The sequence below is a fragment of the Vicugna pacos genome, chromosome 6 (genome assembly GCF_048564905.1).
Source record: "Vicugna pacos chromosome 6, VicPac4, whole genome shotgun sequence".
NCBI lineage: Eukaryota > Metazoa > Chordata > Mammalia > Artiodactyla > Camelidae > Vicugna > Vicugna pacos.
In genome coordinates this window covers 68,049,474-68,193,652 of record NC_132992.1, presented here as the reverse complement: position 1 = coordinate 68,193,652, position 144,179 = coordinate 68,049,474, and the positions used below count along the sequence as shown (strand labels likewise).

Sequence of the window (144,179 nt, the reverse complement as noted above, 5' to 3'; positions counted from 1 at the left end):
TGTCTGCGTGGCCTTTGCCACAGAGCACAGAGAGCTTTCCCTCTGACAGAGGCTGTTTACTTAAAGCCCTGGGCCCTCCCAGATGCCTAGGAATCTTCATTTCAGAAATCATCTATCTTTGGCTTGTTTTTATTTTACTGGGTTGCAAGGGGTGGGGCAAAGAAGACAGCTGTAGGGGAGATGGGCAAACCCCAGTTGGCACAAAGCGATGTCTATTTTCTAAAGAGCATGAAGAATTTAGGAGTAAGGCAGACCTGAAATTCTAAACCTGACTGCTGGTTATGTCTCTCTAAGACTCAGTTTCCCTGTCTTTAAAATAAAGATAGCAACTCTACTGACCTCATGGGTCTGTTCAGAGGATGAAGTGAGAAAATGGACCACAGTGTACTGGATGGGGTGCTTAGCCGACAGCAAGTGCTCCGTGGACACAGGCTGATTCAAAGATCAGCAAGAATGCTCCGCCCACAAACCTGAGCAGCAAGGGCAGAGCCCAGCCCCGATTTCTCATCTTTCTTTCATGGTCTCCAATGTACGGAAACTCATACTTGCCCCAAATGTTTCCCACACCGAGCTTTGATTTTGGGTTTAACTTCCAGTTTTCCTTTCAAAAGTGTGTTTTCCTATTGAAGGGTGGGGGTGGGGGTTGGTGTACCGGAGAAAGTAGCTTTGCAGCCAGAAGAGGGACTTAGGGAAAGAATGGGGTGCGGTCCAGGAACTATTTCCCTCTTACTTATAGGTTAGACAGCCTCTGAGTCAACAGTTGGGTCCACCCCGTGCCGTCTGCATCCCCAAACTGCAGGCATGAGTGCTGCCTCCTGCCTGCTCCCACCCCCTCTCACCACAAGTGGATGTTTCACTGACAGCTTTATGGATGGGGTGGTGGACAGACCCAACATTGCTGGGCTCCCCCGGGGTCCTAATATTTTGGGAGCGCTAGGAGCTCTAAAAGCCAGCTGTGGCAGGAAAATGAATAGGCCTGTTTTCTGACTCGATGGGGCATGAGAGAGACTATGAGGGAAAAGGGAAATATTTTTAGCAGAGAAGTTGCTGGCCATTTTCAGTGCCTCTGAGTTAGCTGATCCGAGACAACGTCCCCAGCACCAGTATTCACCTGGGCTCCTTGGGCGAAAGCAGCTCACCTCTCAGAGTCTGGGTTTTGCAGTGGGTGAAAATGGAGGTCATTATGGCTGCAAACCTTGAAGGCTTGCTGACAGGATGAGAAAAGTCAGTGTTTCCCAAGCTCCAGACACTGACATCTGATGAGAACCACCCCCAGGGTTTCTTATTAAATCATCTGTGCAAACTTAGTGAACATGGAGATTCTCAGACCCCATGTCCAGCTCTGCAGCTTCCAAAGGCCTCGTGTGGAGCCCAGTAATCCACGGTTTTAATAAGTCCCCAGTGGGCGCTGGCAGGTGGACGGCCTCACCTGACCTACTCCTTTACCTCCGAGCATTTTGGAAGTATGTTCCTCAAGGAACACCCAGTTGGTTAAACCATGAGAGCCTAGAACAGCCATGGGGAGCTCCAAGATTACCCTCAAGGGCAAACAGGTCCCAGAAGGCCACATCCTAGAGCCAAGAAACCTTCACATGTAGGCAAACAATTGTTTTCATACAGTCAACATGGGACATTCTGGGTCATTTTCTTCCTAGTGATTAGAGACTTCTCACTGAAGAATAAGAGCCCAGGCCAACGAAGTGAAGAAACAGGGTCAAAGGCTGAGATGCTTCACGAAGAGCTCGGACATTCTTGCCCTGCTCTGGTAGGCAGTGTTCATCCATCCTCCCAGAACGGGAGTCAGGGTCTGAGCAGCTGGCTTTGACTAAGCATGCATGGGCCCCGCCGTGTTCTAAGCGTTAACTCATTTAATCTTGACAATAACCTGTAAGGTAGGTTCTAGTATTTTGCCCATTTTTCCGATGGCCCAAGGAAGTTCAGTTACTTGCCAAAGCTAGGAAGTGTCAGGGGAGGATTTGAAATGTGAGCCCTCTGTCACCTGAGACCATGCTCTTAAGCATTACCCACATGCCCTCCTAGGACGTCCAACTGCCTACAGTGAATTTTAGCTCAGCTCCTTCATTAGACAGCTTTGAGCATGCGTTCTGCTTCTTGGGAAGTGTAACTGTGGGACCTGGATGGTGCCAAACTGTGCTCACTATCTGTACACTTTATCTGTGTCCTTCTCATCTGGAAGCTTCCTATCTAACTCTCCGGGACGCTCTACCCCTCTTGTTTCTCTGCCTTCAAAGAGAAAAACAAACAAACAAAACCAAGTGCAGAGTTTCCACCAAGGCTTCTTTTTTTAAAGTTCTAAAACCACCTGCATCTCCAATTCCATTGAGAGTCGACTGCCACCCATTTAATAGGGCTTATACGGCACCTCTCTGGTTTCTTCCTGACACAACATCTACCTTCACTGGTGCTTGCAAGACTAACCCCAAAAATATTGTTTTTTAACTGAAATGTTTATTGAGATAATTTTAGATTCACAAACAGTTGTAAGAAGAAACACAGAGAGATCCCTTGTACCTTTTACCCAGTTTCCCCCAATGTTAACATTTTATAAAACTACAGTGTAATAAATATATTGACTATAATATTGACACCAATACAATGCACAGCTCTTGTTCAGATTTTCCTAGCTTTATTTGTACTCATTTATGTGTGTACATTTGCGTGGGTTATATACCATTTATCACACAGGTAGCTGCTTCTATCTACTGCCAAAGGTAAGTTACAGAAGAGTTCCATCAAAGGATCCCTCCTCTTGGCTTTTTGTAACTACATCCACATCCTCCTATATGCTCACCTCATCTTTCAGCCCTGACAACTACTAATCTGTTCTCCATTTCTCAAATGTTGTCATTTCAAAGTATTATATAAATGGAATCATACAGTATGAAATCTTTGGGAATTAGGTTTTTTTTTTTCACTCAGCATAACCTCGTTGAGATGCATCCACGTTGTTGCATGTATCAACAGTTCATTCCCTTTTATCGCTGGGTAGTATTCCACAGTGTGGATGGACCACAGTTTGTTTAACTGCTCCTCTGTTGAAGGACATCTGGGCTATTTTCAGTGCTTGGTTATTATGAATAATGCCGTCATGAATAGTCACGGACAGCACTCAGTCTCTCTCACTGTTTAGTATGATGCCAGCTGTAAGCTTTTTTGTAGACGTTCTTTATCAAGATCAGGTAATTTCTTTCTATCTCCAACTTGCTGAGAAATTACTATTTTTCTAATACTTGTGAAGTAGAGCACACCCTGCCTAATGGTAATGCTTTCACAGAACACGAATGGTGGCCTTTTTCTAAGGTACTATCATCGAGTGGACCCTTTTGTTTTCGAAAGAATAAAACTACTCAGTTCATGCCCATCACTGCAGCTATGTATGACACACGTCTTCTCTGTCTCCCGGAAAAGCATCTGTAGGGCATCTTTAAACCCCTACCCAGCAGAACCACATCATACTGGTTTGCACATATTGTCTGCTCAATAAGTCGCCATACCAAACACTTGTATCGTGTTTTATGACTCACTTGACCTTCACAGTAACTCTGGGAAAATCGGTCTTATTAGTCCTGCTTCTAGAAGCTGAGCCTTAAAGAAGTTAAGCGATTTGCTAAGGCCATTTAACTTTTAGGGAAAAAGCCAGGATGGTCTATGCCCAAGTTCATGTTGGCTCCACTCCGGCAGAGCCGGTAGCAAAGAGACCTGGACTTATGGATCTCAAAGGGTCTTTTCCAAGTCTAAGGTGCTGAGGAGCTACAACAGCAGGCGTCTGGCTGACTCAGGGAGCCAGCACCCTTCAACCTTTTGTTCACACTAAGAGGGATTTAATGACACTGGAAAAATGTGTTTAGTGGAAAGTATGGGTGGAAAAAGAGAAAGTTCTGAAAAGTTTGCACAGTACAACCTGAATCTTGTGAAAAAGAACTCCGTGTGTGTGTGTGTGTGTGTGTGTGTGTGTGTGTGTCAAGGTGAAGAATTTGTAACAGCAGACATCAGAGTCCCTCTTAGGAAAGAAATCAACTTTTTTAAGAAATACATTGATCACTTGTGATTTTTTTTTTAAAATCACCTCTGCCCATGATGTCTTCAGAGAGCTGGGATGGAACTTGGGAGGAGAGGTGCAGAAAAGCCTTCTGAAGGGTTTCCTGAGCAGAAAGCACCACCTGTTCAGGGAGCACCGACTTGGAGAGACCCAGGGTCATGAGAGGACCCTGGGGTGTTACAGTGGACGAGTGCCTGTAACAGGGGATTAAAAGGAGGATCCAAGGGATGTGACTGCTGGTGCTTTTACTCCCAGGATACCTGATCAATCAAGGGTCTTTCCTCGTCCGACACCAAGAAGGAAGCTCAGTAAGTTGGCAGCAGCATAAGGCACAAGAGAACAGGCAGAGCAGACCCGAGGCTGCCAGCCTGTCAGCCTCTCCCTCGATGTCTCCTCTCCCAGAGGCCTTGCCTTCCTCCATGTCCTCCTTTCCCGTCCCACCTGTAAGCTTGCTTGCTTGCAAAGCTCCCCAGGGAACCCAACTGATCACAGCATGTGTCTTATCTTCCTGGCAAATCCCTGTTCTCTGCTCTCAGGTTCTAAACTGGTCTCACCCGTAAGAGAGTCTAAGGTTCTTTCCCTGCTAGTTCAGTTCAAAGAACAGGTCAGGGAATCCTGGGGCAGAGGCTGGAACGTGGCAGAGAACAGACACTGTCTAACTGAGGCTTTATTCGCTTGCACAATCTCTGGCCAGAGACAGGTTTGCCCAGAACCCAGCAGTTTCTAAATGTTCCCTGGACCAACTTGTATCCTGAGAAGCTGGAAGTAGGCACAGACCCCGGGTCCCAGAGGCCCTTGGTTCTGCTGGAGCTCAGCTGCCCTTCGGAGGAAGCCTGAGGGGTTACTTGTTCGTCCAGCCTGTGGCAGGCCCACATAGGAGACACCCACACCAAAAGTGGTTGGTTCACGCTTTGCTCACCTCCCCTGCACTGTAGCCACTTAGAAAGCTGAAACTTGCCCTGACCCCTCTTTTGCTTACTTGCTTCTTTTATTCCCCCATAGCTTCCTTTGCTGAGTCCTTTTTCCTCCCCTCTTGCACACTTTCCTGCATAGTACCTGCGTAGTAGGAGCTAGATTTACAAATAGGCATCATCTATTAAGCATCTGTTACGTGCCAGGCACTGGACTAGGCTTGTGTGCGTGTATCCTTTAATTTCAATCACCATCACAATCCTGTGTGGTGCATTATCAATACTCCCACGCTATAATGGAAACAGAAGCTTGTCAAGATTGGGACCTTCCCAAGGTTAACAGAGGAGTGGATGGGAAGTCAAGTTTCAAACCCAGACTCTTATACTAAGTAAAGTTCTCTCCCCATTAGGCCACGTTGCCCTACAGGTTTTCTGGGGTCTAGGTCTGCTGCCCGTCTGTTCCTCTGTGTTCTCTCTCTTCCCTCCCATCTTCATTGGCACACACATGGATATAGCCCCCCTCTCTCTCTAGGGATCAGGGGAGCCCTAAAGTTGCAGTGTCCCAGTGGCATCTACAACCTGTGGTTCAGGTCCGTTGGAGAAAGGAGCTCAGCTCTGACTCTGCATGAGCAAGAGGCCCAGAATCACATCCCCAAATGCTCTGATCTGGTCCAGACTCCTCAGGGCTCTCCGGTCTTGGACTAAGGGTGGTGACCCTCTGAGACGCTGTCGCTTAGCCAGCAACTGTTCCCCGAAACCCTTGGCCTTGCCAGTTCATTTCTTAAAAGCCTTTTTGTTTTTTGGTTTTTTTCCCTCCACCAGCATTCCTGGCCTAATGTAGCTAGTTTTTCCAGATTTCTTATGGCAAATGACTGCCTGCTTAGAATCAAAGTCTGAATATTGGAACAATCGGAGAAGGCAGAGCAGCAACAGGTCATATCTGGGGTCATCAGTTTAGACTGCAGTTTAGACTTTATATAGACCTCCACCCCCTACTCTGGTTTGTCTCAGAGACCCTCTGTCTGACTCTATCATCCCGGGAGGCTGCAGGTTCCTTTATTTCAGTTCACCCCCAGTTTTGCAAAGTTACGTTGGAAATCTTAGTTGAGATCTTTTATGATTATTTGTCAGCACATGTCAGTGAACTGGAACAAAAGAGAGCTTGCTTCCTGTTTCCTTCCTAAATTTGGCTGTTTCCAAGAGAGAGGCCGAGGGGGGACGGGAGCTAGCAGGGCTTCAGAATCCCAGATAGTTCAATGCTTCTGAAAGCAGACTTGGAGGGCATCTGGCCCAGGCCCCACTGTTTACAGACAGGGAAACTGAGGCTCAGAGCGATGGGACTTTTCCAAAGTCACAGGGCAAGTTAGATGGACTAGAACCCTGATTCCCCCAGCCCCAGGACGTGGTTTGAGGAGAACACAGTGGATTTCAGATTTGGGCTGTGAAGAGCTGTGGCCAGCATCCAATAAAGATTTGATGAGTGACACCACCAAGCACGTGTGTTGTACACATCATACACTAAAACTGTTTTAACCCATTAGGTGAATATCTTAAGTGCTCCAAAACAGCTTATTTTTTTATGGCATTGTAACATATCTACCAAAGGTATATTCTAAATAAACTTAGTAGTAACCTGGCTACAACTGACACAAAGATGCTTAAGTAAAAATTATGTGTAGGAGGTAGGTTTCCTTTAGAAATTGGCAGGAGAAAGATTATATTATTGCTTTAGATTAAAGCTTTCTTTGTATATCATATATTCAGGGAGCTATTTTGCTAAACAGTTTTGACAATATAGAAATAAAATTCTGAATTACTGAAAAATTCCCTGGGAGGAAGGTACATCGTGTACATAATTATAAGAGTATATCAGTATGAAATCTGGGAATATATTTGTAAACCATTTATGAGATTACAAATAGAATATATTAAATATTGCATGTATTTAAATAAATTTATGCTGAACTGAAAAAAAAATTGATGAATGAGTGAGCTTCCTTCTGGATACTGGGGCTTCTGTGTCTGAGCTACTGATGGACAGGATTTCCTAGACTCTGGGGCCAACAAGAATCTCGGACATAGGGCACCCACACAGTCCCCTCCTCGACACCAGAGGCACATCACTAATGCTCTGGATCAGTCTGTATCGCTAGCTCTGATCCAACTTTCTTCCTTGTGTCACCAGCAGATTTAAACTGTCACTCACATGCTAACAAGTCCACATGGGTGGCCCCCTGCTGGGGGTCCCATGCAGCCAGGATATAACCCTGTGTGTGGACTGGGGTGGTGGGCACTGCTGAAACGACGTCATATTATGGGATATTAACAGAAAGTTTGGGACTTGGGATAATTTTGCTTGACATCTTTGGTGCTACTTTCTGCGAGATGAGCCAAGACACAGGTCATATCTAGGATGGTGTTAAAAATCATGTGTAGGAGGCAGGTTTCCTTTAGGAAAATAAAAGACGAAAGCAAAACTACCTGTAATTTTTCTACACAGATAATCTTGTCATTGTTTTCCCTAAAATATAAAAGTAATAATGCAGGCTATGAGAAAAAAATCCAACACTACAGAAAGATTTAGGATAAGAAGTTAAAGAAAGACATGGAGGAAACTTAAATGCATATGACTAAGTAAAAGAAGCCAGTTTGAAAAGGCTACATGCTGTATGATTCCAACTGTATGACATTCTGGAAAAGTCAAACTATAGAGACAGTAAAAACATCAGTGGTTGCCAGGCGTTGGGGGGTTAGAGATGAAGAAGCAGAGGACAGAGGACTTTTAGGGCCGTGAAAGCACTCTATATGGTACCAGAGTGATGGACACATGTCATTATACATCTGACTAAACCCATCGAATCTACAGCACAAGAGGGAACCCTAAGGTAAATGATGGCCATTCAGTGATCATGATGTGTCAGTATAGGTTCACCAACTGTAACATATGTACCACTCTGGTGGGGGATTTGATAATGCGGGAGGCTGTGCACGTGTGGGAGCAGGAAGTAGATGAGAAATCTCTGTACATTTCCCACGAATTGCTATGAACCTGAAATTGCTCTAAAAACAATGAAGTCTTAATAACTGAAAAAAAAAGTTAAAGCCTCTCCCCACACCAGTCCCTTATTCAAGTGACGTTAACAGCTTCACTTGCATCATTTCAGATAATCTAGAAAGCATGTATGTTTATGCTAGTTTATATCCTCTTTTTTCCTTTACACAAAGCAAATAAACACTGTTCTGCATTTTGCCTTTTCATGTAATAACAGATTTTAGAGGCTGGTTTATATTAGTACACACAGAACTATCCCATTCTGGGTAACAGTCACCAAGTTCAGAAAGAATGGCGTGGAGAATTGTTCTTTTTAGAGCTTAGAAGGACATTAGAGATCCTGGAATCCATCCCTCGGTTTTTATCAATCAGAAAAGCACAGCCCATGAGGTAAAATTTCTGGACCTGAAGCAGCTGGTGACTTAGAGACAGAATTTACATCACTCCTCACCAAGTAGGGTTCCTGCTGTGTTCTTGATGGGCAGGTCCGAAGGCAAGTGGGGCATCTCGCCTTCAAAGAACATCCCTCACATTCTCATCAGAAATACTTTTTTTTTTTAATTAGCAAGTGCGTTTTTTTTGGACTATGAAGCAACCTGCATTCGGGGGACCGTTTTAGTGTGTGTTTGAAACGCAATGGGAGATTCAGGTTGGATAGATATTTAATACAGAAGCTATGCCTCAGGAGAGTTTTTTCTAGGAAGTAGACACTACCCAAGTATCCCTTTTATCTTAAAATTGTTAGAATTAGAGGTGAGAATTTCCTTCGCTGGGCAGTTTCCACTTCTTATTTCCATTCTTTCTTTTTTCCCTCCTAAACATCCGTGTCCACTTCAAAGGATAATTTACACTTCTGATAGTTTGTAGTTTACAAAGTACATTCATACATCATCTTCCTGCTCCTCACCCTTACCCTGTGACTCAGGCTACCCATTTAATAAGTGAGGAAGCTCAAGATCAGAGGTCTCGTGACCAGATTAAATCCATATATGTGGCGAATGTGCCACCAGCTGACATGCGAGTTTCCCTCAGTTCCGGTCCCACTAGACACAGGGCCAGCTGGTCTGTTTAGTGCTGGGCTTGGGGGGGTCAGGGGGAGGTTTGTTTTTATTTCTTGAGAGATGAGGTTTTGGCCCACAAAGTAAAAACTTATCGGCCAGCCATAAAAACACAAACTGAAAAATGAATATTACTTTACAGGATGTTAGGAGCGCCAATGCTCTGCGCCACAGGGAATAATACTGTGTCCAATCTCATTTAGCATTTCAACTGAAACGTATTTTAAAATGATGGTATCATCACTCTCGTGACATTAAAACTGACCAGGTCTGGAGAAATGCATTCCAAGTCCAGACATTATTCTTCCAGTGGGTCATTTCCCCTCATTGTGTCCACAAAGTGGTCACTGAATCAGCAGTGGCTGGAATGAATTCCTACTCTTAACACTTTCATTTAAATTTCTAAAGACCTCTTAACTGGGAGCAAGGGGGATACAAAAGAGGAGGAGGTATGGGCGGGGCTTCTGCAGGCCTCTGGCTTATTAAAAATTATGACTCACCAGCTCCTCACTCCTCTGTCCATACAAATTCAGGTCACCTCCCCAGTGACAGAGAACGTGGTTACAGAACACAGGACACTTTCCCCTTGATCTCCCAGGATGGCCATGGAATGGGAATTCTAATCACACGAGGCACCATCATGGTAAAAGGAATGTTTAATTCACAGAAGACAAGACTGGAGGATGAGCAAGCGAGTTGCTCTGAAAGTGTCAAGGCTTGTCCCTGTTGCAGTGATGAGATGTATTCTCTGTTGCTTCAAAGGGTAGATAGAATATGGGTGGATCAATAGAAGTTTCATGGAGGCAAATTTTCGCACCTAAAGAAGAAACTCCTGGAGTTGGAGGGTGCAGGGCGAATGGTTAGGACTACAGGCTTTGGAATTACAGATCTGGCAGATGAGAAATCCCAGTTTGCCACCTCCAACTATGTGACCATGGACAAGTGACTTAACTGTTACAAGTCTGGGTTTTCTGTTTCACAGAGTTATATAGATACATATGTAATTTCATGAAAAGCAGGGACCTTGTCCTTTATGACCTTTTATTTACTCCTGTGTTTTACTCAGCCATCAAGTCCAGCGTCTAGCACATATTAGTTGCTCAATCAGTATTTGTGGATTGATTGAATTTATTAGATCCTTAGTATGAGACTAATGCCGGAATAAGCATTTTCATTCATTTCAGACACATTCATGGAACATCTACTGGGAACCAGGAACTGAGCTCATCATGGTAGCCTTTACTGCCACTATTGTTACTGTTATTATTATTGTCGTTGTTGTTTTGTGGTGGTGGTTGTTAAATGAGCCACTAAGGTAGAGGTGAATATCCCTGTTGTTGGAAGTGCCTAAGCTCATGTTGAATGACAGGCTGATAATGTTGGCAAGGAAATTCATGCACCTTTGTAAGGTTTGGGGTCATGTTCAAATCTGGAATCATAATTCTGATTTTGCATAACTCTTGAGCTAGCTCGTTAGCACCACTTCTTTAGCACTTTTGCTCTTTATATACAGACACACTGTGGAAGGGAAACCTTTGCCCCTCTGGCTTCCTGTGTGTAAACCTGGTCTGTAATTTGAGTGTGCTTTTGAAGTCCTTTTGGCAGAAAGAGAAGAGAGGGTCCACTTGGATACATTTCAACCAAATTCTTCTACTTCAAGTCAACCCTCCTTGGCACTACACATCCTGCTTCCTTTTAAAAAATATTTGGGAACTGTTGGTATTGAGTCCTACCAGACATGGCATCATTTCACTGCTGATCTGAAAATGTGTATGTATGTATAAAAGGAAGATAATGAGCTTTACATTGCTAATGAAATTTCAAGGCCATATGCATACCACAGAGAAGACTCATCTTTAATCATCTGTACTATTATCTTTGGCTATTTTTCATGTCTGGTAGTGTTGTCGATGCTAGAGCTTGTGGTTGCTGCTATGTAATTGGGAATGAACCACACCAATCACCTTGGTGAAAATGGCAAACTCTGTTCCCAGCATGGGCATCTGCTCTCCCAAAGCCAAATACCTGGGAATTGGGAAATTGCTGGTTGGTTGGTTGAAACATTTTGGTTTTCATCCTAGCTGTCTGGAGGAGACATAACCTGGTGGTGAAAGAGAACAGCTGGAAGGAGAGAAGGTCCCAACCGGAGGTCACTCACAGCCCAGGAAGCTCTGGGAACAGCTTTTGGCTGTTCTGCATCTTGGCCTTCCTGTCCATACTACAGCCAAGTCCCCTTGCCTTGGATGGGGCATTCTCACGTATTTTGGCTGTAGGGACTCTCACTTCAAGATGTCCTTAAGAGTTTCTGGTTACAAGCCACCCAACTCATTACTTTTATAGGTAAACTAAGGAACTTCAGAATCCACTTTAGAAACTCAGCCCAAAGTCTACATTCGGAATGTTCTTTCCTTGAAAGCATTCTACAAATTTCAACTCTCATATCCTTTCTTGGAAGATGATCTTAAAAGCCACATTTACAGGCTTAAGATTTATTGGCCAAGGTGTTGCCTGAGGAACAGCCTCAGATTCACAATGACTGGGCCAGTCAAGCTTTCCCATTCAGATGGCAGGATCTTGGCTGAGCATCTTAGCGTGAAGCCCCTCTTCTTTCCTTTGCTAATTCCTATCCCAACAACTCATCTTCTGGCTACCAGCTTACTGTTTGTCTCTAGCTCCTGATCTCCCTTTACTACTGAGATCTTGCGTTTGTAACTTATCCATCTTCATGCTTCGTTCTTTGGTTCCACACCAACTTCTCTGGGGTATCTTTTGTCTTAGAATCTGCCTCAGAGTCTATATCTAATATATACACCCAGTCATCTTCTGGTGTCCCATTGATGGGGCAGCTTCAAGGGTGGGTGACTTGTGTAGTCACATAGGACCCATGCTTAGAAGGGCCTTGTATTTGGTTTAATGCTCTGCTGTTGACTTCTTGAAATTCTTAATAGTTTTATCTTCGAAATTGTGTTTTATAAGTGAAGACTAATGGGATGACAGAGTGCAAACATGAGCAGAAGAGAGGCACGGCCATGCTTTGCAGCCCCAAATAGCATACAGCACTCATGATGGCCCACGAGCACAGAATTCCAGTGGGTCCACAACGCAGGAGAGTTCAGCAAGACCCAACTCAAGTACAAGGTAGGAATGTCAGGTCTGTAACTAAGTAAGCGCACATGCTGACAGCCCCCAAAAGGCCAGGCTTTCCCTTCAACCCAGAAATTGCTTCAAAAGCAGAAAGCAAGCAGTAGTGTTCTACGAAACACAAAAACCCTAAAATTCCATCATATTCTTTCTTACTTAAGTTACTTCCCCGTACTAGGCAAGCACTTATGCTGAGAACAATGACAGAGAAGGAAGAGCAGGGTAAGAGTAAGGAAAAGCCCATCTTCCTCTCCTTACTCATCAGAAAGCCAAGAATGGGAGAAAGCACATATTAAACTACACATGTAAAAAGTGAAGTGAAAGCCGTTGCATTCGTATCGTCAGCATTTTCCCTGTTCTAGTAAGAATAAACAACGTATGCGCATATAAGCTACAAAACGTGAATTGCATGATTTGTACATGATTTCATATACAAGTTAAGTGCTCTTATATTTCCATTTAAAACTGGCACTGCACACTATAAAGAGGAAGAGTAAAATTCACGGCAATAATTAAAAATTTTAATTTTCTTGTCATGACATTAAGTAGCAAATACAAACACCATGTCAGGTCGAGAGAGAGAGAAGCCATGAAAGAAAAGGAAAAAACTTTCTCTCTTAAGACCTTTAAATGACAATTTCCCTCTGCTTTTTGAACAAGGAGACTCACATTTTCATTTTGCACTGGGCCCCCCAAATTATGCAGCTGGCCCCGGTCCTATGGCTTCGAGACACGTCCATAAGCACTGATAAAGCTGGCTCCCATCCCAGGCCTTTTTCTGGTGTGACTTCTCTAGGCATTGTCACTCTCCTGTCCTGGGACTTCATTTGGGATTAGTGGATATTATCCACCCCTTTGGTAAAATAAACCAAAAGCCTCCCAAATATAGCTCTAAATGGATGGGAAAGTGGGGGTAAAATGATGTAGGGGCTGACACAAAGTCCCAGGTATGCCAGGAGTGGGGTCGTAAGCTGACTCTCATCTGGCTTTCAGATCCAACGCCTTGTCCTGTAGGCATTCATCTTCACTGTGGGCATTTGAGTCTTGAACATCATTTGAAAATACCAACAGAGTCATTATGCGTTGCAACCTTTTGATCACACCCCAGCTGGGGCCCCTGCGGCCCCACAGGAACAGATGTAAAGCAAAAGGCTCTGCCCTTCAAGAGGTTTTGCACAGAACATCCCAAAGCCCCGGGGAGTCCTGTGTCTTGCTCAAGGTCACTAGGAGTTGATCAATAGGCCAGTAAATGCTACTTTTGCAGCCCTGGTAAGAATTACATTTCTACATCTCTCCGTACAGGTCAGGATAGCTTTTCGAATCATTGTATCAAAGTCATCAGAGATTCTGCAGGAAGAGGATGCTTCCCATCTCCTTCCTTGAATGTCTTAGAGAAGACATGTAAAATCAAATCTAGGGGTCTTGCACCACTGGCCAGATCCCTACTAATCAGAAGGAACTCCAAGCCAGAACTCTGCAAATTGCCTGCACACCCTTTAAGTGGTCACCTCAAGTCATCCAAATGTATTTTTAGGCTAACATCTCTTAGCTCATTCTAGCTGCCCCCTTGCTATTCTCTGGGAGCCTTCCATGCAGGGTACAAGGGTCCACCGGACCTAGGTTTCCTCCAGAAGCCTCACAACAGTCTTTTGTTTGGTGCTGAGATGCCTTAGCAACACAGCCTAATCCTCCAGGTATTTCTAGGCTAGTCTATGTTCCTTCTAAATCCCCAAACTCTCCCTCTATGCACAGCTGGGTAGAAGACAGATCCTTGAGAGACCGAAGATCTTCAAACTGCTCCCACCTGGAGCCCCCTGGGTTTCTCAGCCAGCACTGCAGCCCCAATGGAAGGGCCAGTTGCCTTTTTGCAGTTGCTGTCTCTCCTTCCTTTTATAAGGCACAGGGGGAAAGGATATCTTATGGGCCCCGCTGCACTGTTCTGGTTCTAACAGCAATGACGGTGACCATCTTTCCTTCCCTTTCCACCAAACGATAATTGTAAACACATATTTAAAATTTTGAGATTACCATTTAAAATAATCTTCACAAAAATATTTTAGTGAAATGTAAAAATGCTTCTGACATCACGGCAAGTGGGAATAAAAGCAGGATACAGGCGGCTTCGCTTTGTAAACAGTTTACTTTTATGTATGGAAAAAAGTATAGGAAGGAAATATATGACAACGGACTTCTTTAGGTTGGTGGGATTACAGGTAATCTTGTATTTTCTAAAAGATAGTACATTTTATAGGTATGCACTGCTTTTACAACTGTAAATTAGTAACATTAATAAGTGGCAAGCACTGGAGAAGGCAGCAGAGCTACCGCTACTTTCCATTCTCTCATCACGGAAGTTTTCCAAAGTGGGTGTGTGTAGGGTGGGGATGGTGGCCATGGAAGTGGGGGAGATGTCCAGATCTGAGCCCCACCTTGACTGGGCTGGCCTGACCAAGGATACGTTTTTGGTTTCACCACGGAAATGTAACCACTTCTGAGGTGGAAGATAGGCAGTGCTAGCCATAGGCTGGCAGCCAAGGCATGGGGTGAGGGACAAGCCTAGAATGCCCATGGAAAATACTAAATATAAAACTCTATCATCACTCGGACATCACTGCACTAGTGACCGGAGTGCCTCTGCCTCCCGGCCACTCTGCCCTTTATATCCATCAGGCAGTAGTGAATGTGCCAGAGGCTTACAGTAAATAAAGGGAATCCGGGTGTATCTTAGGATGGATTGAAACAATGCACCTATGCTGTATTACTACTACTTTATCTGCTGTGGTTCTTACTAATACTGCTATCAGCACCACCATTTCTGCAGCTCCTCCTCCTATTATTATTAATCCTTTAAGTCTGTAAATTACTTAACAATTTATAAAGTGCCTGGGCTGGACCTGGCACTATGAGAAGGCAGAGGTAGGCTGGCACTAGAAATCTCAAAGGGAACAGAACAGAATTATTAATATGTGTATTTTTTTCATCCCCCAACTGCCTGGGCCCCAGACAAATCCACCATCCCCGGCCACACCCATTCTCCCAACCCCACTCTGCTCCAACTGTCCAGAGCTAGTTCAGGCCACTTTAAGGGTTAGGGACCAGGAGCGATGGCCTTTCATTTGGTCAGAGGAGCTGGACCATGCCCAAATCCCACCAGATGGGGTGAGAGAAGAGGAGAGAGTGCCTTTCAAATATAAGGCCATTGCCTCTGCCAACATACTCTATCTTCTCACAGGAAGGCCCTGGAATGACCCAGACTCCTCCCTTTTTAGAGACTTTAAATTTTCCTGTGCCAAAGTTAAATTTGTTAAAAATTGCCCGACTTTGACCTTAGTCCCCAAAGTGTACTCTGTAATGTCTACCTGACCTTTTATCCCAGTAGAAGGGCTCTCTTTTCCTTAAGCCTGGAGTGAGGACCAATGCAACACAGAGTGAGAATGAGGCAGGGAGGAGAGCGAGAATGTAGCACCGCTCAAGCCCAACCTTGAACTAGCTTCCCTTTGAGATCGCTCTCTTCACCTGGCAACCAGCCCCCCCCGCGGAGCTCAGAGAGAAGAAAGTGGCATTTTGGAATCCATTTTGCTTGAGATGCTGAAGGCATCGTAGCACACTGCCCTTTGCTACCGGGGCCAAAGGAACTTAGGGAAGCACTTTACTCATAGGGATGCGGTCAGCTGAGGGGAAGGTGAGGGCCAGCTCTGGTGCCAACCAACCCTGAGGAGAGCAGCCACGGGGCATGCGGTGGGTGCGGGTGGCCCACCCTGGATGCTGCTTCCCACATTTGGACCCAGCTCCGCTGGTGAGCAGTAGTGGCAGCGGTCGCCGCCAGGCCGGCTGGGTCCCCACCTGTCTGTCCAGTTATTCATAGGTGAGATTTACGAGGATGCGGGAGAGGAATGCGGGATGACAACGAGTTTTGGAAGGTATAATCCTAAAAGTCACACTTTTCCCAAAGCGCCTCCCTCCCAGGTTCTCCTTCCCAGCGCCGCACGGTCCCAGCGGGGGAGCGTGCGTCGCGGACGCGCCGCGGTGGTCGGCTGTGACCCGACGGGCGGGGCCGGGGGGCCGGGGGGCCGGGGAACTGGGACCCGCGCGGGGCGGGAGACGGAGAGGGCGGGGGGAGGAGGGGTCGGGGCGCGGCGCGGCGCAGCTCACCTGCCAGGCTGTTGTAGCAGTCGATCTCTATGGCTTCCACCGTCTTGCTCTGCTCCTCCGACAGGCGACCGGGGTTGGGGGCCCCGGCTGGGGAGGCCCCGCGCGAGTCCCGCTCCCGATCCCCGGCAGCTGGCAGCAGCCCCTTCAGCTCCAACAATGCCCGGTGGTATTTGCCGATGGCTTCGCGGAATTTCTTGTCCTTGTAGCACTGCGCCCCTTGGCTCTTGAACTCGTGCGCGCGCCGGATGAACTCGGCGGGCTCGGCCGCCGCCCCAGCCTGGCCCCGCGCCGGGGTCCCTCCGCCGCCGCCCGGGACGCTCAGCGGCGGCTGCGGCCGCTGCGCCTCGCCGGCCGCGGGCGGGCTCGGGTTCCCCTTGGCCCCGGCCGCCGAGCCCTTCCTCTCCATTCGTCCGCCGCCCGGCGCCCCGCGCGCGCCGCGATCCGCCTGCCCGCCGCCGCCGCGCCCTCCTGGGTTTAAAAGCGGCGGGCGCCGGCCCCGCGCCTGGCAAGCTCGGCCGCGGCCGTGACACCCCGCGGCGGTCTGTCGTCCCGCACTCCCATTCTCCTCGCCAGCTGCGGGAGGCTGCTCTCTCCTCCTCCTCCTTCTCCTCCTCCTCCTCGGATTGCCTTCCCCTCCTTCCCTCCCTCCCTCCCTCCCTCTCCCACTCTCGCGCCGCCCGCCCTCCTCCTCGCCCTCCTCCCCTCCCGCAACCTGCGGGCGGTGGCGACCTGGCCTTCGCGCGCTCCGGGGCTAGCGATACGGGAGCCCGAGGGCCCGATGGGGATGGCGGTGATTGTCGCTGACCCGGAAGAAGCTTGGCTCGCCTGAAGGAGGGGAGGATTAATGACAAAGACGGGCCCGGTCTTTCCCATTCAATCCAGCCCTCGGAGACGTGCCTAGTCTGAAAGAGACGAATGGGGGAAGGTTCTGTGTGTGTGTGTGTGTGCGCGTGTGCGTGTGTGTGTGTGTGTGTGTGTGTGTGTATTAGGGAAGGGGGATGCCAGCGACGAAACGCATGCAGACTCACCCTCAATAGATTTCTTGAAAACTAAAAGAAAGGTGCAGCGGGGAGCAAGGGGCGTAGGCACAAGCCGTATCGCTTCTTGTTCTTTGCAGTAAGGCGTTAGTATTTTTAAGGTGGCAGGGCCTCCTTTTTTGTGGATGCAAGTTGTCGCTGAGGTGTGTCTCAGTGTGTGGCCACCCAGGCGCTCAGAATACACCATGTGCACCTCAGCATTTGGGGCGTTGTATTCTCGGAGCCAATGTGTGCTGACGCCTGGGTGTGCAAACAGTTGTGCAGAATGAATCACAGACATCAGAGATGGAAAACACCTGTTACTGTTGGTCATCAAGGCTTGGCGTGTGTTCTAGTTTCCACTTACAGGACAGTTCTGAAGTAAGGGTTCCAGCCCTTTAGTCAGCCCTGAGTGGCGGCTGTCTGCTGGGGATTTGCTGAGGTCAAGGTGCAGACACGGACAGGCAAGGAAGGGACTGCCCTGCTCTCAGTTAGCTAACTCCCAGTTACTGGGGGAGGTACACCACCCACCGGTAGAGTCTCTATGCCAGGCAGAGATTGGGAAGTGCCACCCACCAGAGAGGAACAGAAAGTTCAATGGAGCCCCAAGGAAAGGAGGTTTTGCGCAGGAAATGGCATTTGGGGGCCTTGAAGTGTGCATAAGATCCAGGCACCAGGTACTAGAAGGAAATGACATGTCTCACGAAACAGCAGAGGTCATGATGTTCTGAATTTTGGGTGTGTTTAGGGCATAGTGGTTTGATTTTTGTGGTCTAAACAGAAGTAACTGGAAATGATGGGTTTAGATTATGGAGACATTTGAATGAAGGGTTTGCGCTTGATTTTGTAAACAATGGAGAAGGCTGGTCTGTTTTTTAGTGCTCTCCTCTCCTTTACGATGCTGAGGGGAAATATATATATATATATATATATTTATATATATATTTAGAATATATATATATTTAGAATATATATTCTAAAGCAGTGATTTTCAAAGCCAGATTTCCAGACCCACAGCATCAACGCCACCTGAAAAACTGTTAGCAGTGCAATTTCTAGAGTCCCACACCAGACCTACTAAAATCAGAAACTCTAGGCATGGGATCCAGCAACCTGTACTTTACCAACACCTCTGATTGGTTCAGATGCACTCTCGAGTTTGAGGACCCCTGCTCCAAAACCTTGCTGCTCAAAGTGGAAGCCTTGGGCCAGCAGCATTGATATTGCCCAGGAGCCTGTCAGAGATGGAGAAGTCTACAAAATCCCAGACCTACTGACACAGAATCTGCATTTTTAACAAGCTCTCCAGGTGATTCACATGCCTGTTAAGAGTGTGAAACGCACTGCTCTAGAGGATTTGCAAAGCACAGAAACGTATGCATAAAAACCCTTCAACCCTACACCGTCACCCAGATACATTCTTTGTTAATATTTTGATGTAATTCCTACTGGTTGTTTTCTACACATCTATATTTATACAAAGTGCTCTTTTAACAAACATGAGTGGTTTGGGATGATGTATGCAGTTTCCTGCTCTTTTTACTTTACACTATGTGTGATTAAATAGTTTTTTAAAGCCTTATATTTATTGGCTTCATAATATTCATAATAGTGTCTGTAACATAGTGTACTTAACTATTTTCCTATGGTCAGATAGATTGATTCCAATTGTTTGCTGTTATAAAGAACACTGAGAAGTAAAAATAGTAGATCCCATTTCTATCATAACAATCAAGTGAAATAGATGCTATTATGTCCCCATTCTCTGGACACCAGGTCACAGAGACCCGCCCAAGGTCACACTGCTAATAAGTAGTAGAGATGGGATTTAAATCCAAGCAATGTGGCTTTAGCATCTATGCTCTTAACCAACTATATTTATACTTAAATTTTTGTCCTAATTTGTTTTTCCTTATAAGAAATTATGTTAATGTTTTAAAATGTCTTGAAACGTATTGTCAACTTGCTTTTTAAAATCGTTGGACTAACTTGTCCTCCCACCAGCAACGTACTAGTTTCCCAACATCCTTGCCAACATGGAGTATTAAACTTTAAAAAGTATTTTCTAAATTGATAAATAAGAACTGTGTACTCAATGTACTGGGATATCTTTCCTTTCAAAGGTGAACACTTTTCACACACGTAGCTGCCATTTGCATAGTACTGAGGGTTTTTATTTGGACACAGTCTTCATGTATTGATTTATACCTTATATGTTACAGCACCTTACTTTTCTAAGTGCTTGAACATCATTAATCTCACTTACTTCTCACTTTAGCCCCAGCGAAGGAAAATGATTCTCTACTCACACAGTGAGTCTGCAGTAGTTTCTACTCAGTGAGACATCATACTAGTTCAGTGGTTAAAAGGATTTGGACTTAGACAGGTATGAGCTGGAATTCTATTTTTGCTGCTTTGGAGGCAAGTTATTCAACTTCTGAAAACCTCAAATTTCCTCACTCTTTAAATGGGGATACCACTTACTTCAGAGGGGTGTTGTGAAGTACATTGTAAGTGCTCAACAGATGGTGGGTGACTTTAATTATGACTTATTAAATCCTGTCATCATTGGATCCCATAATGTTCTGGCAGACTCTACTTAATCTGTGTTTGCCAGCCCCTGGCCCTTTTCACTTTAAGGTATTGTGTCAGGTAGAGCGAAGAGAAGAGATTGGGAGTTGTGCTTGGCGTTTTTACTGTCAACTTTGTACTTAGGTAGAAAGAGCTACTGAAGGCAAATATTAGATGAAGTTCCTGGTCTGGGGTTTGGCAACTGTCAGAAATAAGACGTGAACTGGGTCATGATGGTCGCAATATTTAAATATGAGGAATAGTGATATGCCAGATTGCTTTTTGTTTTCCTGCTGCATCCCGGCTTAATGGTCCAGTGTCTCATTCTTCAATGTCAGGTTTGAGGACAGAGCTTCAAGAGACATGTATTCCACATGGTACTATCCAGTGTGTGAAACAGAGCCCAGCGTGAGAGCTTCATACTAGCTTGAATGAAAGAGAGCATGAGTGAGGAAAAGAGGGAATATTATGGGCGGGGGGATGGAGTGAGAGGAGACTTACTCTGCCCATCTGTCCCCCTCTGCAGAGCCGCATGCGTATGTCTAGAACTGTTTTGTTTGCTTGTTTTTAATATGCTTCTGTCTCCGTCTAAGCCAATCATTGGTATGTGCGCTGGTTTCTCAGAAATGGTCTCCTCCCTTCAAGTGGAATGAACAAGAATTTCTCAAACATCCTTTTCATTAACTATTGACCATACGCAGAGCACTATTTTAGGAAGATCCAAATGGCAGACATTTGAGCATGGATTTAGGATTCACAAAGTCAGTGCTTCTCAAACTTTAACGTGCACAGGAACCCACAGGAGACCTTGTTAAGATGCAATTCCCTGATTCTGTTCATCTAGAGCTGGGCTCAAGATTGTGCACTTCTAACAACGTACCAGTAGATGATGCTACTGCTAGTCTATGACCCACATTTTGAGAAGCGAGTAATCAAAGGAAAGGGATGTTCCATCTCACTCCCTCTCTCCTGGTCTCTGCTTTCTCCCAGGGAAGACCTGTTCATTAGATTGGGTGGATTCCAGGAAATTAATTGGTCCACATTTAGCAAGGGCAGGGTTCTGAACCTCCATGCAGTTTTCTCTTCTATTTCATAGAGCAGGAATAGGTAAGCAGAGCCTGGGCCTCCTCTTGGGATCTGGCCATTTTGTTTTCTCTTCCTCAAATGCGTAGCCAGGCATACTTTTAGTGCTTCTATTTCTGCCCCAATGTGGCAGGACATAGAGTGAGCAGATTTGGGTGTGTAATGGGGAGGGAAAGGCTCATGCAGGCCTTTACTATAGGCTGCTTACTCCAGTCTTGTTTTTACAAGAGAACTCTGCACTAAGAAATTGGGCCCCTATTCAGGTGAAAATAAAGTGACATTTTGATTTCTCATCTGTTGATGGCCCTTGAACGTATTGCTTGCTCATGACCCTCACAGGGATGAATGACGAGCCACGGGAGGTTTCTACTGCAGAGTAGGTTTCGTTGGCCCTCTGGTCCAGTGTCATGAAAACCTCTCCCTCCATTCCTAGTAGGCAGGCACGGAGCACAGGCCAATGAACCCCATGGATAATCATCCCACACTCATGTAATAGCTTATTACTGCTGAGACATGTTGGGCGATTTCTTAGAGAAGATGTACTTGGAATTATTTTGATGGAAGGAATTTGACGCGGTACATAGCAGCAGGCACAGAGCTCCTGCTGGCTTTATGGGTCTCAGGCTCTGTATCTGCCCTTGGTCCTGACCTTGTTTCTATTTCTTTCTCATTGCCTACTGGTCGTAGAAGACTCAAGCCTCCCTTTCTTTCCAAACTCTCTCTGGAGCCTTCAGACCTCCTAAACAGATGGCGTGTGCTGCTTTTTCTCCTTCTTCAGCTCAGTTTCTTAAGCATATGCGAAAGACATATATTTGAATCTCTTTTATACTAATCTAAGCTGTTCAGGATTTGGTCACAGGCCAAGAAAACCAAAGCTATTTTGGGGATGTTTTTCTAATTGCATTCAACTTCACAATTTACCTGAGAAAATTACAACACTTCCATCACCAGTTTTTAATCCATATTTACTCTTCAAAAATCCCTCTATGGAAAAGTAGGCGATTTTTAACTGTTTCACGCCCAGATGTAGCGTTAACTGTATGAGGCTAATGTGAGTTTCATATTTTCATTCATCCACCATCTGTCCCCCAGCCCCAACCCCAACAACAAATTTCTCTGTAATTTCAGATCCTGATTGGGTCTGGCCTTCTTTAGAAAAATAAGCCCTCTCTGCCTGTCCCACACTCTCCTTCTACTCAGTCCATTCTGTACCTGTCAATCTTCCCGTCTCCAGTATCAGCTGTAGTCCTCTGTGGGGCTTCGATGTCGGTTATGTGGATCTGGTAGCATGTCTTCTTTGGGAATTCTTCCTTCCCCTATTCCACGTGGTCCTGGTAGAGCTGTCAGTCAGGGGGTCTGTGATACTGTGATTTATAATAATAAATATACACTTAGTCTTTATCCCTCTTTCTGGCACAGAGCTCCTAAAGTCCTTGGAATTTGGAATTTCGTAAGTGAAAAAGAGAGCAATGAAAGTGTCTTTTCCTACGTTAATGAGATGACTTTTGGAACTCACCTAGGATGGAGAGTAGTTGCCAGTGGAGCCAACCATGTGATTAAAGGGTTGGAGTTTTCAGTCCTCAGACTTGCAACCTCTGGGTACGGAGGGGACGGGAGTAAGGTGCTGGAGCTGGAGTCCAGTCACCAGTGGTCAATTATTTAATCAATCATGCCTATGTAATGAAGCCTCCATAAAAACCCCAAAGGACAGGGTTCAGAGAATTTCCGGGTTGCTGAACACATGGAGATCTGGGGAGAATGGGATGCCTGGAGAGAGTATGGAAGCTTGGTGCCACTTCCCACAAACACTGCCCTATGCATCTCTACCATCTGGCTGTTCCTGAGTTGTATTTTTTTATAATAGATCGGTACTCTAGTGAGTGAATGGATTTCCTGAGTTCTGTGAGCCTCTCACAAATTAATCAAACACGGAGCCAGAGGTGAGGGGGTTGGGGGTGGAATCATGGAAACCTGTAATTTATAGCCAGTTAGTCAGGAGGACAGAAAAGAACCTGGACTTGTGACTCGAGTCTGAAGTACCAGGAGAGGATCACAGGAACCCCCAATCTGTAGCCAGTTGGTCAGAAGTACAGGTAACAGCCTGGATTTGCAACTGGCATCTAAAGTAGGGGAGGAGTGACAGTCTTGTAGGACCTGTGGAATCTGAAGCTATCTCCGAATAGACAGCATCAGAATTGAGTTTAATTATAGGACACCCAGCTGGTGTCCCAAGAATTGCTTATCGGTGTGAGAGAAACTCCCCCTCCCCTGCATTGGGATTGGGTGCTCAGAACACCAAGAGTGTCTGAGCCTCCATCTTCTCCTGCTAGTGCCTATCCCAGGCTTGGCCAATCGTATTATCCCATCTCCCTGCCCCAGAGTGATTGGTCAGGGAGGAGCCCAAGTAGAGAATCAGAATCTTCCCTGAGAGTTATATATAGACATTGGGAGAGAGTGGTTCCTTTGGTTGGGAGAATTTGAGGAGAAGGCTATCAAAGGCCATCATGGCTACCACCTAGAGAAGGCCTATCTGAAAACTGAAGTTGAACAGAGGCAAAAAAGATATGAAGGAGAGACAAAGCTCTAGCGGTATCCATTAAGTGCTTTGATCAGCAGTTTTTAAAGCCCGGGGACCTCCTTGGACATCCTAGTATGTAAACCAGTGAATTCCGTTTTACACTTGGGTTTGTTTGAGTTGTCATCTACACTTGAAAAACTATGGACTTATAAGTTCCTTCTCAGGTATTTACCCTTTTCACCTACCACCTATTGCCACCCTAGTTTGGCTGCTGTTACATGGGGCTGGTAACCATAGCCACGTTCCCCTGCCTAGAGAGCTTTTTTTTTTAATTCTATTACACTCTTCAGAAGTGGTTTACTTATTCATTTATTCTTAACTGCGTATTATGGGACAGTTTCAACATACATCAAAGAAAGAGTCACATAACAAATCTTCAAGAACCCATAACCCCACCAACATAAACAATTAACAGCAACCCATATCTATTGCCACATGTTCAGTGTTCCGTACATGCCATTCTCTCATATTTCTATGGCTTTGGTCTCCCAGTTCCCTGTATGCTTCAGTCTTTCTGTATTTCTCATTGGCTTGTTCTTAGAAGATTAGGCCTTTCAGCCAAAGTCACCCAGATTTGCTTCAAGACTTAGCAGAAATGTCACTTCTACAGTGAAGCCTTATCAATCTCCCTATACACGTTTGGTGTTCCATCTACTATGTTCTTTTTCATACTTTTATATTACATAATACCTATTCATTCAACACTAACTCAACAAACATCTATAACAAAATTTCACCATTTCAACAAACAAGATAGACAAAAATTTTCACCTTCGTGGAATGGAGAGAGACTGACAAGAAATATAAATAAATGAATTATATAGGATGTTAGAATGTGATAAGTGCAACAAAAAAAAGGGAGTTTCTGGGGAAATTGCTGTGTGTGTGTCTTCAAATTTTAAATAAGAAAGATCAGATGGGCCACTCGTATTACACTGCATGATGATCATCTGCTTGATTTTTTTGTCAACTAGATTATAGCTACTTGAAAGTGGGGATTGTGTCTTATATTTTTTGTAGCCCCAGCACCTAGTATAGTTGTATGCATTTTGTATTGGTTGTGAAATAAATGAAAGAACATAAGACATCAACTCAAAAGAATTTTAGTATCAAGATTATGTAATAAAAATTGAAATTTCCTTCTACTCCTGGACCTAGTCTTCTCAAATTCTTCCCAAAGGCATCCACTGTTACTTGGTCCTTGTGCATCACTCTAGAAATTCTCTCTCCCTCTCTTAAAGTAAACGTTTTTATCTCTGAAGTTGTTTTATTTCAATATACACAGAACTACCACATTTTGAAATACAGCTCTACAGTATTTGTCCGTAGGGATGTATCAGAATGTTTTTCAGCAGACATCATTTGGTAGGTATTTCAGCAGTAACGAAGAGGTTTTGATGAACCACGCAACTAGTTGGGAATTCAGGTGAATCCACTGATCGAATCCCGCCAGCGTAACTAGGTCAACAGCTCCCCGTCGGGGAGAAGGCCAGTCTCCTCACCTCTGAGGATATTATTTTAATTTCACCACGACCCCGTGAGGTTGTTATTACGATGCTCGCTTTACAAAGAAGAAACCTGAGGTTTTCAGAGGTCAGGTAATTTGCCCAAGGCCACACAGCTTGGAAGTGGGGAGCAGGCCTGTCTGACTCCAAAGGGAAGGCTTTTTGCCACGACTTAAGGTTTTGGTACATCTGCTAGGCGTGACATAAAGAGGATTTACACAGCCTGCCTGGTGGACTGTCTTAGATGACCTTCAAGATTCTTTAAGAATCTAGAAATTCTGTAATGCTGTGCCACTCCCCACCATCCTTTCTCTCCTTTTCTGTCTGGCTCTGCCCTAGGAGATTGCCCCCTGCACTAACTGGGCTCCTTTGCCCTCTTGCTGCCTGTCAGCTTTGCCCAAAGGAAAGCCCCAGCATGAGACTGGAGGATGGGCGGAGAAGGAGATGAAGGTATTTCTCTTCCACTTCCTTCCTCCCTGAGTCACCGTGGTTTGGGGGGTGACTCTGTCCTGACATTATGATAGTTATGATTGCATGTCCCCTCCTCCTTGGACCCACCAGTCAACGGATTCTGAAAACACAGTTTCTGCCTTTGCCCAGTATCTGCCATCTCCTGATAGTCCCTGGATGCTTCAACATTCTTTCTTTGTTCCAATAACCATGCCCACACTTTTGTAAGGGAAAGTAGTCTCAGTATTAAAAGTCTTCTCAGATGACTTTTCAGGGCCATCAGAGTTAGATTTTGTTTTCAGTCATGACCCAATAATAAATATTATTTTAAGGTGTTATGCCTACCAGGAGACCCTTAAAAACCTGATACTACAAGGCTCAGTGAAATTTATCTTTAATGGTAAAATTTCAGGTTAGTAGGGCAAGCTATTTGGAGCCAACTGCAACCGTTTTACTCTCAAATTCTATCTGCTTGGCAGCAGCTTATTCAGCCAGCTGCTGGTACTTGCTCTGCTGTCAGTATGTGAGGTTGTGAGTATGTGGATCTTTCTTTGTCATTGTTCTGTTCCTCAAATATTATGTATGCATAGGGAGTCACTTAGCATTTTAACAGCCTTCTCTGAAACATGCACCCACAGCTTTTTTCCCTACAGAATTGCTGGAGAGATGCATCAGTGATCCATAGCTGCATAACAAATTATCCTAAAATTTAGCAGCTTAAAATATCATTTACTGTTTTTAAACAATCCCACAGTCTCTGTGGGAGCATCTTAGTTAGGTAATTCTGGCTCATGGTCTTTCCAGAAGTCCCAGTCAAGCTGATGGCTGGCACTGAAGTTTTCTGAAGGCTCTGGAGGAGAGTCCAGTCCCAAGCTACTCACATCATTGTTGGGAGGCCCACGTCCATTGCTGGTTGTTGGCTGCACATCTTATTTCTTCTCTAGGCTGGTCTCTCCATAGGTTTCTTGAATGTCCTCATGACATGCTACCTGGCTTCCTCCTAAGTAAGAGATCTAGGGGATCCAAAGTCTTTTATAACCTAATCTTGAAAGTGACATTATCGCTTCTGCCAAATTCTATTGGTCACACAGACTAACCCTGGTACAAAGTGGGAACTACACAGGATGTAAGTACTAGGAGGTAGGGAATATTGGGGGGAGATTTTGGAGGCTGGTCATCTCAAGAGAGAAGTAGACATTTGTTTTTGTTTTTGTTTTTCATAGTACCTAGCTACCTGCTCGAGCTTAAGAGGGTGTGTAATATCAAAAGAAAAATAAAATGAGGTAAGCTGACCATTGCTCATGCTATGTATAAAAGCATGCATTTTTATTACAAAGGTCAGATGAAATTCAGGATATTGGAAGGAATTTAGAACTCAAAGCTCTTTTTTTTCCTGTAAATTTAACTTCCTAATTTTAAAACTGAAAAGTATTATCAAGTATTTTTACAATGTTAAAATATCATTCGTCCCTGGAACATTGCTTTGAAGCTACTCTGCTGATAGGAAGTTTCCATAAGATTATTCTGTCAGTAGCCACCTTATGGTCCATTGGTTCTTAACCTTCTGTGGGGAAGAGTCACGGATTGCTCTGACAAAGTGTTGCCAGTGACGGAAGCTGGTGGTAGTGGTGCGGGCTGCAGCATCCAGTGCCTGGTGCTGGTAGCATGCTGAACACAGTGCAGATTTATTAAGTAGCATGATTTGGAGGTACTGTTCTTGCCTATGTAGCCCTGAGTCTAGCCCTGGTAATTCCGTGAGCTAATCCATAGCATTTTTTTTTTTGGCAGTATTTTGCTTGTTTCTGTTGGCAAATTTTAGGGAATATTTACATAATGAATGTGAAGGTGCTATGCCAGAGAAAGTGGAACACAATTTAGATTGAAGTGAATTCATTGATAGGATCACTTACTGGTTATTTTGGATTCAGCGCTTTAAAAAAAATCGGGGTAAAATGCATATAACATAAAATTTACCATCTTATCCATTTTTAAGTGCACAGTTCAATGGCATTGAGTACATGCATACTGTTATACAATCATCAACACCATCCATCTCACAAATTCTTTTCATCATGCAAAGCTGATACTCTATACCATTAAACACCAGCTTTCCCTTCACGCCCATACTTTTTCTTCTATTTTGTTAAAAAACATAAAATTTACCATCTTAATAATTTTTTAGTGTAGTGTTCAGTTGTGTTGAGTATATTCACATGGTTGTGAAACAGATCTCCAGAACTTGCTCATCTTGCAAATCTGAAGCTCTGTACCCATTAGACAATTTACCTCCCCCTTCTCCCAGCTTCCCATTCCATTTTTGGTTTTTATGAATTTGACTCATGTAATATTTTCTAGGTGCTTACCATTGCAATTACATAAAACATCTTAAAGTGATAGCACTCTATTTTAAATTGATAATGACTTAACTTCAATTGTACACAAAAAATTCCACTCCTTTACAGCTCTACCACTTCACTTTATATTATTGATATCACAAATCATATTTTTATATATTATATACCTTTTAATATAGATTTATGGTTGCTTTTTAAGTACTTCTGTCATTTAAACTCTACGTACCAAAATTACAATAGAACAGGTTACTCTGTTTGTCCATGTATTTACCTTCACTGGAGAATCTTGTATTTTCATACATCTTTGTGCTGCTGTCTACTCTCCTTTTTTCAACTTGAAGAACTCTTCTAATAATTCTTGTGGGACAGATCTAGTGGTCATAAACTCCCTCAGCTCTAGTTTATTTGGGAAAGTCTTAATTCCTCCTTAATTTTTGAAGGACAGTTTTAATGAATATGGTATTCTTGGTTGACGATTTTTTTTCTCTTACAGCATAGTGAGTATATGGTGCCACTCTGTTCTAGCCTGCAAAGTGTCTGCTGAGAAATCCACTGATAATCTTATGGAAGTTCTCTTATATGTTACAAATTGCTTTTCTGTTGCTGCTTTCAAGTCTCTCTTTAAGTTTGAATGTAGAGAGTTTGATTGTAATGTGTCTCAGTGCAGTTCTCTTTGGATTTATCCTAGCTAGATTCTTTAAGCTTTTCGAATCTGTATGTCCATTTCTTTCCTCAGATTTGGAAAGTTTGGGCCATTATTTCTTCAAGGAAGCTTTCATCCCATTTCTCACTTATTTGGGGGAATCACTAATATGTATAGTAGTCCTCCAGATAAGTACCTTATGCTCTCTTTGCTTTTCTTCATTCTTTTTTCTTTTTAATCCTCTGACTTAATGATTTCAAGTGACTTATCTTCAAGTTCACTGATTCTATCTTCTGCCATATCAAGTCTCATGTTGAACCCATCTAGTGAATGTTTCATTACTTTTGTATTTTTGAGATCCAGAATTTCTGTTTGGTTCTTCTTTATAGTTTCTATCTCTTCGTTGATATTCTCACATTGTTTATGCATCATTTTCCTGATTTCATTTAGTTTCTATTTGTGTTCTCTTTTGCCTCATTGAGCATCTTTATGACAGTTATTTTAAATTCCTTGTCAGCTCATAGTTCTGTGTTTCTTTTGAGTCATTTTTTGGTCCCTTGATTGGCCTATGTTTCCAGTGTTCTTTGTAAGCCTTGTGATATTTTGCTAGGATTTGGGCATTTGAAAAACAAAACAAAACAGAACCTTCTTCCAGTCTTTGTGCAAGGAAAGACCTACACCAATCAGCTCAACTGCAGTTTCCAGGACATCTCAAACCTTTTCTGATCTTTTGCTCCCCCTGGTGTGTACCCATGGTTCTGCAGCTCTAACATGCTGCTTGCCTCCATTTTTAGCAGTTTCTAAACTATGGCACTAGTTCCTTCAGTGGTCCAAGGTGTGCAAGATAGAGACCAGTCCCTCAGGTAAACCTCAGACAAGCTAGAATGCTGGACACATGGTACACTCTTTAAGTGGCTCTGAGAGCTGGTCTGAGAGATTCACACTATGCTGCATAGGGGAAGGGCAGTGATGAGTGTACTAAATGCTGCAAATTTACCTACTTCCTTTTGTTGGAAGTTCTTCATGGTTTTACAATGACCTGGGTGCTGCAGCTTCTGGACTGGTCTCTAGGGTTCTCATAGAGGTACTCTGGTCCATGTATTACTAATTTATTGTTTCTGTGGGGAAGGAGGGTCTGGAGCTTCTCGGTCTGCCATCTTGCTGAATCACTCTTTCCCCCATAGCTTTTTAATCAATCCATTTTTTTACTCAAATCACTCAAATTTGAGTACCTGACTGTTAAATATGTTACCCTAGTATTGTGATGTTGGAACTGGGAAACCAACAAGGTTTATTGAATGAATGGAGCATTTCAGGATCAGTAAGAGAGAGCTTTTCCTGAGCAGATAGCTGTCCTCATGCAACTCAAATCACACTTTTGACCACCACAAGTGTTTGCAGTCTTTGGAACTACTCCGTTGCCTTGTGACAACCACATGTGAAGCGCGGACTAATAAGGAGCTGCTGAAGAAGGTCGATTTTTCTTTCTCTTATACTCAAGACCTCTTCAGATCTGCAGAATTGCATCTAAACTCCTGCAGATTCTGCTGCTGTTGCAACAATCTGTCATCAGCCAAGCTTATCATCTATTATTTATTTCCTTTCTTTATACTCTGCCCCAACCCTCCCACTCACAGGCTGTAAAGGCTTTGTCAGTAAATTCAGGGCTGGTCATGTGGGCCTGGGAGGGATGTATTTGGACATAAAGGTGGGTAGGGCAGAGGGAAAGAATTAGTTTGAACATAAAGCTTTATTTACACTATTTCCCTTATGTGTACCAGATAATATTACACTGTGTTTGTAAAATATATGACCTATTAAGACCAGAAAATCAGGGCTCTGTGAACTTTCTCAATAAGTCAAAGTTCAGGCTCACTGATGGGGTTTAATGAAGCTACTTAAGGCTCATATTAAGAGAAAAATGTGAAAGCACATATTACACCACATAGAGAAAACCTATTAACAATTTCCCTTTTTTCTTTACCTCTTTCCTTTCTCTCTCTTTCTGATCTTTCTTTATTTCTATTTTGCAGCAACCAAGTTGTACTATAGTTGATAGATTTGTTCTATATTCATCAATATAGAAGCGCTGAGAAGGTTAAGGTACCATTTGTTTTGAGTTGACTATTATTTAATTTGCAAAATACTAGCATTATCAGGATCATCTTGGCATGTGGGAGAAGGAGGGTGGGCTAGAGAAGAGTTCAGAATCAGAATGGATAGACCCAAATGAAAGGCTGGAAGGGCAGTACAAAGGGATTATGGGAGTTGAAGACTATCAGATAGCTAAGGGACAAGCACAAAAAAGCTAGTCAAGTGTTCATTTCCAACTCTTGTACATTAGCTTGAAGACTTTGGGTACCACCATGCTCAAGATTTTTTTTAATCTTTAGAAACATTATACTTCCTATATTAACAATCGTCTTTCTGGTTATGAAAAAAAAACCCCAAAACTGAGAAAGATAAATTGTTTTATTTCATTGTCCCGATAAATCACCCTGAGCACTGAGAAGGTAATCTAGCCAGCCTCATGTTTCTGGAGCCAAAAGAAGAGCCAAGTAGAATATTACTTTGTGAAGCAGAGGCTCCTGCTGGCAAAGATGGCTTCTTCCATATAGGGAGGAACTAGGCTCTCCCAAACTACGGAGTGGGAAGCCAAGACTCAGCCCTTTCCCTGTACCCTAAGGGTTAAAAAATGAATCTCTTGGCCTGAACTTGGTCTTGGGCTAACCTGTGACTGGCTCTACCTTTCTCTTCTTTCTTAGCTACTTCTAATGCTTAAGCTGGAGAAAAACTGTGCTTTTTATCTTCCTATTGGCCATCTGCATTTCCTCTTTTGGAAAGATGTCTGTTCAGTTCTTCTGTCCTTATTTTATTTTATTTTTATTGAAGTGCTGTCAGTTAAAATGTGTCAATTTCTGGTGTACAGCCCAATGTCCCAGTCATTTCTGCCTATATTTTAAATAGGTTGCTTGTTTGTTTGCTTGCTTTTTAATTGAAGTACAGTTGATTTAAAATGTTGTGTTAGTTTCTGGTGTACAGCATGGGTAGACTTGAAGGGCATTAGGTTAAGTGAAATGTCAGACAGAGAAAGGCAAATATCATAAGATATCACATGTGGAATCTAAAAAACACAACAAACTAGTGAATATAACAGAAAAAAAAACCAGACTCACAGATATAGAGAAGGAACTACTGGTTGCCAGTGGGGAAAGGGAAGGGGGAGGGACAAGATGGAAGTGGAAGATTAAGAGGTACAAACCATCAGGTATAAAATAAGCTACAAGGATTTAGATTTACAAAATGGGGGATATAGCCAATATTATATAATAACTGTAAATGGAGTATAACCTTTAAAATTGTGAATCACTATATTGTACACCTGTAACATTTGATACTGTACATCACGTCTACTTCAATTTAAAAAATATATTGTAAAATAAATACATAAGCAAATAAATTATAAAATTTTTTTGTATTCGGTTCCAGGGAATTGACAGTCTCCCAGAAGGCCTCCTGTAAACTCTCTGGATTCTTTATACCTTCTAAATATAGGGTTCTGTACGGGAGAGCAATGAGGAGCCAGAAAGACATAGTAGCAGCACAGCATGGAAGGCTTAGGGATGGGAGTGGCTTTTGATAAGAGCAGGTTTCCCAGAACTATGTCTGACAGAACATGGGAAATCTTAATACATTCTTTAAAAAAATTTTAAGTATAGTGGCTGTACAATACAATATGTTACAGGTGTATGATATAGTGATTCACAATTTTTAAAGATTATACTCTATTTATAGTTATTATAAAATATTGGCTATATTCCCTGTGTTGTACAATACATTCTTGTAGCTTATTTTATATCTAATAGTTTGTACCTCTTACTCCCTCACTCCTATATGGCCCCTTCCCCCTTCCCTCTCCCCACTGGTAACCACTAGTTTGTTTTCTATGTCTATGAGTCTGCTTCCTTTTTTTTTTTTCACTAGTTGGTTATATTTTTTAGATTCCACATACAAGTGATATCATACACTATTTCTTTCTCTGTCTGACTTATTCCCTTAGCATAATGCCCTCCAAGTCCATCCATGTTGCTGCAACATTCTTAAATATATATGAAAACCTGAACATATTTGTATAGTTTTTTATATCATCATGTGGCAATATATCATAAAGAAATAGTGTATCATACCTGATATGTTGCACTCCAGAGAATAACACGTAGATGCATGGTATTAAAATGTACATTATTGGCAACGTTTACTAAATATTCTTATGTCAGTGGATGTGTCTTTTTTTGATGGTGGCTTGTTCATCTGTCATAGTATCAATAAAACTTGTGATATTAGCTCGTGTTAGTTGCATATTCATTATGATGCTATGCAAATTCATTCTCTATGATTCTGTGACTGAAAGGATGAATTCATCTAGGAGGTTGCTTTCTGCAGCCAACTTTAGTTATAGCAACCAAGATATTTCAATGAGCTTCTGTTGGGGTTCTTTAATACACCAGTTCTGGCCCTTGTGAAATGTTGAGTGGGATGGTTGCTATGATGCACCACCCAGACCCCCCTTCAGGGATGAAGGGTTTATGCTTGGCTGTTTTGACAACTAGTGGGCCATCTCAGTGTTAGAGCATCTCTTGAGGCTGGCTAGATCCATTGTCAGGACTGCATCCCCTCAACTTTTCCCTTGGCTAACTCCTGCTTCCTTCACCTCTTTTCCACAGGAGTTGATTCCAAGACTACTCTCTAATGAAAGCCATGCTTGCTAACCACCTTAGAGTGTATCTCCCTGAGAACTTACCCTGCGATACTGTTAGACAGTTAAGTTCTCAAAGACCCTCTGGAGGTCTCAAGCAATCTGATTTTTAGGAGACAGTTTCTAATATGACTCCTGTGAGGCGGCCGTAATTCCTGATCCCCATAAGGTGTGCCTTCCCCAAACCCTTTTTTCAGCCCCACTGCTCTTAAGAGATCAGGTTCTAGCCAGTAAAGCTAATTCCAGGCTCCACCTACTGGTAGACATGAGGCCCATAGGTCACTGCCTGGCTTGGGTGGGATCAACTCAGGAACTGTTCAGTCTAAGTGGGGATGATCTGTCATCATAGGTCTTTGGACTGCATAAACAGAGATTCAAAATGAAACTTTTTTTTTGGTCCAAAGCAGTGTTTCTCAATTTTTTTCGTTATTGTTCTCTTAAGAAAACCTTTGCAGAGTTTTTTCCTAATCATCATAATCCCCTGTGACTTTATTGATTTTTAATTTTTTATTGAAGTGTTAGTTGATTTACAATGTTAGTTTCAGGTGTACAGCAAAGTGATTCAGTTATACATGTACATATATATATTTTTTCTTTTCAGATTCTTTTCCATTATATGTTATTACAAGAAATTGAATATAGTTTCCTGTGCTATACATTAGGTCCTTGTTTATATATTTTATGTATAGTAATGCGTATCTGTTACTCCTCACCCCTAATTTATCCCTCCCTGCCCTTTCCTCTTCGGTAATCATAGTTTGTTTTCTATGTCTGTGAGTCTGCTTTTAGTTTGTAAATAGAATTTGTATTACTTTTTTTAGATTTCATATATAAATGACATCATATTTGCCCATGACTTTATTTTTAAGGAGGGAAGTTTTTAAAAAATAATTTTATTGAGATATAGTTCACATACCTTAAAATTCACCCATTTAAAATGTTCAAGTCAATGACTTTTGTTATAGTCACAGACTTGAATAATCATCACCACAACCAATTTAAGAATATTTTCATCAACCCCAAAATAAACCCTGTACCCTTTAGTAATCACCCCTAGACCCCTACCTTCATTCCCCTTAGCCTTAGACAATCACTAATCTACTTTCAATTTCTATAGATCTATCTTTCTGAACATTTCATATGAAAGGAATTTTATAATATGTGGTCCCTATGAAATTTCAATGGGACAGCTATACCATATATATGTACTGCATATATATCTGTGCTTTATGCATAAAGAGGATAAGAATTTTTTACACTTCCCAAGATCCAGTTTTCATTGGCCCCATTGAAAATGCATGCATGATCCAACGTGACACATAGTTTTTCCACCGAATTTTTCTAACCAGCTGCAGATATCAAAACTATGAGTCATTTGTTGACAATACATGATTATCAAAATGAGGTCTTTGTGTAATTGGTTTTAATTACTATCACCACCCCCAGAATTTGGCTACAAGTGAACTCCTCATGAGCTTAAATAGTAGTGGGTGCACTTTTTCTGACTAAACCCAAATACGCCTTTATAAATGGAAAAATCTGATCCTTAGAAGTAGCAATCTGGTCTCCATCTTTTACCTGCATCTGCCTTTGAATGGACACCTGGAGATATTACCAGGGTGAGCATATAAGTCAAAATCACTCAACAGGATAGGTACTTAATATATTTTTTCACTCATTGCTGGATGAATCATGCAGAGTTAGAAAGCCTGGGGTTCATTTTCAATCCTGCTACTCACTAGCTGTGCAGGTCACTCCCCCTTCCTGTGCCCTCATTCACTTATCTGCAAAGTGAGGAAAATGGGCCTCGTGACATCTAAGGCTTTTTCTTGTTCCAGCTTTCTATGATTAACACAAATTTTTCCTATTTTAAAGCTACAAAGGGTCCTTGAAACTTGTAGGATTTCTTATATCAGATAAATAAAATGGAATCACAGTGCCATTATTCTTCTTTGGGCAGTTAATGTTCAATGAACAATTCAAGAAAAAAATGATTTATCAACTAAATCACTATGTGCTAGACATTGAACAGAGCTAATATCATTGCTTGCCTCCTGGAACTGAGAGTCTGTTGGCAAGAACACAGTGGGGTAGGGGGGTAGTGAAAAAACAAACAAAAATATTTGCAAGCAGTGATAGATGTCTTAAAATAAAACAAACACACCCATTGCAAGAGCTCCAATGAATTAAAGGAGGAGGGAGACTGCCCTTACATGGGGGTAGCATGGAGGATACAATCAAGCATAGATTTGATAGGAGGTTTTAATTCGCTCAACACATAGCAAATATCTATGGAGCCCTTCCTATGGGCCAGGCCCTACTCTTGGTGTTAGAAATAGAGCAGTGGGAAAAAACCAAAGTCCGGGCCTCAAGAAGCTTGCATTCTGGGAGTGAAAAGGGGGCAGAGATCGTCCAGGGTCTGCGAGTGTGTGGGAGTGACGGGTGCGATGAGGTTAAAACTCAGGCCAAGAAACTAGCTGATGGGAAGATCCTGCAGAAGTGAGCTGGGTATTTCGAGAACCAAAGGCAGGCCAGTGTGGTGGGAGCACAGTGAAGGTAGTGGGAGTTGCTTGGGGAGCTGGACCAGAGCTAGATCATAAGAGGTTTCATGGGCCAGGAAAGTGAGTTTAAAATGTTAAATGATGAAAAGATGTGGAGGGACCTTAAACTCACACAATGTTTTATGTCAATTATATCTCAACAAAGCTGGAAAAAAAAGTGAATGCGTGTGTGTGTGTGTGTGTGTGTGGAAGAGATGTAATGTGCTTGTGTAAGGACAGCATGAAGGATCCTTGCGGTGATAGAAATGTTCTGTATCTTGACTGTGTCAATATCAATATCAATATATCAATTTTGATATAGTACTACAGTTTTACGTAATATTATCATTGGTGAAGCTAGGTAAACAGTACATGGATGACTGTGGATTATTTATTACATCTGCATGTGAATCTATAATAATCCCCAAATAAAAGGTTTAAGTTAAACACACACACACGCAAAAGGTAAATGAGTATGGCTTATGGAAAGCACCTAGCATGAATTTAAATTGAATCTGCTAAATCTAGGTTTAAAAGTATTGTGCTGGGTAGTAACCTAGCTGATAATTGAGCCCCACATCCATACCTCAGCGAGCCATATTCTTGAATCTGGAAATGCAAGAACTTCTACAATGTATGTGCTTTGTTTACTCACAGGGCGGCTATGATACCATTACTTGGCAGGGTCATGGCAGTGGTGAGTATGTGTGCATCCCTGGGATCAGGGGATGAGACTGTAGCCTGTCTGGACCCTTAAAGGTCAAAGATCCATGACCCATAAAAGAAGAGGTCTCAACAAAGGATTTGGGCCAATAGAGATCTACAGTAGCACCAAGAAACATGTTTGGTCATTTATTTATTTATTAACTCCACAAATGGACACTTACTGAAAACTTATGACCACAGGAATTTCCCCAAAGAAGACAGACAGACAGACAGACAGACAATTTGACTATACAATATAATGTGATGCATATTGTGACAGAGATGTGCTGTGGATGCTATTGGAGCACATAAGAGAGCTACCTAACTCATAGCGGTGATGGGGAGAGTCTGGGAAGAATTTCAACTTAACTAATTTGAGCTGCCTCAACCAAGTTTTGAAGGACTTCTAGGAGCTGGCCAGGTAAAGAAAGGGAAGGGTATCCTAGGGAGAGAGAACTCCATGGGTAGAGAGATCAAGATGAGAGAGATTAGCATCCAGAGAACTAAGGACAAATGGTAGAGAGATGAGGCTGGAGTGGAAAATAGCCGTTGGGTCACAAAGGGCATTGTAATCCATGCCAAGGAGTTTGGGCTTCATCCTGAGGGCAATGGAAAACCATTCCATAATTTTAAGCAAGGGTGAAGCTTCAAGATTGAATAATAACAGTTGACACTCATTCATTTCTTATTGTGTGCCAGAGACTCTTTTGAGGACTCTCACGTACAGTAACTCACTTGATCTTTTCTATACTTCTTTGATTTGAGAACTATTATTAGCACCATTTTGTAAATGAGGAAGCTGAGGCACGGGTAATGTAAGAAATTTTCCAGGGTGGTTCAACTCAAAAAGTGGCTGAACTAGAATCCAGAACCAGACTGTTGGCTCAACAAAGAAGTCCTTAACTAGTATGCTACCTCCCTGATTCTTTGTCACCCAGAGTGTGGCTCCTGGACCACCAGCAGCAGCATAACCTGGGAGCACGTCTTACCTTCCCACAGACATACTAAGTCAGAGGCTGAATGGTAACAAGATTCCCCAGGTGATTTGCCTGCACGTTAATGACTGAGAAGCACTGACCTAACCCCCATGAGGGAACTGGGTCAGAGGTGATGAACTGAAAGACAAATATCCCATCTAAAGAGAAATACTGTTTTAGCTCAAGTTGACTGTTGAATGTCAAAATACAAAAAGCACTACCACACCTTCTGTAAGATTATTTTTCATGTTTTGACGGCAGAGATGGGATAAAGATTTAAAAAAAAAAACTGTGTGAGGCCTCACCATGTTGGCTAACAAAAGACGTTTGCAAGTAGAACTGGCCGTAGAAGCTGCCAGTTGTGAAATCTCTGGCTCACATTTTAGAGATTTAGAGGGCAAGGAGAAGTTTCTGTTTTCCCCCACCCCCTCCTAAAAAAGTGCAATTTTTAAGTTGCTTTTTATTGTCACTAAGATAACAAATATTTGAGGGTAGTGATTAGGGAATAGGTCTTAGGAGCAAGGGGCCAAGGGAGCCCCTCCAACTGTGTTTCTCCTGGAGTTTTGAGAATTGCCTATTCTAGGTGGCTCTTATGTGGTCTATTCAAGTTCTCTAGGATAATACACTGGGTTTGGAGCCAAAGCCATAGTTGGTAATAAAAAATAATTACTTTCTTGGTGTGTCTGGGACCTTATGGTGACAGTAGAAGGCAACCAGTCAAGAATATGGGGGCTCAGGATCTTGGCCATTTGTCCTTGTCTTTTCAGAGAGTAACCAACATACATATGTTTGGGAATCACTTTTCTAAGATATCCTGGGAATAATTGTAAAGTGTTAGAGCCTTACAATGTATGCTATAAAAATAAGTGCCTTTAGTGAGGCTTCTCTGTTCTCTAACTGCCAAGAAAGCCAAAACAAGAAGTATAGATTTTTCTTTTGCAGACCGGTAGGGAGCCATGAAAAGTTTTAAGTAGCAGAATATATATAATTGTATTTCAGAAATGTCACTCTAATGGGAATGTGAAGAATGAACTGGAAAGGGTAGAGACTGATGATCAATAAGGAGGCTATTTTAATGGTCGAAAAGAGAGATGATGAGGTCATGAACAAAATCATAGGCAGGGCTACAGAGAGGAAAAGTGAATTCTCTTTGCTTCAAACATTGCCCATGTGCATAAGATTCTAGCCCATAGCTTTCCCCTGACCTCTAGCTTTTATTCCAATTGCCCTCTGCATCTCACTATTTCATATGTTCCATAGTCATCTCAGGCTTAATGTGTTCAGAACTCCCCTTCTCCTCCTTTATTCCCTATCTCAGTGAATGATGTCCACTCCTTCACCCAAGTGAAATAACTGGGAGTCACCCTGGACTTTCTCATTCCCACATCTGTTCAGCCACTAAGTCCTTTAAATTCTACTTTCTTGATGCCCATCACATCCACTCCTTCCTCTTCATTCCATTGCTATTTCCCCTACTTAGGCCCATATTCTTTTTTTCACTTACATTATAGGCAGTAGTCTCTCCAGTCACTTACACACTTCAACTCATCTTTCATACACCTGCCAGACTGGGCTTTCTGAAATAAGAATCTGACCTTACTATTACTCTAGGTAAAAGATTCTCCAGTGTTTCCCCAATCACCTACAGGATAAAGTCCAAATTACTTACCACAGACTACAAGCCCTCCAGTTACTGGGCTTCAATTTGCCTCTTGCTGCATCTTATACTCTCACTCATCTCACTCATTATCCACGTTATCTAGACATAGGGAAATGTTTGCAAAACTATGAATATTACAAGATACTTCATGTCTACATATTTCTGTTTCCCTTCCTTTCTCCTCCCTATGCCTCTCTTTCCTCCCTTTTCACCCCATCTGCAAAAAAAACTTCATCTTTCATATCAGCTCAAACATCATCTCCTATATAAAACCTTTGCTGAAAATTCCACCCCACTGCCCCCCATTATTGCCTGGGTAGAATTTCTTAATCTTTAGAATGTAGTAACAGTATAATAATAAATATTCATAATAATTATTTATTGAATAAGTGAAAATAATAGGTGTGTGCTCTTTCTCTAGTTCATTAGAAGGAAAGTTTGGTTATTGTTGTTTTTTAAATACTACATCACTGTCTAGGAAAGCTTATTCATTCCCAGGGCTTCAATTACCAGCTCTGCACAACTAACCTCGAAAGAAGCTCTGGTTCTGTCTTTTATTGCTTATCAGATAGTCCAGTGGGAAAAATAAACCAGAGGCAGGGACAGTAATCTAAAGTCTATTATAATAACCTAAGCAAGAGGCAGTGAGAATGGAAAATAGGGAACAAATTTAAGAGACATCTGAGAAATCAGTTGCATCCAGGCCATATGACAAGCCTCTTGCCACTGTTCTGAAATTACCCAATATGGCTGATGTCTGTTCCCACCTGGTGAAGGCTAACACAATCAGTGCTCACAGGACTGAGAAGGTCAAATATTTTCAGAGCTCCATTTCTTTTTCCTTCTCTTCTCAAAGTCTAATGTACAGATTGGTGGGAAATAAGCAAAGTTGGGAAACAGGAGGGAAAATTCCAGTTTCTCCTTTCTCTACCAAAGCTCTGGGTCTGACTTTTGGTCTTGGGCTTCCCAGATACAACATATAAAATCAAGACTGCCAACTACCGTTAGTAGTTGCATAATATTAGAACAAAAATTTTCTTTTATGCTCTGAATTCACTATTTATGGCTTTTGGCAAGTTGGTATGCTGGACACGTGAATCCATTTCAACTTATCAGATCTGGATTCACACTGAGTAGCGTGGCTCCAGGACAAAGTCCTATGTGTGATCTGTCAGGTCTGACCACACTCAATTATAAGGCTTTGCCTGGCAGGCCTCATGGGGGAAGCTGCCCTCTCCATGTCATACTTGGTGCACAGCCAATGTATTGTTGTTTTCTGGAGGAGCTGTGGTCAAGGACTCAGGCCTCATTGGGCCAGCCATGTTCACATGTACATCTGCATTCCCAGCCTGGGCACCTCCATCTGGAAATCTCTTTGTCTGGGGCTTTGGCTGAGACCTGCTCCAAGCCCCTCCACCAAGACCTTGCTGTCAGGGACCCTTGGCTGAGGGCATTGTCCTCACTGTGACTCAATACTTTTCACACCTAGCCCTTTCCTCTCTTTCTTTCTGTAGCCACATCGGTCCATAAAACAAGCAAGAGCTTTTAGTTCAGGACTCCTTGGCTGTAAGATGGCATCTCCCATCTGTGCTTCCGTTGATCCTTGCCTCGGGCCATTCCACGGGGGAAAATGGAACACTAGTGAGCCAGTGCCTTTCTCTTTTGCTTCTTGCTTGCACTGTTGCAGTAAGGGAACAAGGAGGTTTGATTGTTATTTTCGTTTTGGCTTGTTATCGTAATTGACCACCTCAATGCCTGGCTGCTTGGCACACATCTGCCTGGTTTCCATGGCTTTTAAATAAATATAAGAATATTCCATCCTAACCCCCCTTCTGTTAAGGGCTCTGGGCTCTTGAAACAAAAGCTTTTTCTTACACATGCATATATTCTATTTTTTCTTTTCATTCTAGCAAGATCCAAATATTTGAAGAAAAGGAGAATGGATAATCCAGATGCACATTAGACTGCATTAGATAGGATATTGAAACCTCTTCAAATATTTTTGCTTGGCCTGCGGAACAATGTGATTAATTTTGGCCAGATGGAGCATGATTATGAATTAGCTACATGTAGACTAGATGTGAGACACTAAACAATGACCCACAGCATAGCTTTAAATTATACAGATGAGGCTCTTTGCCCACAGTGGTTTAATTATTTTCTTGGAGGACATTACACTTCTTCATTCAGGAAGCCTAATGAATTTCATAATTACTTTTTCCTCTTAAGTCTACAAGTGATAATTCCCCAACTGGACTGGTAAAGAGGAACCCACAGAAGGAAATATTACTGATGTGTGAAAAACTCAGGACAGCAGTTTTTGGCTGACCATACCCATTTTTACACATACCCAACAGCCAATTGAAGTGCTTGTATCTCTGGGCCTGGGGGAGGAGGAGAGTAAGTTTCTTTTACCCCTCCTAGGTCTGTAGCTCCATTTCTTTGATCGTTCCTGCCTTAGTTCAGTCCATCATCAGCTCTTATCTGGATTGTTAGGAACTATTGCTTAGTATCCATCCAATTCAGCCTCCACACTGACATCTGAGTTTCCATGATCAAATAACAACCTCCATTGACTAGCCAATGCCTTTAGGATCAAGCCAAAACGCCTAAGCAAATGAGATCCGAAGCAAATGGGGCCAAAGGGTCTTGTCTTTCATCACCATCTTCCAGCAGGAACACACTGTTTGCTTAAAGCACAATATACCTGTTGTCTTTTGAACAAAATCCCTTCCACTTTTGTGACTTTGCAACGGCTCTTCCCCCAATCAGAGCATAGTGCCCATTGCCTTTTCTCTTCTAGGAAAAAAATTAGACTCATCTTTCCATACTAGTTCAAATTTTGGTTGTTGTGTTCAATATGTTAAAGGCAGAACAGCAAAATGGGGAAGAGTAAGGAGACTAGAGACTTGGGCTCCATCATTGATCACTGTAACCTCAGGTGACTTGTTTAACTCCCCTAAGCTTCAGTTTCCTATGTAAGTTGGTGCCTTTTTCCACCGCAGTGTCTGTTCTTCCCTCTGCCTGAAATGCCTGCACCTTAGCTCTTCATGTGTCTGATTCATTCTCACCCTCCAGGTATCTGCTTAGAAAGGTCACCTCCTCGGAGAGGTCTGTCCCGACCATCTCATCCAAAGTGGCTTCCTCCAGTTAATCCCTATCTCATCTCCCCACACTTCTTTTTCATCACAGTCTGCACTGTTCTTCTTTATTTATGTACTTGTTTATTGTCTGTCTTTTCCATCAGACTTGTTGGCTCCGTGAAGCCAGAGGCTTTGCTTGTTTACTGCTTTGTGGTCTGCAACAAGAGCTGAGCAAAACAGAGAGTGAGTATTGAATGACTGGCGGCTGACTGACCAAATGGATGAGTTTGTTGAGGATAAACTGAAGATCGTCACAATTCCCTGTTATTATTCACATTTCCCTGTTATTATTTCCATGCAGCTTCCAGGTAGTGCTCTAGCCTTCCCACTCAGCCAGGCTTCTTGAAAGCACAGTCTCTACCCAATGCCACATTCCTTCAATCCTGAACTGACTCTCCTCTGGCTTATGCCCCTGCCATTCCACAAAAACTGTTCTTCTTAGGGGCATCCTATTTACCAAATCCAATGCCTGCTTCTTAGTCCGTGTCTCACTTGTCTGCTTGACGCTGTGAGTACTCCTTTCTTCCTGAAACTCTTCTGCTTTGACTTCATACTACTCTAGATGCCTGTGTACAGCAGTGGTTAGGAACTGGGGGCAGTTTTGCCCTCCAGGGATATGTGGTAATGCCTGGAGGTATGCCTCATCTTAACTGGGAGGGGGCTGCTAATGGCATCTGGTGGGTAGAAGCCAGGGTTGCTGCTAAACATACTACATACTTCCAGACAAGAATTATCTGGCCCAAAATGTCAACAATGCAAAGACTGAGAAACCCTAGTCTACAGAATGTCCTGCAGACACTTCATGTATAAGATGGACATGTTCAAAAATAAATCATTACTCTTTTTGTCAACTACTTATTTGTTACTTGTTATTCCTAATCTGATTAATGGCACTTAGTCTTATAAATCAGTATCTTGGGAATAATGTTTATTTTCTGTCTCTCCCTCATCAGGCCCATCTACTAGTCACTAATTCCCTTTTGATTTTATCTCCTAAATATCTGTCATCTTTTTTCTTCCCTCAGCTACCACTACCTTCATATGAGTGTAGACATCATTTAGTTTGTGACCGTCTCCTAAATGGACTCCCTGTTTTGAGTCTTATAAATGCCTCCGGCTCATTCTCTTTGAATAACCTTTCTAAAATGAAAGCCCAATCACATTTCTTCCACTGCCTATAAGATAAAGGCTGAGCTTCCAGGTCCAGCTTTCCAGCTTTCCAGCTTACCATGCTTACCATATGCTTTATTACCTACAGATCTGTGTTCTGGTGCTCTTCTTCCTAATCTTCTCTCTTAATAAAAACACAAGAAAACAAAACCAACAAAACAAAACATAAAAGCTTGACATTTCACACTTCAGTTTATTGGACATGATATTCCCACTGTTGCTGGAGAATAGGCTCTTGCTTCCCCCAGGGAAGAATTCAAGAGCGAGGCACAGTAAAGTGAAAGCAAGTTTATTCAGAGAGATAGACACTCCATAGACAGACTGCAGGTCGCTTTCTCTTTCTCTTGCCTTCTGAGGTGGCCCACACTCTCTCTATTGAGTGTGTATCTATGTTTACTTTAAACTAAATACCCCCCGCCCCACCTCTCAGCCTCTTTCCCTCTCACCTTTTGAGATGGCCTGTAGGCAAGAACCTATTCTCTGGGCAACATCCCATTTTGGAATACCCTCTCCCCTGGGTCCCACCCCATCTCAACAGACCCCTCACCAGGCCCTCCTGCAAATTTCCTCCTGGAAAAAAATCTGTCTTTTGAAAACTCTGCTCTGTGCATGTGCATACTTCTATTGGGACACTTTTTGTATACATACCATCTCAAATATAAAAATCTCAGTTCAAAAATTGAAGTGTAATGAAGCAATATATTTTTTTATGCCACTTAAATTTAAATTTTTTGAATACCCAGTCTATAAGGTAGGAAATCCCAGTAAATTCATGGTCTCCCCCACTTATCCCTGTGTTGTGGTTAAATTCTGGGGAAAACTTCACAGAACCTAAGTTTTGGAGAAGATATAGGCACTGACCCCTCATCTCGGTACACAGGGCTCCTTCAGAGTTTGGGGTTCTCTTCTTGGCACCTGTGTCTTGCTTGCAGATACCCTCATCATTTTGCTTTTATGGGGACACACTGGAGATTGAGAATCTTTCTAGGGCTTCCTATTGCTTCCCCATTCCTCAGAATTATTCCCTCTCTGGCATTTTGCTAGCTAGCCCAGACTCCCGGGATGCAGAAACTAGGTCTGTACTCAGGGACCCAGGGGTATTCCCTTTCTTTTAATCTTGTTAATATTTTGCTTCAGAAGCATTTCCTGTCTTGTAAAAATTTTAACTCAGAGTTATCTAATGTTTTCTTCAATAGGTTTAGACTTTTAATGGGTTTAGTCACAAAAAAGCTAATGACTCTCAAATCCTTTCTGCTTAGTCCTGTCCCATCCCCACACTTGAGGGAGAGTGAAAGAGAATGGCCAGTAGCTCCTAAATTCAATGGTTCATTGGATACACCTGAAAAGTGCTTTTAAAATTGTCAACTAAAAATTGGCACTTGCCATCTGCCTCTACAAGCATTGAATCACGTTGGCACTTGCCATCTAACTCTGCTTGGATTAAGTCAGGAGCCGCTGCAGCCGCTGACCTCCAACAGGCCCTGAAAGGAGTTGGGTGGAGATCTGGAATGGGGCACTCTGAGCTCTGGGAAAACTGGCTGAACAGACCTTCAGATAGTTAGATATTTTCAGGAGAAGATGTAATGAGCCCAAATTGTAGTGTTCCTCACATCTAGAAAAGCACTAAAATCATTAACAGTGACCTCTGCTCCTAGTGACTAGCAGCAAGCCTCTGCCTAAGTGTGATCTTGACTGCTGGTACCCCACTCTCCACTTTCACTAAAATCGTATATAGTACGGATGTTCCTCGTCGGAGCATTTACTCAGAACTATCTGAAATGCTGTCTCCCGGGCTGTAGACCTCATTTTGTCCCAAGGAAAACTTAACTCACAACTCTCATATTGTGTTATTTTATTTCAGTCCACGAAATTAAAGATATTACCACCCCCAACTCTGCACAGTCAGCATCTGGTTTTTTAAATGATCACAGGAGATCAAGGTCGAATTTTCTGATCTCTCAGTGGTAGGCGCTGGGCAGGATTCTGCTTAGTCTCCTCAAAGTCCACAAATTCCTATTCCGGTGGTACGCCAGTCTCTACCTCTCCTTCCTTTGCTATTCTCTCCTTTCTGCTAGTCCTCCCAGCCTCTCCCTCCCCTCCTAGTCCTTGCTCTTACCACCAGGCTCTACCTCTCTGCCCTGCACCAAACCCCTCCTCTGCCCTCACACAGCCCCGCCCCTCACAAGCCCCACTCACATACGAGCCCCGCCTACCACTGGCACTACCTCCTAGCCCCGCCCCATCCCCTCCTGGCCACCCCGCCCTCTCCTCCCCTCCCCACCTCCTCTTTGCTCCGCCTCTTCCCTTTTCCTGCCCCTTCTTCCTGGCCTAACAGTCTCCGCCCCTTTTGGTTCCTCCTCTGCGTTCCTTCGCTCTGCAACCCGCCTCTTCCGTCTCAGGGTTGTGACGTTTACTCTGCGCCGGAAGGAGAGCCGCAGAACGCTTTTGGAATTATGGCGGCGGTGGATATTCGAGGTAAGCTGCGCTGTTTCCTGATTGTCTAGGGTCTGGTTTAGGGATTTAGAACTCTCGGGAGCAAGGTTCCGGTTCACTTGTGAGGTCTCCCAAGCTCTTTTGAATGTTTTCTGTGAACGACCCAAAGCTCTAATCTGGCGAAAAGTTCCCTAGATTTTCGCAGTTCTTCAGGGGTCTTTTAGAAGCGTTGAAACGAAGGGGTTGTAAGAAGTCCTGGGCTTTGAGCCCTGAGCCCTGCGGTATTGTTCTACACGCATATTTCTACGCCCGTTTTGGGGCTGTACTATCCGGGCAAAGGAACGGCCTTTGGGCAGGGAAGGGGGTGGAATTATGAGCCGACCAGGATGATCCCTTGGGACTTTGCCTGGGCGCTACCTTTTTCCTAACGTCGCGTCCCGCGTGTCCGGCGTCTTTGTGCATGAACCCCTACGATTACTGAGGGCAGGGGTCATTTCTTTTTCACAGCTGAACTCTAAAGGTACTCAAATATCTGGTGAATCAGTGAATAAATATATGGAGACAAAACCCCTTAATTGGCTACTTTATCTCGCGTAGCATTAGGCCATATACTGTCTTCGCAGCACACCGTACGTACACACATCCGCTTCAGTGAAACTCTGGGATTCCAGAGTGAACGGAAAGGCGATTTTAAAATAGCTAAAGTATGAGAACTTAGTTCCAAACAGAACAGGTTCCAGTAGATTGGGAGGAGGTATCATGGAAGTTCCCAGGAAAAATTCAGGAGATTGAGAATGCGCCTGCGAATATCTGTGTCTTTTATTGTGCTTGTGGCTCTTGCAAAACTTTCTACCCTTGTATGAAATTCTTAACAATAGATGTATTTCCATTTGAAACTTTGTAGTACTTTTCCTTCCAAGAAGTTCGAATTTTTGTACCTAGATGCAAGCCGAGATTCGCGGTTAAATTTACCTTTCTTCTTCCCAGCAAACGTCTTTCTTCAAAAGATGTTTAATATGTTCCTAATCATTTGTACATAGGGTTATTTATATCTGTATATACTTACTTTTTAAAGGAAGGTGTTTGAGATTCTTTTTTTTTATATTAACCACATTGGAATCTAGCACACATATTAAAAATATATTGTCACTTATATACTGTCAAAATGTCCAGTGATCATTAGCACTTCTGGATGATGCTTTTGCCTGTTTGTCTTTAATCATAAGTGAGAATATCAAGTACCTAATTTCATTACTTGCTGATTTTTACAGAGCTGTACTAGGTCTCTCCCTTGCTCCTGAATGACAAAGAGAAACATTTAGTCCATCAGACTTTTTAGCTTTCATAACTTTTTAAATTTAGATTCGTTAGGGTCATTGCAAAGTGGGAATGTGTCTGGGGTGTTAGAATAACAGCACGAATGCCAGTATGGCTGAAGCAGAGTGAGAATGCAGGAAGGAGATGCGGTAGAGAGAGAATTGGTGGCTTCATCATGTAGGATTTGTAGGCGGTGGTAAGGTCTTTGGCTTTTCCTCTGAGTAAAATGGAGAAACATTGGAGGGTTTTGACCAGAGGGGATGAACATATTCTGACTTACTTTTTTTTAGGGTCAGCTTGGCTGCCAAGAACAGTGTAGGAGGGTAAGGGTGGAATTAGGGAGACCAGTTAGGCCATTTTTCTAATGACTGGAGATTTAGAGGAAGCTCAGACTATGGTGGTAACGATGGAGATGGTAAGAAGTGGTTGGAGTCTGCCTGTAGTGTATTCTCTTTATTGGGCTGTGGTTTTTGGTAGTCTCTAGTAAGTGGGACAGTTAATTATATTCTATTTCACAGCCACACACCATCCTCTTAATCCCAGTTAAGTATTTTGTAAATGAACATCCTTAGATACTGGAGTATGTGTAAATCTATGACCAGTAGAATAACTTGTACTTAGCCCTATATCATGAATTAATAAACATTTGCTGACTCTTACAAATCTGGTCCTGTGCTAGTTCCTGATGAGTAACACACAGCCTCAGTCCCTTAAAAACTCAACATTTAATGGGTACGTATTTGTATTTTTGGGTTATGATACAATATTATGATTAATAATAACGGTATATAGAAACTGCTAGAAGACCATAGAGAAAGAAGCCATCATTTGTCTTGTAGAGAAAGATTTTGCAGAGATTAGTGATGTTTGAAATTAGTTTAATCTAGTATGACCATTTGAATTATCTACTAAACTCATACTCTTTTGAGATTGAAAGAGGTTTCTATCTTTTTAAATGTATAAATGTAAAAATAAGAGAAAAATGAAAAGAGGCACAAACTAGGACAGCCTTGATTAAGCCAGGAATAAGTTTGGTCATCTTAATCTTAAAAGAAATTGACTACTAGCACTACCACTATCATCATCATAATTCTTACTGGGTTATTATAATGTGCCAAGCATTTTATGTACATAATCTAGCATGGAGATACTATTATAATCCCCATTTTATAGATGAGGAAACTAAGGCTTGGGGAGATTAACTTGTCTGAAGTCCCATAATTTTCAATATACTTTTCCTTGTGCCATTCTGTTGTGTGGTGGTGAACTGTGGGCAGTGAAGTGGGAATAGTGGAGCTAGACTGTGAAATGCCATGCTAAAGAATTTGAACCTTATTCTTTTAGACAGTAGGTATGCACTGCCATTCTTTAAGTAAGAAGTGACATAGTTAAATTTGTGTTTGCATAGAGTAGGATGACACATGTTCAGCTCTCACTTAAAAATGCACAAGCAGCATTTTTAGGCTGAATAGGATTGAGAGAAGATCTGGAGACAGGAATCCCTGTAAGGGGCTTGTTGACCAGGCGACACTTGGAAAAAGATTAAGTACATATTGGCAATGGGGACAGAGAAGAGGAAATGCCGTTGACTAGACTACATCCTCTCTAGGACAGCACTCGTTTTTCTACAGGTGATTTCCAATCTGTAGTATCAGCCCTGGCGTCTCACAAGCTTTTAATATCTGTCTTTACTAGGTATTTTCAGTTTGAGGCAGCATAGTGTAGAGAAGTGCAGGCCTTGGAGCTGGGCTGCCTGGATTCAGATCTTAGCTCTACCATTTAATGGCTCTGTGGTCTTGTGTTTCAGGTTCTTCTTCTATAAAATAGTCATAATAATAGCACCAGCCTCAAGTTACTGGGTACAAAGTTCATGTTCAAAACTGGTAAATGCTATCCTGTGTTTGTTTCACAGGTCATACTTGCCTTTGGCTAGTTTGTTAAATGAGAAAAATATGACATAGCACTGCTGCTCAAGAAACAGCTTGCTGAAGCAAACTGTAGGGAGAATTTACTCAACAGTTACTTGGAGCAGATGCCATTTATAATTTCTTCTAATTCTAAAGTCTGATTCCATATTTAAACTCTGCATATCCAAGCCAAATTCATTATAATTTCTTCCCTAAATGATCTATTGCTTCTTAAGTTCTCTGACTTTATAAACAATCATTCAGGAAATTATCTCTTTTTTTCCTTTAAAAAGTTTTCTTTTGTCCTTATCTTCCCATACATTGCCATTGCCTTCCACTAGGTCCTCATCACTTCATGCCCATATCTGTTGATTCTCTATAATTGTGGGTAGGTAGGATCTATAATTATACATATATTTGCTTCTGCAGATTGTTCCTCTACCTATGCTGAAATGATCTGTAATATTATAAGTTTATTGCCAATAACTTATTATGACACCATGTAGACATAGTTTCTACTGTGTAAGTGAGAAACTCACCTAAAATTGTTCTTCTACAAATGCTTTTATATAATTGTTCCAAAGGAAATAAAAAAAGAAATGTGTAAGAAAGTTGCTTTCAACAAAATTACTTTAATAACTGGCTGTAGTGTTTAAAGCTGAAAATAATAATTATCATTAGTTGCTTTTCATTAGAAAATCTGTCTTTTTCTGAAAATGTTTTCTCCTGGCCTGTTAGATATTTGATTGTGGCATAATCCATTTATGATGAGCCATCTTCTAGGTCTGTACTGATTATCTGGTCATTAACATGCTTCATCCATTTGTTTCTTCCTTTGTAATAACAGCATGTCCTACCTTCCTACAGTTACTCTTTCAGTTTGATTCATTTCGCTCAGAACTACTTGTCACCTTGGATTAGTTCTTACTTCTTCACAGGTGCTGGAAATAATTACAGTTTAGGAGAGGTTGAAGTTTTCAGTTCTTCCTCCTTCAACCAGTGTTATATAGGCATTTTGATGTTCACCAAAGGAATTTAGTACTGTCAGTGCTATGAAACATCATTTCAGCCAGTACTCAATAAAAGCTCATTAATAAAAGCTATCTCACTGTACTTACCATGTCTTTTTTTTTCCCATTTTGAAAAATTTAAGATTTAATTTCCCTTTAAAATATGAAACTCTATGGCTATAATTAAGGGCATTCTGCTTTTTATTTGCCCCTTTTACATCATTTTTATCTCATCTATAATAACTTTCTAACTTGTTTCTTTCTTCTTAATTGGAAAATCTCAGACTGGTGGCTGTGGATGTGTTTTCTTGGGCATGCATATTGTTTGAAAATTTTTTCAGTTAGTTGCCAACATATAAAAGCTTAGGATTTCCAATTTTTTGTAAGACGTCTCTAGATTTCAAACCCTATAACTTCTTTACCTAATTGAATTATTCTTTAAACATATAATGTATTTTTCTATTTCCCTGCCTTTGTATGTGCATTCTTCTGCTTGGAATTACTTTGCCTCTCTTTTCTCCAAGGTGAGTCTCTATTTATTCTTTAACGTAGTGCTAAAACCCACCTCCTCCTCACCCCATGAAAAATCGTTCCTGTTCCTTCAGCTAAGGTGTTCTTCTCCCTCCACTGTGCTCTCATAACACATTTCTGCATACCTTTATTATAGTTCTTACGCTGTGTTGTCATTGCTTTCTTGCATACTTACTCTTTTGTTAGACCATGAGGGTATGTAGGTTAAGATCTATGTCATCCTTATTTTCACAGTGTCTCCTACATTAGATGCATAATAAATGTTTGTTGGATTGGATTTTTTTCTCTTTTCTCACCCTTTGTCATTTTGTTTCTTTTTTATAGATAATCTGCTGGGAATCTCTTGGGTTGACAGTTCTTGGATCCCTATTTTGAATAGTGGAAGTGTCCTGGATTACTTTTCAGAAAGAAGTAATCCTTTCTATGACAGGACATGTAATAATGAAGTGGTCAAAATGCAGAGGCTAACATTAGAACACTTAAAGTAAGTTATTGTGAGAAGGCAGCATTTGCCAACTAGAGATTTACAATGAATAGTTCTTTCAAGCTGTGGATTGTGAAGTACAGAGAAGTAGTTTTGGAAGAACTGGAATTTTGTTTGCGTTTGTACAAATTTGACATGCAAAAGAATTATTAGTCACTTGTAACCTGGGAAGTCTTTTCTTTGTAACTTTATATATTACTGTCTAATTGAAATATAACTGTGAGGTTTAGATGTAGATCTGATGAATGATTTAGGCAATGCATCTGTTATCCTCAGTCAGGGAAGTATGCTTATTACCTCCTCTACATCTAATTTAATGTCAAGCCACCGTTGAATTTATAGTAGATTTTTCTTTGTATGACAAATAAAACTTCAGCCAAACAGATGCAAGGCAAGATTCTTCAGGCTTAGGATGCTGAGTAATTAGGATTTTATTACTGTTACAAAAGTTCTGGAAACAACTGTGTAGTAGTTTTTCATCCATCAGCTAAATATGATAGGCAGGAGGGTGGTTTCCAGGAAATTAAATTTCTGGTATTTTAAACCACTTTTTTAATGAGGTAAATATTTACATTTACTGAGATACCTTGATTGTGCTTTTAAACATAATATGTCATAAACATAATAAAACTGTTGGTGATGAAGATAAGGTTTTTGTTTTTGTTTTGGGGGGAGAGGTAATTAGGTTTATTTATTTTTTAATAGAGGTACTGGGGATTGAACCCAGGACCTCATGCATGCTAGGCAGGCAGTCTACCACTGAGCTATACCCTCTCACCAAGGATAAGATTTTTGATGTTTTCTAGTTGTGTAGAATATATACTTGACATATATAGTTAAGACAGGTATAGTCTTCCTGTATATTTTTAAATTTTGTGTATATTTATAGATCTCCTTGGTCAGGAAGCATCATGGTATTTTGGTTGCTTTTTTTATACGCTCTTCAGTGTATTTTCAGTCATGAATTTTTGTAGGCATTTTGTTGTTTAAAAACCAAATCTTGCTTTATCTGTGCTCCACCTGTCTGGGAAAATAGCCAGTTTTATTGAACAGTCAATTTTTAAATATCAAACATAGGCAGTTTTATCCTATTTACAGTGTCGTTATACTTTTGTATAATAGTTTGAATATTCTACAGAATTGTGTGGAGGGCATTCATAGCTCTCTGAACGTGTCTGTGTTCTGGTTTCAGTCAGATGGTTGGAGTGGAGTACATCCTTTTACATGCCCAAGAGCCCATTCTTTTTATCATTCGAAAGCAACAGCGGCAGTCCCCTACTCAAGGTAAAATATGTGAACTTCAGGCATTAGTTTCTTCTTAAAATACCATAATTTATTTCCTTCCTGAGCTGTATGTTCTTATTTTTTTGGATTGGGTTCTGTTTTAGGGATCTGTAGTAATCCCTGTGTAAGTTTCTTATGCTTTCCCTTCTGCAAGGACCACACCAAGTGCACCCTCCCTCCAGCAGTGAAATGCAGCCTCACATGCATAATATATCTGTTCAGGGAAGACCATTTTAGGCTCTGAGTCCAGAATTTTTATTGAGAGCTAATGATGTAGACATCTTCTGCCTGCCAAAATTCTGGACTCTCAGAGGGCAATCAGGTTTAATCCATGGTAGATGCAGTTGCACCGGAGTCATAAAAGATCAATTGAAAATCCTCGTTGACACATTCAACCAGAAGACTTACTTGGGTTATATTACTGAACAAAAACTTGTTTTTGAAATTATACTGAAGAGTATAGAATTCAGATCTGATTCTGAATCAAAGAGCTAGTCAGCTGCTCCAGAGATGACCAGCTACATCTCCTAAATTAGGTATTCTTATCAAGACATTTGAGAACAACCTTCACCCTGAGTATTGATTCCAGAGAATGACTTGCTAATGAAGTTGTGGTTCCAGAGTCAAGAATCCAAATTTAGTTTCAAAATCAAAGATCTAGAGTCCCTGCGCAGAGAAAAAGAGAACCTTAGAACAAAGGCAAGGCCAGGGGCAAGGTTTGCATAATGAAAGGGTTCTGGGTACAGAAGCCACACAAGGTGAACTAGGCTCACTAACAGGTCTTTTATTCCTTAGGACCTCACACTGGGCACAGAGGCAAGTTCAGTGCCTCTGATATCTTCATCCAGGCCCTAAATCTGTCTTACTCTAAGGCCTTATTCCCCAAAGTGTGGCTGACTGACAGCAGCACTGGATCACTTAGGAACTTGTTAGGAATACAGTATCCCTACTGAGTAAGAATCTGATTTTAACAAGATACTCAGATGATTCAGATGCACGTTAAAGTTTGAGAAGTACTGCTCATAGGGCAAAAGCTGGCACACTTTTTCTGTGAAGGTTCAGAAACTCAATATTTTAGGCTTTGTGGGCCTCCTGGTCTCGGAGACAACTACTCAGCTAGCGCCATAGCAGCCTTAGATAATAACATGAATGAATGGATGTGGCTGTTTTCCTATATGATTTTGTTTACAAAAGCAGAAATTGCCAAACCCTACATTAAGCTTTTATATGGGTCAAATTTTAATTGTTCTTTTTATGGAGTTATGTTTAGCAGTTTTTGCATGCCGTATTCATAATTTTTTCTCCACTGTTTAGTTATCCCACTGGCTGATTACTATATCATTGCTGGAGTGATCTATCAGGCACCAGACTTGGGATCAGTTATAAATTCTAGAGTGGTAAGTGTCTTTACATTCTTTAAACATGAAGGAAAACTTTTAATTGAACTACTTGGTTTCCAAGAATTAAGCAGGAACTCCTCTCCTTTGTGTAAGTTGATGTAAAGTGTTGACTATTAGAATGTCTTGAGTATTGGTTACTGTGGGCCAGCTCTGTGTTCAAAGTATATACCACAGCCCCAGCTAAACAGTGATTCAGGTTCTGAAAAACAGAAAAATTACTGTCTTTGAATATGTGATATTTTTTGTTTACTTTGGAAATTTTGGTCATATGAGAAATTCAGAATTTGTTTCTTTTTATAAGCTTACTGCAGTACATGGCATTCAGTCAGCTTTTGATGAAGCTATGTCATATTGTCGATATCATCCTTCCAAAGGGTATTGGTGGCACTTCAAAGATCATGAAGAGCAAGGTAGGTAGGACACCCAGACCCTCCTAAAACATTTTTTGTTACTCTGAGAATGAAGGTGTTTTCTTTTGGAAAATGGCTATTGATGATTTCTAGATGTGTTTTACTTCTCGATGGATAAACTTCATAGGATGGTGACATTGTCAGAGCTATGATTCATATAACTAGATACGGTAATAGTAGCTTAGTACTATTAATAGTACTATTAATAGCCATAGAAACATACAAATTTTAATCTCTTTAGTAAGTGATAATCTTTGACAAGTTGATTCAAAGTTTTTAAATATTTCAAATATATAGGGGAAATCAGTGATGAGGAATAAGTAATGGTGATATTTCCTGCTTACCTAACTATTGAGTCATCTTGCAATCCAGAACCCAAATCTCCCGAAGCTTCCAGGTCGGGGAGATGCTCTTAAGGCCCCGTCTCCAGATGACCAGTCTGTTTTCTGATCTTTCCATGTTAATGCCTATCGTGATGCCAGGTCCTCTAGTTTTCATTGTTGCTAATCCACTACTTGTTCTGCACCATATTTTACCAACAGAAGTACTTCTAGAAATGTGTCTATAGCAGTATACCTATATTCTGCATTTCTTTCTAGAGAAATAGCAACTTAGAATGAATTGCTATGGAAAGGTAACCTTTAAATAAAATTGAGACCTGTGGAATGAATGGTCTTTGAGATACAGTTATATTTATTCTTTATGGTAGGTGCTGGTGACAACATTTGACTTAGGAATGTTTGCATCGGTTGAATAAACATCTCCTAAGAGATCTTTGCCCCTACCCTAATAAAGTGTTTGAAGTAAAACTTAACTGGAACCCTTCCTTCAGTGACGATTCACCAGTATACTCCCCTCCCAGGGAAAATTTCACACATGATAAACTTCAGAATTTCTCTTGCAAGTTCTTTTCTTTATTATCTTCAAGATCTTCTGTTGTTTGATTTGTCCTTTTTCAGTGAATTATAGTCTTCATAATTGAGTATGGTAACTTGAGTTTGTGAAAGTTGCATTTTCCATTTGTACCTATTAGGTTTGTGGGAAAAGATTGTTTAATACATTTAAAATATGCACAAGATAATGTCAAACCAGTAACCTAGATTGTAGCTTAGGTAATTATGGGAAAACTTTAGCCTTAAAATTCTTTTGTTTACCCATGTTTACATGGTAAAACTGAAATGTCTTTAAAAGATATATCAGCTTTTTAGAAGTTAGAATTTTAACTCCATTTCAGAGGAGTTAAAACACTTTTGTGTATGTGCTATGTTTAACATGTTCAGGGGATTATTTTTGGAATAGCAAGCATTAAAAATAATGAAGTTAGAATATATTCATGGCAGAAAAAGATTGTAGAATATAAGGCACCAAACTACTTAGGCAGTGTTTTGATTTGGACTTCATATTTTAATAGATAAAGTCAAACCTAAAGTCAAAAGGAAAGAAGAACCAAGCTCTATTTTCCAGAGACAACGTGTGGATGCTTTACTCCTAGACCTTCGACAAAAATTTCCACCCAAATTTGTGCAGGTAATGAGAATACATGTGGCTAATTTTGATTTGACACTTTTCCCTGGCACATTTATTTTTAATTGAGAACTGTTTCAGATGTGACCTAAAAGTATTGATTTTCGTCATTAGTTAAAAAATGATCTCTGAATCAACGGGAAGTTTTTCAGAGACTTAATGGAAGAAGTGGGCAAAGGGAATGGAATTAGTACTGTTTTGTGCTCCTAAGTTTAATTCCTCATTGAATCTTTACGAACTATGAGGAATGCATATAGATAATTCTCATTCAAAAGGTTGCTGAAAAGTGTTGTAAATGGTAACAAAACTAGAATTTGAAATGCATGCTGTTTTTACTCTATGTACTGCCTTCCAGCCTGATATAGTGCATATTTAAGTCCTTAAATGATAAACTAGTTAAAACTTTTGTAACAAAAAGAACACTTGATGTGGAGGGTTTGGCATGATAGATGGAGGAGGCAGGCATAATAAAAAAATATTCTTATATCATACTGGTGTCTAAGTTATATGAATTTTACTGTTATTTTGGGTATTCCAACAGCAATAGTAAATGCATCTACTAAATTCTATTAAATGAGCTTTTGATTGAAGTAGGTGTGAGATGGAGTATGTGGGAATGCTGTTCTTGTGGTTAGTCTCAGTTCTTGTTTACCTTTATAGGGCTGTGTACACACAAGGTCATAGATACTGTTTTTCTTGTGGGGATTTTATTTAAGAGATTTTAAAGGATACTTTTAGATTAAATAAGATTTTTCACACCATGAGGTGATGTACTGTTGGAATGGTGATGTGGCAGTGAAGGGAGCAGAGGCCACAGCTGGAAATTAGGACAGAAGAGCCAGTTTAGAGAAATCTCATGAATTACACTTGGAAGATGAAACAGTGTCTGTTGAATAAATAAATAAATGAATAATAGCTGTGTGTAGGGTGATAAGTAGCCACTACACAGTATAAGGGGTTAGGGTGGTTGACCATTCATTCAGTGAGGACATAGTATATACTAGGGAGGTTGGGAACAGAACAGTTAGACCTGCATAGTACAGTAACCACTAGGCACATGTGACTGTTATGCATTTGAAACATAGCTAGTCCATACTGAGTTGTGATATGTGTGAAATACATACTGGGTTTAAAGACTTAGTACAAAAAAAAGTAAAATATCTCATTAATAACTTTAAACGTTAATTATGTGTCAAAATGATAGTATTTTAGATACATTTGGTTAAAAATAATAAAACTCATCTATTTCTTTCTGAAAATGTAACTACTGGAAAATTTAAAATTATATATATAGCTTGCATTTGTGGCTCACATTATATTTTGGATAGTTCAGATCTAGAAAATGGGAATGGAACATGTAATACCAGAAACATGAAAGATTATTAATGACCATATACTCAGAAACCAAGAAAATCCCTTAGTTTTTCTTCTTTTTCTAGAATCCTGATGTGTAAAGTTAGATTGTTTGAGATCCTTCCTCCTTTTTAATATAGGAATTTATTGCTATAAACGCCCCTCTTAGTACTTATTTTGCTGCATCCCATAAATCTTGGTATCTTGTGTTTTCATTTTCATTTCTCTCCACAAAATTTCTGATTTCCCTTTTGATTTCTTCTTCGGCCCGTTGGTTGTTCAGGAGTGTGCTGTTTAATTTCCACATATAAGTTAGCAGAAGCAGAGAAATTACAAAGATCAGAGTAAAAATAAATGAAATAGAGACAAAAAACAACAGAAAAAAACCAATGAAACTAAGAGTTGATGTTTTGAAAAGATAAACAAAATTGACAAACTTTTAGCTAGACTAACAAAGAAAAAGAGAGAAGACTCAAATAAGTACAATTAGAAATGAAAGAGGAGACATTACAACTGATGCCACAGAGCTAAAATGATCATAAGAAACTACTGTAAACAATTTATATGCCACAAATTGGATAATCTATAAGAAGTTCCTAGGAACATACAACCTACCAAGACTGAATCATGAAGAAACAGAAAATCTGAACAGACCAATAATGAGGAAGGATATTGAATCAGTAATCACAAACCTCCCATCAAAGAAAAGTCCAGGAACAGATGACTTCACAGGTGAATTCTACCAAACATTTAAGGAGAATTAATACCAGTCCTTCTCAAAATCTTCCAAAAAACTGAAGAGGAGGGAACACTTCCAAATTCATTTTATGAGGCCAACATTACTTTGATATCAAAGACAAGGACTCTACAAGACAAGAAAACTATAGTCCAATATCTCTAATGAATATAGATGTAAAAATCCCCAGTGAAATACTGGCAAATTGAATATAATAACCCATTAAGAGGATCATACATCATGATAAAGTGGAATTTATCCCTGGAATGCAGAGATGGTTCAACATACTAAAATCAATTTGTATGATACACTGCATTATCAGGATGAAGGATAAAAATTACATGATCATTTCAGTAGATGCAGAAAAAAAGCATTTGGGAAAAGTCAACATCCTTTTATGATAAAAACACACAACAAACTAGGTATAAAAGGAATGTACCTCAACATAATAAGAGCAATCTATAACCCTACAGCTGTCATCGTATTCAGTGGTGAAGGACAAAGCTTTTTCTTTAAGATCAGGTACAAGACAAGGATACCCACTCTCCATACTTCTATTCACCATAGTACTGGAAGGCAAGAAGAAGAAAGAAAAGGCATCCAAATGGGAAAAGAAGTAAAATTGTCTGTTTGCAGATGATATGATCTTATACATAGCAAAGCTTAAAGACTCCGTTAAAAAACTGTTAGAACTAATGCACAAATACAGTAAAGTTGTAGGATACAAAATCGACACTCAGAAATTGGTTGCCTTTCTATATACTAACAACAAACTGTCAGTAAAGGATATCAAGAAATATCCCACTTATAATAGCATCAAAAAATACTTGGGATAAACGTTTTGTTTTCAGCTTTATTGAGATATAATTGGTGTATAACATTGTGTAAGTTTAAGGTGTATAACCTGTTGGTTTGATACACTTATATATGGCAAAATGATTACCACCATAGCATTAGCTGACACCTCCATTGTGTCTAATAATTGCTATTTATTTTTTATGGTGAGATCATTTAAGATTTACTCTCTTAGCAACTCTAAAATATATAATACAGTATTATTAACTGTAATCACCATGCTGTACATTAGATTTCCAGAATTTGCTTCATCTAATAACTGAAAGTATACCCTTTGACTAGCATCTCCCTGTTCCCCCACCCCCTGCCACTGTTAAGTACCACTCCATTCTCTGTATGAGTTTGAATGTTTTAGATTCTGCATAAGTGATGTGATATATAGTATTTTCCTTTCTCTGTCTAACTTATTTCACTTAGCATAATGCCCTCAAGTTTCATCCACTTTCCCACAAATGACAGGATTTCCTTCTTTCTCATGGCTAAATAGTATTACTGTATGTATGTATATCACATGTCTCACACACACACACACAGACACACACACCCCCACACCCTTTATCCATTCTTCTGTTGACAGATACATAGGTTGTTTCCATATCTTGGCTATTGTGAATAATGTTACAGTGAACATGGGAATGTAGGTATCTGTTTGAGACTCTGTTTTCATTTCCTTTAAATATATACTCAGAAGTGGGATTGCTGGATCATATGATATTTCTGTTTTTAATTTATTGAGGAAACTCCATACTCTTTTCCATAGTGGCTGCACCAAGTTATATTGCTACCAACAGTGCACAAGTGTTCCCTTATTTCATTTTCCTTGCCAACATTTGTTATTTATTGTCTTTTTGATAGTAACCAATAATAACAGGTATGAGGTGATACCTCATTGTGGTTTTGATTTACATTCCCCTGATGATTAATGATGTTGAGCACCTTTTCATGTACCTGTTGGCCATTGACTGTCTTTAGGGAAATATGTATTCAGATCCTCTGTCCATTTTTTAACTGAATTTTTGGTTTTTTGTTGTTGTAGAGTTGTATGAGTTCTTTATATATTATGGATATTAACTTATCAGATATGTGATTTGCAAGTATTTTCATCCATTTGTTTGATGATTTTCTTTGCATGCAGAAGCTTTTTGGTTTGACATAGTCCTACGTGTTTATTTTTGCTTTTGGTGCATTTGATTTTGGTGTCAAACCCCAAAAATCATCACCAAGATTGATGTCAAGGAGCTTACTGCCTGTGTTTTCTTCTAGGAGTTTTATGGTTTCAGGTCTTACATTCAAACCTTTAATCTATTTTGAGTTAATTTTTGTGTATGGTATAGGATAGTCCAGTTTCATTCTTCTACAGGTGGCTTTTCAGTTCTCTCAACACCGTTTATTGAAGAGGCTCTCCTTTCTCCATTGTATATTCTTGGCCCTTTATTATAAACTAATTGATCATATATGTATGGGTTTATTTCTGGGCTCTCTATTCTTTTCCATTGCTCTATGTCTGTTTTTATGCCAATACCACACTGTTTTTGTTACTGTGGCTTTGTAATATAGTTTGAAATCTGAGCTCTCTGTATTCCCACATTTATTGAATCATTATTCACAATAGCCAAGGTATGAAAACAGCCCTAATATCCATCAACAGATGAATGGGTAAAGAACTGGTGTATATATAAATAGTTGAATATTATTCAGCCTTAAACAAGAAGGAAATTGTACCATTTGTGGTATCATGGATGAGCCTGGAAGATACTGTGGTGATTGAGGTAAGTCAGTCACAAAAGGATGAATACTGTGTGATTCCACTTATATGAGGTATCTAAATATCAAATTTATAGATGGAGAAAATATTATAGTGGATGCCTGAGGATGGAGGAAGAGGGGAAATAAGGAGTTGTTCAATGGATATAAAGTTACAGTTACATAAGGTGAATAAATTCTGGAGATCTGCTATATGGCATACTGCCTATAGTTAACAATGTGGTGCTGTGCACTTAAACTTGATAAGAGGGTAGATTTCATGTTGAGTGTTTTTAGCACACACACACACACACACACACACACAAACCCAGACTAAAGGAACAAAAGGAATCTTTTGGAGGTGGTGGATATATTTATTACCTTGATTGTGGTGGTGGTATCATGGGTGTATGTATATGCCCAGGCTCATCAAATTATATATATAAAATACGTGTGGTTTTTTGAATATCAGTTATACTTCAGTATACCTGTAAAAAAGGAAGAAAAAAAACACAGAAAATACTCTGAAGTTTTATTACTTCTATTTGCTGTATAAAGGCAAGAGTAGTGAAACATGAGGCTTAAAAGTTGGATTAAGGTCAGATTGAGGATTTTCTGTGTTCCACAAAGGAGTTTGTGATTAATTCTATAGTCCAGTGTTTATTCACTATTTTAAACCCATAACCTGATACCTCTCCCATAAACATAGTAGGTCTCCAGCTGCATTAAATGTTTTTTGAAGTATTAAAGCAATAGCTGTCATCACTAAAGACAAACCAAAGCAGTGGTAATTTTTGTATATTCTTTATCAAATACACTCTCTTGAAGTAAACTGAGATATACAGATATCCTCTGCCTCATCTTTTAGACCCTCATCACTGACTAGCTGAGGATCAGTCATCGATGATGGTGGTAGAGACCTATTAAATTTTTAAAAATAGTTGCAAGGAAATAATGTAGTTGTGTATTTTAGGAAGATAACCATTGACAGTGTAGAGGTTGCTTAGGGAAATGCGACATTTGGAATCAAGGAAGTTAGACTGTGGAAAGCCTGAATTAATTCTGTGGCCATAGAGAGGAGACGGATTGAAGAGATGTTTCAGATTTAGGATTGCCTAAATTTGGTGGTTGGACTTGGAGAGATGGCCATTAAAGATGATTCTTAAGCTTCAGGCCTAGAATTAGAATCCTTGGTGTTGATTGTTAGCCAAAATTCAGAAAACAGGAAAAGAAACAGATTTTGGTTTATTTGAACTATATTTATAGTTGTTGGGAGCTCTATTTTCATTGGCCCACTTCTAGTACAGTCGGTAGCTTACTGCTGTGTTTGGGTTCTTTGGTACTCCAGCTGAATGACTCTTCTTGTCTGGCTAGGGGTCCTACCTTAAATTCCATATCCTATCCTATCCTGGTGAAATAGGTTGGACAGTTAGAAAGCTCAAAGACTTTCTTGAATCTTAAGAAAACAAAGAAAACTTTCCTTTGTAGAAAGTTATGGAAATTTAAAAACACATATGAAAGTAGAGGGAATAATAAATGAAACACCCATAAACCTATTATTCTACTTCTACAGGTGTCAAGCATGGCCAATCTTAACTCTTCTTCACCCATTTCTTCCCAGTTATTTTAAGCAGGTTGCAGACTTCATATCATTTCAGTGAGTTTTTTGCATTTTTCTTGTGAAGGCTTAGCCATAGTCATACTTAAGTTGTCATTTTCCAGAACCTCACCTTTTTTTTAACTATCCAGGGGCCAAAAGCCAGTGTGCAAAGAGAGAGTATGTCCAACTCTATGTAAGAAGGAGAAGGAAGGCTTTCCTTGGAATTGTTAATAATCTCTTTGTTACTCCTGCCCACAACATTTCTCCTTAGATATAGAGAAGAAAATAGATTCTTGGTCTCCCTGAAGTCTCCTATGAACTCTCGTTTACCCACTGTGTCTTCCCAGAACCGTTTGTCACTCAGGACTTAACTCCTACTTATCCTCTGTATCTAACAGTTGAGCCTCTGGATCCTAGGAACGTTGCCTCTTTAGAAGGGTGCTCACGAGAATATTGGAGAAGTCCTGCATTTTTCCTCGAAGCTCCTTTTTCCATATTTTAATTTTTGTTACTAGTGAAAGTTACACTAAAACTGATGTGATGGGAATTCATGTCCACAGAACCTTTTTGATGAATGTCTTTTCAGTGCTGTTTTCAGAAGCTGCTAGAACGCCATAGGCTATTACTTCAGTTAAGTTTATTCCAAGGTTACCTGATAAATCTTGTGAGAAAGGCACCTCTGTTCTATTTTCCCGTCTCAAACCACTTCCTACTAGTTTGATAGCATTCACTAGAAAGGATTAGACAGTGTGCTGTGCATTAGGTAGCTAATGATATTATTTCAATATCTGGATATAGTCCAGTTTCCAGTATAGTTCAAATAATTCAGTGCTAGCAGTATAAGAATATCCCTCTCAGTTTCTCGCTTCCTTAATTTTACACTATGTATTTCCTCTCCTATTTTAAAGAAAAATTATTTGTTCCCTCAGATTACTTTAGACATGTTTAAGTCCTGATACGTTCATAAGATATTTGATAATGTGGCTGTGTTGGAGGTTCCCATGACCACCCCCGTGTTTGGAGATTTGCTTGAAGGACTCACAGGATTTATCACAGTGACATAATAAGAATATAAGCCAAATACAAGGAAAAAAGACGTTAGTGGAGTGTGGCGGAATCCATCTGTGGGCTTCCTTATGCCCTCTTCTTCCTATGAAGAGTCATACAGGGAGCTGAGTTTTGGTCTTATTAAGTGTAGTGGCTCCCAGAACTTGCAGGAGTTTGCTAGTAGGCAGTTGGCAGCATGAATCTGGAACGTGTGATATCAGAGAATGTTATACTCTTTAGTCATAGGAATAGATAAGAAAGCTTAGGGAGAGCGTGTATATTCAGAAAGAGATTCAGAAAACAAATGGAGGCATTTATAAACTTTATAAAAAATAAAGAAAATACTTTTCTTTTGAGATGACAGGAAAGTATAGAGAGGTAGTTTCTATGTGTATATGTATGTATGTAAAGGTTTAATAAGTTTGAAGGTAGATAATTGGGAGAGAACTTAGGGAGTTGACATCCCTTTTTCTTTTTTTTTTTAAACATAGGTGGTAGAATCACTGACCGAGGGTGAAGGGTAGATTGTGAGCCTTGAGGAAGAAGGAGGGGAGGTGGAGGAGGAAAGTGTTTTAAAGTACTTAACTTGGGCAAAAAAGGGAGATGATAGGGCCCAATCAAGTAAAATAATTGCTGTGCAGAATGAAGGATCTGACCTTTTCCTGACTCCTGCTGCCCCCATCGTTTTTGCCTGCAGTTTGATTTCTAATAGCACACTCATCAGAAGCCTTATATTCATAGAAAAATACCTCTTTTTCTTTACTTTACTTCCCATACCTGCCAACTTTAAAAGTCAGAAAGTTCACGCAGATTGCATTCTACTGACTTATAGCTCATACCCCCTACGCAGATAAGCCTCTGGAGTCTTGAAAGGCTCCATTACTCCCTCGTTGGATTCTGCTTAGCTACTTTTAGTAAAGCATTGTAGCCTTGGTGCAGGCTTTGTAGATGTTCGAGGGTTGGCTTTTTGTCTGTTTTGTTTTGTTTTTTATGTTTCACTCTTCTGTTCTAGTTTTAGATTTGTGTCTTTTCTGTAACTTGGGAATAAGAAGTAGGAAAAGCTAAATTTACTCCTTATGGTACATGGATAGTAGTTCCTCTTCATGAAGTCATTTATAATCTAATTTGTAGGAAGGTGTAATTTAAATGAAAATTATGAAGTCAAGAAGAAGAAAGTTTTGCTAACCTGCCCTGTTTTCTCCCCCCCCCCACCTTTTTTTTAAATTATAGCAAAAGTCTGGAGAAAAGCCTGTCCCAGGTATGGTTCATCTAATAATTCTTACTGAACTTGAAATAAGATCAGAAAGTCTGTTTAACTCAGTAACTATAACATTTGAGATGAATTAGGATCATTTTGCCCTTTTAGACTCTCTAATGGTAGTTTGTTACTCCTGACCTTTGAGGTCTGCTGAATTGCCAAAAGATAGTGCTTTTATGGTAGTGATATTAGTATTTTAAAAATGAATTGAAATGGGATGAACAGGTATTGATGATGTGTGGAGAAGCCAGGGTGATTTGAGGTTGTCAAAAGTGAACAAAGTTCTTTTGTTTCCTCATTGAAAATAGGTATTGCACTATCCATTGAACTGGGATAGAATAATAAAGTATCTTCTGTGAAATGTCTTGTTTAAATGTCATGTGTTTTTGTCTAGTATCACGATTTGCTCATACTAAGTTTTTGGTTGGTAAATCAGGTCTTGTACATCTGCCTGATGAAACAGCTAAATTGAGAACTTGAGATAAGCAGTTCTAAGTGAATTTGAAAGAGTCTGAACCATTCAAATTAACCATTATCTAAATTGGTCTCATCCTTCCACCCCTCCAAAAAATACCTGTTTTTGATGTCTAGTGGATCAGACAAAGAAAGAGGCAGAACCTCTACCAGAAACTGTAAAATCTGAAGAGAAGGAGACCACAAAGAATGTCCAACAGACAGTGGGCACTAAAGGCCCCCCTGAAAAACGAATGAGACTTCAGTGAGTATTGGACAAGAAAGAAACTTGCAAGAATCCTCTTGTCCACATTTTACCTCATTACTGTGACGGGCTCTTGAACTTTAAAATTCTTTGTCACAATCATTTGTATAGAATGTGCTTGTTCTTTAAGAATGGATATGGAGCCTCATGCTTTCAGTCTGGATATTTTTAATGTATCTTTTGTAACCTTTTCCCTATTGGATTTGAGCGGCTTCCTCACTCATATGTTTACTGCTGTATATGTTTAAAAGCAAAATAAAGGTATTTGTATAAATTACTTTGTCTTGACTTTTTACCCCCTTATTTTTCTGTCTGAAATATTTCCGGGTGCATTTTGTAAACAAAGGGTTCATGTTAAGGTAGTAACTAAGCTTATTTTCTTTTATTAGTTGCATATTCCTCAGTATTAACAATAGTAAAGTTACTGACAATTTGAAAGATAAAGAAAAAAAAAGCCTCACTTACCAATACCACCGCCCTACAAATACCATAACAACATTGTGAATTTTCTTTTTCTGTGAGTAGACGTCTTTAAAACATAGTTTGTAATTCTTCTGTTCATATAATTTTACTTTATCATATTGTATCTGTTGTATGCACTGTTCCATGGTTACTTAGTTTTTATAGACTATTTATATTCTATTGACCCAGTAGTTCCTTTGAGTAATTTATACCTGTTCCCTTCAGCCCTCCCTGTATTATACGTGAGTTAATCCCACTCGCATTATTTAAATACGGCCGTGGGGATGACGTTTGTGCACGATGCCTCTTCAGTGCTTAGTGTAGAGTCCCAGCAGCAGAATCGCTAGGCTCTGTGTTGGTTTTTTTTTGCTCTTAGTCCATGTTGCCAAGTTGTTTTTCTCAAAAGTTTTGGGCCTGTTACTATTCTGGGAGCAAAATATGAAAATACCAAGTTCCCTAGAATCTCGCTAACACTGAGTATTGTCATTTACCTTTGTAGTGCTAATTAAGTAGCAGAAAGATGGTGCTTCATTATTATTTTTATTATTATTATATAATTTAATTATTTTTTATTTTGTGGGGGGAGGTAATTAGGTTTATTTATTTTTAGAGGAGGTACTGGGGATTGAACCCAGGACCTCATGCATGCTATGCATGTGCTCTATCACTTGAGCTATGCCCTCCCCCCCGGTGCCTCATTATTTTAAGTGGTTGAATAATTCCTCATCTTTGATTTTTGCTTTTATGAAATGTCTGATTTTCTGTATTATATGAGATTTTTAGTTTTTTATTTTGGCATAATTTCAGGCTTACAGAGAAGTCAGAATAGTACAAAGAATTCCTCCATATAAACCTTTCATGCAAATTCCCCATGTGGTAACATTTTCCATATTTTGTTCTTTAATCTCTGTCTCTCTCCTTCTTGCTGTCAGTTGCTGTCCCTGCCCCCATGTGTGTATATATATAATACACACATCTTTTATTTTGAATTGAGAGTCAGTTGCAGTCATGATGCCCATTTCCCCTAAGAACTTTAGTGTGCATTTCCTTAAATCAAGGACATTCTCTTACATAGCCTGGTACAATTATCAAAATTAAACTGATATGATACCATTAGCTAATCTGTAGGTCTTACTCAGATCTTGCTCATGGTTCCAAGAATGTCATTTACAGCAAAATAATATCCTGAATTATACATTGGACTTTGTTGTCCTCTCTTTAGTCTGCTTTAATCTGGAACAGTTCTTTAATCTTCCTTTTTATCGTGAATTGATATTTAAAGAGTTTAGGCCAGTTATTTTGCTGAATGTCTCTTAGTTTAGGTTTGATATACTTTCATGATTAAATTCACCTCATGCACTTTGATCAGGAATACTGTGGGAAAGATGCTTCTGGAGGCACGTGCCATCAGTTTGTCCCGTTTAAGGTTATGTAACTTTAATCACCTGGTTAAAATAGTGTTTTTCAGGTTATTCCTCTGTAAAGTTAGTATTTTTCTTTTTTGTAATTTATAGGTACCTTGGTCAGGGGGTAGTTTGAGGCTCTGAATATCCTGTTATCTTTTAACATTTTTTATTGATTCATAATCATTTTACAGTGTTGTGTCAAATTCCAGTGTTCAGCACAATTTTTCAGTCATTCATGGACATATACACACTCATTGTCACATTTTTTTCTCTGTGATTTATCATAACATTTTGTGTATATTTCCCTGTGCTATACAGTGTAATCTTGTTTATCTGTTCTACAATTTTGAAATCCCAGTCTATCCCTTCCCACCCTCTACCCCGCCCCCCACCCCGGTAACCACAAGTCTGTATTCTCTGTCCATGAGTCTATTTCTGTCCTGTATTTATGCTTTGTTTTTGTTTTTTAGATTCCACATATGAGCGATCTCATATGGTATTTTTCTTTCTCTTTCTGGCTTACTTCACTTAGAATGACATTCTCTAGGAGCATCCATGTTGCTGCAAATGGCATTATGTTGTCGGTTTTTATGGCTGAGTAGTATTCCATTGTATAAATATACCACATCTTCTTTATCCAGTCACCTGTTGATGGACATTTAGGTTGTTTCCATGTTTTGGCTATTGTAAATAGTGCTGCTATGAACATTGGGGTGCAGGTGTCGTCCTGAAGTAGATTTCCTTCTGGGTACAAGCCCAGGAGTGGGATTCCTGGGTCATATGGTAAGTCTATTCCTAGTCTTTTGAGGAATCTCCACACTGTTTGTTTCTTCTATGTTTATTAGTTGGCTTTCTGCTATAAAGAAGAGCTTTCCTTTTCTCCCTACTTATTTATTTATATCATTATAGACTCCTATTCTTATTTTATTAAACAAGTTATATTTCTTACTGTGATTATTTATATTGATGCTTAAATTGTCCTAGATCGGGCCACGGGAGCCATTTCAGTGTCCTTTTGACATGACCCTGTCATTCATTGAGGATTTTCTTTATGTTTTAGCACAGAAAGATATCCCAGGTTCATCCCAGCCCTGGAGTCCGCCATTCTCTAAGGATCTCTAGCTCCTTTTGGTGGAGAATGTGTTTGGAGATCAAGATCTGTGTGCTAGGTGTGCTCATTTGCTACTGGGGTGTCATGCCTTCTAGACTCTTTCATCTGATAGAGTTAAGAAATAGATATATATGGAATGGGAGAGGGTATAGCTCAGTGGTAGAGCACATGCTTAGCATGGACAAGGTCCTGGGTTCAATCCCCAGTACCTCCATTAAAAAATACATAAGTAAGCAAATAAACCTAATTATGTCTTACCCCTAAAAACAAAGATATATACATACATGTATGTGTGAGTGAATACACATATGTCTACAAACATAGCTATCTGTCTATTCTGTATATATTAAAAGCCTTTAATTCACACTGATAACACCAATTCCAGTTTATCATCACAGGGTTCACTCTGTTCTCTTCCACATTGATGAGAATTCTGATTCTTGTTATCTACAATGTTTGTCCTTATTTGCTTAATCCTAGAATAACAAAAAGTCGTTTCAGAATTCCTAACCAATACCTCTGCAAAAAAGAAACCTAATTAGAATTCAGTGTTTACTTAGAGTTCTTTTTGTCTTTAGCTTGAGGATATATAGTTCAGAAACTGTGCTTACAAATTACTTGGGTTAATTTTTTTTTTTTTTTTTACTTTTCAGTGTGGTTTCATAACTCATTTACTAGATACTGTGGTTTATTTGGTTCTGTTTTGAATTTGGTTTTAGTTTTTCCCTTCATTAAATTATTGATTTCTTTTAGTTTTGTTATTGTTGTATTGTTTTGGGGAGTGAGAGATGTTAACATGGTTCTAAGTGTCAGACTGTCCCAAAGAGATTCTAAGTATCACAGCCCTTCCTCATTTCTTCTGTCTTTTCTACCTTATTCCTACCTACCCCTCCAAAAGTAACCAACCTAATTAGTCTCTAGTTTACCTTGACTGTGTTTCTGTTGCAGAAATGAATAGATATTTTCTTTTTTCCCTTTCTTACACAAAAGGCAACATACCATATAAAGTTTTGCATTTTGCTTATTTTCCACTTATTTAAGCATGAACTTTGACGTAAAGATATTAACTCTAATATTTTTTCAACTATTTTTTGTTCTAGCAAAGCTGCTTTTTCTTTCAACTACATTTTTGTAAAATATCACTTACAGAAAAGTACACAAAATAATAGTACAATTCATTGTACTTGCGTAACTTACCACGCAGGTAAAGAAATTGAACATTGCTGATACCCAAGAAGTTCCTTTATGCCCCCTCCTAGTTACAGTACTTGTCCTGATTAGAGGTCATACTCATCTTCAATTTTATGGTAATCACTTGTTTTCTTCACATTTTCACCATGTAACCATGCATCCCTAAATAAATGTTTAGTTTTGCTTGCCTGTTTTTTATTTTTAATGTGAATAGATTCAGTATGTGTATTTCAGGTATGACTTCTTTTGTTTAGTATTATGTTTGTGACATCAAGGTTGTTTCATGTTATAATTTTTTAATTTTCATTTCCGTATAGTATTTAATTACATACATATATTACAACTTAAAAAATCCATTCTAATGGTGGTGGACATTTGGATTGTTTGTAGTTTTGGGCTGTTGTGAAAAATTGCTTTTATGAATATTCTTTTTGGTATATATTATAAGCTGAATTGTGTCATCACACCCACCCCACCCCACCCCCCAACAAGATATGTTGAAGTCTTGACTCCCAGGACCTCAGAATGTGATGTTATTTGGAAATAAGATTATTGCAGATGTAATTAGTTAAGATGAGTTCATACCAGAGTAGGCTGAGACCTTAATCCAATGTGACTGGTGTCATTATAAAAAGAATGCCATGTGAAGAGACAAAGGGAGGCGCATCTGAAGATAGAGGATTGGAGTGTTGCATCAACAAGCCCAGAAACACCAAAGATTGCCACCAAAGCAGGTTTTAGAGGGAGCATGGCCCTGCACATACCCTGAGTTTGGACTTCTAGCCTTCAGAACTTTGAGACAATAAATTTGTTGTTTTATTTACCAGAGTGGTTGTATCAGTTTATACTCCCACAAGCAGTGTGTGAGCTCCTATGGTCCACACCTTTGTTGACCCTTGATACTGTCAATTAAAGAAAATTTTAGTCATTCTGATGGGTGTACAGTGCTATCTTATTGAGGCTGAAATTTGTATTTCCTGGTGGTTTGATGATGTTAAGCGTCCTTTCCTATGATTGTTGGCTATTTGAATAGCCATTTTTATGAAGTGTGTCTTTTGTACATTTTTCTATTTTTTTCATCTATGTTTATCTTACAGAGCCAGAAGAGTTTGTATGTTTGGATAGGAGTCCTTTGTAGGTTGCATGTATTGTTTACATGTATTTTCTCCACTCTGGCTTGCCTTTTTTACCCTTTTATGGTGACCTGAAAATGATTAGCACTTCTTAATTGTAATGTAGTTCAGTTTGTCAATCTTTTTTATTGTTAATGCTTTTTTGTGTCGTCTCTGAGGTTTTTCTCTATATTGAGGTTACAAAGATGTTCTGTGTCATTACCTACAAGCTTCATTTTACACTTCACATTCAGCAGTATAGTCCATTTGTCTGGGATTGACCTATAATCAATTTGGGAAGGACTGAGAGTTTAGGAATATTGAGTATTCAGAACCACAAACATGTTGTATTTTTCCATTTATTTAGGTTTTCTTTAATTTCTGAGTAAAGTTATGATTTTTCAGAGTACAGGTCTTGTACGTGTTTTGTTAAATTTATCCCTAAGCATAACATGCTTTTTTTGACGCTACTGTAAAAGGTTTTTTTAAAATTTTAATTTCCTTTTTTTTTTGTCTCTAGCATATAGACATATAGTTGCTTTTTGAGTAGTTGGCCTTGTATTCTGTTCTTTACTGAATTCAGTAATTAGTTCTGGTAGCTTTTTTGAACATTGCTTAGGATTTCCTACATACATGATCATGTCATCTGGAAATTAAAAGTTTCATTTTCCATCTGTATACCTTTAAACAAACTGTGGTAAAATATAAATAACATAAAATTTACCATTTTAAGGATTTAAAAATATACATTCAGTGGCATTAACTACATTCACATTGTTGTGCATCTATTACTACTATCCGCCTTCTGAAACTCTGCTCATTAAACACTAACTCCCTTTTTCCCCTTCCCCCTCCCCCTGGCAATCACCTTTCTACTTTATGTCACAGTGAATTTGGCTGCTCTCGGCATCTCATACAAATGGAGTTAGACAATATTTGTGTGTGTGTGTGTGACTTATTTCGCTTATCATAAAGTCTTCAGGATTTATCTGTATTCTAGCATGTATCAGAATTTCTTTTTTAAGGTTAAATATTCTGTTGTATATATATATATACGTATACATACAACAGAATGTTTAGTTTATTCATTGGTCAGTTGACATTTGAATTGCTTCCACATTTTGGCTCCATTGATTCCAAATAATGCTGCTGTGAACATTGATGTACAGATATCTGGCAGGGCATGTGGGCAGGGGTGCAGAGCCTCCCTTCCGTTTTTGGGTGCACCACTTTCTGAATCTCCACATGTTCACCAACCCAGAAGGTCTCAGAGCCCTGTGCTCTTGGGGTTTTTATGGAGGCTTCATTACACAGACACAATTGATTAAACTATTGGCTATTGGTGATTGAATTCAATCTTCAGCCCCTTTCACTCCCAGGAGGTGGTTGGGGTGGGATGGGGTTGAAAGTTCCAACCCTCTAATCACAAGGTTGGTGTGACCAGCTCCCATCTTTAGGTGATCTAGGAGCTTTCCAAAATCACCTCATTAACATCACAAAAGACACATTTATGGTTCTCTCTCAGAAAATTCCAAGCATTTTAGGAGTTCTGTGCCAGGAAGAAGACCAATTATATATTATTATAAATCACATCATACCTAACAATTAGTGATGCTGACCATTGTTTCATGTATTTATTGGCCATTTATATATCTTTTTTTTAACAAAATATTTTAGTAAAAGTCATAAAATTAATGCATAAACTTTGTGTATAGTCTTTGAAGAAATATCTATTCAAGTTGTTGGCAAAGTTTTAATTTTTTTAACTAAGGTATAGTCAATTTACAATATTATATAAGTTTCAGATGTACAACACAGTGATGCACAATTTTTAAAGATTACACTCCATTTATAATTTTTATAAAATATTAGCTATATCCCCTTTGCTGTATAATACATCCTTGTAACTTATTTATTTTGTACATAGCAGTTAGTACCTTTTAATAGCCTTCTCCAGTCTTGTTCCTCCCCTGTTTCTCCCCACTGGTGATCACTAGTTTGTTCTCTATATCTTTTTTGTTACATTCACTTCTGATTTTTTTGTTTTAGATTTCACATATAAGTGCTAACGTACAGTGTTTGTCTTTCTCTGTCTTATTTCACTGAGTACCCTCCAGGTCCATCCATGTTGTTGTAAATGGCAACATTTCATTCTTATGCTTGAGCAGTATTCCACTGTGTATATATAACACATTGTCTTTATCCATTCATCTACTGGTGGACACTTAGATTGCTTCCATATCTTGGCAATTGTAAATAATGCTGTGAACATTGACATATATCTATCTTTTTGAATTGGGGTTTTTGTTTTCTTTGGATGTATACTGGGGAGTGGAATTGCTGAATCATGTGGTAGTTCTATTTTTAGTTTTTAGAGGAACCTCCATAATGTTTTCCACAGTGGTTGCACCAATTTACATTCCCACCAATGGTGTATGAGGGTTCCCTTTTTTCCACATCCTCACTAGCATTTGTTATTTGTGATCTTTTTGATGATAACCATTCTGATAGGTGTGAGGTAATATCTCATTGTGGTCTTGACTTGCATTAGTATGATGATTAGCGATATTGAGCATCTTTTCATGTGCCTGTAGGCCATCTGTATGTCTTCTCTGAAAAAAAATGTCCATTTAGGTCTCTGCCCATTTTTTTAATTGGGTTCTTTGTTTTGTTGATACTGAGTTGTATGAGCTGTTTATATATGTTGGATATTAACACCTTGTCAGTCAAATCATTTGCAAATATTTCTCCCATTCAATAGAATGTCTTTTTGTTTTGTTGATGGTTTCATTTGCTGTGCAGAAGCCTTAAAGTTTAATTAGGTCCCATTTGTTTATTTTTGCTTTTAATTGTTTTGCCTTAGAAGACAGATCCAGCAATCTGATTTATGTCAAAGAGTGTTCTGCATATTTTTTGTAAGAGTTTTATGGTTTCTGGTCTTACATTTAGGGCTTTAATCCATTTTGAGTTTATTTTTGTATATGGTGTGAGAAAATGTTCTAATTTCATTCTTTCACATGCAGCTCTACAGTTTTCCCAGCACCACTTATTGAAGAGACTGTCTTTTCTCTCTTGTATATTCTTCCTTTCTTTGTCATTGATTAATTGACTATAAGAGCATGGGTTTATTTCTCTATTCTGTTCAATTGATTTGTCTCTTTCTGTTCCAGTATCATTACTCTTTTGGGGGTTTTCGACACAGTTGTACTTGATTTGTTTAACATCTAAGTCCTGTATTAGACTTAAACTTCCAGGAGCAGTGTCAGACTTGATCACTGCTATATCCTTAGCATATTTCACAGTGCCCAACATCAGTAAGTATTTGTTGAATGAAAGGATGAATGCATGAATACTCATGTCCATGTGTGCTATGACTAGCACATTTTAGGATGACTTAGAAAACTCCACCCTAAAAATCTTGGCCTGATTCATACTTTGGAACTTGAGCAACACCAAAGCAAAAGTCTGGGTTCTTGCCCTTGGCTTTTGCATATGGGCAACAGGAAAGGGTGCAGAGGGCAACCTCACGATTCTTAAAATGTGTCTTTACATATGCTGCCTTTAATGTCTGCATCAGCCTTATAAATTACATAGTGGTGCTGCAATCAAGGAAGTAAAAATCTGTAGAGGTTAAAAGTGTGGAGGTATTATTGCTACTAAGTGGCAGAACTTGCATTCTCCAATTTTAAAGTCTGTTTACTGTCTTCTATGCCATGCAGATTTTTAACTCTTACTCTTAGTTTAATGATTAAGAACGCAGCCCAAGTGGGCACCTGGCCCACACCACTTCCACGATGCCGTCTTTTGGAGAGCCCTGGTGCAGCTATGTATCAGTGGTGCTAGGAAGGTGGGTGATGGAGACGAGTCTGAAAATCCTTTTCCGAGCTAAATCCTCTTCCGAGGTGGAAGCCCAGCCTCCTGGGTTCAGCGGCCGCCGTCCTGGCCCAGAGAAAGGGGGCGGTTCCTCAGTCTCCGCGGGTTGTAAGGACCTAGGATCGGGGTTTCAGGGTCTGGAAGCTGGCCAGAGAGACTTAAGGGAAAAAGTAGAGTGAGAACAAGAGTGAACTGAACAGGCAACTAAGCAGTTTGTAAGGGAGGAGTAAGAGGGTTTACAGTAGAGTAGAGACAGCAGCATAAAAGTTCTACTGGGGTGATGGGAATTAAATTCAGAAGCAAGAAATTTAGGGAAACTTAGCAATCTGGACGAGGCTATGGAAATTGAGAGCCAAAGGCTGGTTCACTTCTTGGTGTTTATCCCCAAACAAAAAGGTGAAACTAAACTTTCAGTAACTTATTTCCACTGCAGGCTGATAAAAGTTTGCTAAAGCCAGATGCTGGCTATCCTTAAAAGGGGTATAATGCATGTGGGTTTCCATGAGGAAGACTAAAAGGGTGTTGTTGCATTTTTGCTTAATTCCTGCGTAAATAGGAAATAGGGTATGTGTGTGTGTGTGTGTGTGTGTGTGTGTGTGTGTGTGAGAAAGCAAGCTAGTGCTAATACTCTAATACAATATAATTTTTTAAACTTTAAAGTTTTACTTTAATAAAACAGCTTTATTACAATTTATATCATTTTTAATAAATTGCATGTATTTAAAGTGTGTAGTTAGCAAAGTTTTGACATATGTGTACACCCCTGACACCGTCACCACAATCTGCTTATCCATTTTCCTGTTGATGGACATTTGGTTTGTTTATAGTTTGAGGCTATTAAAAATGAAGCCGCTATGAGCCTTCATGTATAAATCTTTGTATGGACCTGAGCTTTCTTTTCTCTTGGGTAAAAACTTAGGAGTAGAATGGCTGGATATATAGTAGTTGAATGTTTAAATTTTTAAGAACTTGCAGGACTATTTTCCAAAGTGGTTGTACCATTTTACATTTCCATTGGTAGTGTATAAGAATTCTAATCCGTTTGTATACAAACCATCTGTTAGTATGGTCAGCCTTTTAAATTTTAGCCGTTCTAATGAGTGTGTAGTGATACCACATTGTGGCTTTAATTTTGCATCTTCCTTCGACTAGTGAGGGTGAGCGTCTTTTCCTGTGCTTATTAGCCTTCAGTGTACCTTCTTTGTTAAAGCATGTGTTCAGATCGTTTTCCTGTTTCTTAAGGGGTTGTTTCTTTTCTTACTGAGTTTTGAATTTTTTATATATTCTGAATAGTCCTTTAGCAAACATAGGTTTTGAAAATATTTTATCCCAATCTATGGCTGGTCTCCTCATTCTCTTAATAAAATATTTTAAAGAGAAGTTTGTAACTTTGATGAAGTCCAGCTTAATCACTTTGTTCTTTTATGGACTTTGAATTCTCTGCTATATCTCAGAAGTCATTGCTTAAATGTTAAAAAGTTTTCTCCTATGTTTGCTTTCAGAAGTTTTATAGTTTTCAGTTTTACATGTTGGTCTGTGGTCTATTTTGGTCTAATTTTTTTTAATGTGGCACAAGATATGAAATTAAGTCCTTCTGTTTTGTTTTCCATTCAGTTGTTCCAGCACTGTATGTAAAAGACTATCCTTTCTCCAGTGATTTAACTTTGCACATTTGTCAAAATCTGCCGTCCATATTCGTGAGGATCTAGTTCTAATCTCTTTCTTCTGTTGATCTTTCTGTGTATCATTATACAAATACCCCACTGTTTTGTGTACAATAACTTTATGTGTCTTGAAATCAGATAGTGGTTGTCTTCCAACTTTTTCTTCTTTTTCAAAGTGGGTTTGGTTATTCTAGATCCTTTGCATTTCTGTGTGAATTTTAGAATCAGTTTGCCAAATTCTACCAGAAAAACCTTGGATTGAACTGATCACTTTTGGAAAAATTGACATCTTAATGATATTAATTATTCAGATCAATGGATAAGATCACTCCACTTATTTAAGTTGATGTCAATTTCTCTCAGTGATGTTTACAGTTTTTAAGTTACAAGTCTTTCACAACTTTTGTCAGAATTATTAGTAAGTATTTAATTTTTTTGTGCTGGGTAATAGTATTCTTTAAAAATTTTAATCTCTAATTGTTCATTGCTAGTATATAAAAATAGGATTGATTACTAGCTTTTTTTTTTGTAGATTCCATCAGGTTTCTACATAGACATCTATAATGCTATCTCTACATAAAGATAATTTAAAATATTCCTTTCTAATCTTGAATCCTTTTATTTCTTTTTCTTGCCTGATTGCACTGGCCAGAACATCTGGTACAATGTTGAATAGAGGTAGTGTCTACCTTGTCTGATTTCTGATCTTAGAGGAAGATATTCGGACTTTCACCACTGGCTGTAGATTTTTACATAAATGCCCTTTATCATGTTGAAAGTTTACCTTCTATTGCCAGTTTTCTGAGAGTTATTGTTAGGAATGGATGTCGGATTTTGTCAAATGATTTTTTTGATCTGTTAATGTGATCATACATTACCAGGCTTTCTCCAGATTCTTGGAATACCATGGACATGAATACCATAGACATGAATATTGCTCCTACAAGATCCTTAGTCACGCAGTACTTTTTAATTCTCTCCCTTGTGCGCAAGGGAGAGGGAAAGAATGTTAACTCCCTAAGGACTTTTAGGGAAAGGCTTTTAAAGGTAGATTGAGGGAGGGGGCCACAGGGTACCTGATCAGCTTGTGCTCAATTCTCAGATTGGTTGGTATCAAAGTAAAGTTTTGAGCATCGTCAGGCTTCTAGTTTCAGTTGGTCTGGGGTCTACCTGCTTGCAGTCTGCAGTTTTCTTCTGATGGGGGTCTGTTTCCTGCAAAAACAATTTAGGAATGTGTGAGGCCTTTATCTATATCTTTCAGGGAGCTAGAAGTTCTGTGATTCTGCTCTGTGGTTGATTTATAGCCCAGATTTTGTCCTCTGGAAACTATGTACATACTTCAGTGGAACAGAGATAGAGTTAAGCTTTTACTCCTGTGAGTCTCTAGTTATTGTGTCAAAGACCCAAGCCTTCAGGCACTTTGTTTTACTGGGCTTGTTAGGCCTGTGTGCTCCAGGCCGTTCCCTCCATCCTTTTCCCAAATGCCTCTACTCCTGTCTTCCTGTCTCAATATGATTATTCATTTTCAGTTTGCTAATATGGTAACATACATTGATAGCTTTTCAGACCAGCCCTGTATCCATAGGATAAACGTCATTTGCTCATGGTGTATTAGCCATTTTATATATTGTTGAATTCATTTGCAAACATTTTGTTTGGGATTTTGCCATCTATGTTCATGAGGGACGTTGGTCTGAATTTTTGTATCAATGTAATGTTTATATCTGATTTTCACATCAGGGCTGCAAAGGACTAATTGGGACGTATTTCCTCCTCTTCAGTTTTTTTGGAATGTTTGTATAAAATTGTTTTAATTACTATAGTTTTTGTAGTATTGTCTGAAGTCTGAGAGGGTTATGCCTCCAGCCTTGTTCTTTTTCTTCAGTGTTGCTTTGGCAGTTCTGGGTCTTTTGTGATTTTATATAAATTTTAGATTATCTGTTCTATTTCTGTGAAAAATGTCCTGGATAATTGGATAGGGATAGCATTAAATCTGTAGATTGCTTTGGGTAGTATGGCCATTTTTATAGTTCTCTACATGTAAGTCTTTTACCTCCTTGGTCAGGTTTATTCCGAAGTATTTTATTTTATTTTTGATAAGATTTTAAAAGCGATTATGTTTTTACTTTCCTTTTCTGATGTCTCATTGTTAGTGTAAGGAAATGCAACAGGTTTCTGTATGTTAATTGTATCCTGCTACCTTGCTGGATTTATCAGTTCTAATCGTTTTTTGTGTGGAGTGTTTAGTTTTCTAGATGTAGTACCATGTCATCTACATACAGTGACAGTTGTACCTCTTCCCTTCCAATTGGATTCCTTTTATTATGTTGAGATATATTCCCTCTATACCCACTTAGGTAAGTTTTTATCATGAATGGATGTTGAAGTTTATCAAATGCTTTTTTTCTTCATCTGTTGAGATGATCATGTGGTTTTTGTCCTTTCTTTTGCTCATGTGGTGTATCACATTGATTGATTTGCATTTTTCTTTTCTTTTCTTTTCTTTCTTTTTCTTTCTTTCTTTCTTTCTTTCTTTCTTTCTTTCTTTCTTTCTTTCTTTCTTTCTTTCTTTCTTTCTTTCTTTCTTTCTTTCTTTCTTTTCTTTCTTTTCTTTCTTTTCTTTCTTTTCTTTCTTTCTTTCCTGGAAGATTTTCATCTATTTTTTTTAACACCTTTATTGTGGTATGGTTCCTGTACAGCAAACTACACATATTTAAGATGTACAATTGGATGAATTTTGATACATGTATACATTCATGAAACAACCACCACAATCAAAATAGCTAACATTTCCATTACTCCCCAAGAGGTGTAATTTTCAAATTTCCAATTTATCCCTTCCTACCTCCTTTCCCTTCTGGTAACCATAAGTTTGTTCCCTATGGCCGTGAGTCTGTTTCTGTTTTGTAGATAAGTTTATTTGTGTTTTGTTTTTGACTTTTTTTTTTTTTTTTAGATTTGACATATAAGTGGTATCATACGGAATTTTTCTTTCTCTTTCTCGTTTACTTCACTTAGAATGACAATCTCCAGGCCTGTGCATGTTACTGCAAATGGCATTATGTTATTTTTTATGGCTGAGTAGTATTCCATTGTATAAATGTACCACAACTTCTTTATCCAGTCATCTGTTGATGGATATTTAGGTTGTTTCCATGTCTTGGCTATTGTAAATAGTGCTATTGTAAACACTGGGGTGCATGTGTCTTTTTGAGTTATATTTTTCCTGGATATATGCCAGGAGTGGGATTGCTGGATCATACACTTATTCTATTTTTAATTTTTTTAAGGGATTTCCGTATTGCCCTCCATTGTGGCTGCACCAAATTACATTCCCACCAACACTGTAGGAGGGTTTCATTTTCTCCACAGCCTCTCCAGCAATTATTGTTTGTAGACTTTTGAATGATGGACATTCTACCTGGTGTGAGGTGATATCTCATTGTAGTTTTGATTTGTATTTCTCTGATAAATAGCGATATTGAACATTTTTTCATGTGCCTGTTGGCCGTTTGTATGTCTTCACTGGAGAATTGCTTGTTTAGGTCTTAGGTCTTCCACCCATTTTTGGATTGGGTTGTTTGTTGTTGTTATTAAGTTGTATGAGCTGTTTATATATTCTGGAAATGAAACCTTTGTCAGGCACATCATTTGCAAGTATATTCTCCCATTCCGTAGGTTGTCTTTTTGTTTTGTTTATGGATTCCTTTGCTGTGCAAAAGCTTTTAAGTTTAATTAGGTCCCATTGTTTATTTTTACTTTTATTTCTATGGCCTGGGTAGACTGCCCTAGGAGAATATTGCTAAGATTTATGTCTGAGAAAGTTTTGCCTGTATTTTCTTCCAAGAGATTTATAGTGTCTTGTCCTATATTTAAGTCTTTAAACCATTTTAAGTTTATTTTTTGTTTGGTTTGTGGGAGTGTTCTAAGTTCATTGATTTACATGCTGCTGTCCAGTTTTCCCAACACCGCTTGCTGAAGAGACTGTCTTTACATTGTATATTCTTGCCTTCAAGTTGAATAAGGTTCTGGTGAAGTCTTTTCCTTTACTGGTTAATTTGTTTTGAGGACACTCTGGGTGTATTTCAAAATGGTTACTATTACTCTTGCCATATATCAAAAAAATCACTTTTCTCTTCTTGGTCAAACACATGGTGAATTTTTTCCTGGTGTTTACTATGAGAATTTGGTAGTTTCCAGGCGGTCAAACTTACAGCAATGTAGGGACTCCCTTTAGAGTGAGCCCCCAAGTTTTTAACTCTGATGCTAATCTACATTTAAGCTCCAAAAATTTGTTAAAGTCATCGTTTAAGTGTCACTGGCTCCAGCCACTTCTGTTTCAGGTGAGCTTATTTGTATTCCTTGTGTTAGCCTGTCTCTCAAGTTTGCCCTGTGGCCTCATTTCTCTGATGACCTAAGGACAGTCAGTGATTTTCAGTCTGTTTAGCTTTTTGCTTTTTGTGAGGGTGGGAAAACAAGCTCTTTACATGTCAGAGTGGAAACTGGAAGGGCAATTTGTGCAATTTGTATTCTTTTTGTTTAGAAACAAACAAAAAGAATCTTTAAAAAAAAATCCCCAAAGCAGCATTTATTTACCCATTGAATTCCAAAACATTTAATTTAGAAGTCTGGCATTTCATAATCACCCATCTTAATTGACTTGGGCCGACGCACATGGCGCTGTCAGTATACATAAGGACAATAGCCAGAGTTACAAAAAATAAATCCGTGATTCTTAAACAAATCACAATCAAAAACATAAGTTACAGGTATCAAAACTTTAGATGCATTGTATTGAAAAGAAAGTTTGTGCACGTCATAATTTAAAGAGGCAAAACAAAGCGCGCCTGAAACCTCACATTAAACAGGTTATTATTAAGCTGGTAGACAAGAGCCAGTGGTCTCTGTCTCAGCTTAGCTTAACAGTTTTCCATTAGCTAAAGAAAGAGGTAGGAGGGGGTGAATTTGTTTTCACATGCACAAGATGTACTGCTTAATAAGACACTATCAGCTTGTTTAAATGGACCTTCTGAGTACTGATGGATATGGCTACAGATATCATCAATTTTGGTAAATGCCCTACATACATTTGAAAATAATGTGTATTCTGTGATTTTTGAGTGTAGTGTTTTATATGTATCAATTAGGTCAGTTTGATTAATGTTTAATTTCTTCTCTGTCTTTACTTATTTTTGGCTGCTTGTTTTGAGTAAACGTCTTCAAATATCCTAGATTTTTCATTTCTTCTTTTTAATCTCAACTTGTGCTTCATATATTTTGAAGCTACGCTATTAGGTGCATACGAAACACTGTGGAATAGCCCTTTTTAACCTATTAAATATGCTTCCCATTACCTTGATTTATACCTCTTTATTTCTGTCAATACCTTGTCATCTTTTAATATGGTTTGTTTTTGTAATGTTCGCATTGTTTACTATTATATCTTAGTGTTCACATGGTTTATCTTTTGCTTTTGACCCTTCATAACTAACTTCATAACAGATTTGGTTATGTTGGGTTGTTTAGTAAAGAAATCAAAACTGAAATAGCCAGTGTAATTACAACCACCCTTACATAGTTTAGGAAAATCATTGGTAACTCTTGAAGATCAACCCACTTGTAGATGTGAAACAGGTGAGTTAAATATAGGTGTAACTGATACCATTATTCCTGTATCATCAAAGGTTTAATCATGGCACAAATGTTTGTAATTCCCCAAAACTCAATCAGCTGCTCTTAGATTACTATTGTTGAAACAATTAAAGCTTTTTTAGTCAAGCTTGATAAGGATGTATTTCTGATTTATCATTATTCAGTCATTTTTTATTACCTCAAAAACACTTTGAAGAATCCACTGTACTAGAGGTTTTGTGAAAAGATATATTATTTTTAATTTATAGCTTTACTATAGACCCAATTTCTAATAGAGAACCATTTAGTTCTATTAACTTTTGTAAATTTTGTTAGTTTGGTTTTTCAGGGGATTTTCCCATATTGCTAAAATTTTCAAATTTACTGACATAAAGTTGTTTTATGCTCTTTTAAAAATGTCTTTATGATAGATACTATGTTTTCTCAATTTAGTTCTTGATCAGTATTGCTAGGTGTTTGTCAGTTCTTTACAAGGAACCAATTTTTGATTTGATTTTCTTTTTAATATTTTTTTTTATGTCATTGTTTTATACTCTCTATTTCTTAATTCTGCTGTTAAATATGTTAATTAGTTTTTATCTTCCTAGCTTTGTGACATTATATCTTATGTAAAATACTTTGTCTTTCTCCTTTTCTAATGTATACCCCAAAGCCAAAAATTTCCATGTAAGCATTACTTTAACTACATTCTGTAAGTTTAATATATTGTATTTTCATTCAGAGCAAAATATTTCAATTACATATTTTAATCATATTTGGACCACGGCTTATTTAGAAGACTGGCTGTTCTTTAACTTTGAAGCAAATGACTATTGTCTAGTTCTTTTTTTTTATACAATTTTATTTTTTAATTCCACAGGTAAGGAACATACATTATGCAATTTTAATTTTTACCGTTTGTTAAGACTTCCCTTATGACCACGGGTATCATCTATTTTGGTAAATACCGTGTGCATTTGAACCTAACGAGTATTCTCCATTTTTGCCTGTAGTGTTTTATATGTGTCAGTGAGGTTAATTTGATTAACTTTGCTTAAATCTTCTACTTCATTTTTTTTTTTTTTGGCTCTGATCTGTCCATTGCTGAAAGGAGTGTGTTAATACCTACAAGTAGATTCTGAATTTTTCTGTTTCTCGTTTTTGTTCTGTCAGCGTTTGCTTTCTGTATCTCAAAGCTATTTGTTAAGTAGGTACAAATTCCTGTTGAGTTTTATCATATTAAACATATCTCTATGTAAGTACTTCATCTTTTCTATAATTAATATAATTTGTTTCCTTTCTTTTGCCAATATAAATTAGTAAACTATTGTTATTGTTTTAGAGTAGAAGTCCTTTCCTCTCCATTCAGATGTTGAACCTGTTCCTCTGGAGCATGTTGAATTAGATTCTGATTTACACTTAGAGCCGATGAAGGGGCAGTAGGAGTATGTCTCGAAGACACTAGTCATACACTAGCAGGATAATTTCCTGAGCTAATTACAATCTCTCCAGCTAGAGGTGGCTAGACTTCTCATACAGGAGAGGTCAAGGCTCCCTCCCTGGTAAGGGAGACTCAGAGATACTTGGGAGGATTTGGATACTCAGAACCAACCCAGTCCACCTGAAATTCCCGTTTTCAAATGTCAAGGTTTTTCCTTTCTCAATCAAATTTCCTACTTCAGTTTTCAACTTATGCTGTGATTCTGTAACTCCACAGTTAAATTTTGATTTCCTTTGAAATTGGCCCTGTGGCTAAAACAAATGAGAGATTGTTTTAGGTCCACCGTTATCAGCGATCTGAGCTGAGAATTTAGAACCTTGAGCCTCATTGTCTCATTGTGCAAAATCTACATTAGAATGCAGTATGGCAATTCCACCTCTCAGTCCTTGAGATACTTACAGGCATCATCACAGCCCTCCCTTGGTCCCCCACACACTTGGTTCAATAGAGCACTTCGCAGTCAACATTAAGTGGTAATTAAATTAATTGTGATGCTACTACATGCTTATTCGCCATTCAGCAGGAGTTCAGCAGTGTGTTAAAGCCATGGACATGTCCAGGTCAATCTGAGAGTCCCATTCTGTCTGTCCCTCTTGACAGCATCTTGGTACCAGGTCCTGTATCTGTCAAGATCTAATCCAGAAAAGAAACCCACCAAGAATAATTAATATAGGGAATTCTTGAAATGGTATTAGAGAACTGAAAAGGTAAAAGGGGAACAACGGAGATACACAGAAGTATGAGTTGCCAGAAGGAGTTCCACCCCTAAGATTGGTTGGGGTTGTCATAACCTAGAAGCTCTCATAATGAGCCTCATAGATCTGGACCTGGACTGTAGAAGATAGGGCATTACCAGTCTAGGTGATGCTGGTAATTTAGGAACTGAAAAAAGGGGTAGTGTGGAGTTGATTGCTGTACCTCTTGTAAGGTGATGCTGAGCTTGTGCTGGTTCCTTAGGGACTTGGAAGAAGGTCCTCCAAAACTCGGACTCAGATCTCTGAGAGGTGCTACCTGCATGGGGCTTGTGTCAGGGAACTTTGTGGTATAACCTGGAACATCTGAGGAAGAGGCAGTTGGGCTGACTGGTGTGGGTTGCCCAGGGTACTGCGGGAGGCTCTGTCCGTCTGGTTCTGAGACTTCTGATGAGGGAGCATTGTCCACTGGGTACCTTTGATAGGGCTTGATGGAGCTGGGTCTGGGAATGTAGTACCCAACTCCTGCCACAAGAGCAAGGTGCAGGAGGGTCACTGCAAGTAGCTGCAGGCAAACAGGTAGAGCCCCTTGTCGTCTCCTTTTGTCATTTATTCTCTCTCTTGTGCCCTTCTTGACAAACTTCAGGAAACCAGCTAGAAATGGGGCAATGTATGGATTCTTATCTCCAGCTGCATAGACAAAGTACATTTTAGTTTTGGGGTTCGGAAAAGAGTTCATAATCAGCATAAGAGGTGTCATCAGAATGCTGCTATAGCTTCTGTGATGACAGGTACTGTCAGGTGACAGTGATCTGTGCAAAGCTCTCTGGTATTTCCTGTTCTTTCATTTTATTGTGGCTCACTAAATTGCTCTCATGACCCTGTATGGTTTGTGGCCTAAGTTTAAGAAACCCTAAATTAACTGTGACAAAGAGTGAATGGAGACACGGTAAAGTAGAGATTTTGAGGAGTTTGAAATAGCTGCTGGAAATTGAAGAAACAGTTCATTACTGACACAGAGGAATTTTCTCAGAGTGCTTGAAGTGCTGGTAATGTTAGAAAGGAAGGGCTTTGGAGTGACACTGGTTTACATAATCAGTGGTGATGTGGTGTTCCTTCAGGACTTGTCTTTGGAGTAATGCAATAGTGACAAAGACTGGTATGCCTCAAACATTCTCTACCTTGAGCTTTTGTATTATTACCATGTCATATTTCTGATGAAGTTTAATATATTTTCCTCTTTATGATACTTTATCTTTAATAATCCTCTTCAAACTCACACATTTCCATCTTAATATCCCCAAATCTGTAGGAGATACTAAGAATATCATGAAGAGAGACCTGGAAAGGAAACCTGGTCATTAGGCTTTTACCTGTGTCAGAGATGCTTTCCCTAAGAGGTTTCGTCTAGTATTCCTGGCTTCTGGTAGTCATCCGTTAGTTCTGGAAAAATATGCAAGTGTATACAGGTGTTTTTGACATCATAATGCTGAGAATATTTCTCATGCTCTATACTGCTGATCCCATTTGTGCCCCTATTTAGAATACTCAGGCCACCAGTATGTTTTCAAGTGTGTCTCCAAATTTATTTTAACTTTTGTTTTCAGATATTAAGCATTTATTGATACTGAAAGTCAGCAAATGAGCAAAATTAGCTTTTACCTGAGCTAAAATGTATGTTTTCAACAGGAATGAAGTAAGTCCATTTGAATTGTGATCTTTGAACATTTTAATGAAATGACTCTAGTTTTAAATTCCTCAGTCTAGCTTTCTCACCAGCCATGTGAAATATAAAATAGAATCTATATTTACACAGCCAAAACAAGTCTTTTATGATTGAGGACATGATGCAGCTGGGCTGACTGGAGAGACGCTTCTGTAATTCGGCTGTTTGCCTTGTCCCCAAAAATAGCAGCCTCATTCTCTGTTACTCCATCAGAATGGCTGCCTTCCTTTGAATGCCCAGGGGTTTTCTGCAGATAAGAATGAATTATAAAATAAAAATCTGTCTTGATTGGAGGGGCTTTCCCAAAACTAATGAGTCCCTTAAGTGAGGTTTACTTTGACTGCTAACTTCAAATAGAATGGGGAGTAGATATCTATGGAAGAAAAGGGGAGATGGAGCAAACTGTCTGAATAAAGGGACAAAAAATGGTGAGTTTTTTTTGTTTGTTTGTTTGTTTGTTTTTGTGGTGTTCACAAGCTTGCTGAAGATAGCAGGGTACCAGGAAATTTTTGGGTGGAGGAGAAATTGAGAGTCAGATGTCAATCTTTTTTAACATGGAAAATGTCATGTCAGCTTTCATGTTTAGAGAAGAGTATGTAACGAATCCTCATCAAGTAGAGTAATTACCCACTTATGATCAATTTCCTTCATCCTTTTCCCTGGAAACCTGCTCTTCCCTCACTCCTTGCCCTTACATATATATGATACAGTCTTAGGCATTTTATTGATTCAAGCTTTGTTCCAGTTGAGATCACTTTCTTTTCTCTCTCTCCCATCCTGCCTACCCCAACCACCCCATTCTAGCTTTTTTTTTTTTTTCTATTTTCACTTTCAGCACTGCAGCTCTGATGGTCCAACTCTTCCAGGACACAGATCCATAAAGGTCAGCCCTGCATCCTGAACAGCTCAGAGGGAGGAGCCGGACCAGTAGTGCCTGATGCCCTGTCCTCTTCTGCCCTGGGCAGATGGCTCCATAATGGCAGTGGGTGAGGCCCTGATGCACATCAGGGTCACCGTTCTGCTGCTCTGGCTTGGGGTGTCTCTGTCCATTTCTGGCCACTCTCGGGCCAAGCCTTCCCAGCACTTCTACCAAGAATTGGTGATCCCCTTGAAGGCACCTGGCAGGGACAGAAATGCAAAGGCTCCAGGCTGGCTTTCCTACAGCATGCGGTTTGGGGGCCAAAGACATATTGTCCACATGAGGGTCAAGAAGTTCTTGGTTTCCAGACACCTCCCAGTGTTCACCTACACAGACCAGCGTGCCCTCCGCCAGGATCAGCCTTATGTTTCTGATGACTGCTACTATCATGGCTACGTGGAAGGGGTTCCTGAGTCCCTGGTTGCTCTCAGTACCTGTTCTGGAGGTTTTCGGGGAATACTACAGATAAATGATCTTGCTTATGAAATTGAGCCAGTTAGGTTTTCTGCTACATTTGAACACCTGGTGTATAAGATAGACAGTGATGATACACAATTCCCGCCTATGAGATGTGGGTTAGCAGAAGAGGAAATAGCACGCCAATTGGAGTCACAAAAGTTGCATAATTTCACTCTGATGCAAAGTTCTTACTTGGGCTGGTGGACCCACTTGCGGTTTCTTGAATTCGTAGTGGTCGTGGACAATCTTCGATTCGTTCACTCACAAAGTAATGTGTCAGTGGTACAGCGTGAAACAGTCGATGCTGTCAATATAATAGATACCTTGTATGACACTCTTGACATTGATGTAACTTTAACTGGGATTGAAATCTGGACTGAAGGAAACCTAATTGCCATCGATGACATAGATACGATGCTGGAGGATTTTGCTCTTTGGAAGTTTTTTGGCCTTGATGACCGACTGCCACATGATGCTGCCCATCTTTTCATAAAAAAATCATTTGGTGTAAAGCTTGGAGTTGCCTACGTTGGCGGAATATGTCAGCGTCCTTTTAATAGTGGAGTTGATGTTTTTGAAGATGAGAGTCTGTATAGTTTTGCACTGGTTGTGACCCATGAGCTTGGCCATAATTTAGGTATGCAGCATGATGATCAGTGGTGTGTGTGTGGACTTCAGTGGTGCATAATGTTTCCTACCAGACAGGTGACAAACAAATTCAGCAACTGCAGTTATGCCCAGTATTTGGACAATGTTATCAGTAATGGATTATGTCTTTACTCTCCTCCATATCCAGGGAATATCTTTAGGCTGCAGTATTGTGGGAATCTTGTGGTCGAAGAAGGAGAGGAGTGTGACTGTGGAACCACAGAGCAGTGCACAAATGATCCCTGTTGTCTATTGAACTGCACTCTGAAGCCTGGGGCCACTTGTGCTTTTGGGCTTTGTTGCAAAGACTGCAAGTTCATGCCATCAGGGGAACTCTGTAGACGTCAGGTCAGTGAATGTGACCTTCCAGAGTGGTGCAATGGGACATCTCATCAGTGCCCAGAAGATGTATATAGGCAGGATGGGATTCCCTGTAGTGATGACAGTGCCTACTGCTATCAGAAGAGATGTAATAACCGTGATGAACAGTGCAGGGAGATTTTTGGCAAAGATGCAAAGAGTGCATCTCAGAGTTGCTACAAAGAAATCAACACCCAAGGAAATCGATTTGGTCACTGTGGTATCAAAAACACAGTATATGTAAAATGTAAGGTCCCTGATATCCTATGTGGGAGAGTTCAGTGTGAAAATGTGGGAGTAATTCCTAATCTGGTAGAACATTCCACAGTGCATCAGTTTCACTTGAATGACACCACTTGCTGGGGCACCGATTATCATTTAGGGATGTCCATACCTGATATCGGTAGAGTGAAAGATGGCACAGTGTGTGGTCCAGAAAAGATATGCATCCACAACAAGTGTGTCAGTATGGTTCGTACGCCACAAGCCTGTCAGCCTGAGACCTGCCACATGAAGGGGATCTGTGATAATAAACAGCAGTGCCACTGCAACCCTGGATGGGCACCTCCCGACTGCAAGCACCAGAGCAATGCAAGTAGTAATGACAGCAACCTGCCTTCTAATCCCCAAGCAGAAGATGCAGATGGGAAGAGGGGGAGCCAGTCATTATTGTGGCTTATTTCTTTGATTTCTTTATTTTTATGTTGCTTCTTTGTGCTCTATAAGAAACTTAAAAAGGAAAAGGAGGAGGAGGAGATGGAAGAAAAAGAAATGGAAGAAGAAGAGATGGAGGAGGAAGAAGATGACTAAGGCTCCTGCTTCATTAAAAAAAAATCTCATTTTTCTTTTAATAAAGAAGCATTAGGGCAAGTCTGGCTGTTTAACAAGAAAAAATTTAAGGATTCCTCATGTCAGGATCATAAGCATTAATATTACACTGAAGGATTCCTAGCATGTTCTTACTTACTCTTCAGTGTTTTAAGCTATATTAAAAGTTCATTTTTTTTGCCTGGAAATCATCTCTTTGTGTTTCCTGAGCAAAGTCACATTTTTAAGCTAACATCTATTCGTTGTAAACCTCCTCCCTCCTTTGTACTCTTAAAATGTAATACCCAGGGTATGCTGCTACATACCTCACTTCTGTTTTGCTAGCTCTTTTCCAGGTTGCTGTGCCAAAAGGCAGAGCAGTAGTAGCCTGGAATGATGAATGAAGGGGGAAGGGAATTTACTTTCTTGTGTGCTAAAAGTTACTCTGTCATTTTGCCAGGGACCCTCACTCTGGTAGCCGTTTCGGTTTTAGATTCCAGTTTTGTTGACTCTGTTAGAACCCTCCTCGTTCTTCACTAGAAGTACCAGCACCAGTTGGCCGCTGACACTTTCAGAGAGCTGAATTGCAGCTCTGGGGTTAGCAGTGTGGTCCTTCTCTGAATCAACAGCAGCAGCTGGTCACTTGACCTCCTCAGAGCTCTTGTCCCTTCTCCTTTAATCATCAGTCCTTGAAAGAACCCAACTTCTTTCCTTTGTTCCCTTGGCCCTATGGCTGCTAGGTGCTTTCAGTAGTTACTTTGTTGTGATAGTTCAAGTTCTCCAGCAGCAGACACTGAATTAGAGTTTAGAGAGAAAGGGTAAGGAAGTCAGTTGTGCAGATGAGAAACAGTACTACATCATAGCCTTGGCCAACCTGGGAGCAAGCTCTGGTATGAACATTGCCTGACAGACTAGTGTTGAATTGGGCCAAAAAGGTCTGGTCTTCATATCCTTCCCCTGCTCATTCACTGGATGTGGAGTGCCCAGGGAAGAGTGAGATCTTGGTCATGCACCTCCCTGCAACTGAGGCTGACCCCAGACAGTAACATCTGGGGGCTCTCTGCTGATCAGAATCCCAGCAGCTGGTCAGCAAGACTTTCCTGGAAGGGAGGATGAAGGTGGCTTATTTGGAAATTCCTCCAGTCTGATTTTTGCATTGCTCTAATCAGCTTTTCCTGGTAAGTTCTAGAAGCTGCTCCTCCAGGATTCTGGCAGGCATCTCTGCCTGTAGGGAACTACAGAAGAGGGGCATTAGTGGGGTGAAGAACAGACCCTACTACTGTATTTGGCACTGGGGCTGAAATTGATACTTATTGTCTCTCTCCTCCACTATCCATACTAGTTTCCCTCTTCTCTAGATGGCATTCTGATGACTTTGGTTGGATGTTAACCTGAATGTTACCCAGACCCTTATCTTTAAATCACCTGTTCCCATGCCTTGCTTAGGCTGGGATTGTGAAATCTATCCATTTATAGTCACAATAGAGCTAGGGAATACAAAGACGTACCTAAGGAGATCACCTGGGTTTCACACATATGTCCTATGCCCCCATCATATAACAGTAGCCCTACCTCCTCTCAATGACTGGGCTCAGTTATGCCTATCAAGACTTTAACACCTCTGCTTGCTACTGCAGGGACCCAAGGAACACAAAACACCCAGGTGGCACCTTATACTTCCACTGGGACTCTACTTTTGTTCTCTGGTGAAAATATGACCCATTTGGCAACTCTGTGGAGCCCAGAGTTTTAGGGGACAGGAAGCATAAAACACCCCAGTGAATCAAAGGGAGTGATGGTAAGTGGTGCCACTCCTACTGCCAGCCCCTGGTTCCCAGACCCACATAAAGATCTCTGGTTTAGTGTGAACAGTCCATCCTGGAATGGTACCTGTATTAGCGTTCCCCAGAGAAACAGAACCAATAGGATATGGGGATTTATATATTCACCCTTTCCCCAGAAGAGGAAGTAAAGCCCTTGAAAGATGTTTATTCCTCTAGATGTCCTGCTTGGATTGGGTTAGTGTAGTTTTCCATTGACCTTAATCACAGGGTATGGTAACACTAAGAGATACCCTAAGGTATTTCCTGTATTCCAGACATACTCTTCCTTGTCTCTACCAGTTTTCTCCTTGGTAATCAGGATCAGTCACCACAGCCATCACTGTAGCTCCATTCATTGCCTATTGATTCAGAGGCATGAGGAACCCAAATTGGCCAGGTGGCTGTCCAGTTAATGGAATCATTGTTGTGTCTCCTGGTGGAAGCATTCCTCCCTCTAGGAGTTAAGTCCTCTAGGCTACCAAAGCATAAAGTCACAGGAACAGGAAGCAAAGATTTTGCTAGTGGGGAATGCAGGTTAATAATGAGTGGTGCCACTTCCATTTCCACCTCTTGATTTCTGGAGTCATGAATCCTGGGCATGGGAGAAACAGCACCATATATTGGACACTGATTCAGAGCATATACAGCCTTCTGGAGAACCTTGCCTCCACTCTGAAAGGTATTGGCACCTAGCTGGCACTGTAACAGAGTCTTCAAAAGGCCATTCCACCATTCTGTCAAGACAGCTGCTTCAGGATGGTGGGAAACATGGTAAGACCAGTGAATTCTATGAGCATGGACCTATTGCTGTATTTCTTTTTCTGTGAAGTGATCAGAAACAATGCTGTGTGGAAAACCACGATGGTTGTTAAGGTATTTTTTAAGTCCATGGATGGTATCTTTGGCAGAATTACTGGGTGCAGGAAAGGCAAATTTTATCCAGACTGTCTGTTCCAGTAAGAATAAAATGCTTCCCCTTCTATACTGGAAGCAATCCAGTGTAATGAACCACCTTTTGACATGCACCTACTGGCTGGCTGATCAGCTGGCTGATCATCCTAGGAAATGTTGCCATATTGAGAGCTCAGTGTTGGTCTATGCCAGTTCAGATCAGGCAGTTAGTAGTGGCTGTTGCCTGGCCATCCTTGGTGAGTGGAAGTCCATGTTGCTGAGCCCATGTATAGCTGCCAACCATTATGGTCACTTTGTTTATGAGCCCATTGGGTAATGATGGGTGGCTGGGAAAAGAGGCTGGCTGGTATCCATAGAATGGGTCATCCTATCCACTTGGTTATTAAAACCCTCTGCTGAGGTAACCCTTTCGTGAACATCCACAAGGGACACAAATATCTTCATTTTTTTTTCGCCCTTACAGAGAGATCTATCCACATACCTCTTTCCCATATTTCTTCATCACCAATTTTCAAATCATGTTCCAGCCATGTCCCTGACCATGCAGCCAAACCATTGGCTACAGCCCATTAACTGGTATATAATCACAGATCTGGCCATTTCTCTGTGCAAGCAATGTGCACAGCTAGGTGCACTACCCGAAATTCTGTCCATTGGAAGAACTTCCCTTCATCGCTGTCCTTCGGGGACGTCCCAAAGAAGGGCCACAGTGTTGTAGCTGTCCACATTCAGTTGGTGCACGCGTATCACAGAGAACCGTCTGTAAATCAGGCCTGGGTCTTCTCTTCCCCTGTCAGCTGATCACAGGGAACTCTCCATGAGGCTCTACTGGCAGGCCCTTCAAGGCCCTTCAAGGACCTGCTCGGGCCTGACCCTGTGTGTATCCCTTCCATTTGATGATGAAGTGTTACTGTGCAGGCCCACTTTATAGCATGGTAGGTCAGGTAATACCCACGGTGATGGGCAGCTCAGGTTGTGTGCTAACTTGGTGGCCCATCATCAAGCATTCAGTATCTGGTATGGCCCAGTAATAGGCCAAGAGCTGCTTCTCAACAGGAGAGTAGTTATTCAAAGCCTCTGATGGCAGAGGCTTGCTCCAAAATCTTAAAGGCCTGCACTGTGACTCCCCTATAGGGGCCTGAGAAAGCAGCATCCCTACCAGCCACTGATACTTCAGGCCCCATTGGATCTGAATGGATTGAATCATATGGCCCAAGGAGCAGAGCAGTGTACATAGCAGCCTAAACCTGTGGCAGAGCTTTCTCTTCTTCTGGGTCCCACTCAAAACTAGCAGTTTTTCAGGTCAGGCAAATGTACTGGAGTAACACACCCAAATGAGGAATATGTTGCCCCCCAAAGCCAAACAGGCCCACTAGGTATTGTGCCTCTTTCTTGGTTGTAGGAGAGCCAGACAGAACTTACTCTTTATCTTGGAAGGGATATCTTGTCATGCTCCACACCATAGGACCCCTAAAAATTCCACTGATGTAGAAGTAAGTTTTAATCAGACTTACTTCCCACCCTCTGACATGCAAATGTCTTACCAAAGAGCCTGGAGTAGTTACTTCTTCTTACTCACTAGGTCTAATCAGCAATAATGCCATCAATACAGTGGGCCAGTATGATACCTTTTGGAAGGAAAAGGTGACTGAGATTCTTGCACACTGAATTATGACATAGAACTGGAGGGTTGATACACCTCTGAGGGAGAACAGTGTGTGTATTGCTGGCCTTGCCAGTTGAGAGCAAACTGCTTCCAGTGGGCCTTACGGACAGGTATGGAGAAAAGGCATTTGCCACGTCAGTAGCTGCATACAAGGTACCAGGGGATGTGTTAATTTGCTCAGGCAATGCAACCCCATCTGCTATGGCAGCTGCAGTTGGAATCACCACCTGGTTAAGCATACAATAAAGTAATCCGCTGTCATTCTCCAAGATCCATCTGTCTTCTGCATGGGTCAGACTGAGTTGAATGAGGATGTGGTATGAATCACTACTGCATCCTTCAAGTCCTGGATGGTGGCACTGATCTCTGGGATCCCTCCAGGGATGTGGTATTAGTTTTGGTTTACTATTTTCCTGGGTAGAGACAGTACTAATGGCTTCCACTTGGCCTTTTCTACCATAGTAGCCCTCACTACACAAATAGGGAACCAATGTAAGGATTTTTGCAGCTGCTAAATATGTCTATTCCAATTATGCATTCTGCAACTGGAGAAATAACCACAGGGTGGATTCAGAGAGCCAGTGGACCTACTGTGAAATGAGCCTGAGCTAAAACTCCACCGATCATCTGACCTCCATAAGTGTCTACTCTGACTGGAGGGCAACAGTGATGTTTTGGGTCTTCTGGAATCAGAGTCAGTTCAGAGGCAGTGTCTGGTAGTCTCTGAAAAGTATGATTATTTCCTTTTCCCCAGTGTACAGTTACCTTGGTAAAAGGCCACAGGCCCCTCTCAGGAAGGCTGGGAGAAAGTTAACTGTATAAATTTTCATTAGTGTAGTCGAGTCCTTCCTCAGGAGGACCTGTCCTCTCATTCATTCATGTAAACTGGCTCAACTCTGGGAATTGATTAAGTGGCTGTGACTGTTTTTGTGATTTGTGTTAGACTTTTGTGCACTTGACTCAGGGGCTTTCTGCATATGTAGATAAAGAAAGAATTTCTATTTCATTTCTAGGAACATCATGAGTAACTAGCAAACACCATAGGTTTGCATGAGCCAGACTATTCTAATGGCTGCTTTGGCTCTACTGTTCATTACAGTAACCATGCCTACCTTGTCATTGGTGGCTGAGTGCTGCCACCTGGGCCCTGCCACCCTAAGATCCATATATTCCCACTGCATCTAGGTTTCCCAGTTGAATAGCTGTGGTTCCCACTCTAAGATCTGTCCTCCAGAGAAGGGCCATCATGGAACCCTTCAAAGTTGTTGGACTCCCCTCACAAATTTATTTCTCAAAATATTAGTGAAAGGTATGTCCTCTGGACCCTCCTAGTGTAGGTAAGTGGGCCCTAAATGACAAGATCACTCTAACATTTCAATCTCCCTAAGCTTCTGGGTCCTTTCCTCTACATTAAACCAAGGGAGGTTGGGCATTTCCAGTTGGCCTTCTTTTGGTCATGTTTCAGTTAAATAACCAACAAATTATTAGAGCCCTTTCTAACTCCCTGAGCTACAACATTAAATGCAGGATCTTAGCTTAGTGAGCCCATATCAATAAATTCGGCCTGACCTAACTTTATGTCCCTTCACCATTATGTCCTACACCCTTAGAATCCATTCCCACACAAGTTCTCTGGATGTCTGCTTGTATAAATTTGAAAACTCAAATAGTTCTTTTGGAATATAGTGCACCTCCTCATGGGTCACACTTTAGGGGTCTGTTGGCCCTTGAATCTTCAGGTCTGGAAGTGGAGAGGGGTGGTGGAGTGGGCCCTGAGGAGAACCAGCATTGTCTTGCATGGCAGCTATCTCAGGAGAGGGCATTACTGTTTCCTTAGGCAATGCAAGGTTAATTCCTCAGATGGAGATAGAAAAGCTGCTGTCACTGTGAGTGGGGAGGCTGTTGCTTCTGGGAGTGGGGAGGCCAATTCCACTGGGAGTGGGGGAGCTCTTCCCCTGGTCAAGAAGACTCATTAGAGAAGGCTGAATGTCTTCAGTTTCATCAGGGTTTTCCTACACATCCCTATCCCAATTTATAGGATTTTGTTCTTTCCTAATCAGTCCCTTCACTCTAACAGTAGACACCCTGTGAGGCTAGGAGTTCAATTTCTGTTGTAATTTAGCTAGTGGCAAAATGAGGTTCTGTATTTGATTTTCATCAATTTCAGCCCTGTGGCTCCAAGAGCTAAGGCTCTCAGGGCATGCATAGGAGCTCTTAGGTCATTTATGGAGCACTTGAGCTGGGAATTGGGATCCCTTGGTTCTTTCACCACTTTGTCCAGCAACATTAGGCAACCAATCAATGTCATTTATCCTTTAGTTTTCAAAAAATGTCCAAAAGTATCATATAGTCACTTTTCTCTCTGCTTCATATAGTGGTTCTTTAGGAGTTTCCAATGCTGATACATTGCATATCTTTAATCGACAGTTCATCATTGACTATCAGTGCTCTCTTTACTACTAGAAAGAGCCATTAGAGTCTTTAATCAGATTAGAGAGCCAATTTTAGAAACTCCAGAATCAAGTCAGAAAACTCATCCTTTAAATTTAGTTCCTCTAAAACCACTCCTGGTATTAAAATCTGTGTTAGTCCAGATTCTTCAGAGAACTACAACTGATAGAGTATGTGCTCGTGTGATTATAGAGGCTGAGAATTTCTGGTCTGCCATCTGCAAGATGGAGAACCAGGAGAGCTGGTGGTGTAATTCTTTCTGAGTCTGAAGACCTAAGAATCAGAGGAGTTGATAGTGTAAGACCCAGTTCAAATTCAAAGCCTCAAGAACCAGGGACACTGATATCCAAGGGCAGAGAAAATGGTGTCTCAGCTCAAGCAGTGAAAGCAAATTTGCCCTTCCTCTGCCTTTTTGTACAATTTAGGCCATCAGTGATTTGATGATGCACACATGCATTGGTGAGGGTAACCTTTTTTAGTCAGTCTACTGATTGAAATGCTAATCTCTTCCAGAAACACCCTCACAGACATACCCAGAAATCATGTTTTAGCAGCTATCTGGGCATCCATTAGCCCATTCAAGCTGATACACAAAATTAATCATTACAAGGGATGGAGTGTTAAAGAAGTTGCAGCCCTCTTTAATCTATCAAATGTATCACACTCTCAGCGAGATTATGGTGAGTATAAATTCGTATACAATGCAGGTGGTAATGAGAACTGGTAGAACCTCAATGAAGTGGAATTTGCTGATGTTCAGTGAAAATACGTATGTACTTAACCTTGAACCCAGCAATCTTTCTGGAACTCTATACTAAAGATATACTTCTTAACTTTGAAATTACTTTGGTATAAGCTTCTTTGGGGCATATATCAGCAAAAGATTGGGAGCCACACCAATGCCTACCCATAGAGGACTACTTGAATAAAATATAGTACTTCCTCACAATGGATACTTGGCAACATTTAAAATGGATAGGCAAGATTTACTTACAGTGATATGACATGATCTCCAGGACTAGTTCTTAAGGGACACAAACTTATCTACATGAGCTTTCCTGGAGGCTGACATCTTGATTGGATCATTAACTCCAAGACCTAGCCCCACCCAACAGCCTGTACGGAAGCCTCAGGCTAAACAACATCAGGAGACTTTCTAAGCCACAAACAACTCTAGACATGGCCCTACTCACCAGAGGTCCAGGACCAAACTTCACCCAGCAGTGGGCAGGCACCAGCTCCTCCTGCCAGGAAACCTGCATAAGCCTCTAGTCTAGCCTCATCCACTAGGGGCAGATACCAGAAATAAGAAAACAACAATCCCAAAGGCTGTGGAAGGAATCCACAAACACAGGCCAGATTGTACATTGGGACCTGCTGCACCCTGGCCCTTGGGTGACAAGAGAGGAGTGTACTGCTGGGACGCATAGGATGTCTCCCACAGAGGGCCACCTCTCCAAGGTCAAGAAACATAACTAACCTACCTAAAAATACAACTAGAAAGATAGACAATATAAGGCAGCAGAGGAATATCTCCCAGGCCAAAGCACAAGATAAAATTCCAGAAGAAGAAATAAGGGATGAGGAGATAGGCAATTTACCTGAGAAAGAGGTTAAAGTAATGATGGCCAAGATGTTCAGAGCACTCAAGAGGAATATAGATGCACAGAGTGAAGTTTTTAGCAGAGTTTGAAAATATAAAGAATACCCAAACAGAGTTGAAGAATAAAATCACAGAAATGAATAACACACTAGAAAGAACCAAGAAAAGACTAAATGAGGCAGAAGGACTGATCAATAAGCTAGAAGACAGATTAGTAGAAATCACTACTGCAGAACAGAAAAAAGGAGAAAGAATGAAAAGAAATGAGGATAGTTTAAAAGAACTCTGGGACAACATGAAGTGCACTAATACTTGCATTATAGGGGTGCCAGAAAGAGAAGAGAGAGAGAGAGAAAGGACCTGAGAAAATTTTTGGCGAGATAATAACCGAAAACTTCCCCAACTTGGGAAGGGAAACAGTCACCCAAGTCCAGGAAGCTCAGAGAGTTCCACACAGAATCAACCCACAGAGGAACACACCAAGGCACATAGTAATCAAATTGACAACAATTAAGGATAAGGAGAAAATATTAAAACTAGCAAGAGAAAAGCAATGAATAACATACAAGGGAAGTCCCATAAGGTTATCAGCTGATTTTTCAGCAGAAACTCTACAGGCGAGAAGGGAGTGGCATGATATATTTAAAGTGATGCAAAGGGGAAACTTACAACCAAGAATACACTATCCAGCAAGGCTGTCATTCAGATTTGGTGGAGAAATCAAAAGCTTCACAGACAAACACAAGATAAAAGATTTCAGGACTACCAAACCAGCTTTACAACAAATGTTAAAGGAAATTCTCTAGTCATCAAACTATAAGAAAAGAGAACAGATAGAAGAAAGAGAGGGAAAAAGAGAGAGAGAGAGACCTACAAAAGATTGTTTTGGCTATTCGGGATCTTTTTATTTTTCCTTATAAATTTTGGGATTGTTTGTTCTTGTTCTGTGAGGAATGTCGCAAGTATTTTGATGGGGGTTGCGTTGGATCTATGGATTGCTTTGGGTAGTGTGGTCATTTTGATAGTGTTGATTCTTCCAATCCAAGAGCAAAAGATATCTTTCCATTTCTTTATGTCATTTTAGTTTTCAGAGTATGGGTAACCTCCTTGGTTAAGTTTATTTCTAGATATTTTGTTGTTTTTGATGTAACAGAAATGTCTCTGCTGGTTATAAAATTCTGGTTTTTGAAGTTAAAAAAAAAAAAGTGAATGAAGGGCCGCAAATGGCAAAATAGCCTTCTTTTCTGTGGGTCAGTTGTTTCATTACATACATACTGCATCTCCATTATCTATTCAACTATTGATGTGCGCTTAGGATGCTTTCATATCTTGGCAATTATAAATAATGTTGCTGTTAATAGCAGGGTATATGTATCTTTTTGAGTTAATTCTTATTTTGTGCTTGGCTCTGTTCCTTTGATAATTATGTAAGTTTAAAAAGCTCAAGCTCTAAACATTCTTAGAAACAATGAAAAGTACATATGTGTAAATTTAAAAATATATGTGCATTAAAAAAAAAGATCTATCAAGTCATGAAAGACATGGAAGAAACTTAAAAGACATATTACTAAATGAAAGAAGCCAGTCTGAAAAGGCCACAAACTATACGATTCCAACCAAATGACATTCTGGAAAAGGCACAGCTGCAGAAACAATAAAAAGATCATGGTTTCCAGGGGCTTAGGGAGAGGGAGGGAGGGAGGGAGGAATTAATAGATGGAGCACAAGGGATTTTTAGGGCAATGAAATTATTCTGTATGATACTATAGTGGTGGCTACATGTCATTATGCATTTGTGAAAACCCACAGAATGTATAACATCAAGAGTGAACCCTAAAAAAAAAAGAGTGAACCCTAATGTAAACTATGGACTTTTGGTTGATAATGTGCCCATGTTGGTTCATCGCTTGTACCACATATGCCACATGGATGCAGGATGTTGAGGGTAGGGGAGTATATATGTGTGAGTGGGGAGAGCTATATGCGAACTCTGTATTTTCTGCTTAATTCTGTTGTAAGCCTGAAACTGCTCTAAAAGAATAAAGTATATTTTTTTAAAAAAAGCTTCACATATAAACAAAAGCTAAAAGAATTCAGCACCACCAAATCAGCTTTACAATAAATGCTAAGGGAATATCTCTAGGTGGAAAAGAAAAGGCCACAACTTGAAACAAGAAAACTATGAAATGCAAAAGCTCACGGTTAAAGGCAAACATATAATAAAGGTAGGAAATCGTTCACACACAAACTAGGAGGAAAGTTAAAAAACAAAAGTAATAAAATCTGTATCCACAATAAGCAGTTAGGGAAGACACAAAACAATGAAATGTGAAATATGGTATCAATAACAGTAATCATGAGGGGATGAGGGTACAAATGCAGGGTATTTAAAATGCATTTGAAAGTAAGAGATCAGCAACTTAAAGCAAACACACACACACACACACACACACACTGCTATACTAAAACCTCATGGTAATTGTAAACCAAAAATCTATAATAGATATACACACTAAAAGAAAAAAGAATCAAAATATAACACTAAAGACAGCACCAAAGCACAAGAAAAGACAACAAAAGGGGGGGGGAGGATCTACAAAAACAAATTCAAAATAATTAACAAAATGGCAAAAAAAACATACATAACAATTACCTTAAATGTAAACTGACCAAATACTCCAACCAAAAGATACAGACTGGATGAGTGGATATAAAATCAAGATCCGTATTTTTCTGTCTACAAGAGGCTCATTCACCTCAGGTCTACAGATACAGATACAGAAAGTGATGGGATGGTAAAAAGGTATTCTAAGCAAATGGAAATCAAAAGAAAGCTGGAGTATCAACACTTATATTAGACAAAATAGAGTTTAAAATAAAGACTGTTACAAGAGACAAAGATGAATTACATAATGATCAAGGGATCAATCAAAGAAGAAGATGTAACAATTGTAAATATATATGCACTCAACATACGAGCACCTCAATATATAAGGAAAATGTTAACACACATAAAGGGAGAAACTGACAGTAACACAATTATAGTGGGGGATTTTAACACCCCACTTGCATTAGTGGACAGATCATCCAGACAGAAAATCAGTAAGGAAACACAGGCCTTAAATGATGCATTAGACCAATGGGCTTATTTGATATTTATAGAGCATTCCATCTGAAAGCAGAATACACATTCTTTACAAGTGCACCTGGAACATTCTCCAGGATAGACCACATTCTGGGTGACAGAATAAGTGCTGGTAAATTTAATAAAATTGAAATCATATCAAGCATATTTTCAGACCACAATGCTATGAGATTAGACATTATGAGAAAAGAACTATAAAAAAATGCAAACATGTGGAAGCTAAATAATATGCTATAAACAACCAATGGATCATGGAAGAAATCAAAGCAGAAATTTTAACATACCTAGAGATAAATCAAATGGCACAAGGTTATGGGTTTGATCCCCAGTACATCAGTTAAATAAAAAATAACAATAAATAAATAAATAAACCTAATTACTCCCCCCCAAAACCAAACAAACAAAAAACCAAAATGAAACATGCAATCCAAAGCCTATGGGACACAGCAAAAGCAGTTCTAAGAGGAAAGTATAGGAATACAAGCTTAACGCCGGAAACAAGAAAAATCTCAAACAACCTAAACTTACACCTAAAATAACTGTAGAAAGAAGAAACAAAACCCAAAGTTAGTGTAAGGAAAGAAATCATACAGATGAGAGCAGAAATAAATGCAACAGACTAAAAAAGAGAGATCAATGACACTAAAAGCTGGTTCTTTGAAAAGATAAACAAAATTAAACCTTTAGCCAGATTCATCAAGGTAAAAGAAAAAGGGAGAGGGTCCAAATCAATAAAATCAGAAATGAAAAGGAGAAGTTACAAATGACAACACAGAAATACAAAAAAAAATCGTAAGAGGCTACTAAGAGCAACTGTACACCAATAAAATGGACAACCTAAAGAAGTGGACAAATTCTTAGAAAGGCACAATCTCCCAAGAAATGAATCAGGAAGAAAGAGAAAATATGAACAGACCAATTACCATTACCGAGATTGAAGCAGTAACTAAAAAATTCTCAACAAACAAAAGTGCAGGATTAGATAGCTTAACAGGTGAATTCTATCAACATTTAAAGAAGAGTTAACATCTATTCTTCTGTAACTATTCCAAAAAATTGCAGAGGAAGGAACCCTTCTGAATTAATTCTATGAGGCCACCATCATCCTGATACCAAACCAGACAAAGATATTGCAAAAAAAAAAAAAAAAAGAAAAGAAAATTACAGGCCAATATCACTGATAAACATAGAAGCAAAATTTCTCAGCAAAATATTAGCAAATCAACTCCAACAATACATTAATAGGATCATACACCATGATCAAGTGGGATTCAGCCCAGGGATACAAGGATTTTTCAAAATCTGCAAATCAATCAGTGTGATATACCACATTAACAAATTGAAGAATAAAAACATATGATCATCTCAATAGATGCAGGAAAAGCTTTTGATAAAATTCAACATCTGTTTATGATGAAAACTCTCCAGAAAGTGGGCATAGATTGAACACACCTCAACATAATAAAGGCCATACATGACAAACTCACAGCAAACATCATACTCAATGGTGAAAAGCTGAAAGCATTTCCTCTAAGATCAGGAACAAGACAAGGAAGCCCACTCTCACCACTTTTATTCAACATAATTTTGGAAGTCCTAGCCACATCAATCAGAGAAGAAAAGAAAGAAAAGGAATCCAAATTGGAAAAGAAGAAGTAAAACTGTCACTGTTTGCAGATGACATGATAATATACACAAAAAATCCTAAAGAAGCTACCAGAAAATTACTAGAGCTCATCAATAAATTTGGTAAAGGTGCAGGAAACAAAGTTAATATACTGAAATCTGTTGCTTTTCTATAGACTAGAAATGAAACATCAGGAAAAGAAATCAAGGAAATGATCCCATTTACCATTGTATCAAAAAGAATAAAATAAGTAGGAATAAACCTATCTATGGAGGCAAAAGACATATACTCTGAAAAGAATATAGTGTCTACTGATGAAAAAAAAATTGAAGATGACACATGTGGAAAGATACACCATGTTCTTTGATTGGAAGAATCAATATTGTTACAATCAATGGCTATACTACCAAAGGCAATATACAGATTCAGTGCAGTCCTTACCAAATTACCAATGGAATTTTTCACAGAACTGACACGAAAAATTTAAAACATTTTATGGAAACACAAAGACTCCAAATAGCCAAAACAATCTTGAGAAAGAAAAACAGCTGGAGGAATCAGGCTCCCTGACTTCAGACTATACTAAAAAGGTACAGTAATCAAAATGGTACTGACACATAAACAGACGTATATCATTGGAACAGGATAGAAAGCCCGGAAATAAACCCACACACTTATGGTCAATTAATCTACAACAAAGGAGGCAAGAGTATACAAAGGAAAAAGACAGTCTCTTCACTAAGTGGTGCTGGGAAAACTGGACAGCTATATGTGAAAGAATGAAATTAGAATATTCTCTAACACCATATACAAAAATAAACCTAAAATAGATTAAAAACCTAAATGTAATACATATACTCTAAAACTCTTAGAGGAAAACATAGGCAGAACATACTTGGACATAAATCACAGCAGTATTTTTTTGGATCTGTATCCTACGGTAACAGAAATAACAACAAAAATTAGCAAATGGGACCTAATCCAACTTAAAAGCCTTTCACAGCAAAGGAAACCATAAATTAAACAAAAAGACAACCAATGGAATGAAAGAAAATATTTGCAAACAATGCAACCAACAAGTTAATTTCCAAAATATACAAACAGCTCATACAGCTCAATATAAAAAAAGCAAACAACCCATTCAAAAAATGTGCAGAGGATCTAAACAGGCTATACTACAAAGAAGACATATAGATGGGCGATGGGCATATGAAAAGATGCTCCACATCACTAATTATTAGAGAAATGCAAATTAAAACTACAGTGAGGTGTCACCTCACACAGGTCAGAATGGCCATCATCAAAAAGTCTACAAATAATAAATGTAGGAGAGGGTGTAGAGAATTGGGAACCCTCATACACTGTTGGTGTGAATGTAAATTGGTACAGCCACTATGGAAAACAGAATTGAAGTTCCTTAACAAAGTGAAAATAGAGTTACCATATGATGCAGCAATCCCATTCCTGGGCATATATCTGGAGAAAACTCTAATTTGAAAAGATACATACACCCCAATGTTCATAGCAGCACTATTTACAATAGCCAAGACACAGAAGCAATCTAAATGCCCATCAACAGATGAATGGATAAAGAAGATGTGCAATACATACACACTGGAATATTACTCTGCCATAAAAAGGAATGAAATAATGTCATTGGCAGCGACATGGATGGACCTAGAGATTATCATGCTGAGTGAAGTAAGTCAGACAGAGAAGGACAGATATCATATGATATCACTTATATGTGGAATCCAAAAAAAATGACACAAATGAACTTATTAACAAAACAGCAACAGTCTCATAAACATAGAAAACAAACTTACGGCTACCAAAGGGGAAAGAGGTGGAGGAGGGATAAATTAGGAGTTTGGGATTAATATATATAAGACAGATAAGCAACAAGGGCACAGGGAACTATATTCAATATATTGTAATAACCTATAATGGAACTATATTCAATATCTGGTAATAACCTATAATGGAAAAGAATCTGAAAAGGAATATATATATATGCACACACATATATACACACACATACATATAGGAATATATATACACACAATATATATTGTGTATATATGTACAAAGGAATATATATATATACACATATATATATATATGAATCAGTTTGCTGTACACCTAAAACATTGTCAATCAACTATACTTCAATTAAAAGAATTAAAAAACACATGAGTCATTCTCTGATTTACATTCTAAAATTAATCACACTGTCTTCTTGGTCCATGCTTCCTTATTTCTAAGGTTCCACTAGACACCCTTTTCTTTCTGTCTCTAGGTGATGCATTGTTACCATCTATTCTTAGAGTGCATCAAAGGGATGACCACAGAACGACAGGAGCACACAAGTAGAACACCTAGCATTTTACAAGGAAATGCTTTCCCAAAGATGTGATGTTTAATCTCTTTTGAGAGAAAAAAAGGAGTTTTCCAAGGCAAGAGGGTTAGGGAGGTGGTAAACAGAATTTTGGGAATGGGAATTGATATGCAGAGGCATGATGCAGCCAAGTATATTTAAAACAGAAAATAGCTAGAGGATGCAAAGTATGCAAAGCGTAATGGAAAACTACAGCAAAAAGATTGTTTGATTCAGTTGACAAAGAGTGGCATTTAGAAGTTATCTGGACCATACACCGAGGGCATATGATTAGACATGTTTTCAAGAGACAAGACTTCCTGAAATACTGAGAATAGACTTAGGAGATGGTAAATTGGGGACAAAAAGCTGGCAATGGACATGTATAAAAGTAGCATTACAAATACATATTCTATTGATTTTTTTTCAATTTTTTTAAACAATGGAGGTACTGAGGACTGAACCCAAGACCTCATGTATGCTAAGCATTCACTCTACCACTGAGCTATACCTCACCCCACTAAATACACATTTTAAATATTCAAAGTTCAATTTTGAACAAGAGCTGCAGTTGTTTTTAAAAGGAGGACTGAAGTATTCTTTTTAAATTTCCTAATTAATTTCATGCAATTAATAATCCATTCAAATATTGTATATTAGGCAGGTATTGGGACACAATAGTGAGCAAAATAGTTAAAACAACCCTGCCCTTGTGAAGATTATATTCTGGTGTTCAAAGAAAATACTCCCAAGAGGATACCCAGACTGCCATATTAAGGCAAAGAGAGCAGATAAGCCTGCCTAGGAAGCAAAGGGAGCAGGGTCAGGAGTCTTTGTTAAATAACAATTTGTTTATACTTCAACAAGAGGTCATTATGTTCTCTCTTATGGTTACCAAATAAACCCAACATGTTGGGTGGGACAAGCATTATTACTATCCTTTTCAGATTTTAGAGCACAGTGTTACAATATGTAAGTAATTTTGCCAACTTTACTATGTCTGTTGTTAGCAGTAAGCACTGTCACTATAGGTAATCCTGTCCTACACATAATCATCTTCTGGACACTGATGAAATGTCCCATTGCACCACTCTGGAAGGTCACATTTATTGACCTAATGTCTACAGAGTTCCCCTGATTGCATGAACTGCATTGCAGTCTTTGCTTGTTCTATGCATTTCATTGGGAAAACATTTCCATGATTCCAAATCCCAGTCTCAGTCAAAATCACATAAATACCCAAATGCTGATAAATGAAATCCACTATGTTGACAACAACAGATATATCCTCTGCACTTTTGAGAAGTTACCTTGGGAATAAACGAAGAGAGGTCAGACTCACCCTTTGGTGCTCAGATATCTGTCCTCTGCTTTTCCCATGAGTCATATCTGTGCTCAAGAAACACAAAGAGGACTAACTCCGAAGGGAAATGGAGCTTTATTTGCTGCTTACATTGAACAGTAGATAGGAAGATGTCAGGAATTACCTTTGCTTGACAGCAATGTTCCTGATACCAACAGAAGGGAAGGTCTCTGTATTTCTCTGTAAACTGCCAGAAATGTGCTCAGTTTCAGGCATGGAATAGTATTTCTAATGCCAATAGATTAAAACTTAATAATGTATATGATATTAAATTACAGGCATGTTCTTAATCTGAAGCCTGAGTCTTAGTCTCCTTGGGTCCAAAACGTTTTCGAAGGTACATAAATGTAGCAGTCAAAGGTAAAAGCAAAACAGACAAAGCAAGAGTCACAACTAATGGCAAGAAAACTCTTCTGGCAGGTGCTGGGCCACTGTCAACACTACCTCCATTGCCTCTGTGTAGGCAGTAGGGCGGAGACCACCCATAGCCACAGTGGCAGTGATGTTGATTATTGCAGATCCCCTTCATGTTGCAGGTCTCAGGCAAGCAGACTCGTGACAGGAGAGACAGACTGACACACTTCTTGTGTAGGCAGATCTTTCCTGGACCACATATGGTGCCATCTTTCACTTCACCAACATCAGGTATATTCATCCCTAGGTGATAGTCAATACTCCAGCAGGTGACACCATTGATGTGAGTGTACTGTAATGTTGAGTGGTCTCTCAGATGGGGAATGCCTCCCACATTCTCACACTGAACTCTCCCACAAAAGATATCTGAAGTACGACATTTGAGGTATGTTGTGCCATTTATACCACAGTGGCCAAAACGGTTTCCCTGGGAGTTGATTTCTTTATAGCAAATCTGAGATGCACTCTTTGCACCTTCACCGAAAATCTCCCTGCACTGTTCATCACGGTTATTACATCTCTTTTGATAGCAGTAGGCACTGTCATCACTACAGGGAATCCCATCCTGCCTATATACATCTTCTGGGCACTGATGAGATGTTCCATTGCACCACTCTGGAAGGTCACATTCACTGACCTGACGTCTACAGAGTTCCCCTGCTGGCATGAACTTGCAGTCTTTGCAACAAAGTCCAAAAGCACAAGCGGCCCCAGGCTTCAGAGTGCAGTTCAACAGACAACAGGGATCTTGTTCACACTGCTTTATAGAGCCACAGTCACACTTCTCTTCTCCTTCAACCACACCGTTCCCACAGCGTTTCAGCATAAAGACTGCCCCTGGAATTGGAGGACTGTACAGACATGATCCCTGGTTTAAAGTGGTCTTTGTAAAGTCTGCATAACTACAATTGGTGAATCTCTCTGATGGCACTCTGACAGCATTCATGATGCAAGCACTTTGCCCACACAAACAGAATTCTTCATCATGCTGCATACCCAAAGTGTGACCTAACTCATGAGCTACAGTGAGGGCAAAAACAGACCAGGGATCTCCTTTGAAATTATTAACTCCACAGTCAATAGGAGGATGACATATTCCTGCAACATAGGCTATCCCAAGTACACTTATAAGTGAATTTTTAATGAAAATATGTGCAGCATCATACTGTAGCTGGGAAAGACTGATTTGTTTCCACTGAGAGAAATCCTCCAGAACCTGTTCTATGCTTATCATTGGGAAAACATTTCCATGATTCCAGATCTCAATTCCAGTCAAAATCACATAAGTACCCAACTGCTGATAAATGGAATCCACTATGTTGACAACAACAAATACATTCTCCTGCACATTTGAGAAATTACTTTGGCAGTAAATGAAGAAATTGTGATCCACCACCACAGTCAGCTCCAGAAACCATGAGTGGGTCCACCAGTTATAAGCAGAATTTTGTCTCAGAGTTAATTTTTCGGCCTCTTCAAATTCCAACTGTTGATGTGCTTTATTTGTTAAGCCACATCTCATAAGTGAGACTTCTGTCTCATTAGTGTTTATCTTATAAATCAGGTGTTCAAATGTGGTAGAGTGCCTGATGGGCTCAATTTCATAAGTAATGTTATTAATCTGTAGCATTCCTTGAAACCCCCCAGAACAAGTACTGAGGGAAACCAGGGACTCCAAGGCCCCCTCCACATAGCCATGATAGTAGCAGTCATCAGGAACAAAAGGCTGATCCTGGCGGAGGGCTTGCTGGTCCGTGTAGGTGAACACTGGGAGATGTCTGGAAACCAAGATCTTCTTAGCCCTCATGTGGACAACATGTTGCCAGCCCCCAAACTGCAGGCTGTAGGAGAGCCAGCCTGGAGCCTTTGCACCTCTGCTTCTGTTGGTAACCTTTGAGGGGATCACCACTTCTGGGGAGCTGAGGCTTTGGGAACGCCCAGCCTGGGAGAGGCCACAAGGGAACAGAGACACCTCAAGCCAGAGCAGTACAACGACTCCCATGGATACCACAGCCTCACCAGCCACCATTATGGAATGGCCATTATGAAACCATCTGTTCAGAGAAAAACAAAGTGAGGCACTGCTGATCTGGCTCGTCTCTGAGTTGACTTTTAAGGATGTGTGTCCTGTCAGAGTTGGACAATCAGAGCTGTAGTGCTGAAAGTGAAAATAAAAAGAAGGGTTTGGATAGCGGGGGGGGCGGATTGGGTAAGGAAAGTAGGAAAAAGAAGTTGAATGGGGAAAAAATTACTAATAAATCAAGAAAAAGCTTTGGATTTGTTTTCAATAAATGGGGGGGGGTGGGTGGGAAGTTAGATGGGGTATAGGTAGTACAATATTGGCCATATGTTGATAGTTGTTGGATTTGACAATAGGTACTTAGGTTTCAATATACAATTACCTCAATACATATAGGTGGAATAAAAATCTCTCCTATAAAAAGTTAAAGCAAAAGTAAAGGAACTTTAGCGTAGGGTGACTGTATATCTCAGTTGGTCCAAGATCACGTTGTTTATACCTGCTGTCCTTGTGTAACTATTGGTACTTTCCACTGTGAAAACCGGAGAGGTCAGAAATAATCACAGTCCTTACATCAATTTGTATCAGATTGATACAAATCGATTTTCTTTAGAGTTTCTTTATCTCAAGTTATTTACTTGTCTCCTTGCTGTATTCTCCTTCATCCACAACTCTATGGGACTGTAAGGTCATTGAGGGCAGGGTTTATGATTTTAACTCATTTAAGAATTCCCTATAATACCTAGTATCATTCTCTATACAGTGGAAAATGGAAATGGGGGAGGGGTGGTGAAGTACTTGGGTTATAGATGAATGTCACTTAAGATGTATTCTTATATGAATATAATTTTATAAGAGAAAAAAATCATAAAAAACTGACATCTTCTAAAGGAATGAGGAGAACAGTGTTGTTCTCTTCAGTTACCTACAGGAGAATACCAAAGACAAGAGGAAATGCCTTAAGAAGGGAAAGTGAGAATTCATGACATTTAAAGGCTTGGGGAAAGGAACTCTGTCTTCTGGGCAAAGGCATGAGAGTGCCTGGTATTTTAGGATTGCAAGGGAAAATTCCCAATGTCTGCTTAAATATATTTACCAACAGGTTTTGAAAGTGGGGGAATTTCTGTACCTGGCCTACAGTCTCTCTGGCAACACTCCTTCATTTCTCTTCTTAATTCATTAAACAATTATTTATATGTTTGGAGCATACAAAGTACAGGACATTGTGCTACATGTTAGGGAAATAAAGTAAATATACAGAGCATTAAATAAATTATCAATTTTGTACAGAAATGTGTGGCAGGGACTTATAATATTGTATTCAACATTTCATGTATTATGTGCCCTTTTCTTTGGCTGAGTGTCTATAGACATCATCACAGTCTCAGCCTAAGTGCCAAAAAAGTAGGTAAAAAGCACTGATCCTATGGAAAAATAGATAAGTAATCAGCTTACTATAATAGGATCTAAATAATTAATTAATTTAAATAGATTAATTAATCTAAATAGATCAATTAATCTAAATAGATTAATCTGAGGCCAATAAAGTTAATGACTCAGGGATCCTCACTGTACAGACCTCCATAAACCCCTGGGAGGTGCTTAGTAATACAGTTTATGAGAGTCATCAATATAACACTGTTCAAAATTAGTCACTACACACAAGCAAATTTAAAGTGCCCTGAAATATCACAGTTTATACATTAAAGACTTGATAAAGGTTTCCTGAAATTCAACAATAATTTATGTAGTATTTATTGTATTACCAATAACAAGTTGTAAAGCTGATTTTTCTAAACTATAAATAATAAAGAATAAATTTTGATTGAATATCCTAGGGATAGTCAATTATCTTCCTGTTCTCTCCAGAGAAAATGTAACAAAATAATTCTCATAAGACAGGCAATTAAAGAGGAAGCAATTATAAAACTGTAGGGAAACATATTATAGAAGTGTATCAGGAAGTTAATATAAGTACTGGGTTTTAAAAATTTTGTGATGGTTATCGTATTTTCAAACTTTTAAAATTTATAATTCATTGTGATTTCTTCCTCATGTTAAATAAATGTTCATTTTTATCCTTATTGTAATTTTCTATTCTTTTTCTTAAAGTGTCCTCTCTTGTAGATGCTTCAGGTCCAAAAATCTGATTTCAGCACTGACTGTGATAAACATACTGACAAAGGTAAGTTCAGTTTCTTATGAGTAAACACAGGAAGAGCAACTAAGCCAAGCTAATTGAGAAGCCTTGCATGGGAGATGTGAAAATAAAGGTGACTGATCCAGTACCAATTATCTCCTGGACTCTGAATCATTCCTAGTCAATACTTCCTTTACTCTGATTCAAATTCTTCTATGTCATCCCTCCATTGAACTTCCCCTATTACTTCTGCAATCTTCATTTAATGAGAAAGGAAGAGAGAGAGAGCCAAACTCAATCCTCAACCTCTTCACAGAGCTCCCTATACCTCTTTACTTTATTAAACCTGAGCTTCTGTAGAATTTACTGCTTGCCCTAAAGCTCACTCTAGAGAAACTCACGTCACAGAAGTCATATGTGCTTTATGGTCCACAGGCTGGGTTCCGGTTGTCCACAGCCCATAAAGTCCATTCAGGACCACTTACCCTGCTACATTTGACTAGACTGATTTTTAACATTTCTTTCTCACTCTTCCATCAACCACTCCCTGCACAAATTTCAAAGACTTTGACATCTGAAAGTGGAAGTCTCTCTCCACCCTAATTGTTAGTGAGTTAGTGTGTGTGCATTTCTCAAGAGAAGAGTCTAGCCTGTCCAACTCTTCTATTTGTCTTAGCAGATTTCCCAGCAGGCACAGGGGCTCCCCAGGTTGAAGAGTCCACCTGTATGGACTTTCTCTTCCTTATAAATCCCTCCCATGGGTGCCAGACGTGATGCCTTTTTTTCCGTCCTACTTGGTTACATGGATTTGTATTTTGCAGCTTTGGTCGTACAGAAGATCTGCCAGTTTCCAATTCATTTTATGTGAGATTTTTTTCCTCATACAGATGTATTTTTGACATGTTTTTTGGGGGAGGTGAGTTCCATGTCCTCTTACTCTGCCATCTTCATCTCCTCCTCACTCTGCCATCTTGATCCCTTCCTCAGGTGGTTTTGATTCAAAATAGCACTTTATAGATACAGAGCATCACAAGTTATGTCCTAGAGTAAGAAATGTGGCTTTTTGGGGGTCAGGGTTGGGTTTTTTAAAACTGAAATATAGATTGATTTACAATAGTAGCTTCAAATGTACAACATAGTGATTTAATATTTTTATAGACTAAACCATTTAAAGTTATATAAAAGATTGGCTATGCTCCCTGTGTTGTACAGTATATCCTGGTAGCTTATGTATTTTATACATAGTGGTTTGTATTCTTAATCCTCTACTCCTATTTTCCCCTTCCCTGATCCCTCTCCACCATGGTAACCACTGATTTGTTCTCTATATCTTTAAGTCTGTTTCTGTTTTGTTGTTGTATTCATTTATTTTATTTTTTAGATTCCTCATATAAGTGTCTTTCTTTGTCTTTCTTTGTCTGACTTAACTCACTAAGCATAATACCTTCCAGGGCCAACCATGTTGTCGAAAGTGGTAAAAGTTCATTCTTAAATTTCATTAAAATTGGCTGAATAATATTCGTGTGTGTGTGTGTATCACATCTTTATCTATCATCTGTGGATGGACACTTGGGTGGCTTCCATGTCTTGGCTATTGTAAATACTGCTGTCATGAACATTGAGGTGCACGAGTCTTTTCCAATTAGTGTTTTCTTTGGGGGAGGTTATATACCCAGTAGTGGAATTGCTGAATCATATGGTAGTTCTATTTTTAAGTTTTTGAGGAACCCCCATACAATATTCCATAGTGGCTGTACTACTTTACATTCCCACAACAGTTTGTGAGGATTCCTTTTTCTCCACATCTTTGCCAACATTTGTTATTTGTGGTCTTCTTGACAAAAGCCATTCTGACAGGTGTGAGGTGATATCTAATTGTGGTTTTCATTTGTATTTCCCTGATGGTTAGCAGTGTTGAGCATCTTTTCATGTGCTTGTTGGGCATGTGTATGTCTTCTTTGGAAAAATGTCAGTTTAGGTCTTTTGCCCATTTTTTGATTGGGTTTTTTTTTTTTTTTAGATACTGAGTTGTATGAGTTATTTATATATTTCTGATATTACACCTTATAGGTCATATCACTTGCAAATATTTTCTCCCATTCAGTTGGTTATCTTTCATTTTGATAATGGTTTCTTTTGCTGTGCAAAACACTTAGTGTAATTGAGTCCTATTTATTTTCACTTTTGCTTCCTTTGCCTGATGAGACCGATGCAAAAAAGATTGGTATGACTTGTGTCAGAGTGTTCTGCCTGTTTTATTCTACAGGTTTTATGGTTTCAGGTCTTATATTTAGGTCTTTTTTTAAAAATTGAAGTAAAAATGATTTACAATATTAAGTTATTTTCAGGTGTACAGCATAGTGATTCAGTATTTTTGCAGATTATACTCTATTATAGGTTATTATGTGGTAATAACTATAATTTCCTCTGCTATACAATATAGCCTTGTTTCTTATCTTTTTCATACATAATAGTCTGAATCTGTTAATCCTATATCCCTAATTTGTCCCTCCCCCTTCTTCTCCCCTTTGTTAACCACTAGTTTTTTTCCCTATATCTGTGAGTCTGTTTCTGTTTGGCATATACATTTATTTGTATAACTTTTTTAGATTCATATATAAGTAATATCATACAGTGTATCTTTCTCTGTCTGACTTACTTCCCTTAGTATAATATTCTCTAAGTCCATCCATATTGCTGCAAATGGCAGAATTTAATTCTTTTATATGGCTGAGTTATATTCCATTCTATGTATATATCACATCTTGTTTATCCATTAGTCTGTGATTGTACATTTGGGTTCCTTCCAAATCTTGGGTGGCTATTGTAAATATTGCTGTTATGAACATCAGATTGCAGGTGTCTTTTTGAATTAGTGTTTTTATTTATTCTGAGTATATACCCAGGAGTGGAATTGCTGGGTGACATGCTAGTTTTATTTTTAGTTTTTTAAGGAAACTCCATACTGTTTTCTATAGTGGCTGCATCAATTTATATTCCTACCAACAGTGCATGAGAGTTCCCTTTTCTCCGTGCCCTCTCCAGCATTCTTTACTTGCGGTCTTTTTGATGATAAACATTCTGACAGGTGTGAGGTGATATCTCACTGGTTTTGATTTGTATTTCCCTGATGGTTAGTGATGTTGAGCATCTTTTCATGTGCCTATTGGCAATCTGTATGTCTTCTTTGGAAACATGTCCATTCAGGTCTTCTGCACATTTTTAGTCAGGTTGTTTGTTTTCTTGATATTGAGTTATATGAGCTGTTTATATATTTTGAATGTTAACCACTTGTCAGTCACATCATTGCAAATATTTTCTCTCGTTCAGTAGGTTGTCTTTTCATTTTATTGATGGTTTCCTTTGCTGTGCAAAAGCTTTTAAGTTTAATTAGGTCCCATTTTTTTTTGCTTTAATCTTTTCCCCTTAGGAATGAATTCAAAAATATATTGCTGTGATTTATGTTGAAGAGTGTCCTGCCAGTGTTCTCTTCTAGTTTTATGGTTTCAGGTCTTACATTTATATCTTTAAACCATTTTGAGTTTGTTTTGTATATGGTGTGTGAGAAAACATTCTAATCTTACTCTTTTACATGTAGCTGTCCAATTTTCCTAGCACCACTTGTTGAAGAAACTGTCTTTTCTCCATTGTATATTCTTGCTTCTTTTACTGTAGATGAATTGACTATAGATTTGTGCATTTATTTCTTGGCTCTCTATTCTGTTCCATTGATCTATATATCTGTTTTTTGTTCCAGTACCACACTGTTTTGATTAATTTAGCATTGTAGTATTCTCTGAAGTCTGGGAGGGTTACACCTTCAGTTTTGTTCTTTTTCCTGAGAACTGCTTTGGCTATTTGGGGTATTTTTTAGTTCCATTTAATTTTAAGATTATTCCTTCCAGTTCTTGAAAAATGTCATGGGTATGTGGGTAGGGATTACATTAAATCTGTAGATTGCTTTGGGTAGTATGACTATTTTAACAATATCAATTATTCAATTCTAAGAGCATAACATATCTTTCCATTTCTTTGAATCTTATTGTTTCCTTTTTCACTGTTTTCTTGTTTTTAGAGTATAAGTCTGCTGCCTCTTTGGTTAAGTTTATTCCTAGGTCTTTCTTTCTGATGAGATATAAAATAGGATAATTTCTCTTTCTGATATTTCATTGTTATCGCCTAGCAACACAGCAGATTTCTATATACTAATGTTGTATCCTGCTACCTTGATGAATTAATTAATTAGTTCCAGTAGTTTCTTGGTGGAAACTTTTAGAGTTTTCTATGTAAGTTATCATATCATCTGGAAATAGTGACAGTTTTAGCTCTTCTCTTTCAACTTAGATATCTTTCATTTCTTTTTAAAATTGTTTGACTGCTGTGGCTAGGACTTCCTTGCCCTATTCCTAAATTTAGTGGGACGGCTTTCCACTTTTCATCATTGAGTGTGGTGTCTGGGTTTGTTGTAAACTGCCTTTATTATGTTGAGATATATTCCTTCAGTACCAACTTTGGCGAAAATTTTTATCATGAATGGATGTTGAATTTTGTCAAATAGTATCTCAGTGTCTATTGAGATGATCATGTGATTTTTATACTAACTTTTGTTAATGTCATGTGTCACATTGATTTATTTGTGAATGTTGAATAATATTTGTGACCCTGGAATAAATCCAATTTGATCATGGTGTATGATCCTCTTTGTATGTTTTTGGATTAGGTTTACTAATATTTTGTTAAGGATTTTTGCATTTATATTCATCAGAGATATTGGCCTATAATTTTCACTTTTTTTATATCAGGGTAATGGTAGCCTTGTGGATTGAATTTGGGATTTCCCTTCTCTTTAATTTTTGGCAATAATTTGAAAAGGATAGGTATTAGTTCTTTATTTGTTTGGTAGAATTCCTCTGTGAGACCACATGGTCCTGGACTTTTGTTTGTTTGGAGAATTTTAATTACAAAATCAACTTTACTTCTACAGACTAGTCTGTTCAAATTGTCTATTTCTTTTTGATTCAGTCTTGGCAGGTTACATGTTTCTAAAAATGTGTCCATTTCTTCTAGGCTGTCCAATTTGTCAGCATATAACTATTCATAGTATTCAGTTATGATTTTTTTGTATCTCTGTGGTATCAGCTGTTATTTCTTCTCTTTTATTTCTTATTTTGTTTATTTAGGTCCTTTCTCTGTTTTTTTCTTAATAGGAGCCCAGCTAAAGGCTTATCAATTTTCTCTCTCTTTTCAAAAACCAGCTCTTGGTTTTATTGATCTTTTCCATCATTTTTGTTTGTTTTTTGTTTGTTTTAATCTCTGTTTCATTTATTTCCTCTCTGATCTTTTTTTTTTTATTGAAGTATAGTTGTTTTACAATGCTGTGTCCATTTCTGATGTGAAGCATAATGTTTCAGTATACATATACATACATACATTCCTTTTCATATTCTTTTTTTAACATTTTTTATTGATTTATAATCATTTTACAATGTTGTGTCAAATTCCAGTGTTCAGCACAATTTTTCAGTCATTCATGGACATATATACACTCATTGTCACATTTTTTTCCCTGTGATTTATCATAACATTTTGTGTATATTTCCCTGTGCTATACAGTGTAATCTTGTTTATCTGTTCTACAATTTTGAAATCCCAGTCTATCCCTTCCCACCCTCTACCCCCCTGGTAACCACAAGTCTGTATTCTCTGTCCATGAGTCTATTTCTGTCCTGTATTTATGCTTTGTTTTTGTTTGTTTGTTTTTGTTTTTGTTTTTTAGATTCCACATATGAGCGATCTCATATGGTATTTTTCTTTCTCTTTCTGGCTTACTTTACTTAGAATGACATTCTCTAGGAGCATCCATGTTGCTGCAAATGGTGTTATGTTGTCGGTTTTTATGGCTGAGTAGTATTCCATTGTATAAATATACCACTTCTTCTTTATCCAGTCACCTGTTGATGGACATTTAGGCTGTTTCCATGTTTTGGCTATTGTAAATAGTGCTGCTATGAACATTGGAGTGCAGGTGTCATCCTGAAGTAGATTTCCTTCTGGATACGAGCCCAGGAGTGGGATTCCTGGGTCATATGGTAAGTCTATTCCTAGTCTTTTGAGGAATCTTCACACTGTTTTCCATAGTGGCTGCACCAAACTGCATTCCCACCAGCAGTGTAGGAGGGTTCCCCTTTCTCCACAGCCTCTCCAGCATTTGTCATTTGTGGATTTTTGAATGATGGCCATTCTGACTGGTGTGAGGTGATACCTCATTGTAGTTTTGATTTGCATTTCTCTGATAATTAGTGATATTGAACATTTTTTCATGTGCTTTTTGATCATTTGTATGTCTTCCTTGGAGAATTGCTTGTTTAGGTCTTCTGCCCATTTTTGGATTGGGTTGTTGATTTTTTTCTTATTGAGTCGTATGAGCTGCTTATATATTCTGGAGATCAAGCCTTTGTCAGTTTCACTTGCAAAAATTTTCTCCCATTCCGTAGGTTTTCTTCTTGTTTTACTTCTGATTTCCTTTGCTCTGCAGAAGCTTGTAAGTTTCATTAGGTCCCATTTGTTTATTCTTGCTTTTATTTCTTCAAGGAGAAAATTTTTGAAATGTATGTCAGATAATGTTTTGCCTATGTTTTCCTCTAGGAGGTTTATTGTATCTTGTCTTATGTTTAAGTCTTTAATCCATTTTGAGTTGATTTTTGTATATGGTGTAAGGGTGTGTTCTAGCTTCATTGTTTTACATGCTGCTGTCCAGTTTTCCCAACACCATTTGCTGAAGAGACTGTCTTTATTCCATTGTATATTCTTGCCTCCTTTGTCGAAGATGAGTTGACCGAAAGTTTGTGGGTTCATTTCTGGGCTCTCTATTCTGTTCCATTGGTCTATATGTCTGTTTTGGTACCAATACCATGCTGTCTTGATGACTGTAGCTCTATAGTATTGTCTGAAGTCTGGGAGAGTTATTCCTCCAGCCTCTTTCTTTCTCTTCAGTAATGCTTTAGCAATTCTAGGTCTTTGATGGTTCCGTATACATTTTATTATGATTTGTTCTAGTTCTGTGAAATATGTCCTGGGTAATTGGATAGGGATTGCATTAAATCTGTAGATTGCCTTGGGCAGTGTGACCATTTTAACAATACTGATTCTTCCAATCCAAGAGCATGGAATATCTTTCCATTTTTTAAAAGTCTTCTTTAATTTCCTTCATCAATGGTTTATAGTTTTCTGTGTATAATTCTTTCGCCTCCTTGGTTAGGTTTATTCCCAGATATTTTATTACTTTGGGTGCTATTTTAAAGGAGATTGTTTCTTTACTTTCTTTTTCTGTTGATTTATCGTTAGTGTAAAGAAAGGCAACTGATTTTTGAACATTAATTTTGTAACCTGCTACCTTGCTGAATTCTTCGATCAGCTCTAGTAGCTTTTTTGTGGACCTTTTAGGGTTTTCTATATATAGTAACATGTCATCAGCATATAATGACACTTTTACCTCTTCTTTTCCAATTTGGATCCCTTTTATTTCTTTCTCTTGCCTGGTTGCTGTGGCTAGGACTTCCAGGACTATATTGAATAGGAGTGGTGATAGTGGGCCTCCTTGTCTTGTCCCAGATTTTAGTGGGAAGCTTTTGAGTTTTTCACCGTTGAGAACTATGCTGGCTATAGGTTTGTCATATATAGCTTTTATTATGTTGAGATATGTTCCCTCTATACCCACTTTGGCGAGAGTTTTTATCATAAATGGGTGTTGAATTTTATCAAATGCTTTTTCTGCATCGATTGAGATGATCATGTGGTTTTTGTCCTTTCTCTTGTTGATGTGATGTATTACATTGATTGATTTGCGTATGTTGAACCAGCCTTGTGTCCCTGGGATGAACCCCACTTGGTCATGATGAATAATCTTTTTATGTGTTGTTGGATTCTATTTGCTAAAATTTTGGTGAGGATTTTGGCGTCTATGTTCATCAGTGATATTGGCCTATAATTCTCTTTTTTTGTAGTGTCTTTGCCTGGCTTTGGTATCAGGGTGATGGTGGCTTCATAGAATGAGTTTGGGAGTATTCTCTCCTTTTCAATCATCTGGAAGAGTTTGAGAAGGACTGGTATGAGTTCTTCTTTGTATGTTTGGTAGAATTCCCTGGTGAAGCCATCCGGTCCTGGACTTTTATTTGTAGGGAGGTTTTTAATTGCTATTTCTATTTCCTTTCTAGTGATCGGATTGTTCAAGTGTTCAGTTTCTTCTTGATTCAGTCTTGGTGGACAGTATGTTTCCAGAAACTTGTCCATCTCCTCTAGGTTATCCAGTTTGGTTCCATATAGTTTTTCATAATATTCTCGTATGATATTCTGTATTTCTATTTTGTTTGTTGTAATTTCTCCATTTTCCTTTCTTATTTTGCTAATTTGTGCTCTCTCTTTTTTCTTCTTTGTGAATTTGGCCAGAGGTTTGTCGATTTTATTTACTTTTTCAAAAAACCAGATTTTGGTTTGATTGATTTTTTCTATGGTCTTTTTAATCTGTATTTTATTTATTTCCTCCCTAATCTTTATAATTTCCTTCCTTCTGCTGCCTTTTGGGGTTTTTTGTTCTTCTTTTTCTAGTTCATTCAGCTGGTGGGTTAAATTGTTTATTTGAGATTGTTCTTCTTTTTTGAGGAAGGCCTGTATCGCTATAAACTTCCCTCTTAGCACTGCCTTTGCTGTGTCCCATAAATTTTGTGTGGTTGTGCTTTCATTTTCATTTGTCTCAAGGTATTTTTTAATTTCAGCTTTGATTTCCTCATTGACCCGTTGGTTTTTTAATAACATATTGTTTAATCTCCATGCTTTCCTTTTGTTCTCCTTTGTTTCTCTGTTGTTGATTTCTAGTTTCATGGCATTGTGGTCAGTAAAGATGCTTGAGATAATTTCTATCTTCTTAAAATTGCTGAGGTTTCTTTTGTGCCCAAGTACATGATCAATCCTTGGAAGTGTTCCATGTGCACTTGAAAACAATGTATATCCTATTTGGGGGGGGGGTGTAATGCTCTGAAAATATCCACCAAATCTATTTTTCTATTGTATTATTTAATTCTGTTGCCTTATTTATTTTCTGTCTGGAAGATCTGTCTAGTGATGTTAATGCAGTGTTAAAATCTCCAACTATGATTGTATTCCCATCAATATCCCCCTTTATCTCTGTTACTAATTGTTTTATGTACTTAGGTGCTCCTATATTGGGTGCATATATATTAACGAGTGTAATATCCTCATCTAGTATCACTCCTTTAATCATTATAAAATGTCCTTCTTTATCTTTCTTTAGGGCCTTTGTTTTGAAGTCTGTTTTGTCTGAAAGCAGTACTGCAACACCTGATTTTTTGGTTTTTCCATTTGCATGGAATATCCTTTTCCATCCTTTCATTCTCAATCTATATGTGTCCTTCTCCCTAAAGTGGGTCTCTTGTATGCAGCATATTGAAGGTTCTTGCTTTATTATCCAGTCTGCCACTCTGTGTCTTTTGACTGGAGCATTTAGTCCATTAACATTTACAGTAATTAATGATAGATGTGTGTTTATTGCCATTTTGAACTTTGCAGTTGATTTGGTATTTCCTCTTTGTTCCTTTCTTCTTCCTTTTGTGGTTTGGTAATTTTGCTTTGTATTATCATGGCTTTTATTTAGTTTTTGTGACTCCCTTGTAAGGTTTTGGCTTGTGGTTACCCTTTTATGTAAGTCTATTAGCCCATTAGTATAACTGTTTTTATTAAACTGATAGTAACATGATCTCAAACCCATCCTACCGAGAACAAAAAATTTAAAAAAGAAAGAAGAAAAAGAAAAAAAATTCTATATTTTCCTGCCTCCCTCTCCCACTCTCAATGATTTGTATGTCTTCTTTTATAATTTCAGGTTTATTTTATTTGTAATTCATGAGTTATCACCTTTCCAGTTGTGAGTTTCTCATTTCTGTAGCATCCTGCTGCTTTTCTATTTAGAGTAGACCTTTCAGTATTTCTTTTAGCATGAGTTTAGTGTTGCTAAACTCTTGTAGCTTTTTCTTGTCTGTGAAATTCTTTATGTCTCATTCTATCCTAAAGGATAGCGTTGCTGGATAAAGTATCCTAGGCTGCATCTTTTTTTCATTCAGGACTTTGAATATATCTTGCCACTCCCTTCTGGCCTGTAGTGCTTGTGTAGAGAAATCAGCTGAGAGCCTTATGGGCGTTCCCTTGTAACTCACTCTTTGCTTTTCTCTTGCTGCCTTTAGGATCATTTCTTTATCCTTGACTCTGGCCATCTTGATTATGATATGTCTTAGTGTGGGTCTCTTTGGGTTCTTCCTGTTTGGGACCCTCTGAGCTTCCTGTACTTGGATATCTGATTCCTTCTTTAAATTTGGGAAGTTTTCAGTCATGATTTCTTCAAAAACCTTTTCAATCCCCTTTGATCTTTCTTCCCCTTCTGGGACCCCTATTATGTGAAGATTGGCATGCTTTATATTATCCCATAGGTCCCTTATGCTATTTTCATTTGTTTTTATTTGTTTATCTTGTAGCTGTTCTGATTGGGTGCTTTCTATTGTCCTGTCTTCTAGGTCACTAATTTGTTCCTCTGCATTATCTAGTCTGCTTTGCACAACCTTTAGATCATTCCTCATCTCAGCCAATGAGTTTACCAGTTCTACTTGGCTCTTCTTTATAGCTTCAATTTCATTTTTGATATACTTTATATCTCTAAGCAGTATCTCTTTTAGTTCCTTCAGTACTTTGATCACTCCTTTTTTGAAATCTTGATCTAGTAGGCTATCGATGTCTATTTCATTGATCTTTCTTTCAGGAGATTTCTCTTGTTCTTTTAATTGGGAATGGTTTCTCTGCTTCTTCATTTTGCTCATACCTCTCTGGCATTGTGGTTTATGGAGTATCAGTTATCTATTGTGGTCCTTAAGGAGTTTATCTATCTAATACCTATGTAGGAATAAAACTTAGAAAAAAAAAAAAGAGAGGGGGAGAGAGAAAGAAAGAATTTTAAAGGAAGGGAGAAAAAAGGTTTGAAAACAGTGTATAATGAATAATAGAAGAGCAAGTTGAAGCAGAATTTTTAAAAATAATAAAAAATTTTTAAAATTTAAAAGGGATTAAAACTGGGGTATATATAATTGTTTAAGAAGTAAAAATTAAAAGGGTAATAGAAAGTAGAACAAGTAAAAACAGATTTAAAAAATAAAAGGGGGGTTGGTGTTCTCCTGGAGACTGTGTGCTTTTAATGTGAAGTCTTTCTGTCTTCATCCTGTTTTGGAAGCTCAGCTTGCTGTTTCCAGAGGCCCTCCGTTGGTGCCCTTGTCTATGCTGCTCCCAGTGCCTGTTGGCAAGCAGATGGCGCCTCCTCCCAACACTGGGTCAGGTGCAGCTCTCCTTTGCTGTGGGTGGGCAGGTCACTGCCCCTCCCGATGCCACAGTGAGATGTTGCAGACTGGCCAGGTAGGAGAGGGGGTCGCGCCCCCTCCCAGCACCATGGTCAGGTGCTGTGTTCCTGTCTGAAAGGTAGGGGGCCGCCTGCCCTCTCCTGGAGCCAGTCACTCCACTGCTCTCTGCCACACTGTGCGCTCCACCTCTGGTTGGTGCTCCGCAGGTGGGCTTGGGGAAGACTGAGGAACAGTCCTGTCCCCGCTCTAGGCCAAAACCCAGCTCCTTGTTTGTCTTGGCAGAGCAAGTTCTCTGAGGGGCCAGGACAGAAGGATCCTATCTGCCTCGGGCTGTAGACAAGTCTCCGTCTGGTCTTTGAGGCTGCTAAGTCCTTAGGTGTGGATGCAGGTTTTGCCCCCGCCCCCGCCTGGATGCTAAGCTCCAGAGGATATGGCGGCGTGCCTGAGCCCCGCCTCTCTTCACCTGAAAACTTTCCGTGAGTTTTCAGAGATGGGGTTATGCACCCTTCTCTCCAGGGCACGTCAGCCGTGTTGTTTTATGGAGGGCCCAGGTTGTTCTGCCCTGTGCACCCACAGCCATGGCATGCAGCCCCCTGCAGTCCCCTGGGGCTGCCTCAGTGCAGCTGTCCTCATTCTCCGCCCGGCTTGGGCAGCCGGGCCCTGCCCCCAGCTGCCAGGCCGCATCTTGGGCTGGGTGTCACGGGGACCCTCTGTGCCTGTTTAACTTAGTTCTGTCGGTCAAGGGCTGCTCTGTGCAGATCCAAGCCTTGGAGGCTCCCCCTCCATCCTGCTGGCCTCTCAGTTGGAGAGGGGAGACCCAGCGAACGAGCGCCAGTCCTTCTTTGCTGCTCCTTCCCTGCGGGACCTGTCCCGCCCTGTTTTGCCTTTTCTTCTTTCTTTTTTCCTTTTCTCCTACCAGATGTTTGGCGTCTCTATCTTTTGAAGAGGATGATGTTCTGTCGGAGTTCCGCAGGTGCTCTGGTTGGCTGAGTGGGTCTGTGGATGTGAGTCTTGGTGCATTTGTGGGAGAGGGTGAGCTACGAGTGTCCTTCTACTCTGCCATCTTCCTTTGCCAAGCATTATTTGTGTTCTTTTTGATGATAACCATTCTGAATGGTATGAGGTGCTATCTCATTGTGGTTTTGATTTGCATTTCCTTGATGATTAGTGATGTTGAGCATATTTTCATGTCCCTGTTGACCATTTGCTTTTCCTCTCTGGAAAAATGTCTATTCAGTTCTTCTGCCCATTTTTAAATTGGGGTTTTTTTGATGTTGAGTTTTATGAATTGTTTATATAATTTGGATATTTATCCCTTATCAGTCATATCATTTGCAAATATTTTCTCCCATTCAGTAGGTTGTACAGGAATCTTTCTTTCACTTTCCAGTTAGTGTTCAGTGAAAATTGTTCCAAATGTAGATATATTTTTTGATATGTTCATAGGGGGAGGTGAACTTCACATCCACTTACTCTACCATATTGATCTCTTCTTTTATGTCCTTAATCCATTTTGAGTTTATTTTTATATATGGTGTGAGATAATGTTCTAATTTCATTCTTTTACTTGTAGCTATCAAGTTTTCCCAGCACCATGTATTAAAGAGACTATTTTTCCTCACTGTACGTTTGTGCTGCCTATGTTATAGATTAATTGTGAGGGTTTACTGCTGGACTTTATTCTGTTCTATTGATCAATATGTCTGTTTTTGTGCTTGCACTATTTTTGATTACTGCTGCTTTGTAGTATAGTCTGAAGCTTGGGCAGGTGATATCTCCAGCTTTGCTCTTTCTTCCCAAGACTGCTTTGGCTATTTGGGGTCCTTTGTGGCTCCATATAAGTTAGAGGATTACTTATTCCAGTTCTGTGAATAGATATTTAGATAGGGTATTTAGATAGGGATTGCATTAAATACATAGATTGCATTAAATATGTGGACTCATTTTTAAAATACTAATTTTTCCAACCCAAGAGCATGGGATATCTTTCCATTTCTTGGTATCATCTTCAGTTTCCTTTATCAAGGTTTTGTAATTTTCCACAGTGTAGATTTTCACCTCCTTGCTGAAGTTTATTCCTAGGTATTTTATCCCTTATTACAGTTTGACTTTATCCTAATTCTCCCATTTTTAATTGAAGTATAGTTGATTTATAATGTTTATATTAGTTTCTGGTATACAGCATAGTGATTCAGTTTTTATATATTTAAATAAATAAATAAACATTATTTTTCATTACAAGTTACTACAAGTCATTGAATATAGTTCCCTGTGCTATATAGTAGAAACTTGTTGTTTATCTATTCCATACATAGTAGTTTGTATCTGCCAATCCCAAATTCCCAGTTTACCCCTCCCTCCCCTTCTCCCCACCCCTAGTGACTATAAGTTTTTTTTTGTATGTCTGTGAGTCTGTTTTATAAATAAGTTCATTTTTAAAGATTCCACATATAAGTGATATCATATATTTGTCTTTCTCTGAGTTACTTAGAATGATCATCTCTAGGTCCACCCATGTTGCTGCCAATGACATTATTTCATTCCTTTTTATGGCTGAGTAGTATTCTATTTTGTGTGTGTGTGTGTGTGTGTGTGTGTGTGTGTGTGTGTGTGTGTGTGTGTTTTTACATTTTCTTTATCTATTCATTTGTCAGTGGACATCTAGGTTGCTTCTATGCCTTGGCTATTATAAACAGTGTTGTTATGAAAATTGAGGTGCATGTCTCTTTTTGAATTAGAGTTTTCTCTGGATATATGCCCAGGAGTGAGATTGCTGGACTTACGATGCAATTTGAAACAAGATTATTTTCTTGCTTTCTCTTTCTGATAGTTCATTATCAGCACATAGAAAGCAACAATGTTCTATATGTTAAACTTCTATACTACAATTTTACTGAATTCATTTAATAGTTCTAGTAGTTTTTGGTGGAGACTTTAGGGTTTTCTATATTGAGTATCATGTCATCTGAAAATAGTGACAATTTTATCCCTCCTAATTTGGATAACTTTTATTTATTTATTTTTTGCCTGATTGCTATGGCCAGGACTTCTAATCCTATGGTAAACGTAAGTGGCAAGAGTGGTATCCTTGTCTGTTTCCTGATTTTAGAGGAAAGGCTCTCACCATTTTGTTTGATGTTAGCTATGTGTTTGTCATAAATGGCCTTTCTAATGTTGAGATATTTTCCCACTATATCCACTTTTTTTGGGAGGCATGTCATCCACTATATCCACTTTGATGAGAGTTTTTTTTTTTATCATCAATGGATGTTGAATTTTGCCAAATACTTTTTTATGTTTATTGAGCTGATCATGTGATATATATTCTTCATTTTGCTAATGTGGTTTATGACACTGCTTGATTTGTAGATATTGAACCATCTTGCATCCCTGAAATAAATCCCACTTGATTATGTTACATGATCCTTTTTATATATTGTTAAATTTGGTTTGCTTATATTTTGTTAAGGATTTTTGCATCTATACTTATCAGAGATATTGGACTGTAATATTTTTTAGTAGTGTCTTTGTCTGTTTTTAGTACCAGGGAAATGGTGGCCTAGTAGAATGAATTAGGGAGTGTTCAGTCCTCTTTCATTTTTTGGAATAGTTTGAGAAGAATAGATATTCTTTATTTGTTTGGCAGAATTCCCATGTGAATGCTTCAAGTGCTGGACTTTTGTTTGCTAGAAGTTTTTGGAATAGTAATTCAATTTCACTACTAGTGATAGTTCTGTTCAGATTATCTTTTTCTTCCTGATTCATTCTTGGAAAACTGTATGTTTCTAGAAATATATCAATTTCTTCTATGTTGTCCAATTTGTTGGCATATACCTATTCATAGTATTCTCTTATGATTGAATTTCTGTGATATCTGTTATAATAATTTCTCCTCTTTCATTTCTTTTTATTTGGGTACTCTCTCTCTCTTTTTTTTTTTTTCTTAATGAGCCTAGCTGAAGGCTTATCAATTTTCTTTCACTTTTCAGAAAACCAGCTCTTGGTTTCATTGATCTTTTTTATTTTTACCTCTACTTTATTTCCTCTCTGATCTTTATTATTTCCTTCCTCTGCTTCCATTAGGTGATAGGTTAGGTTGTTTATTTGAAGTGACTTCTTTGTCTTTTGTTATAGACTTTGTTTTAAATTCTACTTTTCTGCTATGTGTATTGCTACCCCCAATTTCTTTTCATTTCCATTTGCATGAAATCTCTTTTTATTCCATCACTTTCAATCTGTATGTTTCTTAGTACTGAACAGCGTCTCTTGTAGGTAGCATAGAGATGGGTCATATTTTATTATCCACTCAGCCACTCTACTTCTTTTGACTGATTGAAGCATTTAGTCCATTGACATTTAAAGTAATTATTGATAGGTATGTACTTATTGCCATTTTGTTAACGTTTTCTGGTTGTTTTGTAGTTTTTCTATGTTTTGTTCTTTTCTTTTCATTTCTTCCCTTGTAGTTTGATGATTTTCTTTAATGATATGTTTGTGTTTCTTTCTCTCTAGTTTTTATGTAGTGATTTGTGGTTACTATGGAGTTCATGTATGTTGACCAATAACTGTATCAGCTTGTTTTACACTGATAGTCATTTAAGTTCAAACACATTCTAAAAGATCTATATTTTTACTCCCCTCCCCCACGTTTTGTATTTTTGATATCACATTTTACACCTGCATATCTATCCCTTAACTGTGTATTATAGTTATCACTGACTTTATAATTTTTGCCTTTTATCTTTGTGCTAACTTATTTAAGTGATTGATCCACAGCCTTTTGTATATGATTGGTTTTACTAGTGGGGTTTTTCCTCCCTTATAAATTCTTACTTCTTGTTGTAATTTTTCCTTTTCTACTCAGAGAAGACACTTTAATATCTCTTGTATGGTTAGTTTAGTATTGATGAACTCTTAGTTTTTGCTTGTCTGAGTAGTTCTTTAATTCTCCTTCAATTCTGAATGATAACTCTGCTGGATAGAGTATCCTAAGTTGTAGGTTTTGGTGGGGTAGGGTATAGCTCAGTGGTGGAGCGCATGCTTAGTAAGCATGAGGTGCTGGGTTCAATCCCCAGGGCCTCCATTAAATTAAATAAACTAATTACCCCCTGCAAAAAAAATAGTAATAAAAGATACTTTAAAAAAGTTTCCTGTACCTAAGTTGTAGGTTTTTCCATTCCAGGACTTTAAATATATCATGCCACTCCCTTCTGGCCTGTACATTTTCTTCTGAAAATTCAGTTGATATCCTTGTGGGGGGTTCCTTGTGTGTTACTCTTTGTTTTTCTCTTGTTGCCTTTAAAATTCTTTATCTTTAATTTTTGTCATTTTAATTATGGTACACCTTGCTGTGGCTCTCCTTTGTGTGCATCTTGGTTGGAACTCTCCATGTTTCTTGTACCTGGAAATGTGTTTCTTTCTTCAGCTTTGGGAATTTTTCAGCGATAATTTCATTAAATACATTTCAACCCTTTTCTCTCTCTCTTCTCCTGCTGGCACCCCTGTAAGGCAAATATTAATACACCTGATGCTGTCTGAGAGGTTCATTAAACTATCTTCATCTTTTAAAATTTGTTTTCCTTTTTCCTATTTTGATTAGGTGATTTCCATTATTCTATCTTCCATATCACTTTTACATTCTTCTGTATCACCTTGTCTGCTGTTAATTCCTTCTAGTGTATTTTTCATTTCAGTAATTATATTCTTTAACTCAGTTTCTTTTTTATATTTCTAGTCTTTTGTTAAAATTCTGTTTTCACCTATTCTTTTCTCATATTCATTTATCATTCTTATTGTTAATCCTTTGAGATCTTTATCTGGTAATTTATGTTTTACTTTAGTTTTTTTTTTTCAAGTTTTTTCTTGTTCTTTCATTTGAAACAAATACCTCTGCCTTCTTATTTTGTTTAACTTTCTCTGTGTCTATGAAATTAAGTGTAACATTTACCTATCCTGGTCTTGAAGGCATGTCCTTGTGTAGGAGCATCCCTCTGCAGTCTGCATGTGCCCAGTGGTTTCCCTGGGAGACCTGGATCTGAAGTGAGCACTTGTCTCATTTTCACCATGTTATGCTGGCAGCCACCCCCTTGCTGTGAGGTAGGGCTGGAGATGGAGGGGATAGAGCCAGAGCCAGGTGTTAACCGGGAGTTTTTCTATGCTCAGTGGTTGTCACCACCCTATCAGGGGTGTGGGCAGGTCTAGGTGCTGGAGTTGAAGTCCTGAGTGTCCAGTCTGAGCTGTTTCTGCTCCCTCTAAATGTATGCTCTCCTCCTGACAACAGCATCTTCACCCCAGTGAGGAGTAGCACTGGAGCAAGACATGCCAGATGGTGTGGGCCAGGGCAACTGCTAGAATGGTCTCTGCATGCCAGCCATAGCTCCAGGCAGCCTCTGATCTACCACCTCCACTCACACCAACAGTGGCTGCCCTTTCCTTGTTCGTATGCAGTCCTAGGTCTGACTCTGCTAACACACACTGTCCTTGACTATGGCAGCCTTCACCCTAATGCAGAGCTGTGATAGAGCAAGAAGGGCTAGAGCAGGGACCTAGTGCAGGCTGGGGCACATGCTAGAGCAGTCATGAAAACCAACCAGAGCTTTGGGTAGTTTTGGTCTACTTACTCCACCTTATTTTCAAGAGTAAGCAAGCATGTGTGTGTACTCTTCATGACTCAAGTCTCAGTTTCTTATAGTCCTCCACTAAGTCCCACTGATTTTCAAACCAGATAAGAGGGCTTGTCTTCCCAGTGTCAGATCCCGAGTCTGGGGTTCCCAGTATGTGGCTCGAGTCCCTCACTTTCTAGAGAGGATCTTTAAGCCCATGATATCCAACTCATCTTCTGTATACCTTGCTAGGGACTTGAGTCCTGACTTGATCACTTCTCCTCTCTTCCCACCCTGCTCCATGTGGATATTTCTTTACAGCCCTGGTAATAGAAGAGCCTTTCTGCCAGTATCCCATTTATTTTCAGCAAGTTGCTCCACATGTAGATGTACTTTTTTGATGTGCTCATTGTGGGAGGGGAGAGGTGAACTCAGCATCCTCCTACTCCACTGTCTTGATCTCCTTCTTCTAATGTTTTTTTTTTTAACTTCTTCAATTCATCTTCAATGTGCTTTAGTTTACCTACCTACAGTCATAATCTATAACTTGTCACCAAACAAAATAAAATGAAACAAAACTATTTCCTACATCCTAAGCAATTTACCAATAATTTTCATCCTTCCAGCTCTCCTTTATTCCTACTATACCTATTCCTCAAACTCAGAGAAATCCAAATACTTTTGTCTTTCATTATTTCCCATTTCTTTCAGTCTCGTGTCCCTGTCTTCTATTCCATTCCAGTTGAACCTAGGCTACCAGTTCCATCACTCCAACCACTTTATGTCAAAATCTTTAACTCTCTAAATCTCTACTATAACACTATTTTGCAAAGCAAACAAACGAATAAAAACTAGGTTGATTCTATCACATACTTTCCCCACATCTACATCAAAACTACTATACACTACTGAGGTAAAAATCTCAAAACAATGCATTTGTGAAATTTTAAAAAGGGAACGCACAGTTGGAACTGGAATATTTGGTCCTGGCTCCCCACCCTAAGGGATGGTGGTAATAAATCAGGTAATATTTCAAATTCTCCTATGCCTTGTTGCTTTTTTCTTCATTCTCCTGGACATTACATTGACACATCTCTAATATTCTAGTTTCCTCATTTATGTATAGTGTCAGTAGCTAAAAATATATTCTGATTACTTTTCAATCACAGAATTATATAGTTAATCAAGTAGACTTCTTTTTCCTTTCTAATATACAGTATTTAAGTTTATTATTTATCCTAGATTTGCTATGAGGATGCTGATAGATGGGGAGGACTTGTTTCAATCTGAACAGTATCCTTAGCTTTATGTGCCTACAGAGCTTGGATTCATCTGCGCACATTCCATTTCTAATGGATAGGCACTTTATTCCAAGGTGAAAGTTTCCCACAAGAAAAAAGCAAAGTTCATAGAGATATACAACTATATAAATAATACTAAGGATAAAGATTTCTGAATTGGGTGAAATCCTAACTTTCATATTTGTTCTCTGTATCTCTCTTGTTATGTCTATTACTCATTATTGGGAATTGTTGTAGATGGGAGGATGGAAAATGAGAAAGGCTAATCAAATACAGTGTTGTGAAGAAGGCTGATAAGCTATATAAACTATGTCATATTATTCTTTTTCTTAGAGTTCATCTTGAGAGTAGGCAGTAATAGGAAAATGCTTCAAAGGATCTTTGAGCCATACTCTTTGTCCTCATCATGTTATTTCTAGGTCCCTAGGGACCCAAACTCCTAAAGGAACATCATTCTATTTTTCATACTGTGAAGTGGTACCATTAGAAAACTATATTCTTTAAAATTATTGGAATCTCAAAGTAGATAATAGCCTTCCTCCATATATTTTAGCAACTGTTTATTCCTTTTCCCACAGCTATTTCTAATTCCTGAACACCTCTACCTACCCAACTCCTCTCTTACTATGTAATGCCTCAATGCTCTCTGTCACTAATGCCTGACTCATTAGAGAGTCATGAGGTCAATTCAGTGGGTCATGATCTGCAGTTTTTGTCTGGAAGGAGACTGAATTAAAATATCAGAGGACATTCTTAGAAATTCCTTAGCAACTGTTACACATATGGTGCCAAAATTTTGTGGGTATTTGTGGATGTGTGGCCACTGGGCCACAATACAAAATGAATTTCTTACTCCAGGACAGAGTGAAAAAAATATATCTATAGTGATGCCAAATTCAAGGCAAAATGGATTCTGGGATTTTCACCATTACAAACCTATCTGAATCCATGCCCATTAATACCTCACCTCTACCTCACTCCATATTCCAGTCTCAGTGGAGAAGTGATCCTGCCCCACATATAGGTAGTAGCCCCTCACCTTCTGTTCCAGATCATATCTTCTATCTACTGAAGGACTGGTTCTATAAATTTTCCTACTCTCAACTCTGTTTCCTTCTATTTTACCTGTTCTTTACTGGCAGTTAGGGTAATCTATTTATCTTGCTTTGCCCAGGACTGTCCTGGTTTTATAACTGAAAGTCACACATGACAGCAACTCCCTCATTCTTAGGCAAACAGGAATGGCTGGTTCCCCCAGCTGCAACAGAATTCCCATCATTAAAAAGGAAAAACACTCAAAAGTTAAGTTCAGTGTTTTACAGTGGAATTTGATACAGCATTGTAGGATGACTGTAACTCAATTTAAAAAATGTTAAAAGAAAAAGAACTACCTTTTTAAGAAAATAAATGCAGAAGGAAAAAAAAAAGTTAAGAAACTTCACATTGTTCAATATACTACTCTGATTACCAAATTATGCATAGAGCCAAACTTTACAAATGACTTACCAATAGAAGTAACAGTAGTTTCCATATCTTCTTCCTTCTAGATGGTTTGTACTACACTTATCAATGAACAATTATTGGTAGTTGAGACTTCACATAACAAAGGGAAATGCAAACTCTCTCTCCTGTCTCTCAGGCGACTAAGTTCTAGATTTAGCTGCTTAGCAACAAGGATCTTTCACTTCTTCAGAAACAACTGGCTCTCAAGGATGTCTTGCTCTAGCTCCACCACAAACACTGCTGGCCAGAAGGGAGTGTGGCAAGATATAGTCTAATTCCTGAATGAGAAAAAGCTGCAACCTAAGATAATCTGTCCAGCAGACTATCCTTTAGAATAGAAGGAGGGATAAAGAATTTCACAGACAAGCAAAAGCTCAAAGATTCAGCAATACTAAACCTATCCTAAAAGAAAGGTTGAAAGGTCTACTCTAAATAGAAAAGAAGGGAACCCTCCTACACTGCTGGTGGGAATGCAGTTTGTTGCAGCCATTATGGAAAACTGTATGGAGATTCCTCAAAAGACTAGGAATAGACTTACCATATAACCCAGTAATACTGTTCCTGGGTGTATAACCAGAAGGAACCCTACTTCAAAAAGACACCTGCACCCCAATTTTTCATAGCAGCACTATTTACAATAGCCAAGACATGGAAACAGACAAAATGTCCATCAACAGATGACTGGATAAAGAAGATGTGATATATTTATACAATGGAATACTATTCAGCCATAAAAATGACAGTGCAGCAACATGGATGTCCCTGGAGAATGTCATTCTAAGTGAAGTAAGCCAGAAAGAGATAGAAAAATACCATATGAGATCGCTCATATGTGGACTGTTAAAAAAAAAAAAAAGAACATAAATACAAAACAGAAACAGACTCATAGACATAGAATACTAACTTGTGGTTGCCAAGGGGGTGGGGGGTGGGAAGGGATAGACAGGCATTTCAAAATTTGTATATACAGGCATATGTAGAATAGACAAAAAAAAGTTTATAAAGTTTATAGCACAGGGAAATATATATGAGATCTTGTGGTAGCTCACAGTGAAAAAAAAGTGACAATGAATATATGTATGTTCATGTATAACTGAAAAATTATGCTCTACACTGGAATTTGACACAACATTGTAAAATGACTATAACTCAATAAAAATGTTTAAAAAATAAAAAAATTTAAAAAATAAATAGAAAAGGAGTAGGAAGCTATAGAAATGTGAAAATCATAATTGGAAATGTGATAACTACAATGAGTTGCAAGAGAATAAACATGAAAATGCTAAAAAAAAAAAAAAAAGCACATCCAAATCATAAAAGGTGGGAGAGGGGAGCAACAAAATATAGACTTTTTTCCTCTATTTTTTTTTGTTTGTTCTTTCTAGGATGTGTTTGAGCCTACATGACTACCAATCTAAACCAAACAGATAAAGTAATGGGTTAATATACTTGAAAAACAAGGTAACCATAAATCAAAAGCATACACTGGAGTCAGAAAAACCAAAAAGAAACCAAGATAATACAAAAGAAAATTATCAAACCATAAAAGGAGAAGAAATGAACAAAGAAGAAATACCAAATCAACTGGAAAACAAAGTTCAAAATGGCAATAAACACACATATATCAATAATTACTGTAAATGTCAGTGGACTAAATGCTCCAATCAGAAGACACAGAATGGTAGATTGGATAGCCTACAATATGCTGCATATAAGAGACCTACTTTAGGGTGAAGGGCACACATAGATTGAAAGTGAGAGGATGGAAAAAGATATTTCATGCACATGGAAATGACAAAAAATCAGGAGTAGCAATATCTATATCAGACAAAATAAACTTTAAAACAAAGGCCATAAAGAAAGATAAAGGACACCATATAATGACAAAAGGAGCAACACAAGATGAGAATATTACACTTGTTAACATATATGCACCCAATATAAGAGCACCAAAATATATAAAATAAATACTAATAGGCATAAAAGGAGAAATTGATGGGAATACGATAATAGTAGGAGACTTTAACACCTCACTAACATCACTGGACAGGTATGCCAGACAGAAAATCAGTAAGGCAATGGAGATACTAAGTGACACAATAGAACAGTTAAAACTTGGTAGATATTTTCAGGAAATTGCATCACCCCAAACAGAATATACATTCTTTTCAGGTGCTCATGGGACAGTCTCTAGGAAGACCACATACTCAGGCATAAAAGAAGCCTCAACAAATTTAAAAGTAAAGAAATTATTTCAAGCATCTTTTCTGACCACAATGGCATGAAACTAGAAAACAACCACAGAAAAACAAATGAGAAGAAAAAAGAACTGCATGGAGACTAAACAACAAGCTACTAAAGGAAAAAAAATGGGTCACCAATGAAATCAAAGGCGAAATTAAAAAATAATTTTATTTGAGATAAACAACAGTGGAAACACAACCACATAAAATTCTACTGGATTTCCAGTCAAGATGACAGAGTACTAGGATCAAGAGCTCACCTCTCCTCGTGACTACAACAAAACCACAACTGACTGCTAAACAACCATTGAAAAAAAAAAAAAGACTGGAACCAAGCAAAAATCTTCTTCAACTGGAAACATAAACAGGGAACCACAGCAGGACAGTAGGAGGGGCATGCCTGTGATAAAATGGGGCCCCACAACCCCTGGGTGGGTGACCCACAAGCTGAAGAATAGGTCATAGAGGCCCTCCAAAGGAGTGAGAGTTACAAGCCCCACATCAAGCTCCACAGCCCGGGGTTCAGGCATTGGGAGGAGGAGGAGACTCCAGGACATCTGTTTTTGAAGACCAGTGGGGCTTACGGAGCCCCATGGGACTGGGGTAAATAGAGACTTCATTCTCTAGTGAAGTGTACACAGAATGTCGTGTGCACCAGATCCAAGGGCAGAGGCAGTGATTTCATAGGAACCTGGGCCAGACCTGCCTGGTGGTTTTAGAAAGTCTCTTGGGGACATAGGGGATGGCTATAGCTTACCCAAGGGGCAGAAAAGCTGGTGGCAGACATTCCGGGAGTGTTCATCTACATGAGCTTTCCTGGAGGCTCATTGGGTCATTAGCACCAAGACCTAGCCCCACCCAACAGTCTGTAGGCTTAAGGGTTAGGAAGCCTCAGGCCAAACAACAGACTGAGTGGGAATGCAGCCCCACCCATCAGCAGACTTCCTGAACCACAAATGCCTCTAGACATGGCCCTACCCACCAGAGGCCCAGGACCTAGCTTCACCCAGCAGGGGACAGGCAATGGTTCCTCCTACCAGGAAACTTGCATAAGCCTCTAGTCCAGTCTCATCCACCAGGGGAAGATACCAGAAATAAGAAAACAACAATCCCAAAGGCTGTGGAAGGAATCCACAAACACAAGCCAGACTCTGCACTGAGACCAGCTTGACCCTGGCCCTTGGGTGACAAGAGAGGAGTGTACTGCTGGGACGCATAGGATGTCTCCCACAAAGAGCCATCTCTCCAAGGTCAAGAAACATAACTAACCTACCTAAAAATACAAATAGAAAGATGCACAATATAAGGCAGCAGAAGAATAATATCTCCCAGACCAAAGCACAAGATAAAATCCCAGAAGAAGAAATAAGGGATGAGGAGATAAGCAATTTATCTGAGAAAGAGTTTAAAGTAATGATGACCAAGATGTTCAAAGAATTCAAGAGGAGTATAGATGCACAGAATGAAGTTTTTAGCAAAGAGTCGGAAAATATAAAGACTATCCAGAGTTGAAGAGTAAAATCACTGAAATTAATAACACACTAGAAGGAACCAAGAAAAGACTAAATGAGGCAGAAGAACGGATCAATAAGCTATAAGACAGATTAGTGGAAATCACTACTGCAGAACAAGAAAAAGGAAAAAGAATGAAAAGAAATGAGGATAGTTTAAGAGAACTCTGGGACAACATGAAGTGCACTAATATTCACATTATAGGGGTCCCAGAAAGAGAAGAGAGAGAGAAAGGACCTGAGAAAATTTTTGGAGAGATCATAACCAAAAACTTCCCCAACTTGGGAAAAGAAACAGTCACCCATGTCCAGGAAGTGCGAAGAGTTCCATACAGGATCAACCCAAAGAGGAACACACCAAGACATATAGTAATCAAACTGACAAAAATTAAGGATAAGGAGAAAATATTAAAATCAGCAAGAGAAAAGCAACAGATAACGTAAAAGGGAACGCCCATAAGGTTATCAGCTGATTTTACAGCAGAAACTCTACAGGCCAAAAGGGAGTGGCCCCATATATTTAAAGTGATTAAAGGAAAAAACTTACAACCAAGAATGTCTGTCCAGCAAGGTTCTTGCTCAGATTTGGTGGAGAAATCAAAAGCTTCGTAGATGAACAAAAGCTAAAAGATTTCAGCACCATCAAACCAGCTTTACAATAAATGTTAAAGGACCTTCTCTAGTCATCAAACCACAAGAAAAGAGATCAAAAAAGAAGAAAAAGGAAAAAAAAAAGACCTACAAAAGATTGCTTTTTCAATTTGGGGTCTTTTATGGTTCCATATAAATTTTGGAATTGTTTGTTCTAGTTCTGTGAAAAAATGTAGTGAATATTTTGACAGAGGTTGGGTTGTACCTGTAGATTGCTTGGGGTAGTACAGCCATTTTGATAATGTTCATTCTTCCCATCCAAGAGCACAAGGTATCTTTCCATTTCTTTGTATTATCTCAAATTTCCTTCATTAACGTTCTACAGTTTTCATAGTATAGGTAACCTCCTTGATTAAGTTTATTTCTAGGTACTTTGTTGTTTTTGATGCAAAGGAAATGTTTATGCCAGTTATAAAATTCTGCTTTTTGAAGTGAAAAAAAAAGTGAATGAAGGGCCGCAAATGGCAAAATATCCTTCTTTCTTATGGGTGAGTTGTATCTCTTTACATATATATCCTGCATCTTCTTTATTCATTCATCTATTGATGTGCCCTTAGGATGCTTGGTAATTATAAATAATGTTGCTATTAATAGTGGAGTGTATGTATCTTTTTAAATTAATTCTTATTTTGTGATTGGCTTTATTCCTTTGATAACTATGAAGTTTAAGAAGCTAAAGCTCTAAACATTCTTGGAAACAATGAAGAGTACATATGTGTAAATTTAAAAATATGTGCAGTATATTGTATACATGTATTTTCATGCAATATATTGTACATATGGAGTCAAATTGTAACAATTCTACCTAATAAAACTGAAAAATGAAAGAACAAAAGCCACAACCACACAAAATCTATGGGATGAAGCAAAAGCAGTCCTGAGAGGGAAGTTCATAGCAATACAGGCCTTCCTTAAAAAATAAAAACAATCTCAAATAAACAACCTAACCTACCACCTAAAAGAATTAGGAAAAGAAGAACAAACAAAACCTAAAGTCAGCAGAAGGAAAGAAATAATAAACATCAGGGAAGAAATACATAAAATAGAGATTAAAAAAGCAGAAAAAATCAAACAAAGAGCTTTTTTTTTTTTTGAAAGAATGAGCAAAATAGACAACTCTGGCTAGGATCATCAAAAAGAAAAGAGAAGACATAAACAAATAAAATAAGAAACGAAGATGGAACAATTACAACCAATACCACAGAAATATAAAAAATCATAAGAGAATACTATGAACAACTATATGGCAATTAATTGGACAACCTGGAGGAAATGGACAAGTTTCTAGAAATGTACAGTCCACCAAAACTGAATCAAGAAGAAATAGATCATTTGACCAGATAAATCACTAGAAATAGAATCAGCAATTTAAAAGAAAAACTTCCTACAAACAGAAATCCAGGACCAGATGGCTTCACAGGGAAATTCTATCAAGCATACAAAGAAGAACTCATACCGATCCTTCTCAAACTCTTCCAAAAGATTGAAGAGGAAGTAATACTCCTAAATCCATTGGATGAAGCCACCATCACCCTGATACCAAAGCCAAACAAAGACACTATGAAAAAAGAAAATTACAGGCCGTCCTCAACAAAATATTAGCAAACAGAATCCAACAAACACATAAAAAAGATTAGACACCATGATTAAGTTGGGATCATCCCAGGGACACAAGGATGGTTCAACATACACAAATCAACCAATGTGATACACCACATCAACAAAAGAAAGGATATGATCATCTCAATAGATGCAGAAAAATCTTTTGATAAAATTCAATATCCATTTATGATAAAAAGTCTCCAGAAATTGGGCACAGATTGAACATACCTCAACATAATAAAGGCCATAATGACAAACCCACAGCAAATGTCATACTCAATGTTGAAAATCTGAATGCATTTCCTCTAAGATCAGGAACAAAACAAGGATACCTACTCTCACCACTTTTATTCAACATCATTTTGGAAGTCCTAGTCACATCAATCAGAGAAGAAAAAAATAAAAGGGATCTAAGTTGGAAAACAAGTAGTAAAACTGTCACTGTTTGCAGATGACATGATACTATACACAAAAATAAATCCTAAAGAAACCACCAAAAACTTACTGGAGCTCATCAATGAATTTGGTAAAGTCCAGGATACCAAAGTATATACAGAAATCTGTTGCATATCTATACACTAAAAACAGAATATTAGAAAAAGAAATTAAGGAAACAATCCCATTTACTATCACAACAAAGAGAATAGAATATCTAGGAATAAACCTACCTAAGGAGGCAAAAGACCTGTACTCTGAAAACTATAAGACACTGGTGAAAGAAATTGAAGATGACACAAACGGTTGGAAAGAAACACTGTGTTCTTGGACTGGAAGAATCAATATTGTTAAAATGGCCATACTACCCAAGGCAATATACAGATTCAATGCATTCCCTGTCAAATTACCAATGCCATTTTTCACAGAACTGGAGGAAAAAATTTTTTAATTTGTATGGAAGCACAAAAGACCCCAAATAGCCAAAACCTTTCCAAGAAAGAAGAATGGAGCTGGAGGAATCACCCTCCCTAACTTCAGACTATACGATAAAGACAGAGTAATCAAAATAGTATGGTACTGGCACAAAAACAGACACACAGAACACTGTAACAGGACAGAAAGCCCAAAAATAAACCCACATGCTTATGATCAATTAATCTATGACAAAGGAGGCAAGAGTATACAATGGAGAAAAGACAGTCTCTTCACTATGTCATGCTGGGAAAACAGGACAGCTACAAGTAAAAGAATGAAAGTAGAATATTCTATAACACAATATAGAAAAATAAACTCAAAATAGATTGAAGACCTAAATGTAAGACCAGATACTCTAAAACTCCTACAGGAAAACATATGGAGAACACTCTTTGACATATATCACAGCAATATTTTTTGGATCTGTCTTCTAAAGCAAAGGAAATAAAAGCAAAAATAAGCAAATAGGACCTAATAAAACTTAAAACCTTTTGCACAACAAAAGAAACCATATACAAAAAGAAAAGACAACCTACAGAATGGGAGAAAATATTTGCAAATGATTAAGACTGACAAGGGGTAATATCCAAACTATGCAAACACCTCATACAGGTTAATATAAAAAAAACTGCCCCCCAGTGGACAGAAGACCTGAATAGACATTTCTCCAAAGACATACAGATGGCAAACAGGCACATGAAAACATGCTCAACATTATTAATAATCAGAGAAGTGCAAATCAAAACTACAGTGAGATATCACCTCACAACAGCCAGAATAGACATCATTAGACAGTCCTCAAACAATAAATGATGGAAAGGGTATGAAGAAAAGGGAACCCTCCTACACTGTTTGGAGGAGTATAAATTGTTGCAGCCACTATGGAGGACAATATGGAGGTTCCTTAAAAAATTGAAAATAGAATTACCATATGATGCAGCAATCCCACTCCTGGGCTTATATCCAGAGAAAACTCTAATTTGAAAAGATATATGCACCTCAATGTTCACAGCAGCGCTGTTTACAATAGTCAAGGCATGGAAGTGACCTAAATCTCCTTTGACAGATGAATGGATAAAGAAGATGTGGTATATACATACAATGGAATATTACTCAGCCATAGAAAAGCACAAAATTTTGCCACTTGCAGTAACATGGATGGATCTAGAGATCATCATACTGAGTGAAGTAAGTCCAACAGAGAAGGACAAATATCATATGATATCACTTATATGTGGAATTTAAAAGAATGATACAAATGAACTTATTTACAAACCAGAAATAGACTCACAGACATAGAAACCAAACTGTGGATACCAAAGCAGGAAGGAGTTGTGGGAGGATAAATTAAGAGTCTGGGATTAATAAATACACACTGCTACACATAAAACAGATAAACAACAAGGACCTACTGTATAACACAGAGAACTATATTCAATTATCTTGTAATAACCTATAATGAAAAGAGTCTGAAATAGAATATACATGTATATGTATAACCAAACTGCTTTACTGTAGACCTGAAACTAACATCACACTGTAAATCAGTAATACTTCAAAAAACATTTTGAAAAAGACACTAATACCAATTATGAAGACTCTTCCCTGATGACCTACTCACCTCAGAAAGTCCCCACATACTACTGCCATCCCCTTGGGGGTTAGGATTTCAATCTGTGAATTTTGGAGGGAAATAAACATTTATCTAGAGCACACCCCAATCAAGATTCAGAAGTCTCCCATCGCTCCAGAAAGTTCCCTCCATCCCTCCTTTCCCCCACATCAGGAAAACACTGATTTAAAGTCTATTCCCATATATTATTTTGGACTATGCCAGAACTTCATACAAATAAAATCCTACATGAAGTTCCTTCAGTCTCACTTCTTTCTATCATCATAATACCAATGAGATACATTCATGTTCTTAAGTGTATCTGAAACTTGTTCTGATTTATTGAAGATTATTCCACTGAATCTATGTACCGGTTTGTTTGCCATTTATCTATTCAGGTTGTTTGTTTCCAGTCGGTGGAATAAATTTATGAATAATGCTGCTATGAATATCCATGTACAAATTGTTGTGGGGAACTTCCTATGGCCAGAACCACTGGGACATAGAGTAGGTATAAGTTTAATTATAAGAAATTATTATTATCCACCATAACTTTTCTATTCATGACACTGTTTATTCTTTTGTCCCATTAATCGCCCCTAACACAATTCAACTTCTATCAAGTATGAGAGAATCTAATTCTCACCTCAAAATCCTTACAAGGAGAAACTTCCACTCTCCTCTCCATTCTGTATTTTAATTACAAATTGATGCCTTATCTCATTTTGGTTTGAAGGGAAAAAAAGTCAGTAACTATCTTAAAATTGCATCAGACCCGCTTATTCTTCCCCTGTGACTTCTGCAAGAGACCACGGGACCTCTCAGCCCAGGTATACCCTCTTATTATTCCTAATTTCTCCCATATTTTGTCTTCTCTAAGACCCCTGTGCCAGGATCCCCAGGATCCACTTAGCACAGCGCCCCTCCCCCTCATGAGTACACCATTGTTATGTAACAGCATCCCCCCCGCAGCCCCCCACACCTGTCTGGGGATGCCAAGCCTTCAGCCTCTCTCCACTCTCCTCAGGACTATACTGCTGTTTAAGAGATGCTGTTCCAGGGATAGGCTTGCCTGCCTCCCACTTGACTGCGTTTGCTTTGGTCACAGGCTCCTCACTCATGGGGCCTGCCTGGGCCCAGGCCCACCTGACAGGTGATCTCCGGCTGCCTCTGCTCTGGCTGCTACTGTTGCCAATCTGCTGCTCCCACGCCCCACCAGGATGGCGCTTCACTTCCTCTGAAGTTGTGATCCCCAGGAAGGTGTCCCACAGAGCGGGAGGAACTGGGATGCAAGGCCAGCTTTCCTACAAGATTCGCCTCAGTGGCCAAAGACATGTGGTTCACATGAGAGTCAAGAAGAACTTGCTGCCCAGACACTTTCCCGTTATCACCAGTAACGACCAAGGCGCCACGCAGGAGGACTACCCTTTTATCCCCCGAGACTGTTACTACTACACCTACCTGGAAGGGGTTCCTGGGTCCATGGGCACGCTGGACACCTGCTATGGAGGTCTGCGTGGCATGCTGCAGGTGGATGACTTCACTTACGAAATCAAACCACTGGAGGCTTCTTCCAAATTTGAGCATGTGATTTCTCTGCTTGTGTCACAAAAAACACCAGGAGAGGATGAAAAGTGTAAGATTAAAGAGGAAGAAACAAATCAAGCATATGAGGAGGCAATGCTTGCTGAAACTCCTAGAGCTGCCCCTGTATATTTGTGGTGGCCACACAGGAAAAACTTAAAACTTCACTACACAGTTACTAACTCATTAGTGGTTCAGAACAGAAATATCACACGTATAATAGAGAACGTAGTGATTCTTAACAACATAATGCATAGCATTTACTACCAGGGTGAACTTCAGGTTTTCATACGTATGCTGTGCATATGGGACGGTAACGACGAGGTGAAAGTAGAAGAATCTCAAAATGCTCTAGATGCATTAAATTCATTTGGTTTATGGAAATACTGGAGATGGTATACACAATTTCCTCATGATACTTCATTGATTCTTACAGGAAAAAAAAATCGGTGGAGCTTCATATTATAGCAATCATGAAGGAATATGCAACCCCAATTGGGGAGCATCGTTTGTATGGGTAGCAAGGTATCACATATTTTTAGCTGCAACTCTTGGAGCACATGCAATAGGTCATGTTCTTGGCTGTAGACATGATGGTCCTGGTTGCCATTGTTTTCGAAGACACTACTGTGTCATGGCTGCTGAGCCTGGTCTTCTAGATATGATGAGCAACTGTACTTATGCCCAACTGCACAGACGAGTTTCTATGTGGGATCCTTGTCTGAGTGCTCCAAATACACCATACAATAATTTTCCTTATAAAGCTGCTCGCTGTGGTGACAAGATCAAAGATCAAAGGGAAGAATGTGACTGTGGCACCATAAAAGACTGCTCTCAGGATAAGTGTTGCAATTCCAATTGTGTCCTCACCCTTGGTAGTGTCTGCAGTGAAGGAGATTGCTGCAGGAGGTGTAATTATGCTCAACCTGGAAGTGTTTGCAGAGACACTCTTGGTATTTGTGATCTACCAGAATACTGCAGTGGGAAGACGCACGTTTGTCCAACAGACGCTTATATCCAGGATGGAACCCCGTGTTCCCCGTTAGCCGTGTGTGTGAAAGGAAACTGTAGTGACCGTGATCTGCAGTGTCAATCCCTCTTTGGCTTCGAAATAAAAGATGCTGGGTCAGCATGCTATGAAAAATTGAATGTAAGAGGTGACCGATTTGGAAATTGTGGGGTGCGAGTGACTCGAGCAGGAGGAAACTCTGTACCATGTGAAGAAGATGATGTGCTGTGTGGAATGCTGCACTGTAGTAATGTGGAGGAAATTCCTGGCGGGGGTGAGCACACTACATTTCGTCATATAGTAGTAAAAGATGTTAAAGTAGAAAGATGCTTTGGGTACGATGCACACTTTGGGACACACACACCATATATGGGGCTTGTGGTGGATGGGGCAACATGTGGTGCAGGAAGATACTGTATGAACCAGAACTGTACTTTTTTCCAAGACTTCCATTTTGACTGTGATGTCAAGAAATGTAATTACAGAGGGGTATGCAACAACTTGAAACATTGTCATTGTCAGCGAGGCTGGAAACCACCAACGTGTAAAGAGAGAGGACCAGGTGGCAGTACAGACAGTGGCCCTCCACCTGACAAAGAAATCGGTATTCGAGCCAAAATAGTATTTAATGTAAACATTTCAGTAGCTCTACTGCTTCTCCGTTTTAGCCTTCTTTTGCTTGCAGGGGTTTTTGGTTCCTTCTTCCATTTAGAAGCAATTGAGGATAAAAAAACAACTGGTGAAAAAAATTAATCCCTTGAACCTGAACTGGAACACACAAAATGGAGACAATCACATTGGAACTTATGGGTAGAAATGATCAGTAAGCACTCTGATAATTACATAGTCCTACAGCAGTTATGACGTTGTCATCTTGAAATAAATGACTTGGCAGTTTTAAAAGGGTCTGTGTGGTTAAATGCATTTGATATTTTACATCTGGTCATAGTCTTACTATTCCTATAGATGACAGTGAGAACTATTGGATTCACCAACAAGAGGGCCTGTGCTTAATTTATGTTGTGGATACTGATGTTTTACAGGTGTGTCTGTAGCACATCTTGTTTGAACTGGTATGCACTTGTTTAATAACTTTACTAGACTCTTGCTTACTTGGTTATGTACTAGATTTTTGTTATTGGTTCGCTTTTTTGCTTGTTTAAAAAAGCATAACATAAAATGTAGCATAAAAGATACCTTGACAAATACAGTAGGAAGAAGAAAAATTTTGAGTCATAGGCACATGAATATCAACAGTAGTTCAACAACCTGCTAAGTATGTGATCTTGCCTAAAGTCATAAGCTCTCAGAGAATCAAGGTCACATCTGACGTGTTACACAGAGAGATGAAATGCACTTTTTTCTGGGGTTTTGTGATGGTCAAAAGATCTAAGAAGGGCCTGGAATATGTTAGGCACTTAATAAATGTGGACTCTATCATTCTCATTATTCTCATCATCTTGAGTTGTGCTAAAACTGGAGTGTTCCAAGTATAATGACTTTGGCATTGTATCTGTAAAACTATCATAGAAGGAGCCATGGATCACTGATATGTCACTTCTTAATGCCTCTAGTTATTAATGTCATACCATCTCACATTTACTCTTTACTTCATAAAATGAATGGAAGTATAATGTTAATAAAGTAAAAAACAGTGATTTCAGTATACAGTTCTGAGTTTTGAAAAAAAAAGTATACCCATGGAACAACCACCCCAATTGAGATAAAGAATATGTCCATCACCCCAGAAATCCATCATGCTCATTTTGAAGCAATCTCTCCCCACTCCTGACCCAAATGACTACTGATCTCATTTATTTCATGAAAAGATTAGTTTAACCTGCTCTAGTAGTTCATATGAACACAATAATACCATACTATATGTAATCATTTGTGTCTGGTTTCTTGCCTACAACATAATGTCTATGACATTCATCCATGTTGTTATGTGTTTCCACGTCTGTTCATTGTTACTGCTGTATGGTATTCCATTTTATGGA

General features: G+C 39.2%; 4 protein-coding genes across 19 annotated transcripts in view; 2 read left to right on the top strand and 2 right to left on the bottom strand.

Annotated features, from left to right (window-relative positions):
- TTC9 (tetratricopeptide repeat domain 9) overlaps window positions 1–17,002 on the bottom strand; it is a 25,558-nt gene extending 8,556 nt beyond the window's left edge. The window contains exon 1 of the mRNA XM_072963328.1: window positions 16,375–17,002. Coding sequence (XP_072819429.1) covers window positions 16,375–16,780 — 406 coding nt within the window. The 5' untranslated portion in view covers window positions 16,781–17,002. The remainder of the gene's footprint in view (window positions 1–16,374) is intronic.
- Window positions 17,003–45,890: 28,888 nt separating this feature from the next.
- MED6 (mediator complex subunit 6) lies at window positions 45,891–110,240 on the top strand. 2 transcript variants are annotated; one of them, XM_072963320.1, is made up of 8 exons: window positions 45,891–46,000; window positions 51,048–51,207; window positions 52,400–52,491; window positions 53,806–53,888; window positions 54,193–54,301; window positions 55,713–55,828; window positions 64,390–64,417; window positions 65,009–65,412. In XM_072963320.1, the coding sequence occupies exons 1-8, from the start codon at window positions 45,979–45,981 to the stop codon at window positions 65,137–65,139; spliced, it is 741 nt and encodes a 246-aa protein (XP_072819421.1). In that variant the 5' UTR covers window positions 45,891–45,978; the 3' UTR covers window positions 65,140–65,412. The 2 variants fall into 2 exon arrangements, with proteins under 2 accessions (XP_072819421.1, XP_072819422.1); XM_072963321.1 differs by lacking the exons at window positions 64,390–64,417; window positions 65,009–65,412 and adding an exon at window positions 110,211–110,240.
- On the bottom strand, window positions 54,974–141,428 carry LOC102531629 (disintegrin and metalloproteinase domain-containing protein 21). 14 transcript variants are annotated; one of them, XR_012073721.1, is made up of 7 exons: window positions 131,059–132,251; window positions 87,075–87,186; window positions 85,152–85,221; window positions 84,005–84,468; window positions 77,031–77,166; window positions 60,894–61,000; window positions 54,974–55,327 (listed from the first exon to the last, which is right to left on the bottom strand). XR_012073721.1 is itself a non-coding variant. In XM_072963315.1 (3 exons), the coding sequence occupies exon 3, from the start codon at window positions 108,105–108,107 to the stop codon at window positions 105,951–105,953; it is 2,157 nt and encodes a 718-aa protein (XP_072819416.1). In that variant the 5' UTR covers window positions 108,108–108,236; window positions 131,059–131,292; window positions 140,233–140,473; the 3' UTR covers window positions 105,721–105,950. The 14 variants fall into 14 exon arrangements, 7 of the variants coding, with proteins under 7 accessions (XP_072819416.1, XP_072819415.1, XP_072819414.1 ...); XR_012073719.1 differs by lacking the exon at window positions 87,075–87,186; XR_012073720.1 differs by lacking the exon at window positions 84,005–84,468 and having other exon boundaries at window positions 131,059–132,246.
- Window positions 83,502–88,906, top strand: LOC102531386 (disintegrin and metalloproteinase domain-containing protein 20). 2 transcript variants are annotated; one of them, XM_072963319.1, is made up of 2 exons: window positions 83,502–83,559; window positions 86,340–88,906. In XM_072963319.1, exon 2 carries the CDS (start codon window positions 86,442–86,444, stop codon window positions 88,698–88,700), a length of 2,259 nt encoding a protein of 752 aa, XP_072819420.1. In that variant the 5' UTR covers window positions 83,502–83,559; window positions 86,340–86,441; the 3' UTR covers window positions 88,701–88,906. The 2 variants fall into 2 exon arrangements, with proteins under 2 accessions (XP_072819420.1, XP_031535046.1); XM_031679186.2 differs by lacking the exon at window positions 83,502–83,559 and adding an exon at window positions 85,348–85,474.
- Window positions 141,429–144,179: the final 2,751 nt, after the last annotated feature.

Coding starts and splice junctions, on each gene's coding strand:
- MED6 (XM_072963320.1), top strand. CDS start 45,979: ATGGCGGCGGTGGATATTCGAG. Junction 52,492..53,805: donor GCGGCAGTCCCCTACTCAAG/GTAAAATATGTG, acceptor TCCACTGTTTAG/TTATCCCACTGGCTGATTAC. Junction 64,418..65,008: donor TGGAGAAAAGCCTGTCCCAG/GTATGGTTCATC, acceptor TTTGATGTCTAG/TGGATCAGACAAAGAAAGAG.
- LOC102531386 (XM_072963319.1), top strand. CDS start 86,442: ATGCCCTGTCCTCTTCTGCCCTGGGCAGATGGCTCCATAATGGCAGTG.
- LOC102531629 (XM_072963311.1), bottom strand. CDS start 141,173: ATGCTCAAATTTGGAAGAAGCCTCCAGTGGTTTGATTTCGTAAGTGAA. Junction 108,237..141,047: donor GACCCAGGAACCCCTTCCAG/GTAGGTGTAGTA, acceptor TTTCACTTTCAG/CACTACAGCTCTGATTGTCC.